The 121896-nt window shown below is 39.7% G+C and overlaps 1 protein-coding gene and 1 pseudogene across 10 annotated transcripts; one reads left to right on the plus strand and one right to left on the minus strand.

Moving 5' to 3' along the window:
• Positions 1-42877: 42877 nt before the first annotated feature.
• On the minus strand, positions 42878-120793 carry LOC136883474 (inositol-tetrakisphosphate 1-kinase). Of its 10 annotated transcripts, XM_067155798.2 has the most exons (11): positions 119205-119391; positions 106439-106654; positions 93685-93709; positions 91332-91430; positions 88613-88757; positions 86417-86509; positions 83565-83608; positions 65858-66032; positions 56008-56244; positions 45114-45415; positions 42878-44558 (listed from the first exon to the last, which is right to left on the minus strand). In XM_067155798.2, exons 2-10 carry the CDS (start codon positions 106540-106542, stop codon positions 45123-45125), a joined length of 1215 nt encoding a protein of 404 aa, XP_067011899.1. In that variant the 5' UTR covers positions 106543-106654; positions 119205-119391; the 3' UTR covers positions 42878-44558; positions 45114-45122. The 10 variants fall into 10 exon arrangements, with proteins under 10 accessions (XP_067011899.1, XP_067011898.1, XP_067011894.1 ...); XM_067155797.2 differs by lacking the exon at positions 119205-119391 and adding an exon at positions 120773-120793 and having other exon boundaries at positions 42878-45415; XM_067155793.2 differs by having other exon boundaries at positions 42878-45415; positions 119310-119394.
• Positions 54741-55423, plus strand: LOC136883416 (piggyBac transposable element-derived protein 4-like; annotated as a pseudogene).
• Positions 120794-121896: the final 1103 nt, after the last annotated feature.

Raw genomic sequence — 121896 nt, forward strand, 5'->3', positions numbered from 1 at the left:
AGGCAGACCCTCCAATGAGGGTGGACGGCATCTGCCATGTGTAGGTAACTGCGTGTTATTGTGGTGGAGTATAGTGTTATGTGTGGTGTGTGAGTTGCAGTGATGTTGGGGACAGAACGAACACCCAGCGCCCGGGCCATTAGAATTAACCAATGAAGGTTAAAATCCCCGATCCGGCCGGGAATCGAACCTGGGGCCCTCTGAACCGAAGGCCAGTACGCTGACCATTCAGCCAACGAGTCGGACATTAAATAGCTGGAAAGCTCGGACTTTAAAATGTCTTGTGTCAATAAATTGTATATAGTTTGCAATCACCATACGACTACATAAGACATTCATCGTTAATAATGTTATTTGCTTTACGTTCAACTAATTACTTTTACAGTTTTCGGAGACGCCGTGGTGCCGGAACTTAGTCCCGCAGGAGTTCTTTTACGTGCCATTAAATCTACAGACACGAGGCTGGCGTATTTGAGCACCTTCAAATACCACCGGACTGAGCCAGGATCGAACCTGCCAAGTTGGGATCAGAAGGCTAGCGCCTCAACCGTTTGAGCCACTCAGCTGGGCAGTCATCATATCATTGCCCCAGAGGAGAGCGGCAGGCTTCGGCAGCCTGCACAGTTCCTATCCTCGCCGCTAGATGAGGACTTCATTCATTCCATTCCTGACCCGGTCCGTTGCCTACGCCCGGTCGAATGACTGGATACAGGCTGTGGATTTTCAGAGAAGTTATTTCGTTATGAGATGAGGGGTACATGGTGACCTATATTCAACAAACAATGCTTTATCATATGAAAGAGAATGACAGACCAATTATTTGAACATTATTCTGCTAATGAAACAAGGCTAGAGTTGGATATTAAAGTGTAATAATAAATCAATGCGCCATACATGTGTGTCAGTGCGTGTTTTAGCAAGCAAATGTGTCCCATTGCCTCGCTCGTCGTTAAGTGCGTAATCCAGGGCAGCACGCACGTGTGATGTAGTGTGATATATTATGTATTTTTTCCCTAGTCATGAACCGTAAGGTACAACAGACGTGTGGTGTAGTTCGCTCATTGCTGTTATGAAAGTAAATATTTCAAGTTGAGAATCATTTTACATGTGTTATCATGACATGTGTTAGTGGAGATCAATGACATAATCATTGGCGTATTCGGTACTCGAAGCCAAGATAGCAGGTTCGATCCTGGGCGAGATCAGTGGATTTTCTAAACGGGAACATTGTTCATCATACGTCGTGACAGTCATGTCTGCAAGTCATCATCATTGTGGTGGTGGTGGTGGTGGTGGTGGTGGTGGTGGTGGTGATGGTGGTCATTATTGTGTTAAAAGTAAGTACAACTGGGCCACCATCCTCTATTAACACCAACCAGACAGAAAGTAAAAGGGGTTAGACACTACGAAAACGAAGGTTTCATTTTTTTTTTTTTTTTAAGTTTTGCTTTACGTCGCACCGATACAGATAGGTCTTATGGCGACGATGAAATAGAAAAGGGCTAGGAATGGGAAGAAAGCGACCGTGATCTTAATCAAGGTACAGCCCCGACATTTCCCTGGTGTCAAAATGGGAACCCGTAGAAAACCATCTTCAGAGCTGCCGACAGTGCGGTTTGAACCCACTATCTCCCGAATGCAAGCTCACAGCTGCGCCCCCCCCCCTAACCGCACGGCCAACTCACTCGGTGGGGCCCCTTTTAATCACCTCTTACGACAGAGAGGGGATACCGTGGCTGTATTTTACAACCCCCGTCCACACAGTGAAGTTGCAGAGATATCAAATATTTTCTGAATGATACATTCCCATCTTCATCTGTTTACCCTCCAGGGTCGGTTTTTCCCTCGGACTTAGCGACGAATCCCACCTCTACCACCTCAAGGGCAGTGTCCTGGAACTTCAGACTCTGGATCGGGGAATAAAACTGGGGAGGATGACCAGTACCTCGCCCAGGCGGCCTCACCTGCTGTGCTGAACAGGGGCCTTTTCGGGGGATGGGAAGTTTGGAAGGAATACACAAGGAAGGGGGAAAGAAACGGCCGTGGCCTTAAGTTAGGTACCATCCCGGCATTTGCCTGGAGGAGAAGTGGGAAACCACGGAAAACCACTTCCAGGATGGCTGAGGAGGGAATCGAACCCCCCTCTACTCAGTTGACCTCCCGAGGCTGAGTGGACCCCGTTCCAGCCCTCGTACCACTTTTCAAATTTCGCGGCAGAGCCGGGAATCGAACCCGGGCATCCGGGGGTGGCAGCTAATCACACTAACCACTACACCACAGAGGCGGATGATACGTTCCCAAGTGTATGAAATTCCTTTAACTGCAGCGAAAACCACAATTACGTTTTCGATCAGTCGCATTATCGAAGATGTACGTTGTCACATTTTCTTGATACGGGGTTGGGGATACGGTGAGATGAAAGTATACGGAATGTTTTACGGCCGGATGCCCTTTCTGACGCCAGCTCAGCTGAGAAGCTTATAAAAATGAAGAGAATGAAGAAGAATGAGATTGGGTAATGAAGTGGAAGGAAATGGCTGTGGCCTATGAATAGGAACTGTCCCTGGAGATATTTTTTTTGTTATTTGCTTTACGTCGCACCGACACAGATAGGTCTTACGGCGGCGACGGGGTAGGAAAGGCCTAGGAATTGGAAGGAAGCGGCCGTGGCCTTAATTAAGGTACAGCCCCGGCATTTGTCTGGTGTGAAAATGGGAAACCACGGAAAACCATCTTCAGGGCTGCCGACAGTGGGGCTCGAACCCACGATCTCCCGATTACTGGATACTGACCGCACTTAAGCGACTGCAGCTATCGAGCTCGGTTGGAGATATTTGAAAATATTAATGACGCAGTCCATCAACGTCTTCTGGATCGAACAGAATGTATGCAATGCACGTACGTCTGCTGCCGATGCTCCGAAGTGCAACGAAGAGTCGTTCCAACAGGAATGCCGCCACATGTATAAAATAATTATGAATCTTATTTACACATATATCGTGCTGTACAATACCGTGGAGGAAATGTTTCCACTAGAAATTTCTGGACGTCAGCTGCATGGAATAAGTATAAAGCGTGCCTGCTTCTGTTCTCCGGGCCCCTCGTTTGATCCCCCTGTAAGCTTGCTAGCTGTATGGTTTTAGTTTTAGTGTGCGGTTCAAATAGTAAATCGTACGCCAAATGTCCGATTTTGAAAAGGACAGCATGACGACTTGTTTTATTTTAATCTAGCGACAAACTATCTGTTACAGTATACTGGCCAAGTAATTTCACTATGATTTCTGATTTATTTTGTAGGAAAGAAAATGAAGAATAAATTACGAATTCCTAAGACAGTAGTGACCGAGCTCGATAGCTGCAGTCGCTTAAGTGCGGCCAGTATCCAGTATTCGGGAGATAGTAGGTTCGAACCCCACTGTCGGCAGCCCTGAGAATGGTTTTCCGTGGTTTCCCATTTTCACACCAGGCAAATGCTGGGGCTGTACCTCAATTAAGGCCACGGCCGCTTCCTTCCCACTCCTAGCCCTTTCCTGTCCCATCGTCGCCGTAAGACCTATCTGTGTCGCTGCGACGTAAAACAACTAGCAAAAAAAAAAAAAAGGACAGTAGTGCAGATGTAGCTGTACATTATTGAACTGATTAGTGCAACAAAACTGCGCAGTATTTTAATTTTAGTTTCATTTGCTTTCTACACAGTTCAAAAAAAAAAAATAGGGGAACATGTTTTGTAACGTCTGGTATGTGAACATTAATTTGGTAGATGGGGTTCCAATGGTCGTACAGCATACCTTGCGACCTTAGCTACTCAGGGTATGTCAAAACGAAGTTATACTCCATCTGTAGGTGTAGTCATGCATTAAACTGTCAGGTGACCCCTCAAAACAAAGTGAATAGCAGTGCGTCCGTGTGTCGTTGTGAGGTACACAGACTACTGCGGTCATTTGAGCATTAATAAAAACTTACTATGGTAGCTAGGCTTGGTCCATTCTTTGCTTGTCACTCTGTTGATTTCATAGCCATTCTCATTCTGACTTAACACATGTCGTTCATTACTATTCATAAACTTCCTTCTATCCACTAAGGTAATAACACAACAGTTATTGCAGTTTTTGATCCGTTGATAATCCCAAATGTTCAGTTCAATACATGTGTTTGTGGTGATGATGATGATGATGGTTCTTTAAAGAGGCCTAACATCTAGGTCATCGGCCCCTAATGGTACGAAATGAGACGAAATGGAATGACAAATTAAAAGTCCAGAATCCTCCACTGACCAGAATTCAAAACGAGAAGACGAAGGATGAATGGATGGATGCGAATTTAAAACAATCAGTGGATCCGACCTGCAATGTCTCGCATTCACAGAAACTGACGTGAAATAACAGTATTACTGACCAAGGGACTGTGTCTATAGCATAATACTGAATCGATGTTGTTTTCAATCTAAAGAGGTCCAAAATCCAGATCATCGGCCCCTCATAATGGTACTTATCACTAGGAAAGTAGAACCATGGTATTTGTCATGGTGCGGTACTAATCAAAAGTAGCGTAGTCTCGCGGTATTCCACACAGTATGATACTACTTACAGGTAATCAAATTCGCACATGCGATAGAGATCTACGGTGTTTCGCACATTGCGGCGCCATTTACAGGCAACGCAAACCTATAGTGTTAATCACATAGGTGGACTAACCACAGGGACTCGCACAATCCCGTGGTGTTCCTCATATAGTGGGTACTAATCATAGACAAGCCAGAACCATGGTGTCGCTCCTAAAGTGGTACTAATAACAGGTACTGTAAAAGCCGACACCGTACTCTTTTGCTACTAATCAAAACCTATTTGGTACCTAACATAGTGGTACAACGCGCAAGTAAAAGCGACCCATGGTGTTCCCCGCGTGGTGGTGCTAATCACAAGTAGTTTCATGGTTCTCATTTGATCACCCCTTGGTCGCCCCTTTTAATCGCCTCTTACGACAGGCAAGGGATACCGTGGGTGTATTCTTCGTCTGCGTCCCCCACCCACAGGGGGTCATTTTTTTTTGTGGTTCTCCCCCCTGAAATCCAGCAGCCCTACATACCCGGTTTAATTAAAGTATTTTAAAGAATATAGACTTATGCCGGCTTATGCCGTGTCAATTACAATTTTCTTGACACAGCACAAGCCCAAAAAGCCTATACCATGTCTATAAGTACGGGCCGTGAAAGCATCAATGGTTAATATTTTAAAGAATGTTTATCTTAAACTACGTTACGGGACGGGGCTCACGTAGCATAGTGAGATCAACTTAGGAGTTACAGTTCTCTCAATTTCCTCGCTAAGATTTGGCGACTGAAACGTTAAGCAGTAACACCCCCCGACACTAACCAGATTTATGACTGTCTACAGTCACCTCTGTTGTGACCAATAACAGATGGCTCTTGACCAATAGTAGGCTTGCTTTATCAGTGGCAGTTCACGTGGAGTACTTCAAGAACCGTGCCGGTCCTGGAACCGTCTCACTTGTCAGGTCTCCAGTGTTGCACACCTGCACGCAGTTCTGTCCAGTCTCGCTGCTCGCTCCCACAGGCTAAGTAGTAAAACGGAGAGTTGAAAACTCTGTGTCGAGTTGGGGAAATCCTGGCACTCCGCGGACAACGAATGTAAACACAGCCGATCAGCTAGGATTCAAAAGCGTGCCGGTCGTTAACGAGGAAGTTGAAAGAATAATAAGTAATATAAGAGGTAGCGGATCTGGTCGAAAGAGCCAACCACCACGGCTGAAGAAAAGTAGTTTACTTCTTATAATGATGGACATGGTATAACGTCTCAGACACAATACTTAAAAACAAAAGGAATTTAAAACGGTTTAACACTTTCCACAGCCAATGCCATCCAATAGTGCGTTTACACTGACTTAGCAAATGTTATGGGATAGTCACTTAATAGCGTGTGGAGCCTCCTTTGGCCTTGCGAACTGCAGTGAGACGCCATGGAAGTGAGTCGACAAGTCCCTGGTAGTCCTCTGGATGCAGCTGATACCAAATCGTTTGCAGAGCGGCCGCCAATGCTGGTCTCTTCGTGGATGCAGGATCCATGGCACGGAGCCTGCGTTCCAGGACATCCCAGATATGCTCGATAGGGTTCATATCGGGGCTCCTGGGTGCCCATGGCAGTCGTTGGACCTCCACTGCATATTCCTGGAACCATTCCCGGGCGACGTGGGAGCGATGTGGCGGCGCGTTATCATCTTGAAACACTGCAGAACCGTCTGGGCGCTGGAAGGCCAAAAATGGGTGGAGATGGTCTCCGAGCAGCTCAACATACCGGGTACCATTCAAAGTCTCTTCCAGAACAACTAGGGGGCCCATTCCCTACCAGGAAAATGCACCCCAGACCATAACAGAGACACCAGCGCCCTGGACCACACCTTTGAGGTAGGCGGGATCCATTGCTTCATGTGTCTGCGCTATACACGGTGCCTCCCATCGGTATGGTGCAGTTGAAATCATGATTCATCCGACCAGATCACGTTACGCCATTGTTCCAGTGTCCATCCCTGGTGACTGGCGACAAATGCGCGTCATTGTGCCCGATGACGTTGGGTTAACAGTGGCACCCGTGTGCGGCGCCGGCTCCCATACCCCATAGAACCCATGTTCCTACGGATTGTCTACTGGGAGACGTGTCTAGCACGGCCTGTCTTGAATTGAGCCGTGATTTGTTGCACGGTTGCCTGTCTGTCACTATTGACAATCCGTCTCAGATGTCGCCGGTCACGCTCATCGAGGGTAGCTGAACGGTCGGTCGTTCGTCTTTTGTGGACGGAACACCCGCATTCAACCATTCACGATACATCCTGGACACGGTTGATCATGTGAAGCCGAATTCCCGCACTACTTTCGAAATCGCACTTCCCATCCGTCGGGCACCGACCACCGTACCCCGTTCGAACGGTATCAGCTCACGACGACGTTCCATGTTACACCTGTCACATTCACAGTCACTGCTCACAAGGTTTCTTATACAACTGCCGCTGGCACAGGTGGCGTGTGGTGCGCAGACAACACACCTGCGCAGCAGTGCTTCGCTATCCCATGGATTCTATCTATGCTCATCAATAATATGTTTTTATAATGGTTTCGTTCATTAATTTATTAGTCATTCATCATTAATATGCGCTTTATTTTCACATTGTTACCCTGACACCCAGGCTGAGTCTAATGGACTCGCAAATATTGTCTGGCCCATCTAGAATATATTGGCAGTATTCTGGTGTCTGTTCTGTTGCGGCAATTTGCTAGTTGCTACTGTAACCGAACCCAAGCAATAACTGGATCTTACACGTAACCGTTCATTCAAAATGAGTAAGAGGAGGCTGACAGAATCTGAAATCGGTGTGATTTTAGATATTGACGATGATTCGAGTGAAGGTGTTTTCGGTGAAGACAAGTCAGACTATGTAGCAGAAAGTGATGAAAATGGCAGTGAGGAGGAGAATCATGTCGAGTGCAGTGACTTAAATAAACGATATGATTAAAGTTGTTGATATTGATCTTATTGATACTGATTGTACACTTCAACCAACAGACAGTGTGTATGTGGGAAACATGGCTTTGTTTGGAATGTGCGCCCTTCAGAACAAAGCAAGGTAAGGAAGCATAACCTCCTCAAACCTCAGACTAGACTTGTCAAGCTGCTACCTTTTAAAACAATTGAATTACCGAGCTCGATAGCTGCAGTCGCTTAAGTGCGGCCAGTATCCAGTAATCGGGAGATAGTGGGTTCGAGCCCCACTGTCGGCAGCCCTGAAGACGGTTTTCCGTGGTTTCCCATTTTCACATCAGGCAAACGCCGGGGCTGTACCTTAATTAAGGCCACGGCCTCTTCCTTCCATTTCCTAGGCCTTTCCTATCCCATCGTCGCCGTAAGACATATCTGTGTCGGTGCGACGTAAAGCAAATTTAAAAAAATTGAATCTCCTGTAGATACTAATGATTTATACTTCATATCAGACATACTTGAAAATATTGTCCCTCACACCAACTAAATAGGTTGAATTTGAAGAAATTCTTTGTTTTATATAAGTAACTCTTAGTTATGAGCAGTAAAACTGAATTTTACCAATTTTAAAACCATTCGAGTCCGAGAGACTCCTCTTGGGAGTTAACTTTCATAAAATAGTTTAGGAGTTCTAGGGTTAATATTAGAAAAGGCAGTGGAATGATGGGAAAAGGTGTACGGTACAATTCCCCGCAGCCATACGAAGATGTTCTCTTCTTCCTAGTCACTCAGCTTACTTCCTGCCACGATCACCTTCATTCCTGGCATGATAGCCAAGTTGCCAATTGTTCCATGTCATATCATTGGCCTACTACAGTACAAGGAGGCTATACTTCGTTTATGTCTGTCTGTTAGATGATGATGCTTGTTCATTTAAGGGGCCTAACATGGAAGGTCATCGGCCCCTCTGTCTGTTAGTACATCAGTCAAGGGGCTGGTTGGATTCTCAGATAGCAATATCGGAGGTTATGCGGTTATAGGGAAACTGAAGGGAAAAAAAGGCGGTGCCAAAATGAGGAATAATGTAATTTACCATTGCTTTCTTCATTGGTCCAGAAATTGTTATTGCAGCACGACTGACCCTATGAAGAGCACCTCTTAAGGTGAGACCGAAATGCCCTATATCCCCAATGTTAATTTTCTCGTCTTTACATTCGTTTTTCTCAGGAACCGTAGAAACCAATGTATGAAATTACACAGCATGTTCCTAAATACTTCTTAAGTGCTGGGATCTACAATTATTCGAATGTACTTCAATAAATGCGGGAGTAATTCTTGTAGTTTTGAAAAACTAAATTATAATTTTAAAAATAATGAACAATGAGGCATAACTCAAAATATATTCATCAACATGGCTTAATTGTAGATTCACAGCTGTATTACATACACATTAAGTAATTGTTAACATTTTATGGCGTTACGTTGTTTGGTTTTAAGAGAAAAGGGTACATAATTGAGAGATTTTGAAGTTTTAAGAAAATGAACTCAGAAGTCGAAGAATGAAAAAAAGAAGTAGCAGAAACTTGCCTACACTGTTTCCTATATAAATAGAACTACAACATACACATTCAATCAATACTGCCCTTAAACTTGCTAAATACTATTTTAACAGAATTAGATTCACTGTTTTCAAAATATTCTTCAGGCTGGAGTTATGAGCAGTAAAACTGATTTTTACCTATTTTAAAACCATTTGAGTCCAAGAGACTCCTCTTGGCCTCCGGAGAGGCCTGGTACGGGTCTTTTTCTCGTAAACGGCCTATTAGGCGACCTGCATGTCTGTGAAGATGAAGGTCGTACCTAGGATGATTTGTAATGCTGAAAACGCCACACACGCCCAGCCCCCGAGCCATTGGAATTAACCAATTAAGGTTAAAATCCCCGACCCGGCCGGGAATCGAAACCGGGACCCTCTGGACCAAAGGCCAGCACGCTAACCATTTAGCCATGAAGCCGGACGAATTGATTTTTGATGTTTGTTGTTTAAAGGGGCCTAACATCGAGGTCGTCGACCCCTAATGGTACGAAATGAAATGACAAACTAAAAGTCCAAAATCCTCCACTGACCAGAATTCAAAGCGTGAGGACGAAGAATGAATGGATGGATGGATATGAATTTAAAACGATCAGTGGATCCGACCCACAGTGCCTCACATGCACAGAAGCTGGCACAGAACAATAGTATTACTGACCAAGGGACTGCTTCTATGGCACGATGCTGAATCGATTATGCTTATAGTCGAAACGGGTCCAAAATCCAGGTCATCGGCCCCTCATTATGGTATTTATCGCTAGGAAAATAGAACCATGCTATGTGTAATGTTGCGGTACTAATCAAGAGTAGCGCAGACTCGCGGTATTCCACACATTATGGTATTATTCACAGGTAATGTAATGCGCACATGTAACACAGATCTATGGTGTTTCGCACATTGCGGCGCTATTTACGCGCAACGCAAACCTATGGCGTTCCGCACATAAGTGGACTAACCTCAGGGACTCGTACTATCCCCTGGTATTCCTCACATAATGGGAACTGAGCATAGGTAAGGCAGAACCATGGTGTCGCTCATATAGGGGTACGAATCACAGGTACTGTAGGACCCACCTCCTGATTCACACACTGTCGCTACTAATCACAAACCTATTGCGTACCTAACATATTTGTACTACGCGCAAGTAAATGCGACCTATGGTGTTTTCCTGTGTGATGGTTCTAATTTGATCAATCCTTGGTCGCCCCTTTTAGTCGCCTCTTACGACAGGCAGGGGATACCGTGGGTGTATTCTTCGTCTGCGTGCCCCACACACAGGGGGTAATATCTATTTCCTTAGAAATATCAAGCACATTATTACCACACTGTTCACAATCATACAGTCTGTAGAATCTACACTGAGTGGCCGAAAGTCATGGGAAGGCACTGAATGTGATGTTAATAACGAGTTGCTCCTCCGCGAGCCCACAAAACGGCAGCAATACGGCAAAGTATCGACTCTACAAGGTGTTGGAATCGTTCTGGAGGGATCTGGATCCACACATCTCGCACTCCTACCCCCAATTGCTCTTGTGTAGTTGGTGCGGGGTTCGTGGAGCGAACACCAGCATCGGCAGCATCCCATAAATGCTCGACTGGATTAAGATCGGGGGATGTGCAGGGCCAATTCATGGTCGTAACTTCACTGGAGTGCTCCTCCAACCACGCATCGTCCTGTTTAAACATGGCATCTTCATCAGGATACTCTAGGGCAGGGCCTCTCAAACGCCCAAAATCTCACGCGTGCAGAACGAGGCGCAAGAGCTACGTGCACTGTGCATCGGTGCCGCTCGGTATGGCTCGGATCAACGTTTCGTCTCTGGGCTACTCGGCTATGCTCGGCTCTACTCGGCTCAACTCAGCCCGGATTTGGAGCGCTACGGCGCAAGTGGGGGAGAGGGAGACAGGGGGAGCGAGCGAGACAGGCGTGAGGAAAGAGAGAGTTAGCGCTATTGCTCCAAATCGAGGAGTGGGGGGGGGTCTGCACTCTGGTCAACCAAGCCAAGTCGTCTTTTGCACCGTGCACAGTGCATGCACCACGCGCATGCACCCTGAGAGGCCCTGCTCTAGGGCCAGAAAGGGATGCCGGACAATGGGGCCTAATTGCGACCATGAGAACGCCGCGCCTTCCACCCAAACCAAAAGCGAGCCACCTCCCGCCTGGTCACAACCTTGTCGACACGCAGGGTCCATAGCTTCATAGGGCATACACCACACACTCACGCGTCTATCAGTCGATACAACTGGAACCGGGATTCATCGGACCATACCACACGCCGTCACTGTTCCATTGTCTATTGCCGATGTTCGCAGGTCCATGCACGTCGTTGAGCTCTGTGTCAAGGTGTCAGCAAAGGGGCACGAGTTGGTCGTCGGCTGGTGAAGCCTATGCGGTGCAGTTGCCTCCTTACAGTCCTGGTAGAAATTGGTTCCTGACAGGGCGGTGATCCGATTCACACAGTAGCCCGTCGAGCTCCCAGTATGGTCATGCGGAGGCGACGTGATGTCCGTTCGTTGAACACCTGTGATCTTCCCATGCGGCGGTTTACGCGAGAGGTAACATTCTCTCTGTGATATTGAAGATCCACCCTCAACAATGTCGACCTCGGAATCCGGAATTCGTATGTAATCTCCAGAATGCTATGACCCATGCGCTGAGCGCCGATGATCATCCCACGTTCAAAGTCGGTTAACGACACTGGTGTCTGTGACAGACTGCTCAGCTACGCCTCAGATACCGAAACGCTCAGGGGTCATACACGGCACATTTTCTAATGGGACACCCCTTCCCGTAACTTATGGCCATTCAATGTATTACTTTGGTTCTTGCATATTTTGTACACACATGTAGGCCTACTCCATGGAATTGGGAATTATATGAATCAATAAAAAACTAAAGGAAATGTGAAAACACAACAAGAATTCATTAAAAAGTATAATTTTATTGAAAAAAAAAAAGCATGTTTGTAAACAACAGTAGGCAGCAATCTTAGAGCGCGATAGAATAGCCAACTTTCGGAAGCTTAAAACGAGCCAAACCACAATCTTCTAGATCAAGAACTTCCCGCCATATCAATGATAATGCAACTTGGTGCAACATGAAACTAAAATCCGTCTAGCGTAGACGTAAAGGAAAAATAAATTAAGAATACTTTTAATAGTAATTTCCGTATAAATGATACACCAGAATGTACGTAAAATTCAAAATTACAACGTAAGTCAAACAATAAAAAAACATCATTTTTCCAGATTTTTGCTTTTAGTATTACCGTAAAGCAAGCCTCATATGCAGTTGAATGTTTGAATCTGACAAAAATAGGATTGGTCAGGAAGTTTTTGTTTTTGTTTTGCAAGTTGCTTTACGTCGCACCGACACAGATAGGTCTTATGGCGACGATGGGACAGGGATGGGCTAGGAGTGAGAAGGAAGCGGCCGTGGCCTTAATTAAGGTACAGCCCCAGCATTTGCCTGGTGTGAATATGCGAAACCACGGAAAACCATCTTCAGGGCTGCCGACTGTGGGGTTCGAACCAACTATCTCCCGAATACTGGATACTGGCCGCACTTAAGCGACTGCAGCTATCGAGCTCGGTGGTCAAGAAGTTGGAATTGGTGAGGAGATAATGTCTGAGGAAGATACTGGGACCCCAAAGAACAGAGGATAGATCATATAGAAAAAGAGAAAACCGAGACTTATACTTCAGGACCATGGGCGCCCGTATGACAGTTTGTAGGGGGGGGGGGGGTCAGACCTGGGGTACGTAGTATATTTAGGCCCAGTTTCATCAACACATGTTAAATATATACTAACAAGTAGTTAGTTAATACGGAGTTAAAATTTTAACATCTTGCTAGGTTTCTTGCGTTTCATCAAACTTTTCTTGTGAAATGTTAACTAATCGACTGTTAACTCTCCCAATATTGCGAACTGGTGCGAATCAAGGAGGCAGTGGTACGAACATGCTGTTTTACAGCGCGCTCCGATGCGCTTTTGTTTGCGTACAGCTATAAAATATGGCGCGAGAAGTGAAACGGAATCGTAGTTCTAATTTTTCCTCCTTCGAAAAAGAGTTGTTAATTGAATTAGTTAGTAAATGTATATAAGTTATTGAGTGCAAGCGCACGGATGGCTTGACGATAAAACAAAAGGACGAGGCGTGGGAGAAAGTCCGCGATGGTTTCAATGGGGTTAACAGATACTTTTTTAGCGGGTATCCACTGTCACCTAACAAAATCACTTCGTTAATTGTCCAACTTCAAACTGTGCTCCGATATGGGAATTATTAAATATTGTATTGTCGTGTGCAGAACCAGACCACCTAGCAAGTATATCCCTAATTTGGAGGTTAGGCTCATTAATCACCTGAACATTAACAGAGAAATATCCCTTCCGATTACGATATATTTCGGCCCAATTGCCTCCAGGTGATTGGATTCTTTCACGTGTGTAATCTATTGCACCTAGAACAAACACTAGGAAAACGGCTTATTTCATAGAAGTCGCGGGTAATTTGCTGACGCTCTTCTACTGAAGGGAATGTAATGTTATATGCCTCCTCCTCATGGATGCTATTGCTGCAGACACTCGTCAAACAACTCTACTCTTTAGAAATTCCAGCATTGTCTCCGACCATTATGTGAAAATAACCAGTAGCAAAAAATCGTAATATTATCAGTACGGTACCTGCAAGATTGGAGAAAGAGGTTCAGTTTTTCTTCGTAGGATATTCTAACCTCACTCGAATTTCGTCGATAACCTGTATCTATGAATAAATTCCGCATCCGTCAAATTTTCAAAAGTCATTACGTCGCTGAACTCTTCTTCGATCAGGATAGTTTTGTAAAAGATCTAAATAGAGCAATTCCGCATCGAAAGCGAGATTCACAGCGGCCATTTTGGAACAGGTTGCTAAATGCTAATGTTAGCCATTTAACATTGGAAATGGCTAATGTTAACTTTAATACGCAGTTTAACATTTGTTAATGTTAACAGTTGTTGATGAAACGCAAATTTTCTTAAATCGTATGTTAAAATGATTTAACACATGTGTTGATGAAACCGGGCCTTAATGTTTTGGAAGATACATGGCAACTTGTATTCTGCGGTAGAATAACCCACGGTATCCCTTGCCTGTTGGTGGGGGATGGTACTACCGCTTCTACGTAATACTAACTTTTAAATCATTTTCTTGAAAGGAAAACATCTGACTACACTAGATTTTTGCCTTTCCCTGAGAGCTAGGCGGGGGACCGCGGCCCCACCTTGCCTCCGGGTATGGGCGCCCTTGCTCAGGACGGAAAAGATCTCAAGACACAGTCTGGAAAAGGAGAGCCATGTTCTTCGGACACATCTACAGAATGGGTCAACCAGGCAGCAAGGATTTTTGAGACCAGAAAAACTACGGTGCACTAGCATCAAGAGGTGAAGAGGGACGTGAAAGCAACGGGAATACAAGGAACGGAAATCAGCAACAAGGAAGCTGACAAGTTGAAAAGTAAGAAAACCAAGAGTTTCCAAGAAAAGGTTGAATCAATCAATCAATCAATCAATCAATCAATCAATCAATCAATCAATCAATCAATCAAGCATCTCCATTTAGGACAGATGCCCTATCTGTTGCTTACCAAGTCTCTTCTAAAGTAAAATGCAAATAATTTGGAAATATATTGAACGTCTCCCTTGGTAAATTATTCCACTCCCTAAGTCCCCTTCCTATAACGAATATTTGCCCCAGTTTTTCCTCTTGAATTCCAATTTATCTCCATATTGTGATCTTTACTACTTTAAAAAAACACCACTCAAACTTATTATTCTATAATGCCATTCCACGCAATTTCTCCACTGACAGCTCGGAACATACCACTTAGTCGAGCAGCTCGTCTCCTTTCTCCCAAGTCTTCTTCGGAACGATGCTCATTTGCCAGAACAAATCGAGCTGCTTTTCTTTGGATGTCTTCCAGTTCTTGAATCAAGTAAATGATGAGGCTCCCATACACCGGAAGCATACTCTAGTTGGGGGCTTACCAGAGACTGTTATGCCCTCTCCTTTACATCCTTATTACAACCCCTAAATACCCTCATAACTATGTGCAGAGATCTGTACCCTTTATTTACCATCATGAAGATCTTTCCTTATATTAACACCTAGGTACTTACAGCGATTCCCACAAGGAACTTCCGATCCCACAGCAAAGCACCGTCAACGGAAGAGAACACTATCAACGGTGTCATATTTCCTCACTCCATACGAACACTGCGGAGAGATTTGGAATTGAATCCAAGTTTTTGGCACATAATCTAGTGGTAAGACATATTGTATACCACCACCTGTCCTACCCTGCCCGCCAGCATTCTGACGGTGAAAATGTATTCGACCTACGGGACTCGAACCAGCTAACCATGGTGTCAGACCATATCGACTTGACGATCATGGCCACCAAACGAGCTGGTCAGGACCTAAGAGCCCAACAAACTAGCTGAGAGTCCTCGTCAGAAAATCATCTTGCTAGAACACGCTGTTGGCTGATAGACGAGATTTAACTTTACGACATGAGAGCAATAAAGTTGCACAACGGAATGCTCCATAAATCTCGAGAGAACGGGAAATTAAATTACATGGCATCAACAAACATTGTTCTGTTGGCTCTCTTAAAATAGAATGGGCTGATGGGCTAAAATCAACCCTCAGCATCTATACTCAGGCGAAAAGCGGACCCCCCCCATTTCCGGTTCAACATCTCATGCTTATTTAAACACTTCCTGAAGAGCTTAATATAATAGTAACAACAGTAATATTAGAAAGAAGAATCATTTTTAAAAAATCTGGGTCCATTGAAAAGTACAGAATTATGGATATCTATCAGAACATAGAAAATACAACGGAAACAAGCAAAACAAATGGTTGTTATTTTTTGAGCATATCTTTAGGATCGATTAGGAGCCTCCGTCGCTCGGGCGGCAGTTCACCGACCTCTCAAAGCTGGGTTCCGTGGTTCACATTCCGGTCACTCCATGAGAGATTTCTGTTGGGCAAAGCGGAGGCGGAACATGTATTTCTCCGGGTCTCCGGTTTTCAGGCGAGCAGAATATGTCCTTGGACACTCACAGAACTAAAAGTCATGCAATAAACAAATGTTTCTTAAGGAGTCATTAGGCTACTATCATGTAAAGAGGGAATACATGCACACCTGCCCATACCAACTAATTAGAAATGCCTATATACACGATTCCAACAGTCACGCATAATAATAATAATAATAATAATAATAATAATAATAATAATAATAATAATAATAATAATAATAATAATAATAATGTCCATCTCTGTGCTGTAATGGTTAGTGTGATTAGCTGCACTCCCGCAAGTCCGGGTTCGATTCCCGGTTCTGCCACGAAGTTTGAAAAGTGGTACGAGGACTGGAATGAGATCCTCTCAGCTCTGGAGATCAGTTGAATATAGAGGGGTTGAATTCCCACCTCAGCCATTCTCTAAATACTTGCTCCATGGTTTCCCACTTCTTCTTCAAGTAAATGTTGGGATGGTACCTAACTTAAGGCCAAGGCCGCTTTCTTCCCTCTTCCTTGCCTATCCCTTCCTATCTTCCCGTCCCACACAAGGCCTCTGTTCAGCATAGCAGGTGAGGCCACCTGGCCGAGGTAAAGGTCATCCTTCCCAGTTGTATCCCTTACCAAATATCCCACTCCTCAGGACAATGTCCTTGAGGCGGTAGAGGTGAGATCTCTCGCTGAGTCTGGTAGGGAGAAAGCCAACCCTGGAGGATAAACGGATTAAATAAATAAATAAATAAATAAATAAATAAATAAATAAATAAATAAATAAATAATACGCCTAAGTGGCTCAGGCGGCAGCGCGCCGGCTTCTGTGGTTCAAATCCCGATCACTCAGTGTGAGATTTGTGCTGGATAAAGCGGAGGCCGGACAGGTTTTTCTCCGGGTACTCCGGTTTTCCCTGTCATATTTCATTCCAGCAACACTCTCCAATATCATTTCATCTATCATTCATTAATCATTGTCTCAGAGGAGTGCGACAGGCTTCGGCAGCCGGCACAATTCCTATCCTCGCCGCTAGATGGGGGCTTCATCATTCATTCCTGACCCGGTCGAATGACTGGAAACAGGCTGTGAATTTTCATTTTCAATAATAATAATAATAATAATAATAATAATAATAATAATAATAATAATAATAAATAAAAATAATAATAATAATAATAATAATAGCAGCTGCCTATTAAGAACGTTAAATGCTTACTTAATTCACTTGAAAGGACGTGGGTTCTATTCTCCGTCAGGAAATGTATGTTGACTGCACATAACGGAGGCTGGTCTGGACCTCAATAACTCCGCCATCAGCCACCATAGGTGGCCCAGGCTTCGCTGAAGAGGCGTACTAGGGAAATGAAGAGTGAGGTGATTTCACGTTGCTTTCCACATTGAGCCATAAGTTGCTATTACGTATTAGTCTGCTAAGCCTACTGAAATGCCCGCACCAACTGACGCTATGAGCGACATTTTCACACCATTCATAACAGGGATTGGCTGCATAAAGAATAGCATTACTAGCATCGCTTTCATGTTGGCAAAGACCGGGATGAGACTGTGACAGGACAATCAAAGGAACAAATTTGTTCTAGCCCATACCAGAAGACATAGTGCACTATAAACACTAGATCTTGCCAGGAAATAATTTCCTCTTCTAGAGTTCAGGAACTGAGTTTCTCTCAGTCTCCCGTGAAAATGAGGACCGTGTTAATTCCTGATGGCAAGGATGGCAAGGATGGCTAGGAGTGTCCGATCGATTCCTTGGCTGAATAGTCAGCGTAGTGGTCTTCGCGAGGATCCCGGGTTCGATTTCAGTATGGGTTTGAGATTTTAATCATGTCTGGTTCGTCTTAATAAAGTTCTTCATTTGCAAACAACAGATCACAAGACAAACCACCACAGAAACACGCAATAATGAATGCATCCCACCATATAGGGTTGGCGTCAGCAAAGTCATCTGGTCGTAAAAATGGGCCAGTTCAATACAAAGTGCGGATCCCAGGCCAGGAAAAAGAGCTGACCACTCTACCCCACAGCAACGAGGTTTCGAAAAGTGGAAGCCCCGAGCGATTTGGCTGTACTGTTAGGGCGCGCAACTGTGAGCTTGCATTCGGGAGATAGTGGGTTCGAACCCCACTGTCGGCAGCCCTGAAGATGGTTTTCTGTGGTTTCCCATTTTCACACCAGGCAAATGCTGGGGCTGTGCTTTAATTAAGGCCGCTTCCTTCCCACTCCAAGTCCTTTCCTGTCCCACCATCACCACAACACCTGTGTTGGTGCGACGTAAAGCCAATAGTAAAAAACAAACACAAAAAACAGTGGAAACCTTTACTTTCCTCTCCTCCATGGCCTGTGCGAAGAATGAACAAATATATTCCTCAAGGAAAAGACAGAATTAAGAGATGAAGGAGATGAAAGCGAGACAAGACACTACCGAAAAGGAGGAAGTCTGTAATAAAATATTCGTCTGCCAGACATTTTTATGACATCTTGTAAAGAGGCACTTTCTCACCAACCAGGTAGGAATGTACCGAACTTGCTGTTGACATACTTGTGGCTGACAAGAAGTAAATCACTTTATTGACAGTAGCACTTTCACCATTCAGAAGTGGGAAAATAAAAATAAAATGAAACGAGAACTCGAGATTTCTCTTCTGATTGAGTTGAGCTGCCTCACTTAATTGGGTTGACAACACAGCACGAGAATTTTAGATTCAGCAGCGAGAGTAAAATGGATACTTACTGTCTGCGGATTAAACTATGATTAAACTACCGCAATGTTCCAGCTAAAAAAAAAAAAAAAAAAAAAAAAAAAAAAAAAAAAAAAAAAAGCTAGCATTATTAATGGTATCAAGATTGGATCACACGTGAGTAGATAAAAACTCACAGATTTCAAGGATGAACTTGACCCTATTAACATTCCACTGACTCACAAGAGTACCGTACCCTACAGTTTAGCGGACACCGAATTTTCAGAGGTTAATCTACATGAGTATAAAACTCTCTCGAATGGTCTTTGATCTTCAATATTTTAGCGTATGAATTTTCAGAACACCGTTTATAAGTCGTGATATAAGCCAACATTCAAAAAACTGTCCTCGTAACAAAGTGATCAAGGCGCTGGTTCTGTGAAGTAAAGGTGCACAGGTTCGAGTCTCCATTTTTATTTTATTAAATGTTGTAGTTGAACATTTCCCTCAAAGAAGGTTGTAGGCCTATATCACTCTTTTAATGGTTTTACAAGAAATGAATAAAAAGTCAGTTGTTTTGGTTATGTCAATTTATACTTTTTTTTCTTACCATGGATAATAGTGAGACCTAGTTATCGTATTTTACCCTACCGATATTTAGTTGTCGTCATTTTGTATGTAACTAGCTGATGTACCCGTGCTTCGCCACGGGATTCTCAGAAAGACTGACTGTAGGTTTTCCTAAGTAAAGTCAACATAGACCATTACAAAAAGGTCAGTAGGAATGTAGTGATTAAAAGCGATGTTGTCATATAAAATACTTGATTAAATGAAAAACCTCACAATTTCTCATTTTTAACGAACAGTATCACGGTGCCGATGTAACAGTCCAAGAGTTTCAGAGCTGGAATGACCAGGATGAACCAATATGTTACGTACAAGTAGTATCAGAAAATGTATGAATCAGAGGAATGATACACTAAAGAAGAAAGTTATCTAACTCCCCAGCTACTTCCCGCCAATATTCAGGCAGGCGGTTACACTCGGTACGCCCGGGCGAGTTGGCCGTGTGGTTAGGGGCGCGCAGCTGTGAGCTGGCAGCCGGGAGATAGTGGATTCGAACCACACTGTCGGCAGCCCTGAAGATGGTATTCGGTGGTTTCCCATTTTCACACCAGGCGAATGCTGTTATGTACTTTAATTAAGGCCAAGGCCGCATCCTTCACACTCCTAGCCCATTCCTATCCCATCGTCGCCATAGAACCTATCCGTGTCGGTGCAACGTAAAGCAAACTTTAAAAAACACTCGGTACACAGCAGTAATCCTATCTATCATAGATGAGTGGCAACAGAAGACAAAAAGCACATCACAACAAACAATGGTCAATGTAATGTTATTGTTGATCAATTTTACGAGCTTTCTATATTGTAGGCCTTCACATTTAGTTTTCTTTCGACTCTGTGATATTAGAGCGTCTTATAAAATTACTTATATCGAAGACTGCAGTTCCTTATTCTTCGACTTTACATACCGATTTTCATTAAATTCTGTTTACCCATTTTCTCGTGACTCGGCGATGATACGGACTTGTAACAAAATTCCAAATTCATGAATATCTCTGTGATCTTATCCGGTACGGTAACAATGTATAAGACATAAATGATCGGAAATTTAATGCTATATAACTTTAGTCATGTAGTATTTATCGATACGACCACTATTAACACAAATATTTGAGAATTAAATTTTAGGCTTCCTCTAAACTACCATTTCACTCAGCGTGAATAAAATTATTTATGGCCTAGATTATAGCGACTTATTCCAGGACTTTGCATACAGATTTTCATTAACATAGGACCACTATTAACACAAATATTTGAGAATTAAATTTTAGGCCTTCCCTAAACTACCATTTTCTCAGCGTGAATACCATTATTTATAGTATAGACTAGCTGATGTACCCGTGCTCTGCTACGGAATTCTACATTGTATACAGAATTGTAGGTTAGGCAATGTACACGTTGTGAGCAAGACTGAATTAAATTGCATAGTTCTTAAACGTTACCCCAGAAACGTAACGGAGAAATCACCAAACGTCTTTTCTCGTATGAAGACTGCGTTAGGAAATTTTCATTGTGATGGTAGGTCCACTTGCCTACCATCAGTCACAATCAGGTTGGGGGATTTCATTATAATGGCAGACACTCACTCTCCACCTGACTTTTTACATCCTCAGAAGACTGTCTTAGTGGTTTTCCCAACTGAAATGAACATAGGTCATTACAATGACGACAGTAGGAATGGCACGAGTAAAAGCAATGATTTCACATGAAATATTCGATCAAATGAAAAAACAACACATTTTCTCACTTTTAACGAAGAGTACTACGCTGCCGATCTAACAGTCCAAAGTTCCAGAGCTGGAATGACCAGGCCGCAGACAGCCGTGATCCGTGAACACAATTAGTCTTTCTTCGGGGGAGGGGGGTCGAATAGTGGAGAATACCACGGCAGAAACTATGCCCTTTTACTAATCCGTTTCCTAGGAGTACCCAATGAGTCCGAAAATCTCAATTCACTACACTGGCGGCGGAAAAATCTATCTGACTTGGAGGCAAATTTTTCCTCCAAGCCAGAGGAGGAAACCCCCTCTTCAATGCTAATTAATGAATGTATGTATTAATAAAAGTGAAGAGGAAGAAGCTCTTTTTAAGAAACAGCTCTTTTCAGAGTTGAATTTTGAGTTATTGTGGTGCTATAATTTGGAATATGCCTAAATTGTAATTCTAGACCAGATCATACTACTACTGTTACTACTAAGTGAGGCTCTACCTTAAGTGTGCACACCGCTCATTCAAAACAGCGCGTCAGAGTAAAGATCGAATAGCTGGAATACTATGATGAACCAATGTGTTACGTACCAGCAGTATCAGAAAATGTATGAATCAGAGGAATGACAAGCTAAAGAAGAAAGTTTTCTAACTCCTCAGCTATTTCCCGCCAATATTCAGTCAGGCTGCTATACTTGGTACGCAGTAGTAATCCCATCTATCGGAGTTGAGCGGCAAAATAAGAGACAAAGAACATCACAACAAACAAGGGTAAATGTAATGTTATTGTTGATCAGTGTTAAGGACTTTCAATATTGTAGGCCTTCACATTTAGTTTTCTTCCGACTCTGAAATACCACTCTTATCATCGTCGGTACGGAAAAACTGAAAACATAAATGGTCTATAACTTTTTGCTATGTAGTACTTTTCGATAGGACCAATAACATAGGTATTTAAAAATCAAATTTTAGGCGCCTTCTCCTAAACTACAATTTCATCCAGAGTGAATACAATTGTTGATAACTTATAGACTGTAGTGTCTCATTCCCCGACTCCATATACCGACTTTCAATAAATTCTGTTAACCCATTTTCTCGTGGCTCGGCGTCGATATGGACTTGGCAACAAAAATACAAATCATGAATATCTGTGTTATCAAAGCCTGTACGATAACAATGTATGACATAAATGACCGGAAATTTAATTCTATATAACTTTAGTTACGTAGTATTTATCGATAGAACCACTAATATAAATTTTTGAGAATTAAATTGTAGGCCTTCCCCTAAACTACCATTTCACTCCATTCACACTAATCAGAGGGATTACACCAGCATCACATAGTGAAGGAACACCATCTATGTATTAGCTTGACCACGATGACCAGTAGTAGTGAAGGAACACATCAGCCAGCTGAGTGATACGGTAGTTTAGGGTAATACCTAAAATTTAACTCTCAAACATTTATCTTATTACTGGTCGTATCTTAATGAAAATCGGTTGACGAAGTCGGGAAATAAGTCGCTACAATCTACATACCGTATATAACATAAGAATTTTGTCTGTACATTGCTCAGAATTTGAAAATAATGGTATTTTTGTATCGGTCATGTCCATAGTAACAAGGAAATGCACGTTTTACTTTTCCGCAATTTCTGTCTGTCTGTATGTATGTACACGCATCACGAAAAAACGGCTGAAGAGAATTTAATGAAAATCGGTATGTGAAGTCGGGGGATGAGCCACATCAACCAGCACAATTCCTCACACTATATTTCTATTCGTTGTATCAATGTTATTTCAGGGCGACTAACCTTCCAACTACAAATAGAACAATCTGTAATCAAATTTCCTATCTACTGTACTGCCAGAGAAATGTGTCTGGCATGATATATCTACAACCTTCTTTGAGAGAGGTCTTCAATTAATTATGTAGATTATAGGCCTAAATAAATGAAGGAAACTGAATAATTTGAGTGTTATGTATTTTGGAATATGTATATTTTATGAGCTGAAGAAATCCCCAATGAAAGATTAAACGAGTACTTTTACTATAAATTAGTTGAAAAATGTATTGACTTTTTGCTTAACGTCGCACCGACACAGATAGGTTTTATGGCGACGATGGGACAGGAAAGGCCTAGGAATGGGAAGGAAGCGGCCGTGGCCTTAATTAAGGTACAGCCCCAGCATTTGCCTGGTGTGAAAATGGGAAACCACGGAAAACCATCTTCAGGGCTGCTGACAGTAGGGTTCGAACCCACTATCTCCCGGATTGTATTTCTTTTAATAATACGATATCTGGTATTCTCACTTATTGACTTGAGTATTAAGTCAATACAGATGTTTAAAAAAATGAAGTTCATTACATATTATAATGTGACAAAATAATGTACTGAAATAACAATGTTTGGAACTTTATATATTTCAGACCATTATTATTAGGATTTAACACATATTTCAGACCATTATTATTAGGATTTAACGTCCTCTGTGATAATCATGGATGTAACAATCTGGAACTGCAGCCAACTATCAACATTATTCTGAAGCCAATATTACAGCAACTGGAACTTGAGTGATAGTCTCATCAGTCTCAAAAGTGCACTCATGAGAAATAAAAAAAAAAAGTCGGTACCTAAAAATCCAAGGATTCTCTAGAAATGGACGACTCATGTAACTAATTTGAGTCACAACTCAATATTCTTTAACAAGAATATATCGTATTTTAAGTATCAAAGTAAAAGTGTTTTGGTTGTGCTGGGAAGGATAAAACAAAGGGGATACAATAAAACAATTAGATATTATATGAAATGCAGTCAAATTTTAATATGCAAATGCTAGTCCTGGCAGATATAATAATAATAATAATAATAATAATAATAATAATAATAATAATAATGTAGAACACACAAGATTATCATAGAGAGATCTTTTGCAATGGAAATATGCTAACTCAATGAACAAACAGCTGGAGAAATAACAAGAAAAATATAAGATTTTGAAGAAATTTTACAGGAAGATTTATTTAAAAGGAAGATGCAACACTAACGCCCAGGTAAAAATTATTGGTCCAGTTGACGTACGGTACTAAAATTCATAGACTCTTTATTTTGTACAGTGTCTGGCTCCTTGGCTGACTGGTCAGCATAGTTGCCTTTGGTTCGATTCCCGTCCGGGATGGAGATATTAACCTTAAATGGTTAATTCTCCTAACTTGGGGAATGGGCGTTTGTACTGTCCCCAACATCCCTGCAACTCACTTACCACACATAACATTATCCTCCACAACAATTACAAGCAATTTCCTATACACGGCAGATGCCGCCCACCCTCGTCGGAGGGTCTGCCTTACAATGGCTGCACCAGGCAAGAAATAGCCACATGAAATTAAAAAAAAAAAAAAAAACTGTACAGTATGAAAGAATAATTACATCTGTTTATTAAAATGTCTTCAATTGCTAAATTCAAAATTCTGTAGCTAAGATTGCCTTGGGCACTGGGACTTGCGCAAGAGGTGGGATCGAGACCCACAGTCAAGTCATTTTCAAACTGGATTGCTTTCATTTCTCATTTTTACTCTAGACTGGAAGCATAACACAAGTTATTTTATGATTGAGAAAGACTCAATTCCTTCCATTTTTGTTGGTACATACATTTCATTGCTTAAGAACGAGACCTCATATCTGCAATTTTCCTGAAATATTCTTTTACAATCATTCTGTAGAGACTAGATATTTTTTAAAAATCCAATAAAAACTGCTTTAAATGAAGCAACACCACCATCTTATTCGTTGTGTATTATGACCGCGACCAATTAAAATACCCACACCTCGATGCTACACTGGACTGTTCCAAGATGACTAATTGGGGTAGCCAACGCATGTTTTAAACATGGGTTTGTTTACTTTTGTTGTTTCTGTATGCAGCCAGTGTAATTTCATAAAAATTGATGATAAATATTAGTTTCATTCTAGAATATAAATGTGCGAGTGTATTTATAAGAGTCGATGGACATTTCTTCTTCTTTATGTCTTTTGCCCATTCTCCTGGCGATCACCACTGCTAACACTTTTCGGTTTTCTGCAACACGGTGCAGTTGTTCAATGCTCTGTATACCAGTCTTGAATATTGCTAAGACAGGACGTTTATCTTCTCCCTCATCGCCTTTGCCCTTCAATTTTATTTATTTTGTGTGGCAATTTCTAGCCAGGTGCAGCCCTTTTAAGGCAAACCCTCCGATGAGGATGGGCAGCATCTGCCATGTGTCGGTAACTGCGTGTTATGGAGGTGGAGAATAGTTTTGTGTGTGGTGTGCGAGTCGCGGGGATGTTGGGGACATACAAACACCCAGCCCCCGAGCCATTGGAATTAACCAATGTCGGTTAAAATCCCTGACCCGGCCTGGAATCGAACCCGGGATCCTCTGAACCGAAGGCCAGTACGCTGACCATTCAGTCAACGAGTCGGACTGCCCTTCAATAATAATTATTAATAATAATTTTTAAAAATAATTATGGAAGTACTAAAACAAAACGCCAAAAAATTAAATAGAGCATGTCGTTAACCTAGCCAGGATGAGGGGGCATGGGATAGCGGAAGGTGAACGGACTGACCAGCCAGCTGGACTTGTGCCAGTGATAGAGCAACGGTTTTCGAACAACTCACATTCTATGCTAGAGTGGAGAGAAGATAAGTTTTTTTTTAATTTAAAAAGAAAAATGTTTATAAATTTCTAAACATTTTGAGTGTAACAGAATCTGATGATATTCTTTTAAGAAGGAAACATGTAATTCTATTTTAATTGTTTAATTTTTTAGGTATAATTCTGTTACCACATTTTCCTTTCCAGGTAGCTCGTAAATTTATTTATTCAAAGTTTTGGCAGACTGAAGAACCCAACAGTTTTTTCTTTTTTTAATTAAATTGATGAAACTATACCTGCCTCTGAATGAGTAACTCCACTGATAAATGTTGCAAAGGAGGACTTTCTACTCAATGCTGATACGTATGAATGAAGGAATTAAATATTCATCAGACCTTTTAATTCAGGCTGCAGGTCTTTCTTACACCCAGGAGTTTATCTATCTTTGAGAAGAATGACCATAATGACCTTATTTTATTTTTAAACATTCAAATTAAAAAAAAAAAAAAAACTTTGTTCGGCTTATCCAAAGTACTTTTGGGGTCGCTGGAGCCACCAAGATTAATTTTATTTTTGACTTGGGTTTTAAGGCCGGATGTCCTTCCAAACACCACATGATTTCCAATATGAAAATCTCGACTCACAACTGGCCAGGATTTAAACCTCAGTCCTCCGGGTGGAAAGCCAGCACCTAAACAGCTGAGCTAATCACATTCCCCGGTTTTAAACATTAAAAAATGATGTTTTAAAAATTATTTTACTAGTTTTATTATGTATTCTCAACTATCCAGTGAAGTAAATCGAAGAGACAAAGTGAAATTTCTAAATAATCAGTTTGTTCCCTTTTACGGTGGGGCTGTCCATTTCTTCTAGAAGATTATGTGTGAGAGCTCTGAGTACTGACGTTGGTCTTGTTATTGCACTTGTCTACAGATAATGTAATTCATAATTTGTAATTGACACATTTTTGTTTTCAATTTCAATTATAAAACATTTTCTTCGCTCTCGTGTAAAAATCACATTTCTATTACAAACGAGATCTCCAGTTTTAGGCGAAGATACACTTTTTCCACTTCAAAGTCAGAGCCAGAGATCTTCAATAAGAGTTCAGTTGAAGTATAATCGTCTTATGGAGACATATTAAATCTCAGAAGAGGAAGAACAAGTTAATGATTAGAATTTAAATGAACCAAGAACATAATAAAGGAAGTCATTTTGTACTAAATTTGTGGTCGATTCCTATAAGAAATTTTTATCTGCATCTTCCTTTTACAAAAACAAACTAAAAAAGACAAAATCTGTATTGCCATGATACACAAGAGAGTTGAAAAAAGAAAAATGCATTTGATGACTGTCACAGTTCTGTCTTGGCATTCACACACACTCACACTACATGTTAACATTTAGTAAAAGTATAAACAAGGCTTTTGATAAAAATGTACAATGCTACAGATTAAACAAGTACTAAATTTACTTCAAGTTAAATCCTGTCTACTGCTTAATGCAGCCATTCTGAACATTTCATTCTCAGCATATCAATATAGAAAGTGAAATCCTGTCTACTGTTTAATGCAGCCATTCTGAACATTTCATTCTCAGCATATCAATATAGAAAGTGAAGTTCAAGCTTACAGTACATCAGCACCTCCAGATTGCTAGAAATAATTTTTCTGCCCAACTAAAGAATGAAAATTCATGTAAATAGAAATCATATCAGATATATGATAGAGTAGAATCAATTAGGCCTTTTTCCAGCTAATACTAATAACCTGTCAACAAGTTTTCGTTCTCAAGCTGTGTGTGTTCAGGATGACCGTACATCCCTTTTTCATCCAGAAAAAAATGAAAGGAAATACAACTGGGCAGACTTTCGGAAATAACAGCAAAGTTCTCTTTTTGGAGATTGGGAGAATTTTTTAAAATTTGAACTGAGAAGCATTTCCTCCCACCACAGCAAAGAGCATTCAATACGGTTATGCACGTTTAGACATAGGACTGTTTTCTTTAGTTTATGCCCAGTGGGCAAAAGAGAGACAAAGTAGGGACAATAAAATCAAAAAGAAAAGACCATTTTTCTTTAGAGTATGGCTTTTAGCTCTGGGAGTATCCAAAGACATGTATGGCTCACCTGAGGCAGGTCTTTCTATTTGAAACTCATGGGCGACCTGCACATCCAGGTGTAAGGAGATGATGATGATGAAGAGGAAGAAGTTGGGAGAGGATGAAACCTACTCCTGTCGAATAACACCAAGGGTTCTACTCAAGGCTTAACATCTCCATCTGACAGATTAGTCACCATCAACGACTTCATATACTTTCACTTCATATGAATACCACGGAGAGATTTGGAATTGAACCCAGGCTTTTAGCATGCAATCTGGTGATTAGAAATAGTACAACACCACCTCTCCTACCGTGCTGGCCAACATTCTCGTAGTGAAATTATTTTCCACCAATGAGAGGTGGTGGTGGAGGCAATTATTGTTTTAAGAGAAAGTACAACTAGGCAACCATGACTCGAACTGGCTCACCATGATGTTAGGGCATAAAAGCTTGACACCTTACTGATCACAGCAATCAGATAAGACTATAACAATGAGGTATTATCCATTTTACAGACTAAAAATCAGACGGTTCAACATCAATAATGCTTAGGTATATCAGCCCATGTCGGAACTCAACAACTAAGCCAACAGTATACAGTTGGCCGTTGAACCGCACCAAGGCACAGCAAAAACACTGAAACAGAAAGACCTCCAGCTCAAGACTGTTTTAATGACCAACATTTCACAGTTTTTTTAACTTTCATCACGCTTTTTAAAAACTTTTTAAGTAACATTTCATTTTGTGTGTTTCCTGTGTTTTTAATTCATTATACATGTCTTACCGAGTATGGCCCAATGCCGGGTCGAAACACGTCTATATGTGTGAAGTTTCGTCTTAATTGGACGTAAAATATATAGTATTGACTAGGAGGATTAAAATATTTTTGTACAATTTTGTACGAGGTAACAATTCGTCATAGCATTTGCCTGGTGTGAAAATGGAAAACCATAGAAAACCATCTTCACTGCCACCGATAGTAGTGTTCGAACCCACTATCTCCCCATTGTAAGCTGATAGCTACGTGATCCATACCACGCTTGGTTTCAATATACCCATCAACTGTATCTTCATGAAGAGCCTTCTATTTCTACTCTGTTATAGATGTTCACTGGTAATTTGAAACCACTGAAAGTTTACGACTTGTGTAAGGAACGTATTATTCGAGGGCTGTATAATAAGAGAGGGAAGGGGAGGAGAGGGGTGTCTTTGAGCTCACAGTGGGAAAAGGGCAGGGAAGAGCTCAGCAGTACACGTTTTGAAATTATTTTTTGGAGAATGCATGACCTAAGACCTTAAAAAAAAAGCATGGTTGTCAGAGTCCCTTAGGGACCACACTGAGTTTAGTTGTTCTTATCACGAGGATTAAAATGGTATTTTTACAATTTTGGCCATCCATCAATGGTTGCTAATATCCGATGACCACCAGCCATAAGGCATAGCCTGCATGATTGCTAGGTAACATCATCTGACCATCCATCCATACCTTACATCACAGCCTGCATGGTTGCTAGATTACATTTCCTTTACATATTTTGTAACACTAACTTCCATAATGCAAATTTTCAGATGACCCCCAGCCATAAAACATCATCATCATCCGCCATCAGCCATACGATATATTTATGTTAAAAGTGAAGTGTTGAAGTGTAAGGTAGACAGTGTTACTTGCAGGGCCCTAAATTTAAACTATTCAAAATGTTGTTGCAATTTGTGGAATAGTGCAGAACTGAATAGTGAACAAACAAACAAACAAACAAACAAACAAACAAACAGATTTTCAATTTTTTTGAGACAGTTACACAGAAATGATACCTTGAATTAGAACTCATCTTTTTTTGTTTATTTCATTATATGATGAAATATAAAACTTGTTCTACGATGGCTGTTAACCTTCTGTTCTCTTGGCATCAGAGGAACAAGAGAATGATCCATTTCTTGAAAACCAGAAGTATCTTGAAGCATTTGTTGCAAGTTCAACATCTAGACAGAATTTACAAAATTGTTAAGTGTGTTTAGTGAGAGGCCTTTTTAGAGACTTTCCAGTATTCTGATGGTGCTGAAGTAAAAAGCTGATCTCTCTCACCACATTACTTTTTTCCTTGTCCTGAAAAACGATCTGTGGTATGTTTCCGAGAGCGTCACATGTATAGCAACCTCTCTGGTTAAGCAATAGACAAAAGCCTCAACTTGGAGTAAGTTTGAAAATCACTAACACACAACATTCCCGAAAGTATTCACACAATTACCTAATAGCATAACATTTATGTTAAATATTAGAATCTTACATCATGGACAAAAACACTTCTTTAGTAAAACTCCGGAATGCCGAATCAATTCCATAACACAAAGTTGCACTTCAACTTAATGTTTTACAAATTGTATTGTCATATCAGAGCAAGCTAAAAATGCATTACAAGATGGTTTTTGTACATATAACTGTCGCAGTACACGAGATCCGTCGGGCTGAGAAGTTCTGTAGTATCACCAAGGCAGACGGAGTGCAACCCAGAAAAATCATTATGAAATTATCAGCAATGATAATGGATTAAAATGTTTCCTGTCATTTGAAGAACTTCTTTAAAAACCTCAGAACCAGTAGTGAACAGAACTTTCAATATGTCCGTTTGGCTTTTTCATGCTCATATTTGCTAATGCAGAACTGACAACATCTGAATCAACAAGCAATGAGAGAGAAAGTCACAACACATCATCATATCAGCTAAATCAGCTGTGGTAAAAACACTGAACTCCTTAAAGACATAAAATACTCCCAATGTTCCCACAGAAAGAAGAATTAAAAGTCTTGGCATGTTTGCAAACAACATTCTAAACAAAAGAATAAATCTAACCCTGTTTAGGGACTCAGTCATGTTTGGTCTTGCACAATTAAACAAAGAGAATATGAGCATGAAAAAATGTCCAATCGATGCTGCATGGCTAGTTCTACATTAAATTGCCATTACTGCCTGGACACACAAGGACTGAAATGAAGAGAGACCAATTCTGTAAGCCTCTCAAACATGCTGTCAGCCTTTTTAAGACTGAAAGGGCTCTGTACAAATTTGTACCAGTTACAGCGGTTGAAATGGACATACGACGAAGCTCAGGCGAGGCTGAAAGTGGCCTGATTATCAGTCCGCACTTATTTGGTCATTTCATCCATGAAATTTCCAGCAAGTTTCAGAAACTACAGTCAACAGAGTGGTGATGTGGTGAAATAAAAGTGTCAGGGGGTTATAAAAACTCTACCTTGACCAAGGAAGACAAAACAATTGACAGACAGGGACCTTCGATGTCTGACATGTACTGAAGTCAAACTGGCAAGCTTCATTAAAAACAGTGACCACTGGAAATTGATTACATCGGGATTCCAGGGGCGAATTGAGGTACATAAACCATGGGTCACTAAACTGAACGCTTGCCACCAATAACAGTGATGCAAAACACGTCGCATGTGGACTCTAGAACTGAAATGGTGAATCACACTACACGTGGCAGTCCAATGGATGTGCATGGATCGGACAAATGCCAGGCGAGCGTTACTTACCAGAAGGCATTGTTCCCACTAGGAAATCTGGTGGAGGAGGCATAGTCTGGAACTGTATTTCCTAATTTGGTCATACACAGTTCACCCATTTTGGTTCCTTGAACCATGAAGGTCAAAGTCAATAGTGGATAATTCTATGCTACCCACACTGTGGCAACAATCTGGAATCGCTATTCATAAAGCGAAGGCTGTAACAGAATGGTTTGCTGAAATGAGAGTGAATTACCATAAACTGAATAAGAAGCTCAAAGCCCTGATCTAAACCCAACTGAGCACTTCTTCAATGAGTTACAGCAGGAATGGAGGAAGAGACATCTAACGAAACTTAGTGGAAAGTCTTCCTAGAAGGATCTATCTGTCATGTCATCAACCCAGAAGCTGTTTGGATCTTCAAGTAACACCACCAAAAGTTATGCAGTTACGTTAAAACTGCAAGAACCTATGATGGTACCATAATGAGGCATACTAGGCTTGATGAGTGAGGTAATTTGCTGCTGCTTTCCTCACTGGGCCAGACTGACCCTATGAGCAGCACATTTTACTGTACCCAGACACATTAGTCATGCTCTGTATGCTGTTACTAAGCACCACCACCCATATCTTAGCAGCTTCTGTAACATCACAGCCATATTTTACTCTGGTCTGTGCCAAGAGATAGATGCAAAAATACTGCACCTGTCAAGAAATAGCCGCAGACAGACCTAGAAGGGTAGAGGCTGCGATAGCAGCGAAAGGAAGATCTATGTCATTCTGACACCATTAAGTCAGTACCTACATATGTCTGGCTGTTAATGGCAATGTAGTGCATGTGTATTTTTTCTGCACTGACACAGATAGGCCTTATGACGATGATGGGATAGGAAAGGGCTAGGAGTGGGAAGGAAGCGGCCATGACCTTCATTAAGGTAGAGCCCCAGCATTTGCCTAGTGTGAAAATGGGAAACCACGGAAAACCATCTTCAGGGCCGCCGACAGTGGGGTTCTAACCTACTATCTCCTGGATGCAAGCTCACAGCCATGCACCCCTAACCGCATGGCCAACTCGCCCGGTAATGTATGTGTTACTGGTTATAAAATCTTTCAAGAAGCTCTGTGTGACAAGAAATATTACTAAGTAACAGTTCCTCATTTGATATACAATTCCCCTTGCCTTTGCAATCTTGGTTCGCAAATAAAGAGGGTTCAAAACAATCCATTATACATCATAATATGACCAAATATACATGTGAATCACACCGTATTTCTAAATTTGCTTCTTTCTGCTACATTTGATTGCACATTCATTTTTGAAAATATTTTCCAAGGCACGAGAACATAGCCCACTTCAGTATCTTTTTCTTGTTGAAAAAGATAGGCTGGGGTTGATTCTACAAAACTTGTGGCCCAGATAAGTTATTTTTTGATTAAGGATGACTTCTAAGAAGAGTATTACTGAGAAGCTGCCAAAAACGTTAAAGCACTTGTAATCCAGTATTTCACAACCTTACAGCATTGGGATCCATTAAGGCATATGTCTACATTTCTGGTATGTACATTATTACATGGAAGGGAAAAAATCCATTAGAGAGATAAAAGCATTTTTTTCAGTCAGTTGCATGGCAGCAATGAAAAAGCTAACACAGAGTTTAAAAAAACAAACCATCATTCTTCTCTGACCACTGTACTGTGTATTTTTTGTCAGGAAGGCAGACTCATACCTAGGAACACAGAATAATCATTCTCTCTTGCATTCACTTGTAAAAATTTCCTCTTGAACTAATAAATACAAAGAGGAAGGAATGCTGTTTGAAGTACATTATTTCTAGATGGAAACACAAAAGGCACCCACAACAGGATGAACACATTGAGAGGTCAGTATAAGAGAGAAGACACACTTGTCAGTCAAGGAATGCACCCAATCATTTCTTATCTCGTCTATTAGTCTCAGTAACGTTCTCTATTATTTAACATGTGCGAAGATGCATCGCTGCCTCCACATGAACGCACATTCCTTTACTCACAGAATTGTCAAAGGAATTAAATACTGAATAGGAAAGGAGACAAGGACAAATATGAAACACAAAAGCACATTCTTCACATCTTCACTGCCATCTTCAAATAGACTAGCTCTCTCTTAGGTCATCTGACCCAATGACCTAGAGGTTGGGCCCCTTTAAACAACAAACACAATCAAGCAAGAAGCATCATTAATCCCAATTCTTCTATATTAATTTCTTCAAAGCTCCCGGATGAGCTCATTTCTATTTCTCAGTTTCTTCAGCAAGATAGGTTTCAATGCTCAATGCGGAGCCATCTTGACAAATCGTGAGTATTGATGTGGTTTAAGAAGAAAGCTGGATAAATACAGGAAAAGGGATGAAACAAAAAGATGCAGATGAATTCAAGTAGTAAAAGTCTAGAAACACAGGACAGACATGCAACAAAGGATGTAGAAAAATTGGGACTGCTGAGGAGAGATTCTATCTATCTGATGACGTGGAGATTGTCCTGTCTCCTCTTTATGTTTTCACGATTGTCCTGTCTCCTCTTTATGTTTTCATGATTGTCCTGTCTCCTCTTTATGTTTTCATGATTGTCCTGTCTCCTCTTTTATTGCTTCCTCTTCCAATGCTGATGTGTGTCTGCGTTAGTCCTATTATGTGTCCCCATCTTTCTATACATGTAATTCGTCACTTGTTCATTCCTTTCCAGATATGAGTGTGTCAAAGTAAGATGATCTAAATACCACCTAGTAATGATCTTTAAATACAAATACAATACTCAGACTTGGTTCTGTATTATCAAACATTTCACATGTACTCATTTACTGTACATTCAATTCACTAGCTTACAAATATAACTTACAAAAAAAATGACATTGGATACTCTAAACATTAGTTTTATTTCAAGGGAGAGTTAAGCACAGTAGTTCCACCCCAAATCAAAGGTGTATTGCACATTGATCCATACAGAGGCACTGCATGGCACTGAGAGCTGGCCATTCACCAAAATTGCTGAGCATCCTTTACACACACTATTGGTCTCTTGGGAGTTTCTCTCCTTGATCATATGACCAAAAACAAACTCCAACAGAGGTTAGGAGATGTTCCCACTAAGAAGAAAGTGCAGGAGGGTCACCTGAGATGGGAGGCTCATTTTGGAAAAAGGGAAGTCATGTTCACTAATAAATTAATTCATCTTTGATAAAGAAAAATGTTCTTACAGCCAATCATTATGATTAAATAAACTGTAAGAATTAAACAGTAAAAGCTGGACTATGAGAAAGTGAGACAGGAAGCATATTGATGCATTTGAGCTCTGGTGTTGAAGGATGGTATCGCGTATCCTCTGGACAGCCAGGAAGGAACACTATACAATCAAGACAAGTGTGCAAGAGCTTAAGCGGAAAACTGTCGAACTTAATAAAGAACCAGTGAAGTGACAAAGAATGAAATCAAAGACGTTTTAGTTTAGAAATAGTTTTTAATCTTAACTAACAAACACAACCCCCCACCCTCCCTCACCAATTAAGTGTCCCTTACTAACACATTTTAATTTTAATTATGAAATGTTTTATGCCTTTTCACATAAACTTTAAGTAAAACAGCTGATGATGATTGCTAAGCAATCGAAACATGTACTGTAAGTTTTTAATGACATAAAAATTTAGCCGAAGGCTAAATAATAAAAAGTATCGATCAGGTGGAACCTTTTACTTAATTGTTATTTTGATTACAATATTGATACGGAATGAAGTGGATAGTATGTAATACAGCTACTGAGCTCGGTAAATTTAAAGAAGAGAGGCGTAAGATGTCATTAGCAGAACCAGGAGAATGACAAGGACATAGAGATTAGCATTGTTACTTAAGACTGTTTTCAGGTGAGGTACATCTGTGTTAACTTGCAGCACCAAATGTAAACAATGCATATTAACTAGTTCCTGCCCTTGTCATTGGAAAAATAAATAAATCTCAAACAAAACACACAAACCTTACACTTTAAATATTCCCATTCAAAGTAGTCCATAAAAGATCCTTGAACTCACAATATACCTGATTTAGAAATAAGTTGGGAACTATACACAGCTTGTATTTAATCCTTTTAAGATCCGTATCCAATGTCCTCTTTTTTTATACATCATAATTGTACAATATAGTATTATGTATAAACAGTATAAATATTCAAATCCCAGACATTAATATAATTAGTAGTAATTATTATTAAAAAGTGAACTATAAAAATGCATATATACAAACATTTTATAAAATGGCTATTCCTCATCTGTACAAAGAACTACACAGCAATGATGATAACGTCGAAGGTCACATGACAGAAGACTGCCAACCAGTTATTTAGTAATAAACAAAGGCAACATAAGGAATCATCATCTATGCAGTCACAAGCACTTTATAAAGCTACAAACAATGAAAGTCTGCACAGACCTTCATGCATTAGAAACATACTGTTCTCTATACACACACAGTGATGAAGCAGTAGTGGCTGGTTTACAGAGAAAAAAATTCTGTTTTCACACATTCATTGGTGTTCATTTTTAAACATACAGTATATACATTTTATTTTTCCTGAACCCATCCCTAAGGAGGGGGAGTAGGTGGATGGAGACCAGGGGAAGGGGGGTCCTAATATTCCCCCAAATTTATATTAGCCAACTGATGAGCAATTTTCAATATATAAACTATATTTCTTTCTCAAACGAAGAAGAAACATGCATGCCGGTACCTTGTAGGATTAGTGTAAATGACTGGTTTCTTTCAGCTGGCTTTCAATAAAATAATGCCAGCATGTGAAATGGAATGGTCCCTGCATATAAACATTTCAAATTATCATTATTATTATTATTATTATTATTAACAATAATAATATTGCAATCATCCCACAGAAAAAACAGAGAAGTCATTTTTCTGTTTTTAATTTTTGCAGTAACCTACTAAAGTCAATGCTCTCTATCTTTTGACACTAACAAGACAACTCATTTCATCACAATATTAAAGAAATAACCAAATTTTACTTACACATTATTCAAGAATACAAAACAATCCCCAGTACGAACCAGATTAGTTGAGTTATCTTGTTAATATTCTGAATACTGTTAATAAAAGTTGCTTCAACCAGACAAGTCAGTTTGTCTTAAGTGTAATATATTTTCAGTTGTTATTATGGATGTGGACATTATTATTTTGTAAACGAATTATTAGCAGTGAATTTAGACAGCTGCTTCTGTTAAATGTAACTATTAAATCTTACTAGCTAACAATACACAAATGTGACTTACACGCTTAGGCTTTTATTGGTCCAGAGAAGAAAATAATCCCTGGTCAATATAAGGCAAGTCCGATTCATTCATGTTCTAAAGCAGATATATACTTCATTTTTTGAATTAAACAAAATCCAACCAAAACCATTACTCAAAAAGCTGTTTCATATACTGCAGAATGGTTTGACAACATTTGGTGAATCTATGATATTGTATTGTTTAAAAACAAAAAAATGCTTCCCCTGAAAAACTTAAGTTTTTTTTTTTTTTTACATATCTTGTCATTCCCTGGGATGAACAAAATGCAACGCATATATTTTACACACACAACCTTACCTCGATAACGTAACAATAAACCTTCCTTAAAAATTAAAACGGCAAGCTTTCCATTAATTTACTAGCAACCCATTCCTGCTTTGCACCCGAGCAATTCTGAATTTATGATGATGGATCTTATTTCCGTTCCAGCCTATATGTAGTTCAGTGCGACATTTTTCCAAGATCGTTCTGGCAGCCTGCCTTATAACGCACTCCTTTCTCACCATGCGATATTTAAATCATTCCTATACGTTCACAAAAACAACTACTGTATAACTTCTACACAATAAATGCAAATTACATACAGTACTGTACAGGATATTTTTATCTTAATTACAGTAGGTTACTGAAATGAATATACAATTTATTTTGTAAAGAATGCAACAATAATAGCAAAATGTGTCTGCTAATCTTAAGAGGCCCCAGGTTCAATTCTTGGCCCGGTCCAGGATTTTTACCCGGATCTGAGGACTACTTCAAGGTTCACTCAGACTACGTGAGAACAACTGAGGAGCTATCTGATGCTGGGATAGCAACCTTAGTCTAGAAAGCAAAGAATAACAGCAGAGATTATTCATTGCACTGACCAAGTATCACCTCATAACCTGCATGCTTTCAGGCAGAGCAGCGGTCGATTGGCAGGCCATGGTCCATAAGGACTATAGCATCCTGCGGTTTTGGGGAAAACACAAAAAATGCTACAGGCTACCTGTAACAGACATTTTTTGTACAGCTTTTCATGCTCAACAATTCTTCTGTACACACTTGGTGGTCTATCATTAACAATTTAGGCAATATAAGCCACGAAAGTACTCAGATGGCAGTTTTTTTCTTTGACCTGCTTTACTAAAACTGTCATTGCTTGACTCCCTTTTATCATAGATTATGTTTTAATATATTTAAACCTTCCTTGACAAACGATCTATACAATGGTGAAAATCACATTAAAATCTGTTCGCAGTCTCTCGAGATTAGCCTGCACAGACAGAGAAATATCCACTGGGCACTTCACAATATGTAAAGATATTTCTTCAGCACTATTTAAGAACATTGAAGTCATCAGCTCTATTTACTTAGAACAGAAGTGACTTCTGGGATATTACGTGTAACCATTTAAAGGATGGCCTATGGTACCACAGACTCAATCGATCATCTTTCCGAGTAACTGTACTTTAAAGTCCTGATCTACCTGAATGATGAACGAAGAACTTTAATGAACCCTAACACAGACTTCACTACAAGAACTTTTAAGTGAAGTCCCTTGCAACCATAATACTGAATAATATAAATGAAAAACAGTTCTTCATAGAATATTTGTCAGAACTTACACTGTATTTCCTGAACTGCTTTTACAGCATTTTTCCTGGCATTACATGTACGGTTCTGCGAAGGCAATTTTGTTTCAATTACCTGGTCTGTTTAATAAGGTATATGAAAGGGAATTCATTAGAAACACTACCAAATAATTATAAAAGCAGACATTGTTGAAAACTAAAACAAAAAATAAATAAATAAATAGAAACTGCCACAAGGTACCAAATCATTCAATCAAGACGAGGAGAGGATTACGTTATTTAGCAATGAAGATCATAATAAGAGTTCCACCAAACTTAAAAGTATTAAAAGAAACCTGACTTGAGATGTAATTTGAACAAATAAAATTAAAACCCTGCTCCCTCAAGATCATTTTGTAGTGCACATCTTAATTTCAAATACCTTTTAAATTCTATGACAAATTTTCATAATGCATTACTACGACATTTCAAAATTCGATTCAAAGAGCCACTACTGCTTCACGTAAATGGTGGGCCACGTGGAGCTGAAGAAAGTTTTGTGTTAAAAAAGGTATCAGTCTTATTTTTTAATATGGAATCTGAGAAATTTAACAAATTAGCATAGTCTGGTCAGGCAAACTGAACTATTTTAAACTAAATAGAAATAAACAAATGAAAATAATATTCTCACAAGCAGGGTGATCAGATGCCAACAGGATGACTACAAAATCAAAACACTTACTTGTACAAATACAATTTGCAACCAAGTTAAATACCGAGTAATGCTCAGTCGAGGAAAGACACAATATGGCCTTAATAAAGTAACATAATTCCTTTGTACTTATTGACTTCTTTTATCACCATGTTGTGTGCACTTCTCTTGAGCAATAATTGTATTTCTATGAACTCTCTCCTAGATATATGTGATTTTTAGCATTTGCGTTAGTGAAGTATTAGTATAGAAAGCCAAGAATAACGCCCAAGAGGATTCGTTGTGCTGACCATGACACCTCATAATCTGCAGGCCTTCGGGCTGAGCAGCGGTCGCTTGGTAGGACATGGCTCTTCAGGCTGCTGCGCCATGGGTTTTGATTGGTGAAATATGCCAAAAGTACTTTCTTTATGGTTCTTCATAGTGTTTGATACAGCCCATTTCTCTAAATGCCTAGCTTAGTAATATCAGGAAAATATGCTGATGAATGAATGCAAATTATGTTATGAAACTTATATTATTTCATACAAATTCTTCTGTTATACATAATATTATGCAAAAGTCTTTGTTTAAATCAAAGTTTTTAATTTTTAAGTTCCATATCGATGAAAATATAATTATTGCAGATAAATAAAGTAATCCACCTAATCAATACAATATAAAATTAGTACTTCAATTTATTTTAATATAAAAGACTTCGTCCAGTGGAGCGTTATCTGGAAACGAACCAATAATGCTGGAAGCATTTCCTCGTAGGATGGCAATTCCTATCTGCTGCCTCAGGAATTCTGTTGAAGAGGAATCTCCAGTGATTGCAGATAATTGTTTGCCAATATCTGAAATCAGACTTTTAGCCTCTTGGCACAATGTCCCCATCGTTTCGACTGCGAATACCACGAAGATGTAGTTGTCCGTTACTACTCTATATTTTGTCCTTTTATTGCGCATGGCCAATTTCGCAGCAGAACCAGCAGCCTTACAAGTGCGAGGTAAATGAGATGGTGCTAAGGTATCGACACACGTGGCATCTGACAGGGGAGATCTGCCTTTGTTCCATGGGACTAAAATCAGACCATCAGGGCGTTATCCGTCTGTGCAACTAATTCCATTCGGTTCTAGGACAGGAAGGACGTCGATAGATATAAAAGCTCTTTTGATAATGTCATTAATTGAACAGTGTCTTGAAAACTGACCAGCACTATTAGGGCAACTTAAAGCATGGTGGCCATAAACGTCTACTTCCTTTCCACATATGCACTTATGTGATTGGCATGTTTTGCAACCAAGACGTAAGCCGATTGCGATTTTCAATGTTGTGTTATCCATAACTGTCCCCACATTGGCCAACGGAAAAGCCTTCAGCCACAAGCCTGCGCCCTTTTCCTGAAGAGTGAGATGTTGTGATTGATAAATTTCTGCTGGACATGACAGAATCAAAGAGTCATAAATTTGACGGGTGTTTACCATATTCCAACTTCTTTGTGAATCCAGGGATGTTGGAGGGCTCAAATTATTGGTAATGACATACCAGTGATATCTTGCATCAGTCATATGGCATATCTCAACATTATCACCGTAATCAGAGAACAGAGACTTGATAAAATCAGATACTCCATAAGCAGAAGCAAGAAATGCGGGAATGGAAATATCAGTTAATCTACGAATTCCAAGGCCTTCAAATCTTATTAGTAAACAAGCCAGGATCCAATTATTTTCCTCAAATGGTATATTTAGTAGACTTGAGGCAACTTCTTGTCGAATTATCAACTTGAGCAAGGAACGAAGAAAATAATCATAGAGGTGTGGTCTGCAGAAAGTAATTACATTTTGGAATAAAAATACAGTCCTTCAATAAGAAGTATGCCATGTGAGAATTGATCACTTGTCAACAATCATACAGCCTCATTAATTCTGTCACCTTTTGCTTCGCAATTTCCTCCACGGCCTGAACTGTAAGTGGTGATCCAAGTAAGGATAGAAGCAATTTGTTGTAACGTGAATACCGGGAATAATATCCTGAAATGCAGAAACTCTGTCCCATCTCTCGCGGAACAGAAGTAGATTTCACATTTATGCGGATTTACTTCCAAACCAATGATGTTTTTACAACCAGTGACAATTTTCTTCAGATCCATAAGAACCATACCAGGATCACCGCCAATGGTTCCATCATACAAATAAAATAAGTTAAGACGACTTTTCATGTCTGCGATGACAGGCTGGAGAGCAAGACTGAAAAGTAATGGCCCTGTTGGATCACCTTGCTGTACCCAAAACTGTGAGGAAATAATATGACCCAAAATACAAGTTAGAAGGATATCTATACGCCTGCCACAGGAAAGCATAAAGTTCAGGAATTCTATCTTGTACTGTCTCTAATGTAGTATCTCTATCAATGGTATTATGCATTTCTGAAGTAAATTTTTACTAAGATTTTATTCGATGTAGCATTTATATGTAGGAAAGTTTGTGCGGAATGGATAAGGGTTTCACAGCCCTTTGAAATACCAAGGCCAAGTTGGTGAGGATAAAAATACTGGCTAATGGTCCCCTTTACTGCCATGCAAGATAATTTAGTAACCAGCCTTCGAAAGGTGTTCACAGTAGTGATACGTCGAACACCTCCACCAGGTTTCTGAAGAGCAATCTATACGGCCCCATAAAAGTATGGGCAAACTTCAGAAATGAGTTGAACTCTTAAAATGAAATTGCATAATTTTGTGATAGACTGGAGAAGTCTTCTTCCAGAATCTCCAGCTGATTTAGAGGTAAGATCTTTTACATGTGGAGGACAGATACCATCAATTCCTGAAGCAGAACCGTTAGGGAACCCCTATATTCCTTCAAGCACCATTTCTGGTGTCACACTGAGATAATTATCACTAAGGGCAGAAGTATCGGGAAATGACAATGGGCATGACGGTGTAGGATGTTTATCTACCAACGGTTCAAAGGTGGTACGAATGCTTTCTGCTATCCCACATTCTGATGAAAGAACCCTAACCGCTCCTCATATATCCCCATCTGCTACTTTGTTTTCTATACAACTAAATTTAGAAGGCACGGTGTTCTTTTTAGCCACAGGTTGTGGTAGTTGGAATTTTTGTAAATTTTCCTTTATTTTAGAAGCTCTTTAAGTAGCCTTTCCATTAGATTTCTCGGGGACACGAAGACCAATGTATGAAGAAAGCATTAGATCCTGCCAGCAATCCACAGAGTTCTGAGTAATACATCTATCAATCAACTGTGATAGTCTATCTGTAGTTATAACTATCACCCCTTTTGGAACATGTCTTAAAATTCTTATACTGTCTTTACAAATTGATGATGATGATGCTTGATGATGCTCGTTGTTTAAAGGAGCCTAACATCGAAGGTCATCGGCCCCCTTTACAAATTGATAGTATAGCCTGTAATGACTTATTTGGAGATTCAGCATGAACTGGATCACTAACCTGTATTTTAGGCGTTGAGGGAGATTGATCTGGGAGAAGCGAAATATCACGCTTGTGCTTTTGGTGACGGTTCGCATGATGGACTTTTGGATGAGCTCTACTAACATGTATGTTGACACCATGTGCAAACTGACAGATTTTTTCACAATGGGGACATTTAGGATTTGGCATCCCAGTATTTGGTTCTTCACGCTGTTTAGGTGTTTGGGACCTCGTTGTATGACTTCTGGACAAATGTATGTTAATACAATTTCTAGTGGAGGTCTTCCCACAGAGTTTACAATGAACATATCAGCTGGCTCACCAGATGATGTAGTTGGTTTTTCTTTGCATGAACCCATAAACACCAACAGCAGTACATATACCTTTTTTTGCTATTGGCTTTATTTATTTATTTATTTATTTTTATTTTTTATTTTTTTGCTATTGGCCTTACGTCGCACTGACACAGATAGCTCTTACGGCGACGATGGGTCAGGAAAGGGCTAGGAGTGGGAAGGAAGCGGCCGTGGCCTTAATTAAGGTACAGCCCCAGCATTTGCCTGGTGTGAAAATGGGAAACCACAGAAAACAATCTTCAAGGCTGCCGATAGTGGGGTTCGAACCCACTATCTCCCGAATACTGGACACTGGCCGCACTTAAGGGACTGCAGCTATCGAGCTCGGTCAAATACATTTTAGATTAGGATGAGAATAGATTGCCGGGGAAAAATAAATTTAATTAGGGTGACCTAATTCTCATTCATAAGCAACCTGCCTTAGCAATATAAACTCAATTATATAAAATAATGTGCCAAACTCTATGTTACTGGAATAAAATAAACAGTGATAAACAAACTTCCGGTTAGATACCCATCATGGCAACCAAAGGAAAACATTGATAAATAAAAACATAACCTATAACTATAGCAAACATTATTAGCATTCAATATTCAGTTCATAAAGTACCAAAAAATAACAAACACTATAAAGAGACTATCCAAAAATCACTATTAAGAACACGGGATATTCTAAAAGGCCTTTGATCATAAAAATTATTTAAAAAATAGTGAACCTTCATTTGTCAATGAACCAACTCAGTCACTGTCTTCTAGATATCCTACATCTTAGAATTTCAAGCCAGAGCGAAACACTAAGGAAACCTTGTTCGCATTATTTATTTTAATCATGGTACTGTTTTAAGACCTTATTGCTGATAATGGCCTTAATATCAATACCATGATTAAAATAAACTGAAGTACTAATTTTATATCATATTGATTAGGTTGATTACCTCAAAGTCTTTTTTGTCAACCAATTTGCAACAAAATGCTAGAAGTTAATTGAAGAATTAAAAATTCTAAATTTGTAAACGTTAGAAATTACGTCTCCAGCAAATAAGATATAAACGACATAGCAGTGGGTTCATTTTATGGTGCTAGAGGCCATCGCTTAGCTAATCTCTTTTAGAATGGCGAGACATTTAGTCTATTCAACCAGTTGAATGATCGTGGTAAAATCGAGCCAAGTGTATAGTTTCTATTCAAAACATTCATGAGTAACTCTCACTCTTCATCAAATCAATGTTCACATGTAAGGGAGAATCTATTCATATTTGATTAAGAACTTAAAGAGTACTACAAGTAAATACAACTTTTCACTGATAGAGTTTATCTCAAACTCTGCTCTCAGTGATGTATTACTACAGTGGTTAAATATAAGAGAGGGCCAAGAGCACTAACTTCACCACCTACAAAGGCATAATAAATAAATCTCACACAATAGGGCTGATGACTCAAAATGTTTCAATCTCTTTACATTACACAAGATTTTTCAACAAAAATTAATTTGTGGGTATAAACAAACTCAATAAAATCATGGAGAACAGGCTTTCTCCAAGAAAATTGTCACAGTAAAACCTTTTTTATTTGCTGAAAAATATACACCTGGAAGGGAGCTGCAGTGGTACAGTCTTTTCATCCTAGTGTCTTTGGTTCAAATCCTGAGAACTTTGGAATGTATAGCTAGGACCAGCACAAAGAAGCAGGAAGAGTATCTGGTCTTGCCCAACCAAGTCCTAAATTGAATCTAAACACCTGAAATAAAGAACATACATTTCTAGCAGACAGAAATGAAATACAAATTTCTGAAATGTCACTGGCCAATCAGAATGACTGTAGTAGCAACAGCAGTGCTCAGAAATGATTGCTGTTTTATGAGAAAAATGGAGATTTTCAGCCCTTCTTTGTGGTAAGGGAAGAAAAAAGTAGAAGAGTTCTGAATCATCAAACAGTGAAGGAGAAGGGTCAAACTTCGTCACCCTGCTTGTAAATTGAACCTTTTTGAACAATAATTTCATAATTAAAACAAATAAAAATAGTACTAACAGTTACTGACAGCATAAATAAGAACATGTTTTACTTCAGAAGCAAACCAAGGGTTAAAAGAGATATGTACAAGCAATTGTTATCTACATATACACATTTACAAAAAGCAAGTGAGATTTGTCTGACCAGAGCTCTTAATTTACCTGAAAGTGCCAAAAACACTTTTTTTAAATCCTCTCAGTACTCTTAAAAGCACCTTGAATATAGTTCCATCCAACTCCACATGTCCATTGGTTCTTACCCACAATAACACCTTATACCTACCCACGTATATTACTTTCTCGTTGCTGTTACTTTCCTTAAATTGCTTTCTATTCGCTGACTGTTCTTCTTTTTCTCATCACTTGAATCACCAGTGTCAAAACCAGAATCATCTTGGTCGTTGCCCGACTGTGAAACTGGCTTCACAAATGTCGGGTCATCCACTGTAGATTTCAAGGGAGATGATGACGATGAGGATTGAGAAGAAGAAGTGTTGTAGGCCGTTAATGAAGACAGGTGCTCGTTGATGGTGTTCTTGATGCAGGTCATGAGACTCTCAAAGAAGTTTGGGAAACCATCATAACCTGACAAGCAATAAAATCTACATATAACATAACATTAGTGAATTGCTGATATTCTAACTCAAATTCTACAAGAGCTAATCAAGGAAGACCGAACTCTTTTCACAGATGTTTATTACTCCACTTCAATGTTTACATGATCTTTTTTAGAGTAGTTCCCTTAGACATGTGACTACCAAGGAAGCTACTGGAAAAAAATCAGACTCATTCTGTCTTGATCAGCCCTCGTAAAACTTGCCAACCATATATACAAATGTACAAAATGTAGTTTCTCTTAAACTTCTGTATAGTTTTTAGAAAATGATGTCATCTTCTTCAAAGTTGGGATACATTAAAGTAAGGAAAGAGACAGTCTCCTCTGACGTGTGTTCAAACATGAGTTGGTTCTTTTTTTTCTTTCTTTCTTTTTTAATTGTACATAAGTATATGGAGTCAATTTTATCAGGTTTATTGGCAACAATGGGATGAGAAAGAGTGGTCACAGCCTAAATTAACGTACAGCCCACTATTTGCCTGGTATGCAATAGGAAACCATCAAAAATCATCTTGAGAATCACAGCAGTGACTATTATACACTCTACCTCTAACATTCATATTTCTTGTTGCTGTTCTTATATTAAATTAATTTGAACTACAATGAGATACTTCAGGAGATGATACCAGACAGCAAAAGAAACAAAAGAGCTCACATGAATACATATACAAAAATGTGCAGGGAGTTCACGATACAGGATCATCATATTACATTGCTTGACACAACGCCATTTTTTAAACAACTTTGACTGGATGTTTGAAGTACCCCTCATAGGCCTCAATTCAAGCGTCAGTGTGTTGAAGTATAGACATGCATCCCTTCAAATCTTTTGGCCTGTATCCAAATAGTCAGTGCACTTACAAAAATTTGAAGCTCCAGCAGGCTTGGCATTTATTTAAATGACTTTTCAAACAAATTAAACCAATAAAATTGTTAAAAGATTGAAAATGTACATCAATTTTGGTAAGTGCACTGACTATTTGGATGGAGCCCAGAAGATCTGAATGGATGCGTCAATCCATAATGCGGCACACAACGGCTTGCATTGAGGGTCATTAGGGCACTTCAAACAAACTATCTAAATTGTCAGAATAATGGCATAGCAATGTAATGTAATGATCCTGTATTGTGAACTCCCTGCACATTTCTGGATGTAAGTTGAACCTGAATTGCATGTATATAAAGGTTAAGAGCAGTTTTTACGTAACTAAAAAGGGGTGATCACGAAGTCCGCATCACCGATTTTGTTCAAACTTTGTAGGTTGATGGTACTAAATCACAAAAACACACTGGCAAAGTAGTAGCACACAACTTTCCAAAATTTCCGAAAAAAGCGATTTTGAGAATGTCGAGAAAAGTTACGAGAGGTATAGCATGCCAGGTACCATCAAGCGAAAGACTGTGGCGTGGTGGTCAAGTGGTTAAGGTTCTCCATTTCAGTTATGAAGATGTGAGTTCGAGTCACGCACCTACCAGCTTTTTACCCCGCCCTCCTTTTTCATCTATTACAAATTTATTTTCTTTTATTATTGTCAAAATAGATTTTAAAATGTTCTTTCTGAATCAATCGGCCTCTTTTGTAATCTCTAGAGAGTTGCCGGCATCCAGTAAGCGATGTTTACAAAGAAGGTGCTCGACGTAAGCCATGGCCCTTTTCAACTGTTTATTTGTTGTTTGCTCTCCCGGGAACTTGTTTGCACTTTGCATAACTTCACATTCAAAAACACTTCTGTTCGAACATAATTCAACATGCAAGATCTCCATGCCGACCGAACTTATGTTGAGCACGTCTGGTCGCAAACAACCATTACACGACACAACGCGGTCAGACAGTGACTAACTGCTGCTCTCATTCGCAACACGGGGAAAAAGGGGATCAGGAAATGTCAGGGAAAAAAAGTTGAGATGAGCGTGACTCAAACTCACCATCTTCGTAACTGAAGTGGAGAACCTTAACCACCCAACCACCGTGCCACAGTCTCTCGCTTGATGGTACCTGGCATGCTAAACCTCTCCGAGACTTTTCTCAACATTTTCAAAATCGCTTTTTTTCAGAAATTTTCGAGAGTTGCGCACTACTACTTTGCTAGTGTGTTTTTGTGATTTACTACCACCAACCTACAAAGTTTGAACAACATCGGTGATGCAGACATAGCGACCTCCCCTTGTAAGAATTACTTTCAAATCAGGTTTAAATATTATATGTCACATAATTATTGAAATAATTTTCTCCATGTTCAGGAATAAGATTATTTGTTAAGAAGGAAGCCACACTTTCCAGTGTCAACTCAGTTAAATGTAAATTAAAAGCTTTTCAGTCTGTCGAATACAAAGACCATGAAACATGTCATTCTCTGTTTACTCTCTCAGCTTCACAGCCATTTAACCCTGGATTACTAAGCTTTCGTCTGCCGGACGACGCGCGCGGATATTAGTAGCTCCCCCTTCCCCCTCCGCAAAGGTATTTGCTTCACTTTCTCTCTAGCTTCCTTTGTGTGAGTCCTGACCTTGTAGAGAACAGTTGTGTCACTGTGCGTTACTTCATTCCGTCTCTACGGGGACCCCGTTGTCTGAGGTACGAATGCTTAGTGACAACGTTACTTTTATATTTTATACGTAGTGGAGCATTCATTCATTCGCTTATTTATTTATTCATTCATTTATTTATTTATTTGTTTATTTATTTATTTTATTCGTTTAAGCTGCATATTCTAAAAATAAACAGTAGCTTATTGCAAACTGTGTCAATGAGTACTTCCATTATTAACATCGGGATACATAATTTCATTGTTACGTTCGCATTAGCTGTAATTGTGTGCTGAAATCGGGAATCCACTCCAGAAAATTGAAATATATTTCAGATGGCAGAGAATATCAGAGATGACCCACACACAATACTACAACTTCTGACAGAAGTAGATGACACTGGCGACAACACAGCAGTAACTGGAGAGACGTGCAGTGAACCGGAGGATGGCTTTGAAGAGGACGACATCGAATTAACTGACAGAGAATCTGACCCAGAATATAGCCCACAGTTAGATGATTCCTATGATTCTGACGAGCCTGGAAGAAAGAGAAGACGTGATCCTGAACCAACATACTCTGATGAGGACCTTGACTCAACTAATAGCAATTCTAACCCGATTGTTTCCAGTGCTAGGCATCCGAATGTTGTAGTCCCTAATAAGACCAATCTACGAGGGAGAAATAAACACAAATGGTCAGCACTTCCATCGAGAAACCGTAATACCTGGACACCCGCCAGGAACATAATTCATATAAAGCAAACACCTTTAGGAGAAGCCAGAAATGTTTCAACACCCATGGAATCGTTTTCTTTATTCTTTAACGATTTCATTTTAGATAAACTGGTACAACACACGAATGAGGAAATACAAGTTCAGAGTTGTAACTACGCTACAGCTAGTGCAACAATTTCTCAAACAAGCAGGGAAGAAATCAACGCTCTTTTTGGTATACTTGTGTTATCAGCGGCCATGAAAACCAATCATCTTCCTACAAGAGAGATGTTTGATCCAAATTTCTGTGGTTACAGAAATAAGGCAACAATGTCAAGTGAGCGTTTTGATTTTCTGTTGAAGTGTCTTAGATTCGATGATAAATCTACTAGGGTAGAGAGACGAGCGAGTGACAAGTTTGCAGCCACTCGAGAAGTATGGGATGAGTTTATCAAAAACTGTCGAGACTCATACAAGCCAGGAAGTTACACAACCACTGACAAACAACTCGTTGGATTTCGTGGACGATGTCCTTTCAGGATGTACATCCCCAACAAACCCACAAAATATGGAATTAAGATTGTTATGTTGAACGACGTTGGGACTAAATATATGATTGACGCTAAGCCATATCTGGGAAAAAATACGAATATGTCCGGTCAACCTCTCGCTCATTATTTTGTAAAAGAACTGACTGTGACCATCCATGGTTCGAATAGGAATGTAACCATGGATAATTGGTTTACCTCCGTCCCACTGGCTGAAGACCTTTTGAAACCACCTTACTCTCTGACAGTTGTAGGAACAATTAGAAAAAATAAACGTGAGATACCTCCTGAGCTCCTTGAAGTGAAGAAGCGAAAAATCGGCACGTCAATGTTTTGTTTTGATGGACCAAAAACTCTTGTTTCATACAAACCAAAGCAGGGGAAAGTCGTTGTTCTGCTGTCCACTACTCACGAGGACATAGAAATAAGGGATAACAGTGGAAAACCTGCAGCAATTGAATTTTATAATGAAACAAAAGGTGCAACAGACTCTTTCGTACGAATGTGTTGCAGCATGAACTGCAGTAGAAAGACCCAGCGCTGGCCTCTGTGTGTATTCTTCACTATGATCAATATGTTCTTAGTGAATGGATATATTCTGTTTTGCCACAACATCCTCCGAAAGGGAGAAAAACCTATTTCGAGAAGGGCATTCGCGCAACAGTTAAGCGGTGACCTGATTAGACCGCACCTCCAGCTCCGCCTTACGCAACCAACTTTGCAGCGGTCATTACGTGGTATGATCTACGAGATTCTGAATGAAAATCCTATAGTACACAGGCCAGACCAAGAACAACTTGGTAAAAAGAAAATATGTGCATTTTGTCCCTCAAAGCTACGAAGAATGACACGGTTTTATTGTACTGTTTGCTATCGAGCCATGTGCAGTGACCACCGATCAACAACGTGTGCTGAGTGTTGAAATGACACGAGTTTGTGAAAAATGGAAAAGTCTGTCTGTACATAGAATATATTATGTGCTGGGTTAGTTATTAAATTTTAAATAAAGTAATTGTAAGAGTTATGGAAGTTTTCTTTCTGTAGTCTTGTAGACGAATGCTTAGTGATAATGTACTTCATAGAAGAGTTTAGTAATCTAGGGTTAAAGAGCTTCCTACTCCACGGCCAGAGGAGATTTCAACTACGCGCAAATTAAACACATTGATTCACTTAAAACGTTACAAGTATGTGAGTAGCCCGATATTCATGAAATTTGGTATTTCTTATGACAGAACTATATACATGCAGATAATTAGATAATTCATGATTCATGAAGTATATTTTTCAGCTTATGCCGTGCAATTGATTATAAACACACTTTACGCGTTTCAAAAGGAACCTTGCCTTTCTTCATCAGGAGACAAAAGAGAAATAAAACGATGCATTAAAGGTTGCTAGGAGAAAGCAACAAGGAACATAAAATGGTGCCCTAAGATGTAAAAGGAACGCCATTTTAGCTCCATGCTAGAGACAGCGAATGGCAACAGTAAAGCATCATTCTCTAATGGTTCTGATAATAGGTAGCCATGATACAACCTCAGTGAAAGCGAGTGTGATTACATGCACAGTTAAAGTGCTCAAAGAGTGAACAGGGCAGGAACAATGACAGAGTTTCCTTTCTGTCGTCCATCGGCTCCAATATTTGATGTACCTACAAGTATAAATAAAAAGCAGAAAGGATCTAGTAATCTAGCGTACAGCGATGTCATCTGCATCGCTCAAATCACCATCTGAATCCAACAGACTTTTGTCAGAACCACTCAACTGTTCTATAACATCCTCTATTTCAAAATAGGGCAGATGACCTAGATGTTAGGCCCCTTTAAACAACAAGCACCGTCATATTTCAAAATACTTTTTATTTGTAAAGTGCTAGCGGTTATGATCGAAACTGTGTTTTAACTTATTTCTCCTTGAAACGGAAGGTTTGAGCTTTCGAATGATATATCTTGATCCCTATTTCGATAGTGTCTTCTCACTCAAAAATTCGACTGATATTTCAACGAATGTTTATCTCTACCACCACGGGCAAGCACTGTTTTTTTCTGTTATCTGGCGACTGCTATGCAGACTTCTTGCAATATACCTTCATTTCCTCTTGGGGAAGAACCTGACTGTCAACATAATTATAAATTTTATCTATTCAGGGCTCTCTTGAGACTGTTTTTTTTTTCCCCGGCCTTTTTTCTTATCACACGCTGTCTTGCATTCCGTCGGTTGTGTGGTTTATCCTACGTTGAAATAGAGGATGTTTTAGAACAGTCGAGTGGTTCTGATGAAAGTCTGTTAGATTCAGATGGTGATCTGAGTGATGCGGATGACATCGCTGTACGCGAAGTCCTCGGTTCAGTATCAGATATGAGTGATAGTGCGCAGAATGCCAATGTGCATGTCACGGCTAATACATTTCGCTGGGAAAACACGTCTAATTATATGGGTGAAGTAGAACAATTTATAGGGAACCGAGGACCTCACAACGAATAAGGTGGGGAATGTTATGATGTGAAGGTTTATAAGATGTTCTTTACGGACGAGTTAGTGGAACTAATAGTTTGTGAAACAAATTTATATGCAGAGCAAAGAATGTGATTTAGGGGCTTATTAACACTGTTCCAGAATGCGGGATTGGAAACCAGTCACGAGGGACAAGATATACTTTGTGATTGCTCTTTATATGCTAATGGGTATAATACAGAAGCTTACGCTACGAAGCTATTGTTCTGAAAACTCTAATCTGTCTACGCCAATTTTTTGGGTCTGTTATTTAAATGGATAGATTTGAATCCGTTAGTAATTATATGGATTTCAACAACAATGAGGCAGTTGATACATATCAGGGACTCTCCAAACTTTTCAAAATTTATCTAATTATGCCCTACCTAAAAAATAAGAGGCAAAAGGGTACGCCCATTTTTTGTGATTCTGAGTTACGGCCATTTTTGTGTTTGGTATAATCGACCGTATCTATGGAATAAAGGCGGTTGTCCTGTTGCCATTCCCTGTGGATTTAGTGTGCGGCATAAAGGCGGTAGTCCAGAGTGCTTTTAAGACGGAAAGGGTGCATGTGGGACATCCGCCTTTTTTCTTCTAAGTAATTTCTCCGCGAGAAGAAAGAGTCAATAAGACATTCGCCTTTTGCCTACATTATTGGAGTACGATAATGAAGTGTGCTTATCATTGTGAACGTTATTAGTTTCCTGTGTTATGGGAACATAACAGACCTGCATTATCACAAGCAAATTAGCGTGAAAACAACGGTGAAATATTGTAAGCCATAAGAAGTTAAAAGTTATACGAGACTTCGGTATTTGAACGTACGCAAAATGAATAGTTTTTCAAGAGGGAAGATGATATTGCAACTTGCTCTGAAGCAAGCACGTGAAGTGAGAGGTAAATATATTTATGTCTCTTATTGAAGAGTTCCGTAATAGTCTACATTTTGTTACCGACTATGTTTTGTGGAGTTACGCCCTAATCACCAACTTCGATGTATAGACTGAAGTAATACTAATTTCAACTGATTAAAATTAGATCCCATTAACGTATGCTGTATTCTTAGTAATATATTAATCATTGTGCTATTTATTAACATTAAACTTAACTCCTAAACTTCCACTAAAAATATCACATATAGCTAACATTAAAAAAAAAAAAGATAATATTCTCATGTGAAGAGACACTGGACGGCAAGCGTTCACATGAGAAATCTGTGGAAGAAGAACATATGGAAGACTTGCAGGATGACATTACATCAGACTTCTCTAACTTGGACCCAAATTACAAACCCAAAGGCAGTGAAAGTAGTGGGTTTCTGTAGACAGTCAGTTTGATATTTTGCACCCACAACATTATGCCAAATTATTAATATTATTATTATCATAAAGTTTCTTTTAATTTCAGAATGTCAAAATAACTCAGAGGGATGTGAGTTACCTGCAACGAACAGAACAGAAAAGTAAAAGAAGGAGTAGTAATATCGTGGGAGAAAAAGGAACCAAGACCCCTCATGTTGGAAAAGAAATAGTGCCAAAAGAAGCAGGTTCATTGGTGAATCTTATAAATCAGTGAGGGGTGAAAAGGAAGAACCTTGGTGAAGGAAATTCCAAAAAATAGACACAGAATTCGTAAAGAAATGGGCAGTTCTACAAAAAGGAAGATGACAAAACTACACACTGGAAAGGTCACACACACATGGAAGTGGACAGTATTCATTCAATCATTGAAAGTAAAAAGTCGAAACTCACCTACTTGGCGATCGCTATACCATGTGATTGGGCTTAGTTTATTAGAACATGCCAGGTAAAGAAGCCGCTAGTAGTCCATGAAATGCAATATGGCAATTTAAAAAATTTCACAACTTTAACTGAAACATCTGGATCCCCTTTCACAAATCGCAAGAAATCTACTACTGATGAAATGTTCCTAATCTCAAAAGTTGTATGCCTTAAAGTTTCAGCTGACAAACCTGGAATTATTGCCTACAAGACATCTTTCAACGACACCTGTTTTCAAGAAATTGATATCAGAAGACATCGTAGAAATGCTCTCGTTACGAAAGGAAATTCCGACCGTACGAAGCAGATCCAAACCCAAAGGTTCAGCAAAATGCACGGACCTGCAAACGTTAACTCAGTGGATTCCACGGCAGTACAGTGCATTTTACAGTGACCTTCCTCATGGAGAAGAAGACGAATATCCTACAGATTAGTGATACTTCTACAGATATAAATTGAAATTGTCAGGAGAACATTTCATTCGGGAAAAATTAATTTACAATAATTATCTTACGCAGAACTTCAGTGACAAAATTAATGTGTAAAAAAAATTGTGAAAATTGTCCTAATGTGATAATTATAACATTTTGTTAGTTCTATATTATGTTTTTCTTGTTCGTTTACCTACAGAACGGGTATAAATTGACACAGTTATTAACGTTCTAACTTACTGCATCCAGAAGTGTAGTGAGGAATTAAGAAAAAAGGCGTACATCCATTTTCATGGTTTTCCCAAGAAAATTTAGATTGGAATATATGAATATGAATTTATTTCACATCTACATAATTATATGATATGCAGAATAAATATATTAAACACATTTACAAATCTACTACACTTGTATAATGAGCAATTGGCATAAATGTGAAGCCAGTTACTGTTTTTTAGCTTATACTGTAAAATTAACAAAATGGACATAAGCCCTTTTGCTTTTCAGGTACGGAGTTCCAGACTTTGTACACACCAAAACAGAACATCGCAGTTGACGAGTCACTAATCCTGAGGCGGGGTAAGTTGTCTTTTAGGCAATATATACCTCTAAAATCCGCAAAATTTGGTATAAAATCGTACGAATTATGTGAGTCAAGTTCAGGCTATCTTTAGCCATTTATAATATACAAGGCAAAGATACCATATTTGAAACAACACACACATCAACAGACGCAACAAAAATTTATGCTGTTTTATCGCTTGTGGAGCCACTTCTCAACAAAGGATATACGTTGTGGATGGATAATTTTTATAATTCACCTGCTTTAGCTCATAAATTAAAATTATTGAAAACTGACTGCGTAGGAACTTTGCTTCTCAGCAGAAAGGACGTCCCGAAAGATGTGATCAACACAAAACTAAAGGGGGAAATAATAGCTCTGCATTCGAACCAGGTTTCTGTCCTAAAGTGGCATGATAAGAAAGATGTCACAATGATTTCTACATTCCATGGGGCAGAAACTGTCACAAAGAAAACAAAGCGTGGTCAGGAAAAAAAAAAACTGTTTCGAATGATCACATGGGTGGAGTCGATCTGAAAGATCAGCTACTTCACGGCTACATTTTAGAGAGGAAAAAGACAACGAAGTGGTACATCAAGTTATTCAGGAGGTTAATGAATGTTGCATTTCTAAATGCAATGATCATTTGCCGGAGAAATTCACCCGACACTAGAGTAGATCATTTGAAATTTAGGGTGGATGTCGTCCAGGCACTGCTTGTGGAACATTCAGGTTCATTTGAAAGGCATTTCCCTGAAAGAATCCCACCAACTGAGGGAAAGAGTGGGCCAACCAAATGATGTGTCGTGTGCTACAAACAGAAAATTCAAAACGAGACTGTGTTTTGGTGTCCAGACTGTGAAGCGGGTCTCTGCGCTGAGGGAGGCTTCAACATGTTCCACACCAAACTCAACTATTAAGCTAGGATAGCACCATATTTTACAAAAGAATGGAGTTTTCTAAACATGCATGTGAATGTTTTATTGAAATCTGTAAAATAGTACCAAAGTTGTGTTGCTTTGAATAAAGCCTTGCACGAATCTGAAAAAGTTTGAACACCATGATCAGAACTCCTCCCGCAGCACAGAGACGACTGGGCATTTAAATCAACCATGCTTAAGGGTTAGAAATGGCTAGGCCATAGCAGTGGCAAGCTGCTCAGACAGCTGGTAGCGAAGGTGTTAAGAAAAATACTCAAGACAAAAATATCCACTTTTTACCAATATGCTCAAAGTCCTCTGCAATTTATATATTGTACCATCTGAAAAATATGGAATAACTGTAAGGTAACCAATTGCAAGAACTGTAAGAACAATGTTAGAGATATCGGAAAAAATTTGCAAGTATACTATAATACCATGAATGAACCTGCTTGTAACTCTTAATACTTCTTATCAAATTGAGAAGACTCAATATTTGGATAAAAACATGACACTGAATCAATAAGCTCACTCTTATCTTTGACCAGATAAAACAAATCACAAATAGACAACTGGATCCTTACCTGGATAAGCATTTATATCAATGATGGCATAGTGTCCACTTCCATTCTCTATCACCACATCGATACCCAGCAAGGACATACCCAGAGCACGGCGGAGTGTTGACACGATCTGTTGGAACCGTGCTGGATCTGGGGTAGCAACAGTAATGTTGTGATCACAGGGGTCCAGAATACTCAGGCTTGATGTGGAGTCTGCTTTCGAAACATCATGACTATCGAAGAAAATTGTTTCTCGATCTGCACAAGATTGAACAACAAATAACTCCTTTGGCACTTCAAAAGAAAGCATAATAATAGGGATGTATCGCGCAAAACTTGTCCGCTAGGCAGCGTAAAGGTAATACCTGGTATGCGCTTTCCGCTGCTCGATTGTTTTACATGAGACATATGGAGTATTCCTACATTTGCGATCATCGAAACGAATCTTTTGCTTTAAATGCATTAAAATGGAGTTACCATATTCTGCTAATGTTTTCTACAAGACGGGAAATGGTATAGGTGCAATGACGATTGCAGATTTGGAAGCAGAATTAAAGAAAAGGGGCGAAAAAGTATCTGGAAAAATGCAAGAGTTGATTGAAAGGTACCAGTAAGGAATAAATGCAGCAACTTCTTCTTTTAGAGTTTTTGTTAAGATTGAATTCTTAAAGTACAAATAGCATTTTGAAAACATTCCTAATACAGTATTTTTTCTTTTCTTTGCCGGTTATAGGCGTACATAAGGCACGACATTGTTGTGACACCAGTGCCTGGGGCTACATCCAGTATGACTGAACTTCATTTCCGTGTAGCGCACGAGTTTCAGGATCTTGTTTTGGACCATAAGACAAATACCGGTATAAAAATTTAAAATTTGGAGGTAATGAGTTATTTCCTGTTCAGGAAGTCTGAAATTGATGGTGCTCCCGTGTCAAATTATAGGTCACTGTGTGATTCAGGGTACCGTACCGCACACGGTGTTACAGCTGGTTACCTACTTCTATATCTTCTTGTTCTCGGAGTTATTTCCAAAATTATTGAAATAGGTCATATTAACTTTTAAGAATGTACTACCTTATTATAAAATTATTTCTTAATTAGTACTAATTAGCTTATTTACCAGTTTCAGTAATGACAATCTTCAACTGTAAAATGTTTCGAGCAGACTTTGATATCAGGAGTCGTATTTTTATTTCGTAGGTCTTGCCTACGAATCGCATGCAACCACTTTTTACGGAAAGCATCTTGCTTAGGAAATTGATGGTATGAATACGGTCGACCTTGATTTTGGGACATTGGGACACAGCAATAGTCAGGCATCACAATTTTCTTGTCGTAACGATATATTAAATCTTTAACTTCAGCATTTAACTAGGTAACTTCCATTAAAAACACATACAAACAAATGACGATCGACAAGCGCATACCGGGTACTACACGTGAGACATCTATCGGTAGTGTTTCAGTACATCCTTATTCCACAAACAAACAAACAAGTATATGTTTTTAGATAATTCATAAATAATCAAGTATTTTAATACTCTTTTCTAAGAAAAGGATATTTTCTTTTAGAAATTCTTCTAATTTTCTTCTGGACCCTTATGGTCATCCAGAATACCAGGCAGATGTTCTTTTTTTTTTCTTTTTTCTTTTTTTGAAAATATATGTTCAGGCAGAGGCGAATGAACAGAAATATGGTAAGAACACCCTTAAATAGTAATAATTTCATGTGGATATTGCAACCTAGTGCCGCCCTTGTAAGACTGACTCTCTAAGGAGGTTGGGTGTCATCTGCTGTGACATGAACTCACAGTTATTGCAATGGACGGAAATGCACCATGTGTTGCGCAAGTTAAGAAATGTTAGGGACAACAATCACAGAAATTATCATCAGAGTATGGGAGGCCAAGCTCTGCCTGTCACAAACCAGGACAAAGCACAATATTAACATATGAGTAACACCTCTCTTAAAAACCTTGGTCCAGCTGGTAGTACCTTGTAAAAGACCCCTGCCAAGGTTTTGATGAAGTCCTTAAAGGTAGCTTTGCTATAGAGGAGACATTATGAATAGTGATAAAGGTAGATGAAGCATCCCAGTACTCAATCTACTATCTTCTAAATGAAGTAGAGAAATACAAAAGGCTACAGGAGTTTATCCTAACAGACAAACCAACCACTGTGTTAGGCCTAAAAAGTCAGCAGAAGAGGAAAATGTGGGGAATGCTTTTAGAAACGAACCATACAGGGTCAAAATTTAATGATGTATCCAAGACCTTGAATGTTCCTATCCTTACTTATACCAACCTCCAAATGTTTAACACACACTCTTCATTTTTACCGCTTTGTCGCTCACCTTATCTGGTGTTTATGCCACTTTTCTGTTATCCTACACTTCCCTGATCAAGGCTGAAGGTCAGTCAAGGCGATTCTTCAATGAGAGTTGATGCCTGCTCTTCTAATGAAGCCGGGATGAAGAGATGGGCTCACTGGAGTCGGCCTACAGTATATGAAGGCAGCACTGTATGAAGATGTAGAAATTGTCCTTGTCCTTCTGTTTTTTCAAGCAAGCAGCCTTAATCAGAGCATGTGAGGCAGATTCCAGGGGGGAACAGGATAAAAAACAAACCAAAGTCATAGGGGCTCCATGAGGTCTACTGCCGAAGCAAAGTTTACCATAAAGAATTTGGCGGGAAAGCCTGGTATCACCCATGCGGTGAACATGGCCTAACCATCTCAGCTGATGAGCGATGATTGCTGCCTCAATGTTATTTTTAACTGTGCTTTGTCGAGAACTGCTGTATTGGTCACATAGCCCTTCCAAGATAAATCTCATTTTCTGTTGGTGGAAGCACTCAAGTTTTTTGATATCACAGAGATAGTGTGTCCAAGTTTCACAGCCATACAGCAGCATGGAAATGACAACAACTTTGTACACCATGAGTTTGGCATGCAGTTTTAGGTTGTAATTTATGAAGACTGAATGCAGCATGAGCAGACCCACTTCTTTTATCAACGTCTTGTTTGCAGGTACACCGTTTAGACAAGATGCTTCCAAGATATGAAAAGTGATCAACCTGTTCTAGTGTTGTGTCTAAGATGGAGATACTGAACTCGGGAAGAGTTAATCCTGGGGCAAGTTGTGCAAGTACCTTAGTTTTTTTTCGCATTAATGGCAAGTCCAAAGCGATCACATGCAGTTTTAAAGCAGTTGACTGACTGAGGTAGTTCTGCAGGTGTTAGAGCAGGAGATGCGGTGTCATCGGTATATTGCAGTTCTTGTCACGTGGGTAACCAGAGTACGTCTCTGTGAGCGAAGTCTTGTCTGATTGAAAAGGCACCATCAATACGAAATTTAATCTCCATGCCTAAGTTGTCTGCAGATAATTCATGCAGCATGGTAGCCATGTACAGTGCAAAGAGTGTAGGAGCAAGCACACAGCCTTGTTTCAATCCATAAGTGATTGGGAACGAATCTGATACTGAGTTACCATGAAGAACCTGTCCAGACAAGCCACCATGAAGAGCTTAAACCAATTCCACATAACGGGTGCAGGACATCCGAAATGTCTCAATACTTTCCATATAGCAGATCTTAGTACTGAATCAAAGACTTTTTCCAGATCATAGAAAACTAAATACAGAGGCTGCTGTTGCTCTCTGCATTTTTTCTGGAGTTGTCTAGCACAGAAAATCATATCTGTTGTGCCTCTGGAGGTTTGGAAACTACATTGAGACTCAGGCAAAATCCTCTCTGAGATAACTCTGAGCCGGTTTAATAGAATTCTTGCGAGAATTTTTCCTCCAATTGACAAAAGTGATATACCATGGTAGTTCCCACATACACTATGATCTTTCTTGAAGATAGTGATGATGGTAGCATTCTTCAAGTCGTCAAGTACTTCACGAGTTTCCCAAATCAAGAGGATGAGTGTGAAAAGTCTAGTCTTCGAGGGTATACCTCCATTTTGCATCAGTTCCAGACGGATGTTATCAGGACCAGGAGTCTTTCTTCATTTTAGTTCACTGAGTGCTTTGGTGAAGTCTCTGCATGTATGTTGAACTGCCATCCATGGTTGTTGGGGCTGCTGAGGGACATTGCAAAGAAAGTCCTCAGCAACATTAGAAACAAAATTTAGAAGCACAGAGAAATGTTCTTTCCAACGCTCTAAAATTTCTCCATTATCAGTTAAAATGGTGGAGTTGTCGGCAGTCTTCAATGACCCCGATGAAGATCGAACTGGACCATATATTTCCTTTATGCCAGCATAGAAGTTTTGCAGGTCATGGGAATCAGATAGTCTTTGCAGTTCTTCAGCTTTTTGTTTCCCTAATTTTTGCCTGACATTTTCCTTTAAGTTCCAAGAAATGTGATTTCTTCACATTGGATCTTGAAGATGGGCTTCCTGTTTGGCATTGATCAGACATTTAATTTCTTCATTATTTTCATCAAACCAGTCCTGTCTTCTTTTCCTCACAAAACTAATTGTTTCCTCAGCTGAATCAGTGATGACCTTCTGAAGCGTGGCCCATTCCTGATTTGTACTATCACTGCTGACAGGATGACTAGCCAGTTTGTTTGAGATTGCATTTCTGTAATCTGTAGCAATGGATTCAATTTGAAGTTTAGAAGCATTGAATTCCTTTCTGGGCAGGTTGTTGATGGATCTTTTTGGTTTGCAACAGATTGAGATTCTCAACCGGCAAAAAAAGAGGTTATGATCTATCCAGCAGTCATCGACATTTCTTGCTGTCCTTGTAACAAGGACATCTTTTTGTCACATTGCCTGGTGATGATATAGTCAAGGATGTACCAGTGCTTTGAGCGAGGATGCATCTAAGTGGTCTTGTAGCGATTAGGCAGGCAGAACTGAGTATTAGTAATGAAGAGTTCATGTTCAGCACATAAACCAAGGAGCAGTAGACCATTGGCATTACAGTTGCCAAGTCCATGCTTTCCCATCACACTGCCCCATAATTGGAGATCTTTACCAAGTCTGGCATTGAAATCGCCAAGTAGTAAGTGTTTGTCTCTTGGTGGTACTTTGGTGATGGTAGTGCTCAGCAGGTTGTAGAAGGGGTCTTTAGCTTGTACATCAGCATCCAAGGTGGGAGCATATGCAGAGATGAGTGTCATAGATTTGGCTCCAGAGAGTGGGATTCGGAGAGTCATAATCCTTTCTCTGACAGCGGTTGGAGTTAGCTGATAATCATTCACCAATGTGGTCTTCACAGCAAATCCCACACCATGAATGCGGTGTTCTCCCTTATCTTTTCCCTTCCAGAAGATTCTGTAGCCTGAGCTGAACTCTGTAAGTTTCCCTTCGCTGGACAGTCTGGTTTCACTTAAAGCAGCAATATCAATGTTCATTCGTCCAAACTCATGGGTGACAAACGCTGTTCTAGTCTCAGGTCTGTTATTGTCTTTCAAATCAAGTAGGGTTCGAACATTCTAGGTTCCTACAATCAAAGTTTTGGTAATCTTCGTTTCTTCGACTGCATAAGGGGTGACCCGCTGGGTGCGGCCTCCCAGCCGGCTGAGAGTGTGGGCCACATTTTCTAGCGCCTTCCCCATACAGGGTGGGAAGCGGTTATCCTAAACAGGCCTGTCCAAACACAAATGCAGGACCGAATTCCTGAGTAGTCACGGGGTCTCAGAAAGTCGACCATCACACATCTGCTGCCAACGTGCAGGTCCGAACTAGAAGTTTCGAGTTACACCCGAAAACCTGCCTCCAGCATCCTTATCCCATCGCCATTGGACATCAGTTGAAGGGGGCGACAGCAAGAAAAAGTGCCACAAGCAGGATTTTGTTTAAGGTGGATCGCAGCTTGCAAGGAAGTGACTCACACATTATGATCTCGGAACTATACCCTGCGGCACAAATGAAATGCGACGTGCAGGTTCCAGTACCACGACTGCAACGGACTGCCACAGATTCGAAATACCATTGAGTTGCGCCTTCACAGCCTGGCATGACCTCATCCACCTCTACGACCAATGAGAACCACAAAAAGGAGGTTTCTCCATCTGTTTTGCCGTTGGGCCAAAGATAAAGATGATTGGTTCTAGCGTCATTTCTTACACTGAGGGGACCATCACCCCACCCAAAGGGGCTCATTCGCCCGAAGCCGTTGGCCCCTATGGGGGGTCAAGTTATTTACCGGCACTTGAAACTCGGCGTTAGCTGTTTTTACAGCTGGTTGCAAGTCAGCTAACACCCCTCCTTTCGCACTCCAGACTTGGGACAACACATACACTTACGGCAAAGCTTCAACGATAATGATTTTGGAAATATTGCTCTCTATGCACGAAAACTTTATTATTTTTGCTATTGTTTTACGTCGCACCAACACAGATAGGTCTTATAGCGACGATGGGATAGGAAACGCCTAGGAATTGAAAGGAAGCGGCCGTGGCCTTAATTAAGATACAGCCCCAGCATTTTCCTGTTGTGAAAATGGGAAACCACCTTCAAGACTGCCGACAGTGGGGTTCGAACCCACTAACTCCCGATTACTGGATACTGGCCGCACTTAAGCGACTACAGCTATCAAGTCATTAGATGTTGATTCCCATAGGGAATTTGAAACATTTGTTCCGAATGAGTAAATTTATAATACCAATATAAATGGTCCGTTATTGGACATTATAAATTTTCCAGCTAACTCATTCCTGGTTGCCAGCGTTTCGCCCTCGTGTGCTAGGCTGGGCTCTTCAGTTGGTACCTAGCACATCTACCAAGACGCTGGAGTGCATACCGGGCAGGCCACTGCGTAGGCTAATTGTAGCCACCGGCAGTGCCAATGCACTATGAGACACTTTGTCTCATTATCAAAAATTGATGCCTGCTTGGCCATCAGATGATTAGATGTTGATTTGCATAGGGAATATTGGTATTATAAATTTACTCATTAGGAACAAATATTTCAGATTCCGTATCGGAATCAACATCTAATCATCTGATGGCCAAGCAGGCATCAATTTTTGATAATAAGACAAAGTGTCTCATAGTGCATTGGCACTGCCGGTGGCTACAATTAGCCTACGCAGTGGCCTCCCCGGTATGCACTAGCCAGCGTCTTGGTAGATGTGCTACGTACCAACTGAAGAGCCCAGCCTAGCACACGAGGGCGAAACGCTGGCAACCAGGAATGAGATAGCTGGAAAATTTATAATGTCCAATAACGGACCATTTATATTGGTATTACAGCTATCAAGCTCGGTACGAAAGCTTTAAAGCACAGTAAGATTTGATTCAATCTCATGTCAGTAACTGTTGCATTCATGTGCAACAAAATTTAAATTTTTCCTTGCTGAGAGAGATATTTTATCAAGAAATAAACCAAAAATGGAAAATTCAATGTCACCCAAATTATATTTGTACCATGGAAATGACTACAATAAAGTACTTGTGGTAAAAATATGGTAGCTGTTACTCCCTAAACTCAGCAGTGAGAGTTCTATCACATGGTCATAGATGGATGTAATGTCACTCCATACACCAGAACAATGAAGTAGAACCATTCATCTAAGGAAGGTATTTTTCACCCAACCCTTTTGAATTTGATGGTCATCATTGTATTGTTCCTGTAACCTCCTTTTTCCTCCTCTACTACCACTTCCCCACACTTGTGCGGCCGTGGTGCAAACTCTGTCGCACATGTGGCTCTGTTTTACGACCAGATGCTCTTCCTGATGTCAACCCTACGTGGAGGGATGTAATCACTATTGCTTGTTTGTGTGGTGGTTGGTAGTGTAGTGTGATGTCTGAAAATGAAGAGGAAAGTGTTGGGACGAACACAAACACTCAGTCCCCGAGCCAGAAGATTTAAGAAGATGCGATTAAAATCCCCGACCTGGCCGGGAATCAAACCTAGGACCCGCTGAACTGAAGGCCTCAACGCTGACCATTCAGCCAAGGAGTTGGACTATTCCTGTAACCTACATCTGGTGCCAAATTCAGCCACAATGCATTTGTTTTCTCAGTATTGTTGCTGAAGGGGACAGATCTCTGGGACAGTCATAGTTTGAACTCATTCTAACAAATGGAGCTATGTATATCAATATGGCAAATATGACAATCTTTTCACTGAAAAATACATATTTATTTACCTTTTAAAAGTACAAAAACCATGGTTGTGAGGGGTTTATTATATTTTTCTTGTAAAGGGGAGATAACAAACTACATCTAATGCCACTTTCAGATTTTGAAACATGCTTCTTCATCAATATCATTGTGGAAGACAGATGGGCATAGAGATTTTATAAATGTATGTACAGATTGGCAGATACTATTCAATAGCAGTTATAGGACTTGCATATTCAGGAAAAACTTAATGCGAGGGATGAACTTGGAGTGATAACAGTTTTCCTATGTCTAGTGATGATGATGATGGTTTTTTTAAAGGGGCCTAACATCTAGGTCATCGGCCCCTAATGGCACGAAATAAGATGAAATGAAATGACAATTTAAAAGTACAAAATTCATCCACTGACCAGAATTCAAAACCTGATGATGAAGAATGAATGGATAAATATGAATTTAAAACAATTAGTGGATCCGACCCGCAATGCCTCGCCTTCCCAGAAACTATCCTACTGACCAAGGGACTGCTTCCAAAGCACAATCCTGAATCGACGATGCTTGTTGCCTAAAGGGGTTCAATATCCAGGTCAACGGTCCCTCATAATGGCACTTATCGCTAGTCAAGTAGAACGATGGTATTTCACAAGTCACGGTACTAATCAAAAGTAGCGTAGACTTGCTGTGTTCCACACATTATGGTACTACTCACAAGTATTGTACGTCGTACACGTAATGCAGACCTATGGCGTTTCTCGCATAATGGTGCCACTCGTAGGCAACGCAAACTCATGGTGCACCTCACATAGGAGTACTAATCACAGGGACTCTTACTATCCCGTGGTGTTCCTGACAAAGTGGGTACAAATCACAGGCAACGCCCACACTCGTGGTGTTTCTCACATAATGGTATTAATCACAGGCAACGTAAGCCCGTGATGTTCCGCGTATAGTGGTACTAATCACAGGTACTGGAAACCCCCCTATGTCTAGTTTAATATCACTTAACATAAGTCAAGTTATCAGCAGTCTGTTTCTTTGTTTCACAAGAAGTTACGTGACCACTCCAAAATCACATTCCATTAAAAGTGATGTTGGAAATATGCAACTCAGCCTTGGATGATATGCGCTGAGAACACCCCTCCAGCCCAGTCACTTTCAGCTTTGACAAGTATTCAGTTATTCTCAACTTCAATTGTAATTCTGTAATTATTTCATGAAATTAACTGACACTTTTGGGAACTGTAGTAAATTAAAATGGTGGTGGTCACTGGGGTTGTATAGTGATGAAAACTGGACAATGAACGTCAACATTACAAGATCATATTCACGCATTGCGGTATTGGAGGCACCTGCTAAAAATCCCCTGGACAGTTTGAATCACAAATGCACCCATATTTAATTGAGAGTTGTTGAAGGAAGAGTAACTCTAAGGCTACTGCATGAAAGACAACTCATCTAGATTTGACACACACACTGCAATATGTGAAGCTTGCTATGGGACACAATGGAAGGCATGCAGAGGGGAGGGGCAGCAAGGAAGACCAAGACTCACTTTTGTAGACCAAATGAAACATGAAGTGGGAGTTCAGATATTTGCACGACTAAAGGTAAGGGCTCTCTGCTGTGAAAGTTGGAGAGTTACCATATCAGGAGCAAACCAGCCAGGTGGCTGATGCTCTATGAATGAATGAAATGAACTATTAGTGTAAACATTTCAAGTGGTGCAAAGTCAAATCACACATGAGGAACCCAGTCAATTAAGGGATTTGAAAACAAGAACTTACACTCTGAATACCCACCACTAGGGTAGAAGTTCTTGAGTGAAGGCCGCTCCACCACAAAGTGTTGCTCACCCACCAGATAGATCTTATAGAGCACAGCATTGTGGTTGATAAAGCTCTGGGCTACACATGGAGGTTTACAGTCCTTTACACCACGCTCATTGAAGATCACACTCATCTGAAATAGTAAATTATGAAATATATAAGACTGGTCTATAATATTTTAAAATCCAAAATGCAACAATTCTGAATTCAGCATTTAATAAAGTTTTTGAGTTTCCATTTGTGGCAAAGAGGTCAAAAGTAACGAAACTGTGTTATACCACAAATAACTAACCAGACTGGATCAAACAGTGTTTTTATCATATAACCCAGCATGTTACTATACAAGTTATTTTTATTAATTTAAAAAAGTAACTGTTAAAATACTGGTACACTGTCAGGCAGTTTAAACTATCAGTTTATGCTCAACATAAATATCGATCCAAGCTAGGCACGCATGGGCAGAACAGGAAAAATTTATATGGAGTGTAAAGGGCTAGTATATGTTCTGTTCTAGCGCAAATTTCTTGAAACTCTGTATTTTAGTTCAGAGATATCCAGAGAGTACCCTAGGCTATATATTATTTGATTAAAACAAAATGGCACAGCAATATTAAAATTTCCATAACAGGAAATGTCCAATTTCTCAGTTAATATTAGCTGCATTGAAAAGTCTTGCATAAAGGAAGTTGCATAAAATGTAATTTCGTTATGTTTGTTTTTTCTTTGCTAGGGGCTTTACGTCGCACCGACACAGATAGGTCTTATGGCGACGATGGGATAGGAAAGGCCTAGGAGTGGGAAGGACACGGTCGTGGCCTTAATTAATGTACAGCCCCAGCATTTGCCTGGTGTGAAAATGGGAAAACACGGAAAACCATCTTCAGGGCTGCCGATAGTGGGATTCGAACCTACTATCTCCCGGATGCAAGCTCACAGCCGTGCGCCTCTACGCGCACAGCCAACTCGCCCGGTGATCTTTTATGTTTAATGCACTTTTATCTATGAATCATAACAACCAAGGTATTCGCCATTATATTTTTCCAAGTATCTCTATAAATATTTCTTCCACCTAAAACTTGCATGTAACAGAAGTTATAGAGACTACAATATAATTTACAAGGCATGTCTAAAAAGTTTGGTGAATGGACTGATATCGCAATGGCAACAAGTGGTAACACTGAGTGCATGCAAAGGTGAATAGACACATCTCGAAAAGCACCAGGAAGCATTGAACACATGGAGTTGAAGAAGGTTAGTGTGCTACAGTTAGTCGAAGGTAGTGTGTGTGAAGACTTGTGTCATAATGCAATAGAACAACGTATAAACATCTAGTTTTGTTACAAACTGGGGAAAATGTTCACCGAGATACATGTGATAATGGTGCAAGTTTACGGAACAGAAGCTGCAAGCAAGATCTAACAACCTCCCTCAAGAGTTCTTGCAGTGTTTCTGCTGTATGAGGTAATCATCAGGGTTTCTAAGATCTCTGGTGACATGACTTGGTAGCCAACAAGGCCCATGCTAGCCACAGCAGTGCAGATATGGATAGATTCCCAAAATAACACAAACTGCTCGGAAAATGGATGTGACACGTGCACGATACCTATTCCTACCTAACACAACCTCTGGAGTATCCAGCCCACATCCCTGCATGTGCTATGTAAAACTTGCTAGTTTTTACTTCTACTTTTGCCTGTTGGGTTTATTCCTGGCTCTTACGCTTGCAGAGATTCGACTATTTTTTATATTGAAGATGACGATGTTTGTTGTTTAAAAGGGGTTAACAGGTAGGTCATCAGCCCTGCAATTATTTTTAGTGCAACTTATTTCTGTTTTAAAGGCATTCCTGCTTCTTTTGGCATTTGCTTTCAGTGCTGTTATGCAATACTTTTCTTCCTTATCCTTTTGGTACCATATCTGAGGCCAAGGAAGGCTTTCATTCTCCTGCCTTGCTTACACCAAATCTCTTGGGTTTTTTTATTGGGGGAGGGGGAGGGTCCTTTTATTCTTCCACTTCTGTACCATCTACATCAATTAACTTTCTCCTTAAGACCACAACACAAATATTCTTTTTACTTCTTGTTCTGCTTCTTTTATTACATTCTTGCCTTTTACCACTGTTTACCTTTCTATACCCCACACCCATTAATGTAGGCAAATGAAGCTCTTCCTTCTTATTTTGCAGTTCATCTTCATTAACAATTTCACCAGACTTTCCTCCTTAAACTGTAAATACCTGCAGTGCTCCTGAGATGTTCTTTACCCCTTTTGAATTGCTTTATGAAATGTATCAACAACGCCTGCTCAGAAGAGATCAAGTCTGTGTAAAGCCAGTAAGGGCTAGTAGATTTTAAAAAATTATAAAAGAAATAAATACAGAAAGTAGCAGAAAAACGGGAAGCCACCACGTTGCAGCGAACTCAACAGCATGCCCATTATTTAAAGTTAAAAACTTCATGATTGTTCCGTATTGTGTTTTGAACATTAACTGAATTGCTACGATATGATACAATGTTAATTTTTTGCCTGTGTTCAATATATTAGTTGTTTTAAGATCTTCGCTAATTGGCTGATGATGACACTTGAAATGTGTTGAAACCGGTCCCAATAAACAGGTTGTAACTACTTTTTTGTTCAACTTACTACGGAGTATTGAAAGGTGGATCCTTCCCTATAATAGCATGCCCATTAGTCTGCTGTTCGAGAGTCAAAGAGTCCAATCTCCAGAATTAGCCTCCCAACGCCTGTCATGCTTTGCAAGCTGCAATCCCCTGAAGACCAAACATGTGGTTGGACATTGACAGGGAGAAGCATATCCAGCTTTGTGAAGCTGAGTCTGACTAGCAATGTCAAGCCAGACTGGAAGTAGATAGGGACTCTCACGCTCAGTCCCGCTCTGCCGAGGATCCCGAACATGAAGAGCAGCGCCTGGAACTAGCTCGCCATCACTAGCTCGTAATATGCCGGGCACAGTCTGAGACTTGGCAACAAACTAGACGAAGAACCACAGACATTCTTGAAAATGAGACCGAGCCTCTACTTATAAAATGGCTATTGACCGACCATGAAACTCATGCTGTTTGTACAGATCTTGAAACTGATGAACTGAGAGTATGACGAGCAAATATTTAGTAACACAAGAGCAAAGTGTCACCATGCAGTGGTAGGATGAAGTCAACAGTGCTGCTGGGTTGAACACTGGAATGGGCACATGTGGACATGCAATTTCAAAGTCATTCAAGCTCGTTCTTCCATCAGGTCAATGACATCTGATATCGTCACCTGACAGGCACCATTACTTAACCTAACCTGACCTGCAGCCCATGGAGGCGCCTATGCCTGAGATCAATGACCTTGGGGTTGACATGAATGATTTCAAGGATGGGTCTTGGTCACAGCCGGTAAACATTCACCAGCTTTAGGCAGAAGGAGAGGTCCACCGTAAGACCAGTGATGTTCATGGGTACCAAAAATTGCTCTGAGAGGTTTAGAGTAGGACCGCTGAGTGCAGAGGTCAGCAGTCTTCTGGCGAAGACTGTGACGATCTGAACTCAAACACCTATTGTCATGGAGTGGGGATAAAGTGGAGGGTAGTCCCAAAGACCATAGTTCAATGTTTTGAGTTCTACATGAAGAGAACTAAAATAATGTTAAGTTGTAGAACACAGCACCAACAACTGTCATTGTCAGCAGATATTTCTCATGCGTGCTGTACTCATGAAGTAAAGACATCAGTCACCTAACTTCTGCTGTCGACAAATATCTCAATTGCAGAATTCTTATGATATTTTTACTCTTATATAAACCTTAAATCTGCATTTGCATGTCCAACGTTAACACCATTTTGACACTCTTTCTCTCTCTTAGTCCAACCCTTCGTAAGGGTGTAGTGGCATCACGCGACAATCCTTTTGGTGATCTTACTCCAGGAGTCTCCGCTTTGGGCATGGTGACTTGCTTGCTGTAAGCTCATCCTGGTTAAGTTCTTGATCTGGTCCATCCATCGTAACGGCGCACGTCCTCTAGGTCTTCGGCCTTCGACTTTTCTCTCTCTGATAAGTATTTTTTTTTTTTTTGCTAGGGGCTTTACGTCGCGCCGACACAGATAGGTCTTATGGCGACGATGGGATAGGAAAGGCCTAGGAGTTGGAAGGAAGCGGCCGTGGCCTTAATTAAGGTACAGCCCCAGCATTTGCCTGGTGTGAAAATGGGAAACCACGGAAAACCATTTTCAGGGCTGCCGATAGTGGGATTCGAACCTACTATCTCCCGGATGCAAGCTCACAGCCGCGCGCCTCTACGCGCACGGCCAACTCGCCCGGTCTGATAAGTATTTCCATTGCCTCCTGTCTTCTGGCAATATGACCAAAATATCCCAGTTGTTTTTGGTCGATAAGGGTCGACAGTCTTGTTCTGATGCCGAGCTGTTGCAGGATCGATTCATTAGTACGGAGTGCTGTCCATGGCATTCGCAGTAATCTCCTATAGCACCACATTTCTAGAGCATCAATCCTGCGGCGATCCGCCGTCTTCATCATCCAAGTTTCTGCTGCACAGGTCGCGATAAGGAAGATCAGAGTTCGCATGAGGGTGAGCTTTGTCTTGGAAGTGATGGAGGTGTCCTTCCAGATGCGAGTAAGTTTTGCTGTTGAATTTGTCGCAATTGCAATGCGCTTGCGGATCTCAGGTTCACAGCCTCCAGTATTTGTGACAATAGATCCCAGATACTCGAAGCGACTGACAACCTCATAATCCACAATTCTTGTTATGGCAGGTCTGTTGTTATTAAAACGGTCTACAATCATCACTTTGGTCTTTTTATTGTTGGTTTCAAGACCATATTCTCTGCTTCGCTCGTCTAGCCTCCGCTTGATGGTTTCTAATTCATGATCATCTGTTGCAATAATCACGGTGTCATCTGCATATCTGAGGTGGTTAATTTTCCTGCCACCAACTGTGATGCTGTCACTCCAGTCCTCAAGAATCTCGCTCATAATATACTCACTGTATACATTAAATAAGAGGGGGGAAAGAATGCAACCTTGTCGCACACCAGCACAAGTAGAAAAGATGTCTGAGAGGTCGCCATTAACTCTCACTGTCGCAGTGTTCGAAGAGTAGAATTGTTGGATCAGGTACACTAAATGTCTTGGCGTCCCCATCTCAGTGAGTATAGCCCAGAGCTTTGACCATTTTACCTTGTCGAAGGCTTTCTTGTAGTCCACGAAGCACAGGAACATCTTGATATGATATTCCCTTGTCTTCTCTATGAGCTGCCGGATGTTTAGGATCTGCTCACGAGTTCTTTTGCCTGGAACAAACCCGGTTTGTTCCTCTGAGATTTGTGGAAGTAAGAAGGTCTTCAGCCTCTCGTTCAGCACCGTGAGCATGATTTTACTTGCATGGGAGATGAGGGCTATCGTTCGATAATTTGCACAGTCAAGTGGAGAACCTTTCTTGAACAGTGGTACGAAGACGGAGTGGCACCACTGGTCCGGCCAATTTCCAGATGTCCATATCTTCTGACATAACTTGTGCAGGATGTCGACACCTAGGTCACCCATGTTCTTTAGGATTTCAGCAGTGATTCCATCTTGGCCTGGTGCTTTCCGGTTCCGGAGCTTTTTAATTGCATGTTCCACTTCTTCTCTAAGGATCATTGGTTCAAAATCTGTTGGGTTATGGTGACCTGGCATTGGTTGTGGGTCATCAGTGAACAGCTTGATGCAGTATTCTCTCCATACTTTGGCGATGCCCGCTGCATTTGTGATGATATTCCCTTGGTCATCTTTAATAATCTGAGTCTTAGGCATAAACTCTCGTGCTAAGTATTTTACCTTGTCGTACAGTTCTGTGCTGTGATTTTTGGTCGCATGCGCATCTAATTCTGCACACAGTTTCTTAATGTGTTCATTCTTGTCTCTTCTACAAGCATGTTTGATATCACTGTTCAATTTTTTCATTAGTTGTCCTTGTTGTTCTGGATCTGTAACTGTGAGCCGGATGTTAAGTCTCATTTCAACTAGTGCCAAAGTTTCGTCAGTCATCCAGTGCTGTCGCTTCACTATAGTGTTCATCTTTGGGACCCTGCTCGCTGCGCCTGTGATCCATTCTTCAATTCTCTTCCAAGCCATGTCACAATTTCCCTCTAGGTCAGGTGGCCCAGTGCTTCGTAGTGTTTCTTTGAAAGCAACTGGCTCAGGGGCTGCTAACTTTTTCGAGTTTATTTTGACAACTGGTTTGCTCAGTTTGATTCTAAGGTAGGCCCAGAGTAAACGATGATCCGATCCGCATTCGGCACTAGGTTTTGTTTTCACATTACGGAAGGAGGTTCTCCATCTTTTATCGACAAGGATGTAATCAATTTGGTTCTTAACATGCCCATTCGGAGAGGTCCACATAAAGAGACGGCGTTTGTGGTGTTTAAACATGGTATTCATAATGGAAAGATTGTTTTCGCTTGCAAACTGTATCAACCGGTTGCCTCGCTCATTAAGTGCACCCAGGCCATACTGTCCTATAGTTTCTCGCAAGTGGTTGTCCTTCGAGGTGGTTCCTACTTTTGCATTGAAGTCTCCCAATATAATGGTAATAACTTTTGGTTTAAGTGATGCTATTGTATTATTCATGTCTGCATAGAAGTCTTCGATTTCTTGGTCGTCTGCAGCAGTGGTGGGTAGATATACCTGGATCAGGTGTAGTTTATATGGTTTAGTGTTGATACTATCCGTATAAAATTATAACATTGCAATTCTGCAAGCGTTAATCTAATCATGAGAGTTCATAAGAAGGTTCTTGAATGAACTCTAAAATCAATATCCTAGCTCAACCTTTTGAACAATTTGTGTTTTCTCTGCCACAGGTCTGAGTTTTCCAGAAAGACAAAGTGAACATTACTATGAACAATTTCCTCTCTCGGAGATTTAATATGTATCAAATATCATTTCATATGTATCATTTTCAATGCTGCTAATCAAATATCTAACCCTCTTTTTGCACAAAATTTTACAATGGTGATTTCATTTACTGGTAATTCCACATTCTCTTTTTCGTCCTTGTCTGCAACTTAATTTTCATTTGCTCCTCTACATCATGATTAGATAATGTGGAGGTTGAAAGCATAGTGAACTTGTATATAAAGCCATAAATTATGATACTGAGTAAATCATCCTTAAAATTGTCAGTACACTTTGTAACCTCTTGGAAGTCATTTAATTCAGATTTGTTTGGGTACCGTTCATAATTCAAATGTTCTGTATACCACAATTGTTAGAATTAAGTGTACTGTACAACTGTATTTGTGCAAATTAAAAACCATTTTAAAATACTGTTACATTGTTATGAATACTGAACAAAGCTTTTAAAACTAAAACTTGTGATCGGGCTCACACAGTGATATAGTGAATCTGTTCTTATATCCACAATAAGTCAGTGATCGGATTTATCTCAGCTTGAAACTGATAAACAATTAAATTTAAATAATAGGCAAGAATAACAAAATATAAATTAATTTGAGAATCTAATGTCATCAAAGTTAAACAGTCATTTCATATTAATTATTTACTTTATGCCCACATAGGAGCACTGAAATCAATCGTTATACATCAAAGTCTTATGAATATTAGTTACAAATTTGGTTGATTTTTCTTCTTTTGTTCCCAGAAATGTTTCATTCTCTCTGACCTGGCTGCCCATTCTTCGTCAGTTATGTTGTACTGTTTACGTGTATAGGTCTTCAGTTTAAGTCTCACGTCGTTATTTCTCAGGATCCTCTTCTCTTCTATTTTCAATTTGTTGAATTGTCAAGCCTAATTCATTTAAATCTTCTTGGACTTCTTTGAACCAGTGATTTTTAGTTTTACTCTCCCAAAAGTAGTTGATTAATGTTTGAGTATCTTAGTCTCTGGTAGTCGTGATATGCGACAGAAAAAAGCAACTCTTCCTTTCCGCATTGTATCTATTATAGACTCAGCCTCCTGGTATACAACTTCATTAGGTAGTAATCGCCATTGTCCATCTACTTGGTGTTTTTTGTTCAGAATTGTTCTAATGATTCGTCTATTTTCTGTAATTTACCTGTAGTTTATTTCGTATTCAAATTGAATAAGGTTTCACTAGCATAGGTTGCTTCAGGCTTAATAACGGAGTAGTAGTGTTTAAATTTTGCATTTATCGAAAGAGATTTCTTCTTGTAGTTTGGCCAAGTAATATGTTGTGCTTGTTTTAATTTGGTAATTGTATTTCAACTGATATTTTCTCTTTTAAGTTCCAAGTTATAATCTCTCCAAGATATTTAAACTTATTAACAACCTTAATTTGTTTGTTATTAGTGTGATAGATGTTGTTTCCACTTTGAAGGATGGCATCATTTGCGTCTTTTCAAAGGATATTTGTAATCCAATTTTTGCTGCTATTTGTTCTAATTCTTCAATTTGGAGTTTAGCCTCTTCCACACTACTTGTAAGTAGCCCAAGGTCATCTGCAAATGTTAGACAATTGAGTCTGATATTTTTGCCAATCTTGATGTTTGGCTGATACACTGACAGTGACAATGCAACACCAAGGAGGAGTGGTTCGAAAGGGATGAAAGTTGGGGGAAAAACAGAGACGGCACGGACGAATAATTGATGTTTATTTCAAACCGATATGCAGGTTACACAATGCGCACGGCATCGACTCAGTAGGATGTAGGACCACCGCGAGCGGCGATGCACGCAGAAACACGTCGAGGTACAGAGTCAATAAGAGTGCGGATGGTGTCCTGAGGGATGGTTCTCCATTCTCTGTCAACCATTTGCCACAGTTGGTCGTCCGTACGAGGCTGAGGCAGAGTTTGCAAACAGCGTCCAATGAGATCCCACACGTGTTCGATTGGTGAGAGATCCGGAGAGTACGCTGGCCACGGAAGCATCTGTACACCTCGTAGAGCCTGTTGGGAGATGCGAGCAGTGTGTGGGCGGGCATTATCCTGCTGAAACAGAGCATTGGGCAGCCCCTGAAGGTACGGGAGTGCCACCGGCCGCAGCACATGCTGCACGTAGCGGTGGGCATTTAACGTGCCTTGAATACGCACTAGAGGTGACGTGGAATCATACACAATAGCGCCCCAAACCATGATGCCGCGTTGTCTAGCGGTAGGGCGCTCCACAGTTACTGCCGGATTTGACCTTTCTCCACGCCGACGCCACACTCGTCTGCGGTGACTATCACTGACAGAACAGAAGCGTGACTCATCGGAGAGCACGACGTTCCGCCATTCCCTCATCCAAGTCGCTCTAGCCCGGCACCATGCCAGGCGTGCACGTCTATGCTGTGGAGTCAATGGTAGTCTTCTGAGCGGACGCCGGGAGTGCAGGCCTCCTTCAACCAATCGACGGGAAATTGTTCTGGTCGATATTTTTTTTTTTTTTTTTTGCTAGTTGTTTTACGTCGCACCGACACAGATAGGTCTTACGGCGACGATCTGGTCGATATTGGAACAGCCAGGGTGTCTTGCACATGCTGAAGAATGGCGGTTGACGTGGCGTGCGGGGCTGCCACCGCTTGGCGGCGGATGCGCCGATCCTCGCGTGCTGACGTCACTCGGGCTGCGCTTGGACCCCTCGCACGTGCCACATGTCCCTGCGCCAACCATCTTCGCCACAGGCACTGCACCGTGGACACATCCCTATGGGTATCGGCTGCGATTTGACGAAGCGACCAACCTGCCCTTCTCAGCCCGATCACCATACCCCTCGTAAAGTCGTCTGTCTGCTGGAAATGCCTCCGTTGACGGCGGCCTGGCATTCTTAGCTATACACGTGTCCTGTGGCACACGACAACACGTTCTACAATGACTGTCGGCTGAGAAATCACGGTACGAAGTGGGCCATTCGCCAACGCCGTGTCCCATTTATCGTTCGCTACGTGCGCAGCTCAGCGGCGCATTTCACATCATGAGCATACCTCAGTGACGTCAGTCTACCCTGCAATTGGCATAAAGTTCTGACCACTCCTTCTTGGTGTTGCATTTGCTCTGTCAGTCAGTGTATTTCTTAGACCATTCTCGCATGACTTTCTCCAATGCACAATTAAACAGTATTGGTCAGAGACCATCCCCCTGTCGAAATTCAGTCCGGATTTCAAATGATTCACACAACTCTCCTCGGAATTTAACTTTTGCTGTAGTGTTCTTGAGGGTAACACCAATGAGATTAATGAGTTTCTGGTGTAACCCAAATTCTTTAAGGATTTTAAGTAATGACTCACGATGAATACTGTCATATGCTTTCTTGAAGTCAACAAAAGTGATAACTAGCTTTTTGTTTCTCATTCTTTGATGGTTCATAATCCACTTAAGACTAATGATTTGGTCAGGACAACTTCTTCCAGGTCGAAATCCCCCCAACACTCTCCAAGTTCTTGGTCGAGCTGTTCTTGAATTCTCATGAGGATAATTCTAGGCAGGATCTTATATGTGATATCAAGTAGAGAGATCCCTTGGTAATTATTTGGATCCAGTCTATCCCCCTTTTTGTGTATTGGATGAATTATAGCTGTATTCCATTCTGCAGGCAGTTTTTCATAGTTGCATATGTCTGATGTGTTTGTGTAGGTTTTGAAGTGTTTGGTTATTTGCATTCTTCCACAGCTCTGCAACCACTTGATTTTCTCTAGCAGCTTTATAATTATTGAGCCAATTTAATCGCTTGAAATACCTCATAGAAATCTGGTGGAATAACCTTGTCTAAGCGTGTTTTATTTTTTGGATCAGGTGAAAATTCTAGGTATTCTTTTGGATCTTCAGCATTTAGTAATTCTTTGAAGTGATCAGCTAGAATTTTGGCATTCTGATTATTGTGTGCTAGTTGTCCTTGTTTATTTTTTCATCATGAGTGTAGGCTGAGTATATCCTGATTGATATTGTTTAAATGTACTGTAATAGTCTCGTGTCTTATGTTGTTTGAATGATTCATCTATGTTAGCCAGGTTTTCTTTTTGATGGTCTCTTTTGATTCTTCTAAGTTCTTTGGCCGTTTGTCTTCTAGCAATAGTTAGTTCATCAAGAGATTGTGCCGTTTTCTTTTGTTGGTCATTTAGCCATGCTTTGTTTCTTTTCTGTATTGCAATATCACATTCCTCATTCCACCAGGCGTGTTTCTTCTTTTCATAGGAGCAATTTCTTCGGCAATATTTTTTAGTTTATCAATAATCGTTTCCAGTTTGTCGCTTAGAGGTGTTTTGGATCTCTCTGTATACACAGCATTATTTATTAAGTAGCTGGGGCCATATTTCCTCCTTCTAGTGAATTTAGATGGTTTGTGATGTTTTCTTGGGGTTAACTTGATTTTAATCTTTGAAATATAATGATCAGAATCGATGTCCACTGCACGAAGGACTTTGACATAAATTTCTCTATGGTATTTTTTATCCATTGGTACGTGGTCTATCTGAAACTCGCCCAGTTTAACATTAGGGCATTTCCAGGACATTAATTTGTGTGGTTTTCTCTTAAATCTTGTGGTTTCAAGAATAAGCCCATGGTCTGTGCAAAGCTCAATTAATCTTTGACCATTTCTATTTGTCAATTTGTGTGCTGGCCATTTCACCTACCAATGTGCGATATTTTCTCTCTTGTCCAATTTTCGCGTTGAAGTCTCCAAGCATAATTTTAACATGGTTGTCAGGGATATTTGAAATCAGTTGGTCAAGCTCCTCCCAAAACACTTCAGTTTCCTCTTTATTTGTCCTGTTTTTTTCATTTGTGGGCGCATGGACATTAATCAGTGTATATATATTGTTCTCTACTCTAATCGTTAAGGTTGCAGGTCTTGATGAGTTCGATGAGAAGTCCTCCACTGAATCTAATATGCTAGTATGAACCAGGAATCCCATTCCAAATTTGGGAACATTTTTTATCACTCTCTTTCCTGGAGGTCCTTTGTAAAGACGATATGCCCCAGATTCAAATGGGTTCTGATCGGTGTTCCGAAGTTCTTGTAGGGCTGTGATTAGAATCCTGTGTTGATCCATGACATCTTTTAAGTGTTTCAACTTCCCAATTTTCATTATTGAATTGATGTTTAATGTTGCAAAGAAAGATAATTTTCCTGGTTTACTGAATTTAAGTCTGTGTCTGTATCCGTGGTTCGTCTGTTGGGCTTTCAGGTGCTCCGACTCGCCATGATCTTCAATATGACACCCCACCGTATCCGAATGGTGCCTTTGCTCGGGTCTAGAATGTAGGACGTCCAAGCCGGTGGATTCTTTCATTAGAAGACTCTCCATGATAAGTTGATTGTCTGATCATTATCAATGTTCTGACTGTGGTCAGGAGTTACAATCCCAGATGTGATCTGGGAAGGTGATTCATCCTAGTTGTTCAGGACTGGGAGTAGGCATTTCCTCCATACCCCTCAAACGTTATGGTTTTCCCGCCAATACTCTGGTGTCTGATTGCAGTGGTTTCCCACTGGGAGGTGGGGTCGCCACATCCCTACGTCACCGTTCATATTATATTACAATCCAACAACAGCAAACGCAATATTCTTTTAAAATTCTAAATGTTTGATCAGATTCACCCCAGCTTGTGGTACTGTGCCGGCCCCGTGGTGTAGGGGTAGCGTGCCTGCCTCTCACACGGAGGCCCCGGGTTCGATTCCCGGCCAGGTCAGGGATTTTTACCTGGACCTGAGGGCTGGTTCGAGGTCCACTCAGCCTACGTGATTAGAATTGAGGAGCTATCTGACGGTGAGATAGCGGCCCCGGTCTAGAAAGCCAAGAATAACGACCGAGAGGATTCGTCGTGCTGACCACACGACACCTCGTAATCTGCAGGCCTCCGGGCTGAGCAGCGGTCGCTTGGTAGGCCAAGGCCCTTCAAGGGCTGTAGTGCCATGGGGTTTGGTTTGGTTTGGTTTGTGGTACTGTATTGACGGCTCCAAGTATTAACATTGTAACTATTCCCCTGTACAAACATTGCAACTACAGTTACAGTTTTATTTGTGCTATCATTCTCCTAGGAGACAATGTTAAAAAGTTTGGGCAGCAGGAGATATGATTTTTATACAGGTCAAAAATTCTGAAGTAATGGCTTTGGTGATCGGAACTTATTTTGGCTCCCCTTAGACTTACGATGTTAATACTTAGAGTCATCGATATGTACGAATGTACTGAATTCTAGTGCCAGTCCACTCGTTCAGTACGCTGTGTATCTGAAACACCGGGTGCCTCTCAGTGTTGGTGTCCATAAAGAACCAGCCTTGTCCACGTAGCTCTTCATACTCTCCATGAACTCCATCATCACGAAAGACATCCAGATGAGACATCGGTGGACATTATTAAATGCTAATGATATATTAGAAGTTAAGCTTCCACAGTCTGTTAAATATTTAGTTCTTCTTCCGGGCTGGATTCAAAAGGTCAGCAAATTGTACAAACGGTAAATAAAACAACAACAGGGTCCAACCCGGAAGACGAAATAAATAACATGTTTTAATGATGTTATGTTAGCAAATGAAACATGCAAGGGCCTTGAACAGCAGGTGCAGGAGTGAAAAATCCAACTTGAAAAATATGGGAAGGAACCGACTAAGTAGATAAAATGCAGCAAACAAATTGATGATACAATTGTTGCATGTGGAGTTAAACTAAATTAAGTTGCCCAATTCATGTATAAGGGTACATGCATCATCTCTTACTGCTCTACCATTGCTGTTAGGACAAGAGTCAGTGCCATATGGATTACTTGGTGCCAGATTGCAGGAGTGCTCTGCGATAAGGAAATCCTATTGAATCTAAAATCGAATCAGGCCGGGAGGTTTCCACAAACCAAATGCTAGCCTACAACAAAAATGAATACGTGCTTCATACATCATCACCATCATCATCATCATCTCCCCTTGTTCAGCTCCTGCCAGGTCAGGGTGTTGATGGCACTTCCCCACCGTTCCCTCTACTTCCACCACTCCTCTTCAGCAATTGTATTTCAGTCCAGTCTTCATATTTTCTTATACTGTTCTTGACAGAGTCCATCCATCTTGCTCGGGGCCTCTCTCTTACCCTCTTTCCTTCGATCTTAGCCTCCAACACTTGTTTTGGTATCCTTCCCACCTCCATCCTTATAACATGTCCAAACCATCTTAATTTATTCTTCTCCATCCTATCACTTAGTTCTTCTGTCCGGCTCCACTGCTAAATGGTAAGCGTGCTGGCCACTGGTCACAGGGGTCCCGAGTTCGATTCCCGGCAGTGTCGGGGATTTTAACCTTAATTGGTTAATTCCAACGGCATGGCGGCTGGGTGCATATGTAGTCTTCATCAACATTTCATCCTCATCACGACGTGCAGGTCGCCTACGGGCGTGAAATATAAAGACCTGCACCTGGCGAGCTGAACCCGTCCTCGGATATCCCAGCACTAAAAGCCATACGACATTTCATTTTCCATTAAATGTATTCTTATCCCTTTCCCAATTTCCTGTCGCAGATGTCAGTTTTTTGATACACGAAAACCAAGAAGAGCAAATAGCATGCAATGAGAAATTTATTCTCAGTTGGGAGACAGAACCCTATAACCTTGCATTATATGCAATGATGAAATAATACAGAATGAATACATTTTTAACACAACCCAGGCCAAAAATCCATAAATTAAATGTTCTGTGCACGTGATAATACCGTATTTCACGGCATAATCGTCGCCACCGCGTAATCGTCGCATCCTTTATTTTCAATACAAAAATCGGACTTTAAACCTTTAATTACATAATCGTCACACGTCCAAATTTTGTTCACTAATCTGGTTAAAAGGTAAATGGAACTGCAACGTAAGTTGCACATGAGTGCGCAATTTAAATACGTGTATGGTTTATGGGCAATTTGGCAACACAGTCACGTTTGCGACATGTTGCACAACGTATAAATAAATAATACCGGTATATGTACGACGCATGGCTTACCGGTAGACTATCGGCAGTTTGACAACGTGGTCGCGAGACAGTGTACTATTTATTCACCACCTACATATTATGCTTACCGGTAGGCTATCGGCAGTTTGACAACGTGGTCGCGAGACAGTGTACTATTTATTCACCACCTACATATTATGAGTTCCCATTTGAAATACGTAAGGCTGTAAGTTATCGCTTATCGGCAACGTCGCCAGGAAATACCGGCTAGGTAGGTTGAATGGACCTCGAACCAGCCCTCAGATACAGGTAAAATTCCCTGACCCGGCCGTGAATTGAACCCGAGGCCTCCGTGTAAGAGGCAAGCACGCTACCCCTACACCATGGGGCCGGCTCCTGTGTTATTGCGCACGAAGTGAAATCCAAGACGATAACGCAGATTTCCACGGAATTATTCAGCCGAATTATTTACGATGTCTCGGTTGTCATCGCTAGACTCTTATCTTACTACTACGTCATAAGTGTCCGGGCATGGGATGAAAACTTTTATCCAAGCAGTCAAGATAATTATTATCCAATGCTATTAAAGTTTTATTTTATAAACTCGTCAGTAATGTAATGTAAAATCATCAATAATTGGGAAGAAATATTAACCTAATTACCGTATGTTTAAAAGAAATTGAAAAAAAATGAATGTTTGTTACTGACGTCTCGGAATACAGTCAACTATACAGTAGATCTACACCGCGCTAGCTAGAGCTCCGGTTTGTGAGCTTTGCGCAAGCGCAGTAGTGTGTCGCAACCAACAAGCTAAACTGATAAATTGTTGCATGCTTCCTTGCTGCCTAACAGTATTGGCTGCTCTGGAATGGACAGATCACAGATGCATTTATTTGTTTCAGATTTACGTGATTACTGTAGACATGTGTGCGTGAGAATTTGTTTTTAATTTGTGTTTTGGGTGTTTGCAGAAATAATTTGTTTTAATAGTGAACAATTACGGAAAGTCATTTATATCGCAAAACATTAACGTGTGAAGCATTTATAAGCGATTATGGGTAAATATAGAAACTATTCTGCGGGCTTCAAGCTAAGCGTAATTGCCTTTGCTGAACAGCACGGGAACAGAGCTGCAGAAAGAAAATTTTCTGTGAGTGAAAAGTTGGTGTGTGACTGGCGGAAAGTAAAAAACAAGCTAAAAAGCACAAACCCTTCTAGACGCGCGTTTAGAGGTCCTAAAACAGGGAAGTTTCCTATAATTGACGAAGAAGTGTTTAGGTACGTCAGTGAAATACGTAACAATGGCTGCAGTGTATCATATGAAATGTTACAAATTAAGGGACAGGAGGTAGCGCGCAAACACAACATACCGGTAACTCAGTTTAAGGCGACTCGTGAGTGAATTAAGGGGTTCATGCGACGACACAATCTGTCAGTGCGAAGGAGAACAACACTAAGCCAAAAGTTGCCTGCTGATTACACAGACAAGATTGTAAATTTTCACCGATTTGTCATACGTTTGCGCAAGGAAACTTCGTACTTGCTTTCTCAAATCAGTAATGCCGATCAGACTCCAATCTTTTTTGATATGCCTCGCAACAGCACTATTGCGCTAAAAGGATCACGGAGTGTATTAATGAAAACCAGCGGTAGTGAGAAGTTGCGATGCACGGCAATGCTAGCCATTACAGCTGACGGGAGAAAGTTGCCGCCTTACATCATTTTCAAGAGGAAAACGATGCCTAAGAATATACAGTTTCCCCGTGGAATTCATGTACGAGTGCAACCAAAGGGTTGGATGGATGTAGAACTCATGCTGGACTGGGTTAAAACTGTGTGGAATAGAAGACCTGGTGCACTACTAAAACAACCAGCTCTGCTTGTTTTAGATAGTTTCTGAGGTCACCTCGTGAACGAAGTGAAGCAAATTCTCACTACAAATAAGACACGACAGATAGTCATTCCTGGTGGCCTAACATCTGCTTTGCAGCCACTAGACGTATGTGTTAATAAACCCTTTAAAGACCACTTACGTCGATTTTACGAGTGGATGATGAGCGGCGATCAGCAATTGACGCCCGCCGGAAATATCAGGCGTCCACCCTTGGACTTGTTATGCTCGTGGGTGAAGAAGAGTTGGGATCTTATACCACCTGAACTAGTCTCCAAGAGCTTCAAAAGGACTGGGATTTCGAATGCACTAGACGGTTCCGAAGATGACGCAGTGTGGCAGGGAGACGAATCTGATACTGGTATTAACAGAGGCGAGGACGGCGCATCAGATAGCGAAACCTGCGATAGCGACACCGAAGATTTGGAATAAATTGCGTACCGGTAAGTCCGCATTTCACAACAAAGCGATAATTTTTTGCAAGTGTAATATTTTAACTTTAATACTCAAATTAATGACAAATTAACTTAATACGTTCATTTTTATTTTCAGGTTGGAAAAACGTTCGCCGAATTGTTGCGAAAAATTATGAATTTTGTTTTAGACTATTTTAATTATTTTGATGTATAAACGCGAGTATTACGTGCATCTTAAATTTGTATCAAATACAATTTAGTTATAAATACATTTTTTGAGTAATACAAATACTGGTATTAAATATTCATCGTATAATGGTCGCACCCTACAATTTTTTTCGAAAATTTTGGTATAAAAAGTGCGACGATTATGCCGTGAAATACGGTAAATGCTCAAAATTCCAATTCACATATGTAAATAATGAAATTTTCAAGCATCATAAATGGGACAGATTTAGTGTAAATGCCTACCTTGTGAGCATGACTGGATCCATGAGCAACAGATGGTTTGCACACTGGAACACAAGAGAACCTTCAATTAACACAATCTATTGTCAACATAAAGCTAGTAAGGAAGGAACAAAAAAAATTATAAGGAAAATTTTCTAATCTTTCTTTCTCCTACATGGATAACAGATCAAGTAAACACCTTGAACTGTACAATGTCTCTTTCAGAGTGCATTCTAAAACATGTAGTTGTCATATCTAATAGCAGGATGTATTTCATTTACGTTCTAGTATCCTGTTACAATTTGCTAGCTGGAAGGTGAGAAAAGTTCTTCTTCAGAACATAATTCTGAAGTAAACATTTCAGAAGGTGAATTCAAACTCTGTCATTAAATAAACAGACTACTGGTACTATTAATTTTTGTTTTAAAATCCGTAGCACTAGTTCGTTAAGGCCCTCGGCCTGCCACGACGATGACTTACCCCCCCCCTTTTTTTTTTTTTGCTAGTTGCTTTATGTCGCACCGACACAGATAGGTCTTATGGCGATGATAGGACAGGGAAGGGCTAGGAGTGGGAAGGAAGCGGCCATAGCCTTAAGGTACAGCCCCAGCATTTGCCTGGTGTGAAAATGGGAAACCACGGAAAACCATTTTCAGGGCTGCTGACAGTGGGATACTGGATACTGGCCGCACTTAAGCGACTGCACAAATCAGAAAATAAGAGGTACAACATGTATATGTGGTGTAGTGAAACCATAGAGTTCTAATATACTTGACTAACAGAGTTCATTGAATCCAAAATATGGAAGGAAGCTTGGCTTAAAGTAACACTTAAAATCGAAGTACACTGAGCTCTATAGCTGCAGTCGTTTAAAGTGCAGTCAGTATCCAGTATTCGGGAGATAGTAGGTTCGAACCCCACTGTCGGCAGCCCTGAAAATGGTTTTCCGTGGTTTCCCATTTTCACACCAGGCAAATGCTGGGGCTGTACCTTAATTAAGGCCACGGCCGCTTCCTTCACCACTCCTAGCCCTCTCCTGTCCCATCGTCGCCGTAAGACCTATCTGTGTCGGTGCGACGTAAAACAACTAGCAAAAAAAAAAAAAAAAATCAAAGTACGACGCATTAAAAGCAACAAAAGTTTTTGTTGTAAATAAGTGATGTAAAGTTTGGAGTGATATTTATCAAATTGAAAAGAATTAAACATAAGTAGCACACAATGAGATTAAAATCAAATGGAAGCAAGATACTGCTGAGAATTGCAGAAAAACTGTACTGGAAACTTCCTTGAACTGTAACATCCTTAATATAACAGAACATACAACACAGAGCTGTGTTGAGTGGAAACATCGTGCAACATCGTACTGTACTGATGAGTGCCAGCCACAGAAATCCTTATTAAAGGGATGAGGAAATTAACATATAGACAATTGAATGTGCTAAAAATGAAGGATAAGGGAAGTTAATAAGTATTAAGAACATTCTTACTTCCTCTCGTTTGTTTGCTGCATCTAAAGGTGTTCTTAGCTGTGTTCTGCCTGATTGCCACAGAGGGTTCACAGAAATGAAAATCATTATGATTCTGAATGGACTGCGAAATGTCCGACTCATTGGCTGAACGGTCAGTGTTGAACCCTTCAGTTCAGAGGGTCCTGCATTCGATTTCCGGCCGGATCGGGGATTTTAATCGCGCCTGATTAATTCTTCTGACCCGGGGACTGGGTATTAGTGTTTGTCCCAACACTTTCCTCTTCATATTCAGACAACACACTACATTACCAACCACTACAGATACACGCAACAGTGATAAATCCGTCCATACAGAGAGGGAAACTGCCATAAAACAGGGTCAAATCCACATGTGCGCCACACGGATGCACCCGCAACCCCACAGATGTGGAAAGAACGGTAGAAAAATAAGAATGGAATGATAAATAATAATAATAATAATAATAATAATAATAATAATAATAATGTTATTTGTTTTATGTCCCACTAACTACTTTTACGGTCTTTGGAGACGCCGAGGTGCCGGAATTTAGTCCCGCAGGAGTTCTTTTACGTGCCAGTAAATCTACCAACACGAGGCTGTCGTATTTGAGCATCTTCAAATACCACCTGACTGAGCCAGGATCGAACCTGCCAAGTTGGGGTTAGAAGGCCAGCGCCTTAACCGTCTGAGCCACTCAGCCCAGCAGGATTGAGAAATATAAGTACATACAGGCTCATTGGGCTATTCAGTAATCTCACTACTAACCAGCAAGCAAAACTGAACATTCCTGAGGCCAACTGCTTGCCCCTCGCAGGTGAAAATTACCCTGTGAAGTTGAGGAATTTAAGGTCTTTTCCCTTTATCGTGCAACTTTTCCCAACCTTCTTCCTGTGGTGGGGGCTCTTATCTGTGTTGGAAATCATGTTCCTTTCACAAGGAATGACAAATAACATTTTTAGGGCTAGGGAAAATGTGATCATACTAACCAGTAAAAGCAAAAATTCATGATGCGATAAGCAAAGGATTTTTATATAGATTTAATATGATGGATATCTGGTCTGCAAATGTATAAGGTGCTCATATATGGTAAAAAGTGATGATTTCATGAGAAATGTATTTCAGCACAGTACAATGTTCTATGCTGAGATGGTCGTAAAAATTGCATCACGTGCTAGTGTGGTTTGGAGGAAAAGAAGAAAACCTCTAGATATGGCTTCAGGTAACGAAAACACAATGAATGTATTTGTATCAACCTGGAAGTCAATTATCAATAAAAATTAAGTGCAGACATGCGTGGAGTGTGCGTTAGTTTGAAATACAAATAAATGGCCTGTTTTACATTATTTTTCTATTCCTGAAAGTAAAAATAGAGATATACTAACCAAATGGAAAACTAACACCTGCCAATTTTAATCTTGTAAGATTCTCATTGTAATCATCAGATACCAGCTCCACGAACGCAGGAGTGAACACATCTGAAACGACAGAAGAAAAACAGTGAAATTAAATTCCTAGAATTCCTTTCATTTCACTCTGAAGAAACAAAGCAAAAGGCTTCACAAATAAGATTTTTCAGGCAGTCTGTCATTTCACATGGCATAAACCCAAAGAGCAAACATTACATTTTGATTCTATCTTTCCTCTGGCTGTCCTGTTTTCTCCTCATTCCCTATTTCCCACACACGTCTGATTAAGTTTGGGAGTAAAAATTAAATCATAGGGAACTGATAAAAAGAACTAATACTAGTACAGATGAGAAAATACTTCATCTATGACTATGCAGCTATTATCCATGTCCTTTCTAGTGTTTGTTACTTTGTATCTTCATGCAAAATACCATGATGTGCCGTCTCTTAGGCAGAGAGTTACAAGCTTTTTTAATGCAGCACTTACGTCACCCCATCAGGTGCTGAAAACTTTTCCGCCAGACTTACTTGCATTATTTGCACACCTTTTCTGAAAGCCTGATATCAAAATATCACATGCAAATGATGAGGAATATTGAAGTTCAGGCTGAAATGATTGTGCTGTGAACTTTCATTACAGTTCAAGGTGACAGACATAACCACAAATTAAAGGGGAACTTATTTCCAAAGGCAACAGTAATTTCATGTTTTTACTGGTTCTGGACTACAGGAAACACTCAAATCAAATTTCAGGGCAAACTTCAACAGTCAATTGGCTTTATGTCCCACTAACTACATTTACAGTTTAGAGAGAATGGAGAGTGCTCGACTGAATGCTGAAGTTAGTAAAAGGATTCGAGCTGGAAGCTGTTTCTATCATAGTGTAAGAAACAAAGATGTGCCAATGGAAGCAAAGGAAACTATGTACAAGATGTATTACGTACCCATAACAATTTACGGAGCAGAAACTTGGACAATGACAAAGAAGGATGAGAGTCGAATACAGGCAGCCGAAATGAAGTTCTTGAGGAGTATGATACAGAAGAGTGGAAGAGACAAAATAAGGAATGAAAAAATCCGGGAAGAAACTGGAGCGGTAAAAATAGAATAGAGAAGAGCTGATTAAGATGGTTTGGGCATATAAAGCGAATGAGTGATGAAAGAATGAAAAAAAAGGTGATGGAAATGCAAATGCAAGGAAGGAGAGGCTGCAGATGACCACGATTGAGATGGAAGGACAATCCAACGCAGTATTAGAGAAAGAAACTTGGACTGGGGCACAGTGTTGGAGGAGGAGTGGTGGAAAGACCGAAGAAAGTGGAGAGGAACCACATTTACCCCTACCCGACTACAGCTGGATAATGGGAAATGATGATGGTGATGATGAGAGAAGCTGAGGCATTGAAAATGTTTTGCAGGTGATTTTTTTATGTGCTGATAAATCGACTGACGTGAGGCTGGCAAACTTGAGCACCATAGAGCTAGGATCAAATGGGTCACCTTGTGCTCAGAAAGTCAGCCCTCCACAAATTTTGAGTAGCTCAGTTCAGCTTTGCTGGATGGACTCATAACGTGTGTATCGGGATTCCTTAGAACATTCACTATATTCCAGCTACAGACTGTGTTGTTCAAGATACTGGATCCAGAGACATACTCCAGCACTGATCCATGAAGGGAACTAGATCGCACGAAGTTAGTTTGCTTACCATTTTGGCATTAGAGCAGCACCTTCAAAGATAAAAGAAGCCTACCAATTTCCATCTTCAGATGTTGCACTCAACCCAACAGTTAGGCTGAAAATGAGTATAACTAGGATCAGCAATCAACTAACGTAGTTTTTCAATTTTTTTCTTTTTTACTATCTGCTTTACATCACACCGACACAGAGAGGCGACGATGGGATAGAAAAGGACCAGGAGAGGGAAGGAAGTGACTGTGGCCTTAAGGTACAGCTCAATCATTTGCCTGTTGTGGAAATGGGAAACCATAGAAAACCATCTTCTGGGCTGCCAACAGTGGGGTTCGAACCCACTGACTCCAGAACACAAGTTGATAGCTACGTGATCCAAATCGCACAGCCACTTCCTTGCTACTACAAAGTCAAATGTCCAGAAATATTACAAGATAACAAAGGAAAATATTCTTTCACTCAATATACTGGCACTCACAAACCTATTTCTTCCAGTCCGCTGTGGTGGATAACGCTATAGGAAAGGTAACGGTCCAGGAGCTTCCGTACATTGTCCAACGGGTCGAGGACAGCCACTTCAGGATGTGAACGAAAGTAATCTTCCACTCGATCTATCATTTCCTGCGCCTAAAATAACACAAATACAAAATTTAAACAGTACAAATTTTACTAAAACACATTCGTTGACAAAAAAAAAAAAAAACAATGCAGCCTGAACGAATAGTCCAAGAAAGATAAAAGCAGTATATATTCTTTTGCTAGTGGTTTAAAGTCTCACTAACTAATTGAAAGATTTCTGCAAAGCAAGGATGGGAAGGAAGAGGCTGTGGCCTTAATTAAGGTACAGCCCCAGTATTTGCCTGGAATGAAATTGAGGAAACCATGGAAAACCATCTTCAGGGCTGCCAATAATGGGATTCAAACCCACCATTTCCTGAACACACGCTCACAGCTACGCGACCAACTCACTCGGTAGAAAATTCAAAAGTTAAGTTACTGTGAACATATAGGCACATCCCTATTAATCCACTATTTTTTATTTTTTTTAATTTTTATTTATTTTACGCCCATATTGGAGCACTGAAATCAATCTATATACAGTCAAGTCTCATGAATACTGGTTACAAATTTGGTTGATGTTTCATTCTCTCTGACCTGGCTGCCCGTTCTTCGTCAGTTATGTTGTACTGTTTGCATGTATAGGTCTTCAGTTTAAGTCTCACGTCGTTATTTCTCAGGATCCTCTTCTCTTCTCTGTTTTCAATTCGTTGAATTGTCAAGCCTAATTTATTTAAATCTTCTTGGACTTCTTTGAACCAGTGATTTTTAGTTTTACTACTCCAAAAGTAGTTGAATAAATGTTTAAGTATCCTAGTCTCTGGAAGTCGTTATATGTGACAGAAAAAAGCAACTCTTCTTTTCCGCATAGTATCTATTATAGATTCAGTCTCCTGGTATACAACTTCATTAGGTAGTAATCGCCATTGTCCATCTACTTGGTGTTTTTTTTTGTTTAGAATTGTTCTAATGATTCGTCTATCTATTTTCTGTAATTTATCTGTAGATTTCGTGTTCAAATTTAATAAGGTTTCATTCTCATAGGTTGCTTCAGGCTTAAAAACGGAGTTGTAGTGTCTAAATTTTACATTTATCGAGAGAGATTTCTTCTTGTAGGTTGGCCAAGTAATGTGTTGTACCTGTTGTAATATGGTAATTCTATTTTCAACTGATATTTTCTCTTTTAAGTTCCAAGTTATAATCTCTCCAAGATATTTAAATTTATTAACAATCTTAATTTGTTTGTTATTAGTCAGTGTGATAGGTGATGTTTCCACTTTGAAGGAAGGCATCATTTCCATCTTTTCAAAGGAGTTTTTTAATCCAATTTTTGCTGCTATTCATTCTAATTCCTCAATCTGGAGTTTAGACTCTTCCACACTACTTGCAAGTATCGCAAGGTCATCTGCAAATGCTAGACAATTGAGTGTGATATTTTTGCCAATCTTGATGTTTGGCTGACATTTCTTAAACCATTCTCGCACGACTTTCTCCCATGGACAGTTAAATAGTATTGGTGAGAGACCATCCCCCTGTCGAAGTCCAGTCCGGATTTCAAATGATTCAGACAACTCTCCTCGGAATTTAACTTCTGCTTTAGTGTTCTTGAGGATAACATCAACGAGATTAATGAGTTTCTGGTGTAACTCAAATTCTTTAAGGATTTTAAGTAATCACTCACTATATTAATATATTTAAATTCAGAAATTGGATAGTGCCCTCAGAATTAACATTACCCCCATCATGTAACGTCTCCAATGCCACAATAATTTTATGATAAACAAGTATCCACATAAAAGGTATTCAACCCCTTTTTCACCTTTTTTCACCCCCATTAACAGGATTTTCCAAAAAGAAAAAAGAAATGTGTATTTTCAAAGAAGATTTCGAATCCCAATTTTCATGTCTTTAAACTGTTCAGTTTTCGAGATGTAGATACAGTCATTTTAAAAAATTTACCCCCCTTTTCACCCCCTTAGCGAAGGAATATCCAAAAATCCTCCCTCAGTGAGCACCTAAATTGGAATATGAATGTATCCATAAAATTTCATTTCTTTATGTCCAGTAGTTTTGGCTCGGCGATGATGAATCAGTCAGTCGGTCGGACAGGACAAGTTATTTTATATATGTAGATGATCATACCTAAAGCAATTTGCTGTCTCTCGACTGTTTCAGGCAGAAAATAAGCACAGGCGATAAAAGATTAGGAACACAGGACAAACACGAAAGGAGAAAAGGATCTGAGACCAAGAGAACTACGATAGATACGTTGCCAGCAGGAGGTGAAAAAGGACCTAGGAGAAATAGCAATACAAGTAATAGAAATCAGCAATAGGAAAGCCTACAAGTCTGGAATCATAAACCAAGAGTTTCCAAGGAAAGATTAGAGCCCAGAATCAAACCACCATGGACAGAAAAAAGGAGAAGAATAAAGAGGGAAAGAATGAGGAAATCCTGAAAGCGGATCAAAACCCAGAGGAAGGTTACACTGAAACATGGTCCACAGTCACCTTAAACTAAAAGCAAGACTGAAAATAACTGCACGTAATTGAAAGTTATAAACCCCCTTTTTTTTTTTGCATGGTCTTTAGTTTAGAAGATTTAAGTATTATGAGGTAAAAGGGAAAGGCAAGAATAACGCACCCTGGCATCTCCTTGACCAGCAAGAGCTATGATGTCCGTCAGCTTATGCAGAATGAGGCAGAAAGGGCCCTGGTCTTCCAGCGGTCGTGCCAAGTCCAGCTGTAACCATCACCAGTACACAGTCAAAACGTTAATCTCAGAACAACTTCATATTCTTACAACAAATGTCATGATGCATCAGTCAGCATGAATAACTCCATTAAACGCTATCTAAACATAGATCTTTCTGTGACCAGTTTTGCAGAGCTGCTTAATCACAGCAAATAAGAATTCCACATGGTAATGTCTTAACAATCATGGCTCCACATTTCCCACTCTCTTTGTTAGTATAATAAGATTAGACTGCACATAAATTACACATTGTAAAATGCGACTAAGTGATTTGTAGATTTTGTAGCCGAGTAGATACTATGATAAAAATAACCAAAATATTTTAGAGAGAGAAGGATTTACTGAAATCATCTGTTCTTCACCGAGGGTGACCATAAGGCTCCAGAATACTGTACTGTAATAGCAGGAATTAGTTAAAAGAATACCTTGCAAAAAGAGCCTTTGAAACTATGCCTTTAAATGAGTAAGGAATGCTAAGAGTTATCACCAGTATTGACTGAAACATCAAGAAGCAAAAAAATAAATTTGAAATAATGGCGGGGGGGGGGGGGGGGAAGACATCTGAGATACTAAGAGCCAAATAGACTTAAGCGCCTAATAAAAAACTGAGGGTTTTTTTCATTCATCAAAGGTAAGGAGCAGGCAGGTATAATTGTGGCAGGCTATTTTCTACATTCCTTTTAGTAACCTAATGAAAAAAACTGTCACAACACAATTGTTACACTAAAGCTGAAAATTTAAATGGTTAGACAACAAACAAAAGAAATTTGATAAAATTGTACAAGGCATAAAATATTCTACAACATTTATTGTGTATGGATTATAGATAGAGCTAATACTTCCAGAGATATTTGCCAAGTTTGTGAAAAACAGAACAGTCATAGATCTCCCCATTATTATTCATCTTAGGGTAAAATAAAATATAAACATTGCATAAAACAAAAGATCAGAAATTATAGTTGACACAGCTTTTGCTATGTGCACTTTTAATATTACAACAAATATTCAGAGAGATATTTGATAATCTCTCTTTTTAACCCTTCCATTGTCTACAAATCAAATAATGTAAAGTCTAGTGCACAATTCCCCAACTTAGATACCGAATTTTGAGAAATTCTATTAAATCGTTTTCCTGTGATGTTTTAACAAAGAGAAACAACCAGGCAGAAAAAAAATCTGTTTGAACCTATTTTCAACACTTTTATACTTAATCCAAGATTAAACAAAGGTTTTTAATTACTTTTTTATATTCCAATGGCAGGTACACTGATAAATACATAATTGACTCGTACATCTCCTTTGCTTCCCAGTAGCAGCAGTCATTCTTGGCTGTAAGAACAGTACAGATTTTCCGATGACCTGTGTCAAGTGCCTCCTGATCCGCATCCACCAGCACTATTAGCTGCCATACTTGATGGTCCAGGTTTGATTCCTGGTACTACCAGAAATTTAAGAATGGCGGTAGGGATGGTATGTGGTTGAAATGGTATATGCACCTCACCTCCATTGGGGGTATGCCTAAAAAGAGCTGCACCACCTCGGGATGGGGACAAGAGTTTAGTTTACTTTATTGTCTCCCGTTTGTTGCAAAGCTTGCAGTACAGCTCAGGAAGAAAGCTGAAGCAATGAAGATGTTTCCCTAAGCAGTCATGTCCGACACTCAGAGGAAACTCAGCAACTGCCTCGTTTCATGTTAAAAATAAAACTGTACTGAATCGATTATCTATTGTAGGTCTTTAATTTCACTTAAAAGACAAGGCTTTATCACGACATGTCACAAAAATCCCAGTGGGACAGTCCACTGCCTATCCCCACTTGTATGTTTTTAAACTTTCGTTAGGGAACAATACGACTTCTAAACAAACACACAGCTTGAGGAAATTGATTTCAGATTGCAAGGCAGCATCAATCATGGACTGCAGAACAATGAGAGTCTGAAAGACAGTGTAACATGTTTCATGTACTCTAAATTAAGTTTTAGAGGAATTCTTGAAGGTCCACTGCCATGCTACTTAAGCTATGCTGGCTCTCAGCACCTCAACTACAACAATTTCATCTAGATTCATTTTGAAAAATGCTATTCTAAAAAACTAGTTTTTCATACCTTTTATAAGCTTGTACAGTAACAGTACAGATCTCTGTGAAGCACACTGTGATAGTGGATAGTTATGATTATGATTTTTTGGTAAGTATGCCTATAGTACAGTATGAAAAAGAAGTGTATAATAATGGTGCAACTTACCTTCACTAAATCATATCCATTTTTCCTGAAAGAAATAAATGAACACTGTACTAACAGTCATGCACACTGAAAAGAAAACAATGTCAAACATGTACAAAATAATATTAAAAAATAAAGCTCTAAAGGAATATATTTCATCTTTTCACAGCCACAGTTACTCATACAGAACAAAAAAATCAGCTTTTTCACTACTGGGCATATTAGAACCTGCTGTTTAAGCAAAACATTGTGTTTGAAAATGAAAATTTCCCAATCTCTTCATGTTTCTATGGGTCACTGGAGCATCCTAGCTCAACTTTAGTTTTGGACGGGGGTTTAAAGTTGGATGCCCTTCTTCCCACGACAGGCCTACTGCAGTCACAGAGATTTGAAAGTGGAACACTCATGATGGAAGTCAGCAGTTACTGGCCGCCTAGAGCTGGCCATTTTTTTCCGTACTTAACATCTCTTCTAAACGTACGAAATGTACGTAACACGATCTAATAGGTTGAAAGTCGGTTTTGATTACAATGTGGTCGTGAAAATTCAATATTCATTGACTTGGGCACGACAGGCGACTTAAACGCAATCTACTGTGTGATGGCAGTATTACCAGACCTGTAGCTTAGATCCTTTCCAACAGAACAAGGATAATCTAGGCCACCATAGCTCTATTGGTAGAGCAACAGACGCGAAATCTGGAGGTTGTGGGTTCGGATACCACTGGTGTCTGGTTGGCCATTTTTGTTCTGTACTTAATATCTCTTCTACACGTAGTAAATGTAAATGTACGTAACAAGATCTAATAGGTTGAAAGTCGGTTTTGATTCTCCCGTAGTGCATTGGCACTGCTGGTGGCTCTAAGTAGCCTACACAATGGCCTTCATGGTAAGCACTAGCCATGCATCTTGGTAGGTATGCTAGTTACCAACTGATGAGCCCAAATTGGCATACAGGGGTGAAACGCTGGCAACAGGAAGGAGTTAGCGGAAAATTTATAATGTCTAATAACAGACCAATTTGATTGGTATAAAGCTCCATATTCGGGAGACGTGTGGGTTCAAACCCTACAGTCGGCTGTCCTGAGAATAGATTTCTGCAGCTTCCCATGTTCTCTTCCAGGCTAAAGCTGGAACAGTTCCTGTTCATAGGTCACAGCCGATTCCTTCCACCTCTTTACCCAATTCTCATTCATCATCATTAATTTAATCTTCATTAGCTCCTCAATCGAGGCTGGCATCAGGAAGGGCACCCAGCCGTACAAACATGTCAAATTCGTCTCACCTCATTTCCAACCCCATATCAAGAAACGGGACTAAAGGTTAGACATACATACATATAAAATAAATTGTCCATTATGTTGCTTCTGACATTCCAGGATTGGCCTGATGCAGGGCTTCGTCCTTGACTATGTGTTCCTATTTGAAAGAAGGATTATTCCGACCCTTTTATAGGTTATTTCCGTTTCTACATCTTTTGAATCACTCGCTGTATATATTTATACAAGACAGAGGAAACAAGCAAGTAAGAATATGGCCTTCATTAGATAGGCAGCTAGTATGGAGAGTACGAAAATACACAAAAAAAAACAGTGTATGAAAAAAATAAGTTTGCCCTTCCATGGTTTATGTTTGTTCTAGTCCCACATCATTGATGTTCCCTTTAACTAAACTGATTTTGCAATCGTGCACATCCTTTTAATGTGAAAATAATACCGAAATGTTGACTGAAAGGAAAATGAGGGGGATAATTAGGAAGCCATAAGACAAGAAAATTAGAAAAATCTATGCATTTTATGCAATAAAGATACAAATGTGGGACTGCATATAAAGAAGAAAAATCAGAGAAAAGTATACAATTGTGAAAGGGATAAGTTAAACAGAAAATTAACTTTTACATTTTTGTCAAGTTATTAACATAAGAAACCACAAAGAACTACATGAAAAGATCATCAGAGGAATGTGGGGAAAGGAAATTTAAGGAAGACAAAAACAGTTAAGATGCATTAAGCTAACATTCGAGATAGACATAACAAAGAAGTATCCTAGGCTCCACAACTTGGTTAAACGCTAAGAAATCTCAAAAGTCTGCTCGATTAATTATCTGATACGTCCAAAAAAGGGACCATCAGGTCCCAGATTGCCGGAGGTCTAAGACTAAATGACTACACAACCTATGAGGAGGTGCATGGTCTCTCCAATGATAGGAGCAACAGACAAATAGACATCACCGCTATCAAGCCCACACATCAGCACGCTACATAATCAACCCAACTATCCATCTGGTTCGAGACCAATGAAGACCAACCTGAAGAAGAAAAAAAAAAAAGAATCTATGAATCCACAGTACCTTATAAACAAAGACAAATACAAGCTCGAGTCTTTAAGCATCACTGGCCGCATGATTAGTGCTCAAGGGACCGTTCCCCAGCTAATCACTGACTTCTTAAAAACATTTTGACTAAATACTGTACCATTACGCTATCCATAAAGTGGAAATTTAATGAGATCGAAGGAAAATGCAAGTGCCGGCAGCGAAGTTAACCTAACGTCACTGAAATCCAGATTAACGCGATAGCAGAATGCACAGAATCGCAATGGCAGTGTAAATGACCACAAAATGGGATTTAGATTGTTGAGACAACAAAAGAAGAGAAAAAATTACTTCTTAATCGGCCATTACTAGAGACAGACATACTTAATCTGAGAGGATAAAATATTGCATTAAAACATCGGAACAGAAGAAGGAAATTTATCCAGAAGAAGATTAATAATTATCTTTCATCAAATTGTCAACAGACAACAGAAAATAAGTGGAGAAAATTTGAAATTCCATACAAATTTCTTCGCAAGGTCGGAAGAAAACCCGAGCGCTTTACGTACATTCAGTTAACCCACAGAGAGGAGAGAGATTCAAACTACGTATTAACATTCGTAATATCCAAGAAAACAAATTCAATCTTCACAAATCTCAATATATACACTACAGATACTTGGAGAAATAATTGCAATAAGGCTTAATGAACATCATCAATATGTATTGTCTGATACAAATTATATGTTATTATTTCATGAATGAGCTTGTCGCCATGGAATACTGCTAACAAGATGAGAGAATAAACTGCCCAAGATGACTTAATCCAGCCCAAGATGACATCCGCAGAATCAGCTGCCAACCACAAGGGTCGCATGGAGTAGCCGAGAAGAAACCATCCGAAAAGGCAAAGAAAACGAGACAAGTTTCTTGTTTTTCAAAATACTTTATAGATGATTTGGTAGAAAATAATTTAGTAGCTTACCTGCAAGTGAAATATAATCGATGTGATCTTCGAGATTAACTTATTTCATGTGGAAAGTTCTAACAAGTAACTTGTGTGCTAATCAGTTCATATTAGAATAGGAAGCGACCTAGATATAAATGAATCTTAGTCTTCCCACAGATTTTATGCCATATGAGAGTGTGATACGTATATAGATCCCTAGATCATTAGTAAGGTTAATATAGAGGTTATTTCAAGGAGTACTGGAGATGTTATACACTGTATCATTAAGCGTAGTTATGGAACATAGTAATGTCATTGCACAGGATGATAACTCTCAACATATGAAAGAAGAAAGAGATCCTATGTTGATTATGGATGAGAATTGAAACAATAAAACCGAGGGAAGTTAATTCTGCAAAGAGTTAAGGTATTAAGAAGATATGTGGTGTAGTACATGATTTATGAAGAGACAGTTGTATAAAGAATATAAGGAAATGTGAAATATGTGGAAGTATTTGTATATATCGTCGGTTATAAGAAGAAATGGAATATTTTAGATCTTAGCCGATACCAGATAGGATTACGCTTGTCAGACATGGCATAGTAATATTTTTGTCGTCGAGAAGATTTATACTGCTATGACTGCAGCATATTCAACCGTAAGTAGACCTATGATAATGAACTATAATCTGATAACCTCTTTAGTAGAAATAAATGTCATGATTCTGGATTATGAAAGGATTAATCAGCATACATAGAGCTATATTTTATTCGAGTCAGGATTGATGTTACATAATGATTCATTATTAGTGGCACACGAAGATATAATTAATTTCAGGTGATAGTGCATCATCATACATGGAAGTATGTTACTTATTGGCACATATCTGATTTTGTAGTTCCTAGTTAAACAAAATATAAGATATGTATGACATCTTCAACCTTATTTGTATGTTACATGAATTAGATATGCAAATGTTAGATAGAATATTATTTTGTAATGAACGACAGGTTAGTAACAGCGACTGTTGGCTGCATATACAAGAAATTTATTGAGTATTCCAAAACCTGAATAAATAACAGAAGTCATAAAAAAATTCCATTAAAATTCAAATAAAATCAAGCTAAAGTTCAGATAAAAATTCAGATGAATTCAAATAATTTCAGACTGATTAGTTTAAGAATGTAATAACTCAATTAGATGATAAACTTGTGATGTTGAACAACTTAATTCTTTGTAAGACATGATATACTAAACTTCAATCTTCAGTTAATGGTATTAACCAAGAGTACTGAAATAAACTTAGAATAATATATACTGTCAGGTGTAGATTGTAAGTCAAGAATTTTCATTCATAAGAGGGTGTAAAAAGAAAATCTAGCCCATTTCAATTAATGAGGAGGAGCAAGTGAACAGTAAAGCATGATCATACCACATGGGTATGTCAAATCAGCTGTTCAGCAGTAATCATGTTGGAACTCAAGTTGTAAATATTATTTTTCTCTTCCAATTCTTTTTATTCTCGCATTATGTTTAATAAATAATTATAAGTTAAGTGAATAATTTAATGTATTATTTATGAAATGATAGTAGAATAAGGAATGTTAGAAGTAAGATATTGCATTTTTGAGTTGGTGTATCATTGCCTTGAGGTGTCGGATGGAGACGTCCATCAGGAAGATCGAAATAGATAAATGCGGTAATCGGCGCATCGTACCTCTTTTGGATCCCACGTAAAACTAATCCAAATTCGAGACACCTGAGATGCTGGCTGGGAATCTTTTTACATCGACCAACCTGGACGTAGGAAGGGCGTAGTACCGACTTTCTCCACTCAATTATGACGGCCATATTGAGGGTGTCGATAGCAATCTTCAGAAACCACACCTATAGACCTTAACAAACACCTTGAAGCTACCCTGTTTTCATTTAACTTTCAAAGAAAAAAAAAAAAAGAAGAAAGAAACCTTTCATAAAATAATATCTAATGGCTATGGTACTCTTTGTCTCTATGGCAGCCTGCAAATGATGTACATTTTTTGTAACAATTTTGTAAGTTGGAATAGGTTTAGTATCTTGTATTACAAACAATTAACTGAAACTGTTGGTATATTCTATTTATTAATTCTAGGCTGCCAGGGAAAACAGGTATAAGACAGAAAATGTTCACAGACAAGTCCACGGTGTGAGTCCTGGAAGGGATTTCGATCTTGGTCTAAGCAGTATTAAGTCAGAATTGAACTATATGTACAATATTTTATTTGCTCCTTACAGCACAAGTACAGGCTACATGTTAATAACTATCTAGGGGAGAAGAGTACAAGTCATTTTCTGACACACTCTTTCCCTGGCAGCTTAGAATTATCTGTTGAATATGCTTCTGTGTATCCTCCTTAACAAGCTACGCTGTACTGATATAACAACCTGAATTTCATATACTAGCATATCAGATGTAGACTGATAAAGACCAGTATGTGGATTTGTTTACACAAGTATGTGGAGCAGCAAGTACAGCCTTTATAGAGGCTAAACAAACAAATATATCAAGACTTTCACATTCCTGGTAAGGTTGTGCTGCTGGAGTGAGTCATGTGTTGTGCAACACAAATTATAGACTGCTGACCTCTTGGTCCAGAGCCAAGAGCCAGGCCCACACACACAGGGAGGCAATCCAACAGTTGTTGCATTCTAGCAGAAATCAACTTCTAAACCACAAAGAATTGAGTCAATGAAATAATCTATACATAATGTAATTTGGGGAGCAAGACTCCCCTATCCCACCCATACCTTTCCATTTATGAGTAATACTTTTCTCAAGACTGGATCAAAATATCAATTAGAAATTCCTACAATTTCCAATTTGGACATCACAAAAAAAAAAACCACAAAAAAAGCACTTTTAAGAAATTTAAATTGGTAGCCAGGATAATTTTTTAAAAATGGCCATATTTGAAAACCTTCAGAGAAAAATTTGTTCCTATTGTTGGTGTATCGAAGTGATTAGTCTTATGGTACAAGCTCGGGGCACCCCTTCTTTATTTGAAAACGTTTGTAAGCAACTATGAATTCTTAACTCTGCCATTCGGCAAGTTTCCAAAATTGTCCTTAAATGATTGGCCCCTATCTTGCGTTATAATTTATAGAATTAATTTTTAATGTTTTTATGGTTCTCCTATTTTCTAGTTCAGATTTTTAAAAATTTTGTTTCTTGTCTTATGAATCAACCTAATACATCCAAAAGTCCATAACCTTGGATATAAGTCGGCATCACTGGGACAGCTAGGAACTTGTTAATCGTTTATCAATTGTCACTTGGAGTGCTATTGTTGTGCTTGTGGATATGCTTTGAATTGTGCTGTTCTGAAAATGGTGAAGTATTAGTAGAATAGTCAAAGATGGGATTGCAAAGTGATGAAAAATGAACATTTCTGACATTCTTCTGTTCAAGCTTAAGAGCGGAGTTAAAGCAGCTGAAGCAACATGAACCATTTGCACTGTGTAGGGGACAATGCTCTCAGGGATAGTATGGCATGAAAATGATTTAATTGCTTTAAATGGGGTGACTTTAACCTGGAAGATAATCCACGTTCAGGAAGACCGCCAGCCTTTGATGGAGGCAAATACAACGCGTTGATTCATGATGACCCACAACAGTAAATCCAAGAATTAGGAAATGTAATACAGAATGTCACAAGCCTCTTAGCAATATACAAAAGAACAAACGGTGTATAAGTTCATTTGTGACAACCCTTTAGGGATTCCGAAAAATAACATTAGCTCAGACGTGACATATCTTTAGAAAATATGAATAATATTACTATATACTTCAACTTTTCTGATTTAGTCATCTATTTCTACTTTTCACCTGTTTAGAATGGCAAAATGCAGTTTGCACTACACTTGACGCATTCTGTGCGGGATTCACATCCATTGGCCGCACATAGCCGGGTCCTCCTATTCAATACAAAGACAGTTATTAATGTGAATTGATCACATGCCGTTCACATGAGGTACTAGTTTCGGCACTTAACTCATGCCATCATCAGCCAATGAGTCAAATCAGGCAAACACAAACAACTTTAAAACAATTTTAAAACAAACTGTAACACCTGCATAGATGAATATTAAATAATATATGGTACATGATGATATTGCACTTTAGTATAAAATCCTTTTAAAAATGATAACTCCATTGTTTTATACACATGGAGGTTTGTCCACCTTGTATATGTCTTTAGTTCTTTGATCTTGTTGAAAATACGCTGCAGAGTTTTAATGTCATGTGAAATTGACACTTTGTTTGATCTGTGGTTTGGTTCCGAAAAATAAACATGCATGTGATGGACTTGGTTAGACCCAAAGAATCCATCCGCCGATCAAACAGGCTGCTCAAGGTTCCAAAACCCCATATTGAAGTGAGAATAAATTCTTTGCGGTCTAACCAAGTCCATCACATTCAAGTTTATTTTTTCGGAACCAAACCACAGATCAAACTACGTATCAATTTCACATGACATAAAAACTCTGTAGCGTATTTTCAAAAAGATCAAAGAACTAAAGACATAGACAAGCTGGACATACCATCATGTGTATAAAACAACGGAGTCATCATTTTTAAAAGGATTTTATACTGAAGTGAAATATCATCATGTACCATATTTAATATTCATCTATGATGCCTTTGGTGGCAGGATGTAGTGTTTAGAGTGCACTATGTCTTCTGGTATGGGCTAGAATAAATTTGTTACTTTCATTGACCTGTCTCAGTCTCTTCCTTGGCTTTGACAATATGAAAGTGACTGAGGTATGAGCGATTCTAGTAATAATGTTCCTTATGCAGCCAGTCCCTGTTATGAATGGTGTGAAAATATTGCTCATAGGGTCTGTTGGTGCATGCATTTCAGTGGGCTTGGCAGACAGATATGTAATAGCAACTTCTGGCTCAGTTAGGAAAGCAACAGGAAACAACTGTACTCATTTCCCTAGTATGCCTCTTCAGTGACACCTAGGCTATCTATGACAGCTGTTGGTGGAGCTGTAGAGGATCATACCAGCCTTTGGGCTGAATACCCAACATACATACATTCATCTATGCAGGTGTTACAGTGTGTTTTAAAATTGTTTTAAAGTTGTTTGTGTTTGCCTGATTTGACTCGGTGGCTGATGATGACACGAGTTAAGTGCCGAAACTAGCACCTCATGTGAACAGCATGTGATCGATTCACATTAATAAATGTCTTTGTATTGAATAGGAGGACCCCTAATAATTTCAATTATTGTAACAACTGTATTTACTACGTATTTCTCTTCAAAATACCACCCTATATATATAATATCGTAATGAATAATTTGCACCTATCCTTTTCTGATGGTGGTATTTACGCATAAGCAATTAGAAGTAAAATGGCGATGAATAATTTTATTTCTTCAGGGTTATTTTTCCTTTGGAAAAAGCGCATACTTTATGGCTTCAGAGCACAAGATATTCACAATTTAATTGTAAAAAACCTCAAATATTTTGGGCAGCATTATATATCGAAAAGTGGACAATTCTGCACTAGGGAAGTGGACTGCTGTGGGTCATCCACCATCCAGGTAGCTGGTGGACGAGGTGATGATTTTGCTCTCTTCTGGGACCGTGAATCATTATCGAACACGGATTCTCTACTCCTGTGCGGAATTTGCTGCTTTAGCACTACTACTGCTGATACTCAGCATTAACCTCCCATAAGGTTATCTGCGAGACCCCCTTCATCTTCCTCAGTTAATATATTAGATTTCAGTGGTTCAATTTGTTATAACCTGTATTTTTAAAGTAAAATCTGCAATTATGCAGTTGTATGACACATATAAATAATTATTTGCAACTACAGTATGAGCTGTTACTTTAAAATCACCCTTGGAAGTAAGGAGGAGAAAAGGAACAGAAAGCGCTGTGCAGTACCATACTGTACCAACGGAGTAATTAGTGTCATTAAGAGCTAACACAGAAATAATGACCAATTGCTTGTTATTTAAATTCATGGACTTACATTTCAAGATAATAAACCACACGATACAAAATTGTATTGTCAAAATTTATTCACAAAATAAAGCAACTTACATTAGACTGGCAGTCATTTTTATACCTCTCGACATTATCTCAAATTCCAAACAGATGTTGCTGCAAACAAACACTCAAATAAAACCCTCTATTGATGTCAGGCATTGCAGGGAGTATATCCTTGACAATTTAATGCGAAGTTGCCAGATTTATGGCACGAGTAAGGATCAGTATGAGAAAATCTGAAGTAGGCTAAGGCGCACTGGTACTATACGGTACCGCACGGCATTGCTGGGTTAAACTGAAGTTCTTACAGTGCTTGGAAGAGGCAATATCATTTTCATGCCACAAATAAAGGTGATAATTACCAAACGACCATATGTTTCCAAATCTGTATACTGTAGTCCACCTGTGAGATTTAAGCCTAGAATTTTCCAGATGACTGTATTTTTTTACTCATTGTTTTTTGGTGTCTCTTTCTGTTCAAAATTATATTATTATTATTATTATTATTATTATTATTATTATTATTATTGTTGTAAAAAGGTATAGTAAAATGCTTCAATTAACCTATTCTAGTTAAAAGAGTTAAATTTTAGTCAGTAATTTATCAAGACTGAGAAAGTATACAAGTGTTGTTAATGTCAGCATCATCAGCCTTTCTTTATCTACAAGAACAATAGTAAGAATACCATAAAGATGTGTACAAGAACACTAACAAAAATACTTTTGCAGGTGAAAGTAAAGCAAAGAGAAAGATTCAAGTGGGATAAACTATCCTTGAATTATATACAAGTTGTGCAAACAACAGTTGCAGCATCAAACCAAGGCTATATGATTCTATTGATTTCACAATAGAAAACTGCTTATGTATCACTGAACTCTAACATATCCTTCAGTGTTCATGCTATGACTTACTGATGAACAACTTTTATATGGCTTCTTTATCAAAACATCATTATGGAAGACAGTCTGATCATCATCATCATCATCATCAGTCGGTTTACTCATTGCTGAGCGCCGTGACCTCATTTCTTCACTTCATTAGTAACTGCATCCTTAACGAGATTTTTCCATCCTGAGCGGTCATCAGCTCTTCTTAAGATATTGTGAAGAGGTAGACAGGTGATCTTTGCTTGGTCTAACCATCTACCTGTTGTTCTGCCTTTTGGTCTGGTGCCTTCAATTTTGCCTTGCAGAATGGCCTTTACTAAATTGTCTCCCTTCTCTGATAGTCTGATACCAACTGAAATGTTATGATAGTAGAACATTGACCTCTGTTTATATATATATATATACAATCAATTCCTATTCAAGGTCAGGTAAAGTGAACTGGTTATTTGGACTAACAAAAAGAGAGAACACACATGAAAAATTTAAAAAATGGATAATCTAATTCAATTTAAAATTTATAGGCAATATAATAGGGTATTTTGTACTATAGCACGAAAGAGTTTATTTTGAAAAATTCTGTGTAATGTTTGTTTGTTTATTTGTTTGTTTGTTTGTTTGTTTGTTAGAGGAGTTAACATTTCCTCATGACACTACACATTTTCGTTGTCATCAAAATTGTAATCTAAGTCTTGTTGACTCGTATAATCGAACGTCACAAAACTGCAATGCGGTGCTATTCAATACACACAGTCGCAATGTGATCATCAAAATCATCATCATCAGCTGCCTTCTCAAATTCTTCCGCAACTTATAATTCTTGTTTTGTTGTTGGTGAATACATTTCTTATATTGACAAGAAGTGCTTATTTATTGCTACAAGAAAAGATGAGGCAGTCTTGTAACCATCTGGCTGATGAATGTCTACACAGGCCAGGTGTGAAAATTGGAATCCACTGAAAACCATTTTCAGGGCTGCTAACAGTACGGTTTGAACTTGCCATCTCTCCAAATGCAAAGTACAGCAACCCAACCTATTAATATACAAATTTGAAAGAGCAGGGATTTGCTACAACCTTTCTTTGCAACTCGAAGGACCCTTCCTTCTCTTTCATATTCCTAGCTAATGCTAACATCAACGGGTATTAGGCCAAGTGACCTGTTACGGTCTCGATCCATCCCTTAGCTCGGTGTCCAATAGAGTGACTAACTCACTTTCTGGAATTCTCATTTGCCTCCCTCTGTGTAATCAAAAGAGTAACGTTACAGAAATGTTGCAAACTTTGGGCTGGGAAGATTTGGAAGAAAGGAATTGAGCAACTTGACTAAGTGGTATGTTGTCCAGCCCCGCGGTGTAGGGGGGCAACGTGTCCGCCCGTCACCCGACAGCCCCGGGTTTGATTCCTGGCCGGGTCAAGGTTTTTTTAATTGTAATGATTAATATCCCTGGCCTGGGGACTGGGTGTTTGTGACGTCCTTAATCTTCCTATCCTCAGACACAACATTCCACACTACCGCCATTCCAATTACACGCAGGTTCATACAATATGGTGCCAGTAGGGGCAAAAGATCCACATGGGTCGACGCCCCGAACAAATAGCATAAAAATTTAAAAATTGGTATGTTACAAGTAATTAATTTTATCTTGGTCCGTGGTGGAATCATTATATATAACAAATTTCAACTTGTACGTTTGAGAAGTTTTGATTTTGAAGTGGTGGAAAGGTGGAACATCTCAAACGTACAAGTTGGAATTTGTTACATGTAAGTGGTATGTTCCGAGCACTCAGTGGAGGGATGGCGTGGAAGGACATTAGCAGATGAATAAGTTTGAGAGGTGTTTTTAAAAGTAGGAAATATCAGAATATGAAGATAAAGTTGGAATTGAAGAGGACATATTGGGGCAAATATTCATTTATAGAAAAGTTAGGGATTGGAATAATTTACCAAGGGAGATGTTCAATAAATTTCCAAATTCTTCCCAATTATTTAAGAAAAATCTAGCTAAACAACAGATAGTGAATCTGCCACCTGGGCAAGTGCCCTAAATGCAGATCAGTGGTGACTGAAATTGAATTTTTAATCTTTTGGCATAAAGATTTATAATATAATGAATGAGCTATTCCATGGTAGCAAGTAAACAATTCCTATCTTGTACATCAAGGTTACATTTTAAGGAGGTTAATGGATAAAAATTATCTCATTCTACTTTTACTTTATCATTGAACATATCTGCAATGCTCAAACACTTTCACCATACCTAGAACATCTCATCAGCCAAGAAATATACCTGAAAATCTATACCGGTACAGATAAATAGTGTACAATATTTCATCAAGAGTATTACTATCTTCAGAAGAATTTATCAATAAACAAATAATTAAACAGTGTAAATAAGTAACCATAATATTCTTTAAGTAACATCACAATTCCTTCACAAGCAGTTCTGCAGTTTATAAAAGTTTAATATCAATAAGCAAATGAAAAAAATAATACATTTAAATTAAACTTTGTTTTATAATAAAACACAAAAATGTATTTCTATTGGTCAGTATAAACAAAGAAAAAAGCAACTTACTTGCACACACATCCAAATTCAGACCAATTAAGCTTCTGTCTTTTCTTTTCCGACATCCAATACCCAATCACCTTACTAGGTCTGTATCTACCTTCCATTGTCATCTTGGATCTGACAGTATCATACAATGATTCACTACTGAAGTTCAGCCCATTCACTCAGCCAACACAGCCAGGATTAATACAAGGTAATGACATCACTGAAGGAAACTTATACCTGTAATAAGAATACCAAATCATTTCCAGGTAAAACCAATACTGTGAATCATCAGAAGCATACAACATTCACTACTGAAGAAAAACAAGATGTAAGATTGCAAAAGATGACAAAATGCCATCAGAGAGATAAACTAGGTGTTGTTTTTTTTTAAAATATATATAGTTATTCAGGTGTTGTTACATGTTCCTGACCAGTTTTTACTAAACCCCAATTCCTAAAATTAACTTTTCCTAACAATTATTTTTCCTGAAGACAACTTCCCTAACCAAATTCCTGAATTTTTAGTCATTTTTACTTTTTCAAATGTTCATATTACAACATTTCCATAGTAATTATGTTATTTTCTTGATCGCTTACAGGTTTTAGGCAATAAAATACTAGAATGTAACTTCTTAGTCCATACCAATAACAACTGAACAGGAATGGAAGGAGCAGCACAGATAATACTTTTTTTTTACTGCTTTTGTAGCCTATATTATAAGATGTGAACAAATAAAGAGGAGATATACTGATAAAATTGGAAGTGAAAGGCAAGGGAAGCCAGAGTTGATATCACCACTCAAGGAGAAGGTGTGGTTATGGCGTGTGGCCTCCGAAAAGACCTGGTGCAGGTCTTTCGATTTGACTCAGTATAGGTGACCTGCACGTCTGTGAGGATGGGGCCATAACTATGATGAATTCTAATGCTGAAGACGGCACACACACCCAGCCCTTGAGCGCTTTGAATTAACCAATGAAGGTTAAAACATCCGATCTGGTCCAAAGGCCAGCATGCTAACCACTTAGCGACGGGGCCGGACTTCTGCAAGATGTTCACGAGTCTCTACATTGACATCCTTCTGCTCGAAAAGAACTGAAACCAAAGAAAGTGAAGACTATAAAGCTGAAGACTGCCCAGTATTGCTACCTTTGCAAACAATTACAACTGAGCTACGTGATGTTCTGTCCTTGTTCCTTAACCAAATGTGTGATTAATTTAAACTGCTGAATAAATTCAACTAAATGGCTAATCCTATTGTCTTATTCTTGTTCTAATCTGAAAGGCAAGATCAAAAAGTTTCTGTTTGAGGACATTGCTGCAGTGGACGTGCAACATAGCTTGACTCCAATGTGGGTATATAAGCACGGACTTTTAGGCAAAGGGATTAGTGTGACAGTCATGTAGTGCCGAGGTACGTGTGTTAAATGCGGCCACATGAACTATGACGAAGTTATTTCCAAATATGACTAAGGTGCTGTTATTCTGTTCTTGGCTGCCGAAGGACAAACACCGGTGGGCATCCATTATAGAATGAAGAATGTGTATGGGGCAGCAAGTCTGTCAAAAACCACAATTGTGGAATGGTGCACCAAGTTCCGTGCAGGTCACGTTTTAACACAAGACGTCGGTCGATCTGGGAGGCCAGCCTCATCCATTACGGACAACAACAAGCGGGCGGTGGATGAGGCGATTAGGGCGGACCGGCACATAACCATTCGTGCACTAGCAATGAATCTAAACAGCTTTGGTAGCATGCAACACAATATGCAGCAGGAGTTAGGCTATTACATGTTATAAATCTCATTTTCTTGGTCCGTATTGAGCTATCATATAATATTTATTCACAACAATTTTTGAAGGTGTCCACCTTTTCAACACAATTTATTTTTCTTTACAAGTAGAATCTTTATTTTAACATTGATTCAGTTGTTGGGACATGTTTCAAAGTTGTACTGGAAAAGGTGGACTACTTCAAAAATTTTTGTGAATAAATATTACAGGAGTTAGGCTTCTGGAGGGGCTGCAGCCAATGGATACCCCGAGCGATGACTGCCGAACAAAAAAAGTAAGCCGGTTGGCTGTTTGACTGCAGCACCTGATACGTTTCAATGTGGAAGGGAACACGTTCCTGGAGCTCATTGTTGTAGGTGACGAAAGCTGGTGCCACCACTGGGAACCGGAATCTAAAGCAGCAATGATGCAGTGGTGTTATCCATGGTCCCTTCGTCCCAAGATGTTCAACAGCCAACTGTTGGCTGACTGATTTCAAGGAACCTGATGTCTCATTCACTGGGAAAAGGTACTGCGGAACACTGGAGACATTATGGCAGACAATTAAGACGAAAGGTCTAGGAAAACTCCGCCAAGGGGTCCTGCTGCTGCATGATAATGCTCGTCCCCATATCGCAAAGGTAGGCATGCAAAAGGTACGCCAACTCACGTGGGAGACACTCGAGCACCCACCCTACAGTCCTGATATCTCCCCATGCGATTATCACGGCTTCGGCCCCTCAAAACGGCCTTGAAGGGTCAACGCTTCCTGTTGGAAAAGGATGTGCAGCAGGCAGTTACGGACTTCTTCATGCAGCAGGACATGGTATTTTACCACACAGGGATCTTCAACCTAGTACGTCGGTAGGATGAGTGCCTCAATGCTCACTGCGATTTTGCCCGATTGGCATCCCGATTCAGGACTGTACGGCTGTTGAACGGAAACTTTTTGATCGTCCCTTATAGTAACACTTATGTTTGAAACCCACCGTTAGGAAATACAGAGCTTTGGAATAATAAATTAGGATACTTGAACATTAGCAAAAATTATTTTTAGAACATTGGGTTTCAGGAAAAAATGGCAGGGAATCTTTGTCATACGATTTAAGAGATGGTACCTTGTCCCAAAAGGAGTTATTTGCTAGAGAATCTTTTTTTTTTTTTTTTTTGCTGTTTATAGGGGCCCAACATCGAGGTCATCGGCTCCTAATGGTACGAAATGAAACGACAACAAAAGGGTCAAAATTCATCCACTGACCAAAATTTAAAAAATGTCATGAAGAATGAATGGATGGACATAACCCAAAAAAACAAACAAAAAAACATGGATGCAACTCAAAAAAAAAGATCATAAATAATAGTATTGCTGACCAAGGGGCCACTTACAAAGACAATCCTGAATCGAGGATGCTTGATATCTAAAGGGGTCCAAAATCCAGGTCAAGGCTCCTCAGAATGGTACTTATTGCTAGTAAAGTAGAACCATGGTATTTGTCATGTTGGGGTACTAATCAAAAGTAGCGAAGACTCACGGTGTTCCATACAAGATGGTACTACTCACAAGTATTGTACTTCGTACAGGTAACGCAGACCTATGGTGTTTCTCACACAATGGCCCCACTCATAGCGAACGCAAACCGATGAGGTTCCTCACCTAGGTGTACTAACCACAGGGACCCGTACTATCCTGTGGTGTTCCTCACATAGTGGGTACTAATCACATGTAACGCAGACCCACGGTGTCGCTCATATAGTGGTACAACTCGCAGGCAACGCCCAGACCCGCGGTGTTGCTCACATGGGTACGACTCACAGGTACTGAAAACCCACCGGAGAACCTACTCACTGCTTATACTAATCACAAACCAATTTCGTACCTAACATGGTGGTACTACTTGCAAGTAAAGGCGACCCATGGTGTTCCCCGCGTGATGGTACTAATCAAAAGTAGTTTCATGGTTCTAAGACAAACATCCCTTGGTCGCCCCTCACGACAGGCAGGGGATACCATGGGTGTATTTTTCGCCTGCGTCCCCCACCCACAGGGGGTAGAAAGAATCTTTTTAAAATGTTTTATGCCTAGTAATGTAGAACAGTACAATCTCAATTATCTCTTTGAGTGAACCATTGGGAATGACTTTGTGAGAAAAGCTTGTCCTTGTGTTTTTACCTGCCTTCAGTCCCTGCCTTCAGAATCTACCACCTGGGCTACTGCCCTAAATACAGATCAGTACCGGTATTGATTGATTGATTATGTTTGTCTTTGCCCCCTACTCCCATTGCTCCCTCTTCCCATACTGACCTGTCATTGTATAAGTATAGGAGCAAGTGTCAAATCAAGTCAGAGAGAAAGAGAGAAGAAAGGGACACATATAATAAGATGAAGACAAGCGCAGGTCAGAGTGGAAAGAGGGAACAACAGAAATAAGGGACGAGGACAAACACAGAAACACGAAAGGACAAGGACAATCTCAACATCTTAATACACTGCCGTCTTCAAACAGATAGGCTCTCCCCTCATCAGTCCCAGTTCCTCTACGTCCCTCAGTAAGTGTTGATGCCCGCCCTCCTGATGAAGTTGGGAAGTAGAAACGAGCTAATCAGAGGCTGAGAAGAATTTTTTTTTATAATTTACTTTACGTCGCACCTACACAAATAGGTCTTATGGCGACGATGTGGTAGGAAAGGGCTAGGAGTGGGAAGGAAGTATCTGTAGCCTTAATTGGCAGATGGGAAAATGGGAAACCGTGGAAAACCATCTTCAGGGCTGCCGACAGTGGGGTTCAAACCCACTATCTCCCGAATGCAAACACACAGCTGTGTGACCCTAACCAAGCGGCCAATTCGCTCAGTGGGCTGGGAAGGGATGGACATGAGAAATGCTCCTTCATCTAAAAAGACACCAATTTAATCCAGGTCTATGCAATGACTGCTGATAAATCTTAAGAGGAGATAGAGAAATTCCGAGAAGTGAGGGAAGCCTTGAAGGATTAAGATGTAAATACAGTTATGGGAAACCTGAATTTAAAACTAGGTCAAGGAAAGTTTGGGAAGATTGTGACCCCACACAGGGTTCGGCAGAGAAACAAAAAGGGTTATGGATTACTTCAGTTCTGCGAGGACTAAGAAGTGGTCATCACGAATGGATGATTCCAACTACCTTGCCATCCGTGCACCTAGCAATGTCCACTTAACAGTCCCCAAGTAAGTGTCAGAATCAGAGTGACTACAGAACGACAATGTATTTATAATTTAAAATTTTTTGTCACATTTCAAATACCTAGCATGTTGGCTAACACAAGAAATAAAAACCAGAATCAGCAATGCAAGGAGTGTTTCTGAAATTAAAACATCTTGTGAGCAACCATCTCCTCCGATTCAAAACTTGTTGGCATGTCTAGTAATGTCATGTGTAACCAGAGCTGATTTACAGTGTTGAAGGATGAACACTAAAGGCTTCATCAATGAACCAACTCCTGGCATTTGAAATGCGGATGCTTCGCAGAATGTTCACCAGTGCTCTCCCCAGACATTTTCGCCACTCGGGTGGAAGGAATTAGTAACACGGCAGGAAATGCTTCATAAAAAGTGAATACGATAAAATTTCAATTTAATCCTCTCAGGACATTAACAATAATATCAGGCAGGTAAATATTAACAGCAAAATTGAACTTCTATTTTAGTGTTATTATCACGAACAAGAACCCCACCAACCTGGATCCAATGTTTGGGAAGCCATGCTCTGCCTGTCACAAGTCAGGACTAAGGGCGAGTGATAGAGGAGTAACCCCTCTTTAAAAAACCTTGGTCCAGCTGAACCGGCTGGTAGTACCATGTAAGGGTCCCTTGCCAGGGTTACGGTGAAGACCTCAACGGTAGTGAAGGTGGCGAAGAGCAACTTCAGAACGGTGGAACTGGCAGAAGGGGCAACCCTCCTATTCTGGGTAAATAGAATAGGAACTGCTGCCTTGCAGTAGAAGTGGGAACTTCAAAGGCTAAGGGAAGAAACCCCGACAGAAAATCAGCCTGGTGCCTTAGGGTTAAGATGGCAGCCCCGTCAAGGATCTCTGAAGCAGTGGGTCAATCAATCGTTCTTCTTAAATAATCTGATTATAGAAACTGAAGCGAAATTACAAAACCAGATGGATAACCTGATGACGACCTTTGGTATGAAGAGGAAAACGAAAATTGGTTTCTGGAATGTGAGGACCTTGAGGGAGAAAGGCAGACTGAATCAAGTGACACGGGAAATGAAGAACTACGGGCTGGACATTCTGGGATTGAGTGAGGTGAGGTAGCCAGGATTTGGCAAGATACACACAACAGATGGAATTAAACATCTCCAGGAAGACTAAGCTTCGCCTCTTCAACAGCAATGTAAGGAAGCCGGATGGAGCTGTTGAGAGGGCGGCGCTGGACTGGAACCCTCAAGGCTCCAGAGAGCGAGGTCGGCCCAAGAAGGAAATTGCAGAGGTTGACAAGACCTGGAGCGAAGTGAAGAGAATGGCCAGGAACTGTACTGTGTGGAAAAATTTTGCCAAGGCCCTATGCTCCAGAGGGAGCAACAGGAAATAAGTCAAGTCAAGTCATCAAGAACAAGACAACAGAGTATTTGGAACTTCTAGTGTTCTACTGCTTGTTCATAATCATGTAACACCGGGGTTTACCACTCTGTTGCTGTGGAGTGCCATATGGGTTTGTGATGTCAGGTAAGGTAAGGGTTATTCTGCCCGAAGGCAGGTCCGAACCTCCACAGAGGTGTTCCTGAGCCGGAGTTTATGTGCGGTAGGGTGGCCAGTTCCTTTCCGCTCCTCCATTCCCTTACACCCCACCAACAGCGCGTGGCAACCCATCCAACTCCTGACCACGCCCAATGTTGCTTAACTTCGGAGATCTCACGGGATCCGGTGTTTCAACACGGCTACGGCCATTGGCTGTGATGTCATGTGGAATCAAATTTCCGCATGCAATTCCACACTAATCCAGACATAATAATAATAATAATAATAATAATAAAAAGACGGGCACGATTTTACGGTCATCTGAAAATAATGGATGGAAGAAAGTTAACTAAAAGTAATCTTTCACTTTTTTGATTCAAACCCCAAAACCACAATTCCCTGGTTTAGAAATACCAAAGAAGACCTGCAAATGCTACATCTCAGCTGAAGACGCCCTTAACAGAGATCTCTTCCGCAAGAAAATATTGATGAACGGGCTAAACCGAGACGAGCAACCGAAGAGAAGACACGGTGCCCATTGGACAGAGGAGCGTAAGCAGGCCCACTCACAAAGAATGAGGGAAATTTGGGCTCTAAAGAAGGCCAAGTTCAGTGTCAAATGCAACAAGACTTAACATGGTCCTTGATGGCCCCAGCAAATTATATATATAATGATCATCATCATATGGCCTCAGCTACCATGTGCAGACATATCAATCATACTCTAGGACTATTAGACCAAGTAAACCGAAACTCTCTTGGGCGTCTATGGCCGAGATTTAATGAATTTTGTCGGGTAAACACCAAATGTGTCGCCAGAGATCTTTTACATGCCGACATCGTACGACATGGAGTGTCGAATGGACTTTTTTTCGCCCTTCAAAAGTTTGAATGCCTCTGCCGGGTTTGAACCCGCTATCTTGGAATCCGGAGGCCGACACTCTACCACCAATCCACAGACGCAGCTATCCAGACACTGCTCCGGCATGACACTATGTGATAGTCGAGCTAAACATTTAAACTAAAATGTAACTGATATTCTGATATGCTGACATAATAATGAAGATTTTTCATTAAATTAACAGTTTTACCGTATTTACAGTACATTTTAATCTGGAGCACCCAATGATTCAAATATCAATATTATCTAACTAGCACATATCTAGGTTTGTTAGCTGGGTGGTCTGAAAAAACAGCAGGGTGGTGTGCCCATTAGAAAGGTCCTAAGGAGAATACTTTTAACAATCCTATGGGAAGACCACATCACCAATAAGGGGGTATTCCATCGTACCAAGAAATCGTGCGAGCCCTCATAAAATGCAGCATAGCAGCCAATTTCAGTCACATCTTTCAAAATAACAAATATAGCCTGATACAACTGATCATACAGGAACATTGTTTTATCTAGGCCTAAGCCTGGGATTGTCACTCGCAAATGATCATACAGGTACATTGTTTTATCTATGACTGGGATTGTCACTCGTCCAATCGCCACCGCTGCGAACTTGTCTCCCGCCAAGCACTTCGCTGTGATGTACTTATCAGTGTCACAAGTTCCCCTCCTTTGCAGTCTGCTGTGAGCTTTATCAGCGTTAGGTTCAGTTTAGTCAAGTGATAACGTGTTGTTTAGTGGTCAGTGTGTTGCAATCCCATTTTCATTACATGAGTGTAAGTATATACATAATACCTTCACAAAGTACAGGTAATCTTGTGCGAAAACACTTCATGATGATATAGATGTTGATTCCCATAGGGAACCCGAAATATTTGTCCCGAATGAGTAAATTTATAATACCAATATAAATGGTCCATTATTGGACATTATAAATTTTCCAGCTAACTCATTCCTGGTTGTCAGCGTTTCACCCGAGTGTGCTAAGTTGGGCTCATTAGTTGGTAAATAGCACGTTCAAATATTTCAGGTTCCCTATGGGAATCAACATCTATATCATCTGATGGCCAGGCAGGCATCAATTTGGTTGGTATTGAGACAAAGTCTCTCATAGTGCATTGGCACTGCCGGTGGCTCCAAGTAGCCTACGCAGTGGCCTCCACAGTATGCACTACCCATGCGTCCTGGTGGGTGTGCTATTTACCAATGGATGAGCCCAACTTAGCACATTGGGGTGAAACGCTGGCAACCAGGAATGAGTTAGCTGGAAAATTTATCATGTCCAATAACGGACCATTTATATTGGTATTAACACTCCATGATTCAATGCCGGGCGAGCACGCTTGGCATGAGACAGGCTTGCAGCGCAGGCGACCGGACGAGTGACAATCCCGGTCACAGATAAAACAATGTCCCTGCAGGAAGCAAGATAAAAGGGAATTAAAACTGAAGTATACCTGTTTTTACACAATAAATCCTGCAAAGAACACAGACCATTTTTAATATGCTCCCATTCATCGTACCCTCATTTTGGGATTTCAACAAATCTCTTGAAGTAGGCTACATCGAAGACTTAGGACAATAATGACATTAACGAAGACTGTCTGTGAATTTGTCTGCAATATTGAGATGCTCTGAAGTATAAGCAGTTTGACAACATTCTAAATAGAAAGCAATGATTCTAATGTAAGAAATATAAACCAAAAAATTATACCTATTTTCATACATCAGAAATTATGATTTCCACAAACAACATAAAAGTAGTGTCAATATGGCCAATACACTTGTATAAAATTGGATAAGTCAAAAATAATATTGTGCATATTATACAGCATCTAGAAAGTGTTTATTTACAAGGGTAAAACTGTAAATATTTTTACTAACCATTATATCTGCAATGAGTTCACCTGACTTTCCCAAAATACTATTCATTTCACTTTCTTACAGCCCTTGAAAATTGTTGGCATTTCTCACTGTTGTAGATTATATAACTTGCCGATTTAAAACAATGAAGAATTACTTTGTAGGCTTAACCGTTGTGCCTTGCCCAGCTGGATTTGGAGAGTTTGGTCTTATAGTCACCAAGATGGTGTAGTCCTGACGAGAAATACCACTTGTCTGTTGCTATACCAGGGTTGAAGGCTTCTAAGGGTGGTCCACTTACTGCCAGATAGATACATGACATTTAGTGTAGGAATGTTCAGGAAATGTTTGCTTCCATTTTATCCTGTTAACGAGGCTGAATCCCCATTTACTGTTGTCACTGCCATGCACCCGCCTCAGTAAACACTCTTGTTCACTTACGCACCCGAGAAACTAGTGTAGAATTTTTAATAGTTCACCTAATTCCTTTGAAAATATTTGCCCTTCTTTAGCCATATCCTTTAGTTGGAGCCATTCTGATTTTTTTTTAAAACTCATTTATATCAGCAAGTAGTAACATTTACTAAACAATAAATAATTCGTTCTCCAGTAAGGGTGACCATAATGGTCTGGAATACATAATTTCAGTATGTAATTATAATAATGAAATAATATTATTTTTTTTTGGAAAATTCATCATAAGGAGATTACTATTTCAGGTATAAATGCAACTATAATTTGCAGAGAATCTCTTATGATCTGTAATAAGATTTTCTCTATGTCATAAAAAGGAATTTTTAAATTTTGGATTATAGTGGCTGTTGTCTTCGGCAGGGTACCTCTGGATCCAAACAGAAGGCTTCTGACAACCCACTGACCTAGAGGAATATTATATTTGGCTGATAGATATGGCAGACATGTATAAAATGCTTGTTTTTCCAGATTAACATCCTGAGTTTGTTGCAGGTCTCTCTCGAAGCAAATGGTAGCATCTAACACCATCGCTTTATTATCTTTCTCGTTGAGTCGTCGGTAGAGACACAGTTCTAACTGAAGAAATTTCCTCACCATAAAATGCTGTTAAGGGCAGGCACAAGAAATTCAAAATTTAGCACTTGGTACCAACTTCATTCTGAACTGCATCAAGACAGCACTTTACTTCAAGCACTGAACTATATTTCTACTCAACTGGTTACAAATTGATTGGCAATTCGTTCTTTTCCTCTTTTCAATAATAACCCACTTGCCATAATGCAATTTTTAAGGGCTCTTTCTAAGATTTGTTATTACTAGCAAGAAAGTTTTCCCTGCTGCATGACTAAGCTTTTAAGATTATTACCAAAATCTTCCCACAATTTCTTCTTGCAAGGCATAATTATGACAAGAGTACCAAGGGATAAGATGTTGGCCGTAATGGAGGATTAAGGGGTAGGGTAGGTTATTACTGGCCATCAAAAGCATTAATGTTCACAATCGGACCACAGTGAGAACTGATGGTAGAATGATGTTTAAGTTCAGGTAGTTACATGGAGTTAAGCAAGGCTGTATTCTTTCAGTAGTAATAACAAAAAAAAGTGGAACAGATAAATCACTTCAAGTTTGTACTTAGGATGTGTGTTCTCCCAGGATGGTAGTATAGCAAATTAAACTGAATCAAGATGCAACAAAACTAATTCAGCGAGTTCGTAGTTGCGGGCAACAGTAATCTGTAAGAAAGAAGTTGGCTCTCGGACAAAACTATCTCTACTCTCTCTACACCAGTCTGTTCTCAAATAACTTTTCTGTACAGGAGTGAAATCTGGATTAACTTAGGATGTGTTATTCATAAGTTAGAAGTAAACGACATGATAGCAGTGAAAACGATTTCTGGTACAAACAGGTGGGAACAGTAGCAAAAGGGTAACCAGAATGAGGAGATAAAGGCTAAGTTAGGAATGAACTCTATGTATGAAGCTGAAGCATAAACCAGCTTCAGCAGTGGGATCACACGAGACAAATGGAGGAAGATAGGTTACCTATGAGAATATTGGACTCATCCATGGAGAGTAAGAGAAAGGCTCCAAAGGCAATGATGGTTGGATTCAGTTTTTAATAATTTCAAGATATGAAGTATGGAACTAAACAAGGCCAGCGGGCTAGCTTCAAATCGAGGATTGTGGAGGCGTTTAGTTAACTCACAGACTGAACAATGGAGAGCATAACAGTCTATAATGAGGATGCATCTATGTATGTATGCAGACCTTATGTATATATATATATATATATATGATTAAGCAGTGATCAATGAATCTTTCAGTAAAATATGTGGAGTTTCAGGCCACAGAGTATTTGTGAGACCATTTGAATCAGTTCTTGAAATAAGGTTTTTGGACTCAGCCAGTTCTGCACACATAGTCGAGAATTTGGTTAAATGAACATTGAATAGAGAGATGTATAAGCTAGGTAAGTATCACAGTTACTGTACTTAATAAATACAAAGTAGAGGTAACCTAACATTCTGGCAAGTTCTGTTTGTAATCCATTCTATTGGACACAGTCTTGAAGTGTAAATTAAATTGCACAATAATTTGTAAATCATTCGAAAATGAAAACACCTTTTTACCAAATAAAACTTGATTTTCCCTTCTGGCTTTATAAAACTTGGAGCACCTAAGGAACACAGCCTAGTGATAAGAGATGATAACTGTCCAATGTTATCTTGTAACTGTAGCAGTTCCAGGATTTCTGAACATCAATCAACACATCATATCATCAGCTATCCAGGAATATTAAGCCGATAGAAATCACGGGTTTAACTGAAAGGAGGCGTATCACCAAAATACAATATTATTAGCCTATACCTTTTACCTTGAAAAACATTTTACGGCAGAATGTACATTTGAAATTGAAAAACATACGGTTTCTCGAAAAGAGATGTTCAAAAATCCAAGAAATGAAATCCTGTTTAATAAACCGAAAGTTTTCTTTAAGTAAACTAAGTGAGATAGGCCTATACATGTAGACAATTCCTCAAAGAAAATACTTGGTAATGCAACATCGTGAAGGAAAGTTAGAAAGATTATCACACACTTTAATCTGTAAAAAGCCGAACATATCATCCAAACAACGTCCAAATCACACTCAACTTTATCATATCGCCGTAAACTTAAAGAAAGCAACCCAACACTATAATGAGCGTAGAGTAATCAACACAGTTTGAAAATGTAATAAAATAAAATAAAATTCGGATAACCAAGTCATACTAAGTAGGATACAGTATAATATATCAAACTGAGATATAAGTAGGAGTGTTGATATCAACTACATACATGGCAATAACCTTTCATTCAACAACTAATAACACAGACTGAGATGATGAAAGCACGAGGTTTGTCTTCTGAATCATAATGTAAGAGCGTTAAGTAGGCCTACCTTCCTTGTTACCACGAAGAGCGAACCGTGAGAAACAAACCAACAAAATGAGCACACGAGACACAAGACACGTCTACCCATATTATACTGGTCTCAGCTTCTAATATGCATTGACAGCAAATTACACACCTATACAGGTACTGGTAAGTATTTACAGCACTCTACGATGTAGCACTACACGTGTCACCGATTAATAATTTATACATTCCAACACAAAGTAGGTACAACACATGCCTTTCAAATATTATGGATAAAGGCGCAATCGGACGCAGTCACTCCCACTTGCTTATTTCAGATCCTACAACAACCAGTACAGCCGTCGTTCTGATTGGCGCATGAGATTGTTGACAAGATTTCAGCCGAAGTACGAGGTGAGATGCTGCCACTACACCGCATCAAACTGCTGAAACTAAAGATTATTGCTCTTAGAACTTCTCATTTACACTCAATAAGAGCGTCTAACGTAAATACTGTATTGTAGTATAATAACAACAACAACAACGAACTCCTCCAATTTATTGTACTCGAGTAACTAAAAGAATTAAGAAATTATGTAAATCATGGCACGAAAGTTGGTAATATATTTCCTCAAATCTGCGAAGTGCACGCAAGGACAACCAACGACCCTGTCTTGTGACATCAAAACAATAGATGATTCCTTCAAATTCAACGACCGGTTCTGGTCAAAAGCGCGGTATCATATGTAGTTATGGGAAATACAGAGGTGGAGATTACTGCTTAACATCTGACATTCTCCTTGCATATTTTCAAACCTACATAAATGTTTAGGTTTACCGGTATCCTTGGGATAATCACAAATTTTGTGAAAGTATGTTTATAATCATCATTCCACAAATTGGCTGGACCCTCTAAAGAACGCAGTAGGCATACTGTAGATTTACGTGATTCTAGGATAACCAGTTACCAGGTACTATTATCTCATCAGTCTCATCATCACTGACCAGTTTTAAATGAATGAAACGCGTTTCATCTTGCACGCAAATTCTGAAGACTGTTGAGGTGATGGTTGTGATCGTCATTTTAAGAGGCAATTCGAGCAATAGTTGGCCTAATGATCAGTTTAGTCAATGGCCTCTAAAACCTTTGAGTTGAGAGTTACAAAACCTGTATCCGAAATATCCCTCTAGGGCCTCTCATCTTCAGTGGGGCGTAATGTGCCGCCGCAGACTACGGAGTTCGTAGATGAATGAGTCATTCTTTTTTTACTTGTGCCAGGTTCCTCACATTCACTTTCCTATACGATGACCTTGTCTAAATCTCTTGTTTCCTTCGGAGTCTTGCTTTAACTTGCAGCTCCATAATAGGCTTATGAAACGTAGGTAACGGTACCACGTTTGGAGATCTGAGGTTCGAGTCTTATCACTGGCAACAGTTGTTCTCAGCACTTTCTTACTCAGATTTTTCGATGCCCTTTATTTCAAGTTCAATGGCATCTAGCACAACTCCAAACTAGGGTTCCCTTAAATACCAATCATTCTGCCTGGATATAAGACAGGATAGAGCTAATGAAATTTAAATTTGGGATAGTCTTTTTGAAGTGACAGTAAAAGAAACCTACCGAAATAAATCTTTACACAGCAAACGACAGAATTACAATAATAAAACCAACAGTCCTTTACACATACACTCTTTGCATATTACTTTTATGATTATTCTGTCCAAGAAATCTGACTTACCGTACCGCAATACGATGAGCGATGAGTCACAGATTGCAAACAGAACATCATCATCGGAACGATCCGTTCTAATGACCTTCTACTCCCATGCACATTCTTCTCTTAGATAGCAGTTGCGTTATCCATGTATACTCAGATACAATAAACATCAAACTGACCGAGCTCGATAGCTGCAGTCGCGTAAGTGCGGCCAGTATCCAGTAATCGGGAGATAGTGGGTTCGAGCCCCACTGTCGAAGATGGTTTTCCATGGTTTCCCATTTTCACACCATGCAATGCCGGGGCTGTACCTTAATTAAGGCGACGGCCGCTTCCTTCCACTTCCTTGGCCTTTCCTATCCCATCGTCGCCATAAGACACACACACACACACACACACAAAAAAAATCAAACTGAACGGATATTTAGGATCTCCCTCTTAATAGGTAAAATCAATCAATTAAGGCCACGGCCGCTTCCTTCTCAGTCCTAGCCTCTTCCTGTCCCATCGTCGACCTTTCTTGTTCTTGGTCTAGTCTCTACTCTATTTGGTCTAATTTGGCCAGTTTTACGGCCGGAAGTCCTTCTTGATGCAACCTTATTTACGGCGACAATGTGACAGGAAGGGGATAGAAAGGGGGAAGGAAACGGCCGTGGCCTTAATTCAGGTACAGCCCCAGCATTTGCTTGGTGTGGAAATTAGAAACCACGGAAAACCATCTTCAGGGCTGCCGTCAGTGATGTTTGAACCCACTATCTCCCGAATACTGGATACTGGCCGGCGTGGCCGCACTTAAGCGACTGCAGCTATCGAGTTCGGTAAACTCTATTGAGAGAACTTAAATGTGAAGATGTGAAAGTACCGGTATTTAAGAATGATTGATAAAATATTTCAGTTTGTTGTTTCAAAAGCGTAGCCTTAGCCTATTTTGTAAAACAAAGGACCAACTTGAGGAAACCCATAAGTGTGAAAGATCTTGTTATGGTAACACGAAGAATTTTTGGCTAGGTACTGGAAAAAGCTTTACAGTTTTGCAGTTCACCTAGTACTGTAGCCTACCAGAATCCGCAATGTACGACATTATCTCAAAGTTGGTTCCAGAAACCTGTAAAGCTGTCTACAAATCAATGGAGGTCAATGAGTAC

The sequence above is a fragment of the Anabrus simplex genome, chromosome 11 (assembly GCF_040414725.1).
Source record: "Anabrus simplex isolate iqAnaSimp1 chromosome 11, ASM4041472v1, whole genome shotgun sequence".
NCBI classification, from domain to species: Eukaryota; Metazoa; Arthropoda; class Insecta; order Orthoptera; family Tettigoniidae; genus Anabrus; species Anabrus simplex.

Excerpts from the sequence above, each read along its gene's own strand:
- LOC136883474 (XM_067155797.2), bottom strand. The coding sequence starts at position 106,542 with ATGACAATGGAAGGTAGATACAGACCTAGTAAGGTGATTGGGTATTGG. Across the intron at positions 93,710-106,438 it reads GAATTTGGATGTGTGTGCAA|GAAAAATGGATATGATTTAG; the intron begins GTAAGTTGCTTT and ends TATTTCTTTCAG. Across the intron at positions 88,758-91,331 it reads CTGGTCAAGGAGATGCCAGG|GCGCAGGAAATGATAGATCG; the intron begins GTGCGTTATTCT and ends GTGTTATTTTAG.